We start from the raw sequence: 142,625 nt of genomic DNA, 5'->3' as shown, positions 1-142,625 counted from the left end.
CCATTTGTGTAGAATGGGACTGCAGCGGGGACAGAGTTAATCCCAGTAAACCACAACTGTGATCCGAAGTGCACTAAGCAACACACCTCTTCCCATTGCCTTTTTTTTTTTTTTTTTTTTTTTTTTTAACCATTTACCACGGGCCTTGGGCCCTGTAATTGCAGCAAAACCAAAAGTATTGGGAAAAACGTGAGGACATGGGGCATCACTAGGGTCAATAATTTCTTTCCATGTGGGTGGTGGAGACCTAAGCGCACAGGATTAGCAGTTGGTTGCCGCTGTCTGGATCACCAAAGGCAGATCCAGTCCTGAGGGTTCAGACAGCCCAAGCCGCTACCAGACCAAAGGTAGCCTAAAAATCCATTTTCCATTTTTAAACTTTAAAATCCATTTTCCAAATAACCTTACTTACACGGCATTTTGAAATTGTGTTCCTTTTCAGTTTTTTCCCTTCTGTAACTAAAAGCCAATGTTCTTTACCTAGTGCACTTCCAAACAGCCACAAACGCACAGGGAAATCTTCCAGAGCATAATTTAAAGCTGAACTTGTACCATCACCCAGAACCCTGACCTCTGACTCCTGGCCAAACAGTAGGACTAGAAGCTAAATGCACAGTTCACGTACATGTAATCTGTGCTCATATATGTGGTTAAAGCAGTGCATTTTAAGGGCTATAAAACATGTCACAAAATTCAAATCTAACAAGCGGAACATGACCCCCAAAGTCCTTCATTTATTAACTCCACCATCAGTGTACAAACCAAGTCTGAGACAGCAGCGTTAACATTTCTGCTGCATTGCATTTAACATGCTGCTTTAAGGTTTTTTTGCGTGACAGCCTCGTGTGCAAGAATGCGGAGCTGGGTGACCCAGACACCAGTTTCCCCTTTAGAAGGGGGTTCCTCTGAGCACTAGGGAGGGCACGCGTCCTCAGCTTCCGTTTGTGAGGCTGGCTTATACCAGCAGGTCTCATGACTGCCCCTCTCGCTTGTTCCTCTAGTTGCTAAGAATTCTGTAGATAAACTTCACTTCATCTGAAGGGAGGAAGCTAGCGCCAGCTGCAGAGAGCCAGGAAGGACAGCAGCATATCGTGCAGAGCAATAGCTTTAGAGGAATGGTCATTTTGCCATGCACATGAGAAAACAAGCCTGCTAACCACTCGAGTGCAAGGCCACTCATTCAGCTTGTACTGGGCTCGCCACTTCAGCAAACTGGAAGGGAAGGCCTTTTCCTTTAAAGCTGGAAGGGGGAAAAGTAAACTGTTGAAGCTTTTTGATAGCCTGAGCTGACAGAAATTAGAAGCCTTAAAATGGGAGGCTCTGAGGCAGGGACTCTGTACCTGCACTGCAGCCTTTCCCTCTATCAGGCCTTTCCCTCTGCTCTCGGCTCCCCGTATAACTTTCACTGCTTGGGCTTAGTGGTTCGCCAAGAACATGATGCCCAGGAGAACTGACAGCTGCCGGTCCCATCCAGCTGTCAAAGGGCAAGGCAGCTAGAGAAAGAGCCGGTCACACAGTTGTTTCGAGGGTCACTTTGGAGGGCACTTGAAAAATTAAGCTGATCTGAAAGAACACAGGTAAGCAGGATGTTCTTTTTTCAGAAGTGCTCTGCTCAGTCACTCTTTTTAGCTTGAGTAGGAGGTCTGAGGGCAAGTGATAGTACATCCCTTATCAGGTCACTGAGCTCTGAAAGGTATTTGTCAAAATTACACCTCTGACAGATGGCTACGCTTCTGTGGCAAGAGACATGGCATGCAACACCCGCCCCTATGCTCAGAGTCACCTGCTCAGAAGGAAGCTTCAGGTGTGCGCCATGTCTCTTCCTGGGAAATGTCTTAACCTAGGTGAGGCCTCTTTTTCGTGGGCTTTTCCCTTTTTGAAGGAAAGAAAGGACAACTTTATGTATTTCTCTATTTAAGAAGTAGGCTTGAGCATGTAAGATGCGTAAAATTAATTTCAACAATACATTACTTTTCCTTGGTCATAAAGAAAGGATCCCATTGCTATTCCTTAGAAAAAATATTTTTGATAGAGAACTAACAAGGTATCTCCCTTTCTTGGCTGACTGTCACTCCCAAATACTGTCTGACAGTAGAGTATCAATCACCTATAGACAAAGAACAAACAGACTTGCAACAAACATCATGAGACAACAGTCTCTGAGAAACTGTGATTTCCTTTCTGGTAGAAAGCAGTGCCTACCGAGCTTAGCTACTGAAGATCCTGCTCTTCCAGAGCCTGTAGCCAGTAAAACGAAAAAGCAGACAAAAAATTGCTGCTGTAATGAGACCCTAGTGCAGAGGACGGCAAGAGCCAGTGGTCCCTGTCACTTCTCACCGCCCTTCACACAGGGCTTCCAGACTCCGGTCGGAGCATTAGTGCCAGGCAGGCTGCTTGTCCTCTGCGAGCTGCTGCGCACGCACGGAGGCTCAGCCCCATGGACAGACCTTCTGTGCACATGCCCTGGGCATCCCAGCAGGCACCAGCCATCGGGGCACAGCATGGCACTTTTGTCTCAGGAGCGCTGTGGAGGATTTAACAAGCCAAAGAACAGGAGATCTGTTTTCTCAGGGGAAATCTCTCCCTGACAACATTGAAAGAAACCATCACAATCTCAGGATACCTAAAGAAGAGCACTGGAACACGTCTACAAGTGATGCTGCTCCAAGGCCGCGTTCTGTCTCACAGAAAACCAGCCGCCCCCAGGGGCAGCATGGATATAGCTGTAGTAGATTATGGGTGGCAACATCACAAAGCCACAAAGGTAGACAGACCCTCCTTCTTCAGGCTGCTAAGCAGATAACATGGAAGGGGGTAGGGGGGAGAGTAAAGCCTTCAAGCTGTCAGGTGGTTATCTCCCCATTAACCACTTCTCCTCTGGAGGCTTGAAACAAGCAAACAGATTCAAAGGCAAATGCCTCACAAAGCCTAAAACCAAGCCTCTCTGTACTGAAAATTAAAGACGGGTTTGCTCTCTTCCAGCATAGTATAATCCAGGCTCTTAGCTGGCAGGCAGCCACAAAGCTGGCTCTTCCGTAATAACTGAAGCAAGTGGATCAGGAGCTTGTTTACAAAAAGCAGCCACCTGGGTTTGGAAACGGTGACCTCGAAACTCAGAGGCCGGGTGGACTCAAAATATCCCCAGGGGTGCAACACACTGCATGGATCCCAGCCCAGGCCTTTGCCCCATCTGCTTAACTTCTGCTGCTTTATGGGGGAGATAACGTTACCGTTCGTAGTTTGTAATGTCATTGTATTTTTTTAATGCTCTAGGATTAAAGTGTTGCTCACCTTAAGGAGCATTATTGACTCAGGGCCATTGACTCAGTCTTTACACAGCCAACAGCTTGCCACTTGGCCAGCCTCTACAGAGGCTGCATATCTGCATATCCTGATAAGATAAGGATACATCAAAGGTGTGACTAACTCCGGGCTTGCCTCTCTGAGCTCCTTTAGCTTTGTCCCTGCAGCATTGCTACTTTGAAGTACAAGTCATTTGCTCCCTACTTATGTAAGTCCTTCAGGGAAACCTGTACCTTGTATGAAGTGCAGACCAGCTGTCCCTCTGCCAGAGATAAGTTACAGCACAAGCCCTACCTGGAGCGCTGGAGGGAACGGGGTGGTGTAATCGCTTATCAGCGTTAACAGCCACCCTGCTCTGAGGCACAAGTCACCCCACGGCTTGGGTGTCACCTCACTAATCTCTTGGTGTAATGCTCCAACCAATAGAGCGACTGTCTTAATTCAGGGCTGTAGTAAAGCCCGAGCAAACACCTGTGTTAGCACACATGCACTCTAGGGTTTTCTATTCATTAGTTTATTTTATTACCTCTGCTGAAGGCCGCCTTCCTCATCCCTTCATGAAAAACAGATCGCTATACACAAACAACCGTCAGATGCCTCAGTGCCAAGTCCAGCAGTTCCCAAGCACTTAGTACAGGTGGGTTAAGCAAAACCTCTGCAGTTCAGGAATAAACACAAGTGCCACCAGCTGCTGAAGGGATATCAGGCAACAGCTACCAGCAGTAATGAAACCAGTAGCTCTAGTTAGATTTGCCCCTGAAGTAAACAGAGAAACCTTAGGATTATGGTACTGAGGTACTCTTGCTTACACAATTTACGACTTCAGTGGAGCAATTTTCAGTTACAAATATAACCAAAATACAGGCCAGCGAACATACTGGGTCAGAACTGACTGCAGGAAGCATCAGTGCTGTGGGGCACAGTCCGAAGGCATTGCACAAGCTTACATCTACGTACAACAAGAAGTTACACAAATACCTTACAGGAGAAGAGAACAGTGTCACAAATAGATGTTGCCTCCCATGAGCAGACTCACCACAAAGAGCAGAGCAAGAAAGCTACTTGCTTTCCTTTGCCCCTTTATATTGTTTAGGGGTCAGATCCAGGGCCCCGGCTGACCCTTGCTCTGGAGGAAGGCAAGCATTTAAAGGGGCACTCGCACAGTTACAACTGGGAGTTACAGTAGTATCACCTGCTTGCTTGGCTCACCGGGTGAAAAGGGGCAGGAACCCTTACATATCCCACTTGGATGCTAAAACCAAAGAGCGCCCTTTCCACAGTCTGTTCCTCACAGACTCAATCTCTGGTGAAAAGCCTTTTTTTAAATAACGTAAAACAGATCTGAACCGAATCACATCGCTGAGCCCTTCTAGTGCAGCACACCTATAACTGATAGTCCAAGCATCTCTTGTTCCTGAAGCTCTTGGTTCTTGGCACAAAATCACTTTCTTTCATCCCTTCGTACTAGCTTGTCTGATGTCCCACATGCTATTTTATACAGGTTACAAAGACATTGGCAGCGTGCTCAGGCCAAAGCACAGGCAGCTCTAGCCAGAGTTAAGTGATTCTTTCCCAGAGCTGGGGCTCCATTCCATAGGGAGCCACCTCTCTTGAGCTGGAGAGTCAACCAGGGCAGTGGAGTCGCTTAGTAACTATAACATAATCTTATGGTCTCACTACACTTTCTGGACAGGACATGGCTAAACAAAGCGATCTGCGCATCCTCAGGTGGCAGAGCTTGTGGCACTCTCCTGATCACACAGGTTAGCATGCTGTGTGTCATCCAGTAGTGTGTAAACTTATTATTAAGAAAAACACCTTAAGCAAGGGTGAAGGACGTTTCATGTTTCTAAACTCAAAGTCTCTCTGTACACCTGCACCCAAAAGGCACAAACACCTGCTAGCCCAAGTGAGTCCTCTTTATAACAATACGTTTCCCTTACCAAATCAAATATCTGAAAAAAATGGCTTGGCAACAAAATAATAAAATCTATTGGAATCTGCTGAAAGTTTTTATTTTCTTCCTTTGAAACCACCTTGATATTCAACCGTGCAGAGAATTCAGTGTTTGAGAGGGGGTTTTGGGGGGTGATGGAGGGGGAGTTGCAATGCTCTTCACCCCCTGAGCACAATGACACTAGAGGTGCAAAAAGCAAGAGCCATTCCAGACAGGGCAGGGAAAGGAGGGGGCAGGGCAGAGCATGGGGACAGACCACGTAGGCAAAACAGGAAGCTCCAGCTGAAGAGGAAATGCTTCAGTGCTGTCTTAAAAACATTTTTCTATGAAACTCCAGGCAGCTAGGGAGAGGTGAAAGAAAACCAGCTTTCTGCTGATTTGGCAACCTAAAGCTCACATCCTGCAGCGTACGGACAGACCGTTGCACCTTGCCCCGAAGAGGGACAGAGTTTACGGCAGCTTGCGCCAGGACTGGACAAGCAGCTGGAGAGAGAAACCAGCCTTCTGGCGACAAGCCCTGAGTGTGTACACTTGCTTTTCATGTGCGCAGTCTGCCTGTGTCATTCCAGGTGGTTTCTAGAAGCAGACGGGGCATGGTCACAACCCTTTAGTGGCATATGCTCTTCCACATGTTTGGAAACAGCTTGTTCAGTGATGAGACTGGCTACACCACGCAGCATTGTTTCCATTCTTTGGCTGTCAGGATGCTGTACAGGGGGGTGCTGTACAGCGGGAGCCTCGAAAGCGTCAGCTGACACTTCTTCACCAGCAGATTGGTTTCCCCGGGACACTCAGAAAGAGTCTTCGGATGTAAAGGTGCTAGGGTAAAAATGGATCAATTGGATCACAATGAACCAGCGTGGGCATTCCCATTTAGAAATAAAGTCCCGTTCATTTATCTTACCTTATTTTAGTGCCTGTGTAAGCAGAGAGGAAGCAGGGTCCTTATTAAGGGTTGAGACCAGAAGTGTGAGCCATAAGGGAAGGTTAGAAGTGGTGAGTGTCTAGGGACAAGAGCAATCCTTGTGTATCAGGTTGTGACGTTAGGTGAGACAAGTCACAGATATCACTAAGGCTTTGGCCTGGTGGCAGCCACACAGCTCCTTCCTTCTGTGAATTAAAATCATTACAGACATTTAGCCTGTCTAACACAGCCTTTCTCCCAGCATTCATGGGTACTTCCCGCAAATGAATGACAGGATGAGAATCAATAACCACTGTTCTTCCTAACTCAGACATCTCAAAAAATAATTGAAACTTCATGGACCTCAGTTGCAACTGTCCATTTAGTTTGTTAAATGCCAGGAGACCTCTTCTGCAAAAGCAAGGCAGCCTCTTTAAGCCAAATTAGATAATCCCATGATCCTGCGAAAACAGGCAGAATTTCCAAGTACAAAGATGGCCCTGTAGTCAGCATCTCTGAAGCTGAAAGACTCTTTGTTTCATGCAGTCAGCATCACCTCCAAGTTTTCTAAGAAGCCAATGCAGAGGACCTCAGTCCAACCTCCATTTTGTAGAGGGTCAACCTTTCTCGCCTAATGTGCAGGGCTCCTCCAACACAAAGTGTAGTTGTTGTAAGACGCTCACAAACCCAAACACACACACATACACTCTCTCTAACACGTACAGATGTGTGATCTACCCAACCTGCTTTTGTTGCTGTGGGGGCTCAGCAAAGCCCGTTATCCATTTTGCTGAGTAGCCATTTTTTTTTTTGGCCTTTTTTTTCCTCTACTAATGGTGAAAGGCAGTTTTCAGTTCGCCATCAATGGTGATCTCAAACTGACGGGTCAGCGAAACATTGCATAAACCACAAAAGAGTTTGCTTTCCTTGGCAGCATGCCCAATTCTGTCATATTAATGCTCTGCCAACAGCTATTGTCCTTGACAAGTGACTCTGCACCGGCAGAACAGGATCCACTGCAAAAAAGTTCTTCCCATGTGCTACATCGCCAGCATCTTCTGAGCCTTTAGGAAGGCAAACTATCTGCAAATGCTGGAAAATTCACATCCCCTAGAAAACAGAACTCTTTTACAAAGCTCGGGGGCAGTGATTTGGCGTTGGAAGAAAGAAACGCTGTCCAAGAGAAATTAGCCACAAAAGGGCAGAAAATGCAACCAGAAGAGACCTAGGCAGGCTTCACAGAGCCAAGGCAGACACACAGTAAATCGGTGGTCAAGGCTGTCATGCATTTGTGCTCCCTGCGCTTATTTGCTCGCTTCTTGCCACGTAAAAATCAGTTTTGGAGATGAAGAAATGACACGCACAGATCCAGGGACTTGTCTCCTCGTTTAGAGCAATTAAGCATGCAGCCAAGTGACTGCATGCATGTCTTGTCTTTTGTCTATCGCTTGGAAGAGAGCACAGAGATAATGAGGCGAGGGTATTCGCACTCTGCAAGGATAGGCAGTCAAGTCAGTGGACCAGTTAGTACACAACTGGCTTCTTCAGAGGCTGGCTTAGGGCAGGAGGTCAAAAGCACTTTGGGGACCATGAAACCACCCTGTTTTGCTAACCCTCAAACATCCTGCCCAGGTTCTTCTGCATTAATACCCTCTCGTTTGTGATGAAACAAAGTGCGGAAGTGTTCTCAAATATGAGATTGAAGCATTTTCTTTCAGGGAAGAGCAAATTCTTCTTCCTCCCGTGGCAAAAACCCTCCTGCAGGAAGTTTTCATTCCATTTAGCTGCATTTCCCGATGAATAAAATGCTTTGTTGCGAGGTTGTCAGCCTGCCTGCGTGAAGCAGGGCACTATCAAACTGCTTCAATACTGACAGCAAGAATTTTCCTTTTGTAAAAAGGAAACGAAAGGACATCATATGAGTCACAGAAAACTTCCCTTATGTAAAAACAGAGCTGAAGGGGGATTTCTGGGAACCAGTGAGACCAAAAAGTACGGAACTGGCATGTTGATTGGAGCCGGTACAGGGCACTTAACCTTCGGATAGCTGTTAGCTTCTGTAAAAGGACTGCATCTCAGCAAGGCCTTGAGGAACTCTGTAAGTACTAACTCTCACCAAGGAACAGAATTATCTGAGTGTGCCCAGCTTGTGTTTAAGAGGCGGCTTTCCACAGCAAGAGTGACCTCACATACAGCTGCTGCTTGCCAAGGTGCTGTCGACTGCCCGAGCAAAGAGAGGGTGTCCCCAGCCAGCTTGGCACCCCAAAACCCCACTCTGCCTCGGGTGGGTCTGCGGGCAGCTTCTTGAGGTCCCCCGGAGGTTTTGCCATGCTAAAGGAGACATTTGTGTTCCCTACTAACGAGTCAAAACATATTAAGCTTGAGGTCACGGGGTGTGTTGTAGGCAGATAAAGCTGGGAGTCGAAAGGACACCCATCCGCGCTAAGCCAGCTGCTTCCGAGGGGAGAGATCTCATAGTGTGAAAAGTCAAACGGCTCAAATCTCCATTCATTTTCCTTTCAGCTAGACAGACTTTCTGGCCCTTCCTCTCACCTACAGAGGAATCTCAGTCCTCATCACTTTTGCTCTGCTTTTAAGACAGCAGAGGAAAGGACACGCATTCCTTTCAAAGCACCTGCAAATCCTGGAAGAAAACACAGTGTGCTTGTTTTATTTAATTGTTGATGTTATTATCCCATTCTTGATTCGGGACATCAGGCAAACCTTCCTTTCTCTGACAAAAGAGCACAAACACCCCCTGTGCATGTAAAGCAAGAAGATAAAAGAGAAGCTCCATAAACTTTGTTTTTGTGATGGAATCTGTGTGCCAGAACGGGATATTCGTGAACAAAATCTGCGCTTTATGGAAATGCATTACACTTGTGGACTTTAAAGAGAAATTCACAGTCACTCTGCTCTGACGCTTGTAGATTTTGCTAGTCTTTACGTAGCCTTTTCTCTCCTCATACTTACAAGGTTGTGCTTCCTCTCCCACCCCAGGGGATTGCCTATGAGTTTTGAATAGAGTGACTGCTTTTCATAAATTGAAAAAGCGTTGCCATTTTTGTAGCTGAGAGTTACCTATGCACAAACAAAGCTTTAAAGACACAATTTTCAAAAGTGGCTGGGGATTTGACTACTCAATTAAACCAAGAGAAATTGAATGTTGCAGTCCTCTGAGGTGCTGTGGTAAAATCTCTTGCTAAATGTAGCAGTTTAATGAAGACCTAAAGATACATAAAGACATTTTCATCTTTTTTTCTGAAAAATCAAGGGTTACTTCCACACAGTGGAAACTTGACAGGCATTAAAGAATATCACTAATTCCCAAAGAGGCAAATCATATTCCATTCTGCTGGACTACAACCCAGTTAGTAGCCCCGTTGATTCTTTCCTGAAGTACGGCTAATTTACGTGGCTAGGACAGTCTATCCGCTGCGTTTTGGGGCCACCTTCCCACAGAGAACGGCACATCAGCAGCCTGCCACGTACCATTGGGATCCCAGCAGCTGCAGGCACAGGAGGTATTCGTTCAGGTCAGGTGGCTTGGCTCAAGCTCACACCTCTATGTTTCCATTCCTATACATGAGTATAAGAAGAATTTGCACTAGACAACTGACGTGAAAGCTGTCAGAGCTGGCTGCCCTGACAGCTACACCTGGTGCCTCCACCGCATGCCCTCTGCCCCTTAGCCCAGCATCCTTATTTAAGCTTGGGCTCGGGCACTTGTTTCTTTTTTGGGTGCTGTGCTGATTCTTGGTTCGGTTTTTTTAGTCGTTGTCTTGCTGTCCTGCTGCTTTGAATGTATTTCAGGGTTATCTTATTGCTGTGGGGTGGTCTGCCGAAGCTGTGGCTTGCTGTGGTTGCCTTTAAAAGGTGAATGCTTTATTTCAGTTGTGTGGGGCCGTGCCCCGCGTTGCTGAGGGCACAGCCAGCCTGCTGACAATTAGCCAGAGATCCTGGCTTGCCTTCTTTCAGGTAGCCTGCGCTTTGCTGCTCCTTCGTACAGGCGGGCTAAGCTTCAACCTACTACCCATCGCTGGCAGCGGGTAACAACAAAAGGGCTTCAATAACCTGCCCGAGTGCCGGATCCCTGCTTGCTATGTAGCGCGAGATACCGCTGTATTTATAAACATACTTTAAGAGTAAGTGCAGCTGTAAGTGAGGATTTGATTTCTCTGTAAATTGTCATCACGTTTTGTTGGCTGGTATATTCAACAGGGGTCTATAATCACTTCAGAGAGCTTTGCTATCCCATTACTGTTTATATGATGAAAGCTTTTTAATTTACAGTTTTGTTTGGTGCAATAGATATTTTTTTTTTCAGTTGCTCCCTTGGTTATTTCATTTTAGAGCTGTATACATGAGCTTGGTGAGTCATCTGATTGAGGAACATGGTGAGAATCGCAGAAATGAGATGTGTGCCAGTGGGTTGTTCTGCTTATTGATAGCCTATGTTTTCATTAGTTGGAGGTATAAACAACAGATGACTTACTGAAAGAAAAGTTGTGGAAGTTGAGCGATATCATCTACATAAAGGTTGCCTATGATACTTTAAAAAACAATTTGCACTAATTCTGAAGCCCCCATGACAGCTGGGGATTGCAAAACACCTCAGTCTGGTAACTACTTGATGTTTTTGTAGGCAGAACCTGTGAAATGGTTTGGCTTAAGTGATAACTCAATCCAGATGTTGGCTTACAAGGAGCAAAAGTATTTACAAGGCAGAATAATTCCCTGGTTTTCTCAGTGATAAGTGCACCAGATCCCATCTTTCGAGAAAGGAGCGCAGTAGCAACTTTGCAGGAAGCTCTACGTCTTATCAAATGGCTCACTTAAACAAGCTGCTGACACCCACCCAATAATGATATCAAGCTTTGTTTCTGCCAAGTATTCATGGTGTGGGAAAGGGGGAATTGGGACTCCTTCTACCTTATAGACTAAAGTTTCCTGCAATCTGGTGTATTCACTAAGCAGGATGCAAGCTGGGGTGATTTACTAGGAAAGGTCATGCAGCCTGTCAGCAGTCAAGTGCTTAAGGGGGCGAAGGAGGAAGGAAGGAGGAAGCGTTGGGATTTATTTACTTGGAGAGTATCAAATCTAATTGTTAAGGAAAACGCCTTTCTCCCAGAGGTTTGCTAGCTAGCATGATTGTGCGCCTGTAAGCTCCCTGCAGAAGTTTGGGTTTTTTCTAGGTCATTCCATGGGTGCGCTCTGGTGAGGTTTATGCAGTCGTCCAATGCTGCAACACTAAAGCCCAACCAGGAACGAAACCTGGAGCCCTGTTGCCCTGATAATTCAGCTAACGGCTTCCTTGATGTGGCTTTTCGAAGCTGGCTGATAGTGGAGTTTGCTGTAGGAAATATGCAAGTGTAGCTACCTGTGCTGCTGGGAAAACACTACTAAACCCGTTAATGAACCAGCTGGGGGTAGGAGATAAGCAAGCAGGAGTGGAAGATTTTTAAAGTAGTCTGAAATTTGCAGTAGAGTCTTGAAGTGACCTCTTGTTTTCTGTGCAGCTCAGTGTACAGGTCCCCTTCCCGGCTCTTTTCTGAGCATAATTATCTTGTCTTCGGTTCTGCAAGTTGAAGCTAATTGACAATAGTGATGGCCAAAGCTGCTGGCCCAGCAGGGAGTGCACATAAGGAGAATACGCGTACAGAGGAATTCGAGTCTTGGGGAGGATATTACTGTTGAAGTACAACCCCTTAAGTTGCAGCTGGAAAATGCAGGCAGAGAGCTTTAACCTATCTTCCCCACCTGCTGTCTAGAGACTGTGGCCGGCTCCTAGCCAGTGCTTTCTTTTTATCTGTTCCCTGCATGGAAGGATTTTTGTCAAGGTGGGAGCCAGATCCATGAAGAGAAACGTGTCACTGATTTTTCAAGTGGTTTGTTTTGTTTTATTAAATCTTGTGTCGAGTTAAATACAGCAGCCCTTGGTACAGGGGAAGGTAATTGTTTTACAGAGCTGGTCTATAGGGAAATTACTGGAGATGGCTTTTATTAAAAAGCACCTGCAATGATTCCATGATTTAATCCAAAGGCCACCACACTGAGCAAGGCACATGCTGAAACAGGAGGGTGTGGATGAAGCCCTGCACCTTCAAGTATGGCCAAGAACATGTCCTCCTTCAAATGCATTTTTCTGGCACCAAAGCACTAAAGTACTTCAAAATGGGTACCTGCACCAGCAAGTCTTTCCATGCCCCTGCTGAGAATATCTTCTTGGGTGCTGTGAGGGACTTCAAGGCTGTGTGCCCATCTGGGCACTGCCTGGTACTCGCATGTGTCCGAAACTAGATGAGACATCAAGCTGGGCAGTGCCTTGCTGTACTCTCCTGCGATGCTCCAGAGGTGCTGAGAGGAGCACCCCGGGGACATGTCAGGGGGGTGTGCTGCAGCAGGCTGTGTGCAATGCTGGCCTGAGTAACCTGCTCTGCTGCCAAGCCGTGGGAACTGGGAAAAACCGCGCTGGTGGAGCTGGGGAGATGCCTGGCTGCCCTCAGGGGGGCAGGCAGCGCTGGGGGGGGCTCTGCCGCCGGTATAGCTGCCAAGTGAGGGTGCAGAGAAGCCCGGAGTGACTTACTGCGCTCTGGCAACTCAGCAGCATCGGCGGTGCTAGCAAAGCACGTTACTGGGTACAGACCTGTGTAGAACAAAGCGATGCCTTCTGCAGGTCACTGCGGGTAGCTGGAGAGGCAGAAAATCTCTCCCTGGCTTCCTGGCAAGGGATCTTGGGGCAACGAGCAGCTCTCTCACATAAGGGTTAAGGAGGCAGCAAAGGCAGAGGTGAGCTGGACTGCCCTGGGTTTCCTTCGTCCTGTCATAGAAATAAGTCTGATAGTCGAACTAGTTCTCATTTTAAAATGGAAGCTTTGCTTGAGGTGACAGAAGTTCCCTAAGCAGTCTTTTGTCGAGATAATAGCAAGATAAGCTTCTCCTGCCCTAGTTTCTGAGCAATTGCTTTGGGTTATGACAGTTTAGGAGTCACGGCAGCGCTGATCTCTGTACCTATCTGGCGTGACATGCACGAGCTCTGGAACTGGCTCGCTGCGGTCAGGGATGGGCTCGTGTTCTTGGTAGTGGCTCTCAGGAGAGAAACTGGACCCTGGATCTGGGAGTACTGGGTAGCTTGCCAGACGGCTGTTTCTCCCAGTTAGCTGCACTGCTTTATGTTCCATTTCCAGCACGTTTCTTCTAGTGAGGTGACACCACCTGCTGCCAGCCTGCAAAGCTGCCTCCTCCTCTCCCCGGCTGCTACAGCCGCCTGCCAAACATTGGGGCTGTTAGTGTGCTAAAGCTCAGGCAGGGAAATTCAGACAAGGCATTATGGACTTAGTTTTCTTTTAAATGTTTTCCCACATCTTGGTGGCAAGGTTGCACACAAGGTATAGATTTAAATAGATGTGCTGATGCCTTTAGGAAATCCTGACCGGATTTGGCAACTGGGAGATGAAAAAGAAAGTACTCATCTTGTCTGCACCTGCTCTGGTATTTTGTAGAAGGTCATAAGATCACCAGCAGATAGGAGATTACTCTGTCTCCAAACCCTCCTGCAGAGATATAAAGTAATGTCGATGCAGGGAGGAAGTAAGTGGGAAAGTGTGGAAACCTTAATGACTTTATTACAGCTGTGATAGTTGGGGGGGAACGACCTGCATGACTTTTTACACCACAGTAACGGGTATTTTCCTTCCTTGATAGCCTGTTAGATTCGTGAGGGTTCTAGAACAGACTGTTGAAAACAGCCGCTTTACAGCCTACGTCCTTAACTGCCCAAGATAATGATCAGATTAGCAGCAACTGAAATAACAGAGGCATAAGATCAGAAACAGAAACTCATGCAGTAAAAACAAACAGACAACAAAGAAGTTCCAGAAAAGGTTATTTCTGGAGGATTTCTGTGAGCAGAAATACCCAGGCTGAAGTGGAAGTGACGATGCAGCGGCTGCAGCTGTGAGAAGCCTGGTCTGGCACTTGGGCCACATGCAAGAATCAGAAAATCACCTGCACCATCAGCTACTGGCCGAGCTGCCCAGAGTAAGACATTGCCATGTGCTTGCCCGTTTGTTCTCGCTCCTACCTCACTTTCAAAACTGCAGCCAAAAATATCTTTGTAAGGATAGTGATCTCTTTTTGCTGTGATAATAGATAGCAGGACTAATCCTGAAACTTGTCCTCACCTCTCCTAACTGCTTCCTCCAGGATTGGTGATACCTGTGGCTGGCACTTACCAGCGTGAAGGTGGGATCAAATGCAGAATGTCGTACTCAAATTTTAGTGGATTTCTTGCAAAAGAGTCCAGGGTTTAGGTGCCTAGCTGACAAAACACAGCTAGAGAATCAGGACTGGAGGGAGTTTTGGTGTTTCCACTGCTCCACAATTCTATCATGTTTTCTTAATGCTTACAGCTGCTGAAGGGCTGTTAGTACTTTCACACATGCTTGTACCTTGCAGGCAGCCACAGTCTCTGTATTCGACAGTCAGCCTCTGCTAATTTTTAAGCACAGTTTACCCAGACCGCAGCACATGGCAAGATAACCATCAGCAACTGCCTGAAGAAATGTGTTAAAATAAGCATCTGTTTACTCTGATGCTTAATGAGAAAGCAGTGTTGCAATTGTACACTTAAAATTTAAGAGCTTTGCGAAGTAAATGGCACTAAGCAGGGAAAATGTAATAATAATGTTGTGTTCCTTTAGAGTTTACTTTCACCTTCCTCCTCTACAGACTGTCAGCAGCGGGGCCATGCAGACCTTGGAAGCCTGAGATTGCCCAACAAAAAACAAGCTGAGCCATGAGGCTGTAATGCTTGTGGGGAATTTCTGTCTGGGAGTGGAAAACCAGCTGTTTATTCAAAAATCAGTCTCTGCTATTGTTAGCATCCACTTCTTGGAGGTTTGACCTAAATGCTGATGTGTGGAGGTATAGATACTTGCTTCTGCTTTAAAAATCAGTTGCTAAGTTCTTTGGGTTTGGGACATGGGGGTTGGGTACCTGGTGAATGCAATTATTTCAATGGAATTCAGAACTCAGCAATGACAAATGGGGCTCTAAAGAAATAAAACCAGTCAGAATCACCTATTGGAAGTTTTCTTTTTTTCTTTTTTTCTTCCTAACTTGCTAAAGGACTACATTTTTTTAATGTTAGTTGAGTTTTAGTTGAGTGTTTTAGAGTTAGTTGCTTGTTAGAAATGGAAGGTCGGTGGCCCCTGTTATGATATGACTGGCAGTGGTTTAAACAGATCCTATCAAAATGAAGCGGTGCTTTAATTATAGCTGATGCTTTTAGGTTTAAATGAAGGCTTTGTGGCCTAAGTTCATTAAGATACCCAGGCTGCAATTTCTTTTCTAAGGAATTCCAGTCTGGGAATATTTTAGATTGCCTTGAAAAGATTCTCATCTAAACTACCGAAATGAAGACAAGTATGTGCAGAAGACTTTGCCCTAGGTCACCCAAATTGAGCTTCACTGTTTTAGCAGAGCCAGCTTCCTTAAGAAAATCTGGGATTATGATGGGAGAGTTTCACTGGAGGATATATGTAGGGAACATAAGAGCTGTGTATAGGTATAGATACATATACATGTAGAATTTCCAAATAAATCCTGGTGTGACAGTACAGCAGATAGATTAAATGCAATGAGGCCAAACTCTTGATGGGGAAAGGGGACTTGGAAGATCCCAAAGGGTACTTCATCAGTCTCTGAAGTGGGTCTGCAGCATCTGTGCATACTTCTTCCTCCAGAACTGAGTCGCTCTGTCACTGATTACACCAGTCAGCAAGCCAAGCCTAGAAACCTGCATCATCTTGCACACTGAATGCCTAATGTGAACACAAAAAGGAGTGAGGTGTAGGACACAGCAAGGAATTGCCATGGGACACCCCTCAAAAATTGTTTTGGAGTGGCCGGCTGCGAGAGCTCCCTGATCTTGCTGGTTCTTGAATGCTTCAGGTTAGCACCGCTTGAGAGAGCACAGGTAGCGAGCTAGCTGCAACCCTGACAGCCAGCCATAGCACTTGAGTCCGTCTGATGGGAAGAATTTTATCCAATGAAGGTTTTGTAATTACAGGCATCTTTTGGACAGAGAGCACTTTTTGAGCAGTACATCCCATGAGCCGCAGTGGTGCCCAGCACAAATGCAGTCATCCAGCCAGAGGTTTGGCTAGCCTCTGGTCTGTATGCTCTATTTATGTTGACCTATCGTGTTAGACCTGTGCCATGATCCCGGCTGTTTTTGAGAGACCAGGGAAAACAACATTTGCTGCAGGATTTAAGATCAGACATCCTGTCTTGTCTCAGCAAAGGTGAAGAGATATGCAGCTCTGTGGGGGGATACTGATTCTGAGTTGAGGAGTGCTCAGCTAGGGCAAGCCGTGCTCTAGAGCAATTGCTTCAGTCTTCAGTCTGGTTAAAGGCTTCCTGAAATTGATGTGGTGTGGTCCACCTTCACAAGTCATGTTAGAAATTCTAAGGACTTAATGCTAAGAGTTTTGAAATCTTCAAATGCTAAGACAGCAATGACAGTGCTACCGCCTTTGTCAGCTCAGCTCTAAATTTAACATGTCTGCATGTTAAGATGGTCTGCAGAAATAATAACCTCAATAAAAATCTCACAAACAGTTTACAATCAGACCAGGTGCTTCATTTCAGGTGATGTTTGCTCCTAAAGCACAGAACTGTGGTGAGTGTACTCTCATCTGCAACCCGCTTCTCGTCAGCATTGCAGTGAATCTGCCAAAGGGAGAAGGAACAAGAACATTGTCACTGCATCGTACCCTCTGTTCCCCTCTGTTAGATCTGACCTAACCACAAACCACTCTCCAAATTCTCCCTCTTCCGAAGACTAGCAGAAGAATCCCTATACGGGGATTTCCATAGCTGTGCATTGTTACTGCTTCTTCAGCAGGTGAATTTCGAGCTTGGCATGTCTTTCATCCTGGTATGAGGCATTATAAAATGCAGAATTCATCTTCCTTTTGGGATTCAACATGACCTAAACTATTGTGAAAAATAAGATTAACGAATTATTATTTTTTTTTGCATGATGCAGAAAATTTTCCCATTCCATGACTATGAACATAGTGTAAATATCGTTAGTATAAAAGATGCAGTTTTACATGCGAGGCAAATATTTCAATCAATTCCAATAAAGCAAGTAGAAACTGTGGTTTGGGTACTAATACACCACTTGTTCAGGAAACGGAATGGCTCTCAATGCCTCACTCCACTCATTTCTATCGGAAAGTCTTCAAGGTCCCTCTTAACTCTCCAGATACAGACTTTCAGAGAAGTCCTCCTGCCGGTAAAGGTAGGGAAAGCTGACGGCAGCATCCCGTGGGAACTGCCAACGCTACTGAAGAAGTGGTCTCACAAATTGATGTGGAGAAGGTCTTGAGATGCATCACACTGATGACCTGCATTAGCTCAAAGTCCTCAAATCCCAACTCAACTTTTCCTATGTGCATAGCATCACTGTGTTGTTTTGCTAACAGAAGGTGCACTGTAACAACAGCTTTCCTCTCAGGTGTTTAAAAAATGCTAATTTGCACTACTTGGCTTTTAGACTTGCAAAAGTACATGAGTCTTAATAGGTAGAAGAACCCATGGAGTAAAAGTATTGCCCCATTGATTTTGAGAAAGCAATAATGTGAGCTTGTAGGGGTTTTTTATTATTTATTTGATTGTCTTCTAGCAATAAGAAAAAAATCCTTGTGTTCTATAGCCTTGCTATATTTGGAAGCTGTTCAAATGTCAAATTTTATCACATAAGGCCTGTTTCCAAAGATAAGTCCTTGTATCTCACAGCAAAAGTTCTTCCTTCTCAGGCACTGTGTCATTTAACTGTACTTGCACATCTTCCTTTGCAAGTTGTTCGTACAGTTTTAGCCTTTTGCCTCTTCTGCCATGCAGCGTGGATAACAGAAGTGCTTAAAATGGCTAAAATAGCTACTAAAAAAGCAGGTGGCCTTTTTACAAGTACAAGCAGTACCTTTAGACAGCATTTCACACACACATGCAACCACAAAGACTAATGAGCACGGAGGGCTGGCTACAGGCATATAAGTCTGGATGTCCCCAGTTCCCCTGACTTTAAATTTGTGCCTGGCTATAGGAATAGCTTTTTTGTTTTTGTGGAAACCAAGGCAAAAATGAATTACCAAAACAACCTCAATAAACACAGCGAAGTGTGTCATTTCCCAAACCACTCTACCCACCCTTGGGTCTTTCTGATTGAAGCATGATGGCATAGTGGTTCTTATAATGTGCTTTTGTAAGAGAATATTTGTATTATCACATGCATCAGCAGGGGTGGTACAAAATTATCCCCCTGAGGGCCAGGAGCTATTTTGTTTATATGAGGATTTTTTTTAAATCCTCATCCTGTTCTAAATACAGGAAAATGGTATTCACTTCTCTTTTTTAAGGTTTGCATCAGACCATTTTCTGTTTCAGACTGAAAGAAAACTCTCTCGGTTTGGTCCTGACATAGAGGGAAAAGATCACTGTAGAAGGCCAGTGCTGTGAAAACTGAAATAAACCTTCTTGAGTCTTATTTAGCCTAAACAAAGACTCTACGTGTAGCTGGCATACAAAATTTCAAAGAACTAAAAGAGATCAATGGACGGTAATGGGGGATGGCTTCATCCCAGCTGATCTCCCCATAGGTCACTGATCTGCAGGGGAGGGTGAAAGCAAGCAAGCAAGCAAGGTTATCTGAAAGCAAGCACAGCTGGGTGCAGGGGCTGGGGAAGGAAAAGGCATTTGCTGTAGCAGTGGCTAGTGAATGTGGTCTGGGGCCACGTGGATCCAACGCTGAATGTCAAGGTTATAAGAAAAAAGTTTCAACACCATCAAGTTCAAACACTTCCTATACAAAAAGGGAAGTAGGGTGAGTCGCCTTCCTAGACCAAAATCATACGGGTGCTTATCAATAGAAAGATTTGTGGTGAAAAGCTGTGAGCTGATACGGGTAGTACCAGGATCAGCTACAGAAACAAGCATGACCCTATTTTTTGACTGTATCCCACTTTTGGGCAGCCTGCATCAGTTGTCACAGGCTGGATGTTTTAAAGTAATAGTGAGCAGCTGTAGGTCCAGACAGCCTCAGGGGGCTGCCGGGTCTGTTGGAGTGCTGGGCACTGAGCCCGCGTCTCTTTCCGAAAGGGCTCTCCTGGCTGGGCTTCTGGCTGATTAAATGCTGCTGTTACTGCTGGGTACAGATTTAAAGACAAGAGAATGCAGCATTAATTTGGAGTCAGATCCAAAGGTACTTGAAAGCGAAAGCCGCGAGTTTCAGTGCCTGTGTCTGGCCTGCCACGAGCACAGCTCGGCAGGGAGTCGTGCTATAGCATTACTGCGTAAACACCACTCCTGCTCGCCCTACACTGCATGCCTAAGAGAAGCCAACATACTCCTTTAGGAACATGCTGATACGCGCTCGCAAGGAAGCCCATACACGTAAGTTACTTCCTGAGATCAAGAATACTATCCAGAGTAATTACCTCAACAAAAGGTATCAGTAAGAAATATGTACTTCGGAATAACAATTGTGATGCCAAGATTTCATTATTATAAACATTCTCTGCCTTTCCCTCCAGAGGTCTCCTACGTGTGTAGGCCAACTGCAGTGATTGTGTTTAATAGTAGCATAAGGATAACTGACAGTCACTGCTCCCTCCTACATTATTCAGTGTAGCAACATACCAAAATTGAGCTTGTAGCATATATATATATTCACAGATTAATTTTCATATCACATTAACAAGATTTAACACTCATGCTAATTCTTCATAAGAAGAAAGATGACAAGTAGGCTGACTTAATATACATTAATCTGCACTGAAAGATTTCTAGCACATGCAGTGAAACTTTTATTACTGTTTGACAGCTTCGGATATCTAAATGCTCTGCTTAGTCACAGAGGAGATGCAGGCAGCCGCACAGCTTTTCCTCCTTTGTCCAACCCATGGTCTGGATGCAGAGCCCGTTTCTTTGTGTAAAGGCACACAATTTAATCTCCACGCTTGCATCATTTGAGGTCTCTCTCTGCAGACATTGCAGAGGACAGGAGTGGACAGGAGCACAAACATGGGAGAAAGCATATTTTCTGGGTTGTTCAATTGAGCAACTCAGTGTTCCTGACGGGCACTGCCAGGAACTTGGAGTGGGGGAGGTTGTTGCTATCTAACAAGCTGACCTTAAATCAACAAAACATCACAAAGATGAAGCGACAAGAAAACTTGTTTTAATAACTGGAAAACCCAACCAAGAAAGGGTGAATTCACACAGTTTGGGGGAAAGGAGGTAAGAGCACTCAGAAACTATTACCTGTGGCACAAAGGGCTGGTGTTCCTGGTCTGCTACCTCACCTGAGGCCAAGCCTGTAACAAGAAGAGGGGCAGCTTCTCAGGCGCAGCGCTTGCTTGCAAGATTCCCTTGGGATGCGAGGAAGGCGCAAGCTAGCTCTCGTGGTTCGGCAGTGGCCGACGGTTTGGGCAGGCAGATGCTGGAGGGGATACTGAGTCTGTCTGTCCCTCTGGGGGCTGCAGCCTGAGCAAACCCACAGTCCCTCTCTCCCTCCTGCCCTGGGCTGTGTTTCCCCAGCTCCTGCAGCACCCCCTTCCCTGCACGGCTCAGATATTCACACAACACACCTGAGATGTAACCCAGCATGTGTAGGCAGAAGGAAGGGAGCGAGAAAAGTTCTGGCAAGGCAATGGGCCCATGTCCTCCAGCAGCAAAGCTGTGGAAATGGGACCTCTCTTTTGTCCATGTACTCACCAGTTTGGCTGGGGAGGGGGGGATGCTTAGAAGAGGGACTCCCCAGCTGCAGCGTATGCAGTGCTCCGCATGACTGGGTCACCTGCCAGCCAGCAGCTTGGTCCTGCTGTACTACATGTACTAAAATTAAGACCTGGAACATGTCAGTCAAGTAGCTCTCAGTTACAGGCACCATATTGTCAAAGCCTTGAGAAGCCGACGCACTTTTCAGCTCTTCAGCATGCTGGAAGAGGGGGAAGACACATACAGGGGTTAATGGGTTAATGGGGTAGAAGGAGGATACTGAACAGAATTTTGATGCTCATGAAAATGGCAGATATTTACCTGACAGGTCTCTCAGATGAATTTGTGACAAGTAGGAGGCAGAGTTGCTAACAGCTACTTCTCATTCATTCGCAATTACTCACTGGCCTGCAGGGAAGAAGGGGCTTCCTTCCTCCTCCTCTCACCCACCTCTCTGTCCTGTACCCTCAGAAAGGACTGCAGTACTTTGCACCGGAGCTTTGCTGTAAAGCAATGTTAACCAACAATCAGAAGGAAAAGCAGGCACTTAGTGAAAGCCATACCTGGGGGGAAAAGAGAGAGTGATCCATACGCATAATCAAATCTCACTTTCTCTTGCTAGCATTCAAACCGTTGACACAGAAAACCAGAGAGAGATGCCCAGGGGTGGGGAAGCAAACCCCAGGCAGGGCATGAGCTCAGTCTGTCAGGAATGCTTGGTTGCTCAGTTTAACAATCCAGCTTCCTCCCATTTCTGTGCTCCCATCCACTCCAACTCCTCTGCATGGATTTGATCTGGGTGAACTGAAAGAAGCAATGAAAGACACTCCTGGAAAGCACATTCTCAGGTGTTTTCCCCCCACCGCTGTCCTGCGGGCACTGTACAGCCATGGCAGAGCACCCACCAGTTTCTCACTTGGATACACAACCACTTGATTCAAACACCCTTTGCTGGTCCCACAGAAGTGCAACAGGGGCAGGTAGAAAGCAGAGCAAATGGCAAGAACTTGAACTTGGCCTTCAGGCAAGGGTAACTTTGGCCCCAGGGAGACCTTGGTCTGTGTGCTAAATGAGATCAGCATTGCGGTTGCTTTTTGTCCCCTCTGCTCTGCAGGGCAATGAAATGTGTGATGTGGAAGGACCTGAGACCATTCTTGCTTTGGCTCCAAATATTTCCCAGGGCTGTGAAGCTGAGATAGCAAGTTTTCATAAATACCTGAATGGCAAGAAGTCTCAAGGAGATCAAAGCACATCTAGCACAAACCCAGTTAGCCTGGGTCCATTAATACTAAATGTGCAGCGTTGGAGTTCCTTCAGCTAGCCAGACACCCCTCCCCAGCCTGTTGCTCCTTGTCGTGCCCCAGCACCAGCATCAGCGCAGCCATGCGGTGACGCCCCTGGGGAAACGGAGTCTGCACAGAGCGAGATCAGCACGGGGGACGAGCTGAGTCCTTCGTAAGACAAGTCAGCTCCCTGATGCAGTTCGCTGCGGGGACACACCAATGCTTCTGTTGCTTGTGCTGGGTAGGAACAAGCGAGGAGGCAGGGAGAAAAGAGCAAGCAGGTTTGGCTGTCTCGGCGAGTGCTGGCTTACAGCTTTTGCTGCGCAGCAGATGATGTTTCCATGCTCACACACGGGTCCCAGCATGTTCCCAACCTCATGGTGGAGCCAGAGACACTCGGCGAGGCTGTGGGGAAAAAGCTGCACAGGAAAGGCAGCCCAGCTTGTGGTGCTTGATCCTCCCTTTCTTCAGCTGCTTGCCAGCTGGCCAGCGTGGCCATGGGTACCCCAGGGACGCTCACAGCTGATCTGCTGCACTATTTACAGAGGTAGTTGGCAGTGAGGGGGTAAAGGGGCAGCTCATAAAAGCCAGGAGACTGATAACTGAGCTCTGCAGCAGGCATCCGTACTGACCCCCACCGCAGGGTGCCCCTGGGCTGCTCATGAATTGCACAACAACAAGTTCCTGCTCCCACCAGACAAGCTCCTGCATCCGACTGCATGTAAGGGAAAGTGTTTTATCAGGCGGACAGTCAGTCACCGGGATGGGTTGCCTGGGGAGGCTGCGGCATCCTCATCCTTCAAAGTTCCTGAGCCACCTGGTCTGAACCCATGGCTGACTGGTCTGAGCAGGAGGCTGGACTAGCAACCTCCCACTGCCTCTTCCAACCTGAATTATCCTACATCCTCCAGCAGTTCTGGCTTCTTACTGTACCTGAGACCTGTTTGTTATGTGGCTTGCAGAAAAGCTCCTTTGGACAGCGGGCAGTCCCAGAATGGCCATGAGTCAGTGTCACAGATCCCCAGAGCTGCCATGTACCCCAGATGTCCCTGGTCCCCAGCATTTGCCTCTGCACTGAAACGCTGCCGGTGCCTGTCCCTGCTGTGCCGCACCACGGGGCTGCGAGAAACGGGTGTCAGACACGGCGCACAGCCTTTCTGGTGCTCAGGGAGCTTTCCTCAGCCTCTGAGGTTGCCCTCGCTTTCTGCTAGCATTGTTTCCTTCTTTTCCCAGTGGTTTCCTACAGGCCCTTGTTTAGTGAATTTCCCACAGCGGGAGCTCATCTACTGAGACCCCCAAGAGAGGGGGAGAATTGAATGAATGATTTAGAGGGGTTCCTCTGCTTTGGGCTGTCACGCAGCATTGCAGATCAGTGAGGTGGTGGCCTGCGGTAATGGGTGGCAGGAAAAGCTTCAAGCTTGGCAGTAGCAGGGTCAGAGATGTTAGGGACCTCCTGTTGCAGAGGATGGTCAGAGGAACAGAGATTTCCCATGACTGGGTGCGACACACCACCTTGGCAAGACAATAAAAGCACCCTGGTTTCACGTCATTGTGTCCAATTTCATATCCAAGTTTTTCACATCAACAGCAGCTTCTTGTTGATGAGCTCCTAGTATCCCTAAGCAGCACATCCATCAGCCCAAGCTTCTCCACAGCGGCAGCTGCCAGCGAGAGGGTAGGTTGCAACTTTGTATTGCCCAGTGGTGAGGGGCGAGGAGGCTGATGTGTCAGCCCGTGCCAAGGCACAGCCCTCATTACCCTAACAGGGCCCGTGCCACGGATGTGGCAGGTCCTTGCTACTGTGGCCCTGCTCCCAGCTGGGGTCTGGAGCTGAGCCAGGGATGCACATCCAGATCTCTTAGCTACACAGAATACCAAAAGCCCCGCAAGCACAGCTGGACGTTAAAGCAGTTGTGCCCTCAAGGACTAACTGGCTGCCCCACTAATCACGCCCCTGAGTTTCCTCCCTTTTTTGAAGAGCCAGAATTGCGATACGATCTCTCCTGTTTCTGATCTCTCTCTGGACTGTGGAGACGTAAAATACATCCCCCTAGCACAGGCCACGCAGACTTCACTTCTGCTGTGCTGGATGGGATGCTGCCCGTCAGAGCCACCTGTGTTCAGGCAGCCAGCAAGTGGCTGGTGACCTTCAGGAGAAATGCAAGGGGGGCAGTTACCGTCAGAGGTCAAATAGACACTTTTTCCCCCTTGGCTCTGAGCTTCCCACATCAGCTATTGCAGCACACCACGGGCAGTTGCTGTGGGCTACAGAGCCACATGTGGTGTTGCCAGCCGAGGGCTTTGTCTGACCCGAATGCAGGCAGCCACCTTCTGGACTTCTTCTCGGTCTGGTGGGGCTAACGCTCCCAGGCTAAACCCAGCTTGTTCCCATGACTCAGACAGTTACAGCTGAGACACCCAGACTTCCCAGTTGCTCCCCATTTCCTGGCTGGGTGCTCAGCCCTCCTTGCCCTGGGCCCTAAGGGCGACAGCACCACTGTCTGCAAGAGGAAGGTGGGGGGGCTGCAGCGAGTTGTTGGCACCCCCGAGTCCTTCCCAAGGAAGAATATGATGTTGACACTGGGGGTTTCTTCCTCCTCACCCCTGGCACCGCTGAGGGGTTTTTTACACATTTTTCTAACACATTTTTTATTTGCTGTTGCTTTGTCAGTCCCCAGCTCCACGATCTTCCCCGTGTTTGGTGCATGTTATGATACTGTATACCAGCTTTTGGTTCTTCTTGTCTTCCCTCAGCCTGGCTGTTCCCAGCGATCCTGTGTCCCCTGGGCTGCACGGCCATCACCCACAGCGAAGAGAGAGACCGACTGGTGCCCATGTCACTTGTCTGGGGGCCAGCCCCATCAGAAGGAGCCGAATACTTCCATGGGATGGTGATCCCATTGTTTGGCTGTCCTGATCCCAGCTGCAGTTTCGAGCTTCAAAGACCCAGGGGAAGGTCATTTCCTGTGGGGAAAGGGGTGGGCATGGGGGAAAGGAGGAGGCTGGAGGGAAGAAAAAAGTCCTCAGAGAGCTGGGTTTGTACAGAAGGGCTGGCGAGTATCTTGTGCAGGGGATCAGACCAATGCAGCTGAGTCGGTGTGTGTTCTCTGTGTGCACAAAGGATTCACTGCAAGCTGCTGGGGTGCCATTTAGGGCTGCATCTTGAGAAATTGTCAGGGGAACTGACATTGCTCATCATCCGCATGGTCATGTCTGTACACTGTAGGAGGATGGGGTAAGGATGAACAGAAGAGCTCTTCTTGTCTTGTTCAACCAGGTGCCAGAAATCCTCAGTATTCTGTACATCCAGGTGCTGATGACGCCACACAATGCTCTCTAACAGTTTCTCATCAAGACGGTGTCTGTGCGCATCCTCACTCACCCTGTGGCCATTGTCAACAGCCCGCTGCAGACGCAGCTGCCCCGGGACAGGTACGAGTCCTGCCCCAGCCCCTGCAGGCAGGTGGGGACTGGCGGTCTGGTGGCTGAGGAGGAGCTGGCAAAGATGCTGGTCCTGCCCCTCTGGGGAGGGAAAGCCTGAGCGCAGGCAGATCCAGTGCCAGAGCCTGGTCCCCGACAGCCCCTTCGGCACTTGGCTGTGTCGACAGCAATGCAGGTACTAGAGCCCACAGGCTGACGGGTAACTTCTGCTCCCTTGGAGTGATGTGATGGAGCCGTGGAGGATCCCTGGGGAGGAAACGCTTCATCCTAAAGGTTTTAATGGAACACTTAAAGAACTCGGGCAAGGACAGACCTGGGACCAGCTCTGCTGACCTGAGGCCACGCTGGAGCTGCTCGGTGTGTTTCTGGCATATACCTTTGTGCAGCTCCTTCGCCTTTCTGACTTACCCTTCATCCCAAGGGAGCCTGGGGCACGGTGTGAATGCCCACAAAGCCCCCGGGGTGCTGCGCAGTGCTGGCAGTGGGGAAGCCGAGGCAGTTTGCAGCTCCCAGTCTGCAGGGCCATTGCAGAAGGGGAGGTGCAGGCTGGTGGGAAAAGGCCTTGGTTTCACTGGCAGTGTCTATTGAGTGTCTCTGCAGATCACCCATGCCACCTCAGAGGTGGTGTCTTTGTGGCAGAGCATGGAGGCTGTCACTCTTGGAGTGGTTCCCATCCTCCTGCAGCCTAGCAGTGCCACCCAGGGAAGGCAGACGCCTTCTTCCCAGCTCAGCCCCAGGGGAGGCTGCTCCTTGAGGCACACTCGAGTGATGGGTGCCCCTGCAGGTGGAGCAAACAGGACGGGCACCTGGGCTGGGCTTCACTGCCCAGGACAAGGTCATGTTTGCTCGTGGTGCTGAGGCAGCACTTCAGCCTCTTCGTCGCCTGGTTGGGCAGATTGCTCCAGTTGTTTTTACTTCCATTTTTCTTCATGGATAAACTTTGACCCTCTGGGAGGAAGATGTTGGCCTGTTCATGATGGTTGCCTGCTGGGGCCTCACCACCCACGTCTCCTCACTGCCAGGTGCTCTGCCTTCCCCTCTCTCCTGGTGCCTGCTGCAGGTGGCCCTGCCATTCTGCCCTCAAACTGGAGGCAGCTGTGTGCTGCCTGGCAGTCCGGGCTAACTGGTACAGCTGGGAAAGGAGCATTTCCATGGGGCCAAAAACTGCCTTGTTTATTTGGTCTGTGCCTGCCTGGGGAGATTTGTTTTTTCCTCTAGCCTTTGTTTATTTTGGTTTGGGTTTGTCTGGTTGGTTGTATTTCTTGTTTTGTTAGTGTTAGTTTGATGATTGCTTTGGTTTCTGTTGCTGTTTCTGCAGTGCGGGTCTCTAAGGGATCCCAGTTTTCAGGACTTTGGGGGCTGAGGACCATCCCTGTGTCCCCAGATGTGCTGTCATCAAGCCCCCTCACCCCCGAGGCTGAGATGGAGAGAATTTGTGCTGGTAATTCTTGGCCTCACAAGGTGCGAGTGCCAGTCTTGCCCAGGCGTGGGCCAGGGGCAGGACACCTGCCGCGGTGGTGGGTTCCTGCCCCGGCAGCCTATGTCTAGCTCAGGGGGACACCTCCTCCTGCACTTTCTCCAAGGTTTGTGCCCTGCTGATGCTCCATTCCCCGGGGGGAGCGTGGATGACAATGCCTCTCACCGGTCTCACAACAGTGTCAGGAAGGGACTGTACCTCAGCAGCCCTAGAGCCTCTGGCGCTGGCTTCGCTGGTGCAGCCAGTGTGCGTGGGGCTCGAGACTGGGTGGGAAAGGCAGTTTGCTTGTAGCTCTGCAGGCTTGAGGGCTAGGATGTGTCATTTCAGCAGGACCCAGCTGCTCCCCAGGTGAGATTAAGCACGAATGAGTGGACACTCCCAAGCAGCTGAGCTTGCTCAGCTCTACCCAAGACACACCTTCCTCTAGATAATTACTTAATGACTTCTTGAGGTTTGCTTTTTCCCCACCAGAGTTCCCACGGAGACAGTGGATGCCATGCATTGGTAGGCTATGGCTGTTGAAGGCACAGGAGCCTGGACCCTCCTGAGGGAAGCAGGCAGCCCAGGGCCCCAGCACCCCCCTGCACTAGGGCAGATGCCCATTCGGCAGCTCAGGAGACACAGCCCCCCGCCCAAAGGGAAAGGTCCCACCAGCCCTTTCCTGGGGGCACAGCCACCCACAGGGCACGGAGACCCCCTCCTACATGGCCAGGAGACACACAGCCTTGTGGATAGCCTACGGGGCTCTCAGGGCATCCAGGGAGATCCAGGGCTGGGTGGGGGAGCAAGGGCAGCCCCATCCCACCCCAGGCTGCTCACCACTGGGGTGTGTTTCCTCCTGGAGGAGGTTTGGGGAGGGCTTCCCTGGAAGGGGGTTGCAGCCTTCCTTGCCTGGCCAGGCTGTGCTACCAGGGTGCCCGGGCAAGGCTCCCTGTGGGGGGCTGCAGCTGCTGTGCTCTGGCAGGTGATGTCTGGGGTGTGGGGCCGCTGGTGCTAGTGAAATAAAGCAGAATAAAGTGATTCTCTACATCTGTTGGTGCTGCCCCACAGACACAGGACTAGACACACACCCCCAGCAGGGAGGGTGCCTCCACCCCAGTTCCCAAGCACTTCCCCAAATTGCTGTGGGCTCCACTCCTCCCCTGCCCCCCACAATCACATCACATCACACATGGAGTCAGGAAACAGAATTTCAGTGCTGGGTTTCAACCCCCCTAAAATGAAGAGTGAGTGTTCTGTTTTGGGGGCTTGGAAACATAGTGAGTGGGTTGGCTTTGGAGCTCCAGAAGGGGTCAAGTCATGGATTTTCAGCAGTTGGAAACAGATATCAAGTCCTTTAGTATTTCAGGCACTAAAACCAGAAATCAAGTCTTGAGTTTTCATCTTTTGAAAACAGAGATTAAGAAGTGCTGCATTTTGGGTCCTTGAACACAAGCTCTAGCAACTGGGTTTGGGCCTCAGAACTAGAGGCAGAGCTCTCTGTTTCGGAAGCTCAGAAAAAAAGATCAAGTACTGTATTTTCAGCACTTGAAAATGTGGGTTAAGTCCCACATTTTCACAGCTCAGAAAAAACCCAAATATCTAAGTCCTTTATTTTTGGGGGCTCAAAAGCAGAGGGTGGCTGCCGCTTTTCTGAGGCTTAGGAAAAGACGGAAGTCATGCATTTTCGGTTCTTGAAAATGCAGGCTAAGTCCTGTGTTTCTGGGCTCCAGGAAAAAAAAAACATAACCACCAAACCTAAGTGCTGTGGTTTTGAGAGTTGGAAACAGGCTCAGTTGGCTGTTTTCAGCCCCCCAAACAGAGTCTGGGATGACGCTGGGGGGACTGCAGGCAGGTGGGAGATGGGGGGGGGAGGGGGTATGTGGACCCCTGCCAGAGGTGGGTGTCCAGTCATGTTGGTCCCCAAAGCTTGGGATGCTGGCATGCATCAGACCGAATTAAACGTCTGCGCTCTGGAGTCAAAGGTGCTTTTCACACTCACTGTGTATCCAACTCCTTATTCAAGGTGTGTACAACCACCGGAACAGTTATTAACCCAAGAGTACATATTTAGACAATGTGTAATTATGACAGTTCATATTTATATACAAGTTATTAACAGTGATTGGTTGATTGATTTGCAACCTTGCCAAAAGCCCAGGTTGCTGCAATGACCTGGAGCTTTAACAGAAGGAGCATTTATTAAGCCAGAGCTGGTGACAAGAAACATCACTTACCCCCTTGGAGCATTCATCAGCCAAAGCTGAAACAAACTGGAACTTCCATCAGCAGGAGGATCTCATAGCCAGAGCTGCAGCTTCAAGAAGCTGGACCTGAAATTACCTCAAACTGTTAACAAGCTGGAACACCCAGCAGCTAGAACTGAATTTACCTGAGACTGGAACAAGCAGCAAGAACTGAAATTAGCTGGAGTTTCAAATACCCTGAGCAGCAGCATGCTGGAGAGTCTGTCAGCAGGAGCTGAAAGAAGTAGGAACATCTCTAATCCAGAGCATCAAGTTGCTGGAGCTGTGGCAAGCTGTGATGTCCGTCAGCCAGGGCTACACTCCCAGCACAGCTGAACAGGAGAGCATCTGCTCTCCATCACCTCTATTAGAGAGAGCCGAGCTTACCTGCAACTGTAACAGGAAGGAGTGACTATTAGCAGGAATATCTCATGGCTGGAGCTCAAATTGGCTGGAGCTCAAATTACCTGGAGCTGTAACAAGCCCAGGTGTCCATCAGCTGGATCTGTACTGCGAGGCAGGCACATGCAGGGCTGTCCCCAGCAAGGAGCTCTGAGAAGCAGGGAGCCCAGCCTCTTCCACTGGGGCTTAAATCCACACCAGATGCCTCTCTGCACAGAGGGCCTCCCCCAGTTATATTCCCTAGGGCAGAAGTGAACTGGGGGTGCCCCAGATCTCCTGGGGCAGGCAAGGCAGTGCCAGCATCTCCTCTGTACCTGTGAAAGAAGAGCAAAACTGTTGAGCCAGGCTCCTGGGAAGCACAGCACAACCCCACATAACTCACATGAGATGGCTGCCCCTGTCCTGGGCAAGGGCAGCCCTTCCCCTCCCTGCTGTCCCTTGCTTTTGGCAGAGGCTGCCCAGCACCACACATGGGCAACACAAGGGAGGAGAGGGAGAAATGACAACAGAGAGCTCAGGGCTCAGCCAGAAAAAACATGTTCCTCCCCCAAGAGCAGGTGAGAATGTGCACATTGCTGAAACCCCCCTGCTCAGCAAGGGGCACTTATGACACTGCACAATACTGGGGCCAAGGATGGACTGTTCCCATCCAGAACACGGCCTAGTACAACACTTGCCCCCTCTTCACCTGTCACCCTCACCCTGCCCGGGAGTGGGACTGGGGGAGCTGCAGGCTGCGCTTCACATCCTGCTAGATGTCGTAGCCACGTCCAGTGCTAAACATCAAATAAAGCTGAACCAAGCCACGTGGGTTTCAGGAGGGGCCCAGAACAGCCAGGAACTCCAGGGGGAGCAGGACAGGGCTGTCCCCAGTGTGGCTGTGAGGAGAGCCACGCCAGAACTTGCTGGGTGCAGGCTGGGTGGTTGCTGATGGTGTGGGGAGAAGCTGTCCTGGGGTGGCTCTGCCCCACAGTGACCGGTCCCAGAACCGTGGGGCACAGCCCAATCCCTGACCTGGCCCACCGCAGTCAGGGCTCCTTGTCCAGGAGCATTGCCAGCACAGCCCCAAACTGCCCTGCAGCAGGACACGTAACACAACCAGCAGCTGCAAGCAAAGAGATATTCTACCCAAGCAACAGCCAGGCACAACAGAGACGTGACGGGCAGCCACAACCCTGACCCCGCAGCAGCCACGGAGACTCTCTCTCGGGTAGCTCCTCCTGGCCTTGCTGGGCCCGGCGCCAGAGTGGAGGCTTTGCCTCCCCCTCCTCCCTGGCTGCAGGGCTCCCCCCGCTCCTCTCAGCCCCCACCACACCCCCAGCCCCCCCCGCAAACCCTACCCGCTCCTCTCAGACGCCACCAGCTCCCCTCAGCGCCCCACGCAGCTCCCCTCAGTCCCCTACTACCCTCAGCGCCCCACCCGGACCCTGCCCGCTCCCCTCCGCCCCTGCTCCCCTCAGCGCCCCCCCCCCAACCCTGCCCGCTCCCCTCAGACCCCACCGGCCCCCTGCTCCTCTCAGCGCGCCCCCCTGCTCCCCTCAGTCCCCTACTACCCTCAGCGCCCCCTCCCAACCCTGCCCGCTCCCCTCAGACCCCACCGGCCCCCGCTCCCCTCAGCCCCCTGCTCCCCTCAGCGCGCCCCCCTGCTCCCCTCAGCGCGCCCCCCTGCTCCCCTCAGTCCCCTACTACCCTCAGCGCCCCCCCCCAACCCTGCCCGCTCCCCTCAGACCCCACCAGCCCCCGCTCCCCTCAGCCCCCTGCTCCCCTCAGCGCCCCCAGCTCCCCTCACTTCGCCACTCCCCTCAGCGCCTCCCCCCGCTCCCCTCAGCCCGCACCCCGCAGCGCCCCCCGCCCCCCGCCCCGCAGCTAGTGGCCCAGGGGCAGGGCCGGGGCAGGGCCGTGCTGGGCCCGTTCAGGAGGCTCAGTCCCTCCCGTGCTCATTTGGCAGGCGCTGACCGGCGGCCTTTCCCCAGGTCGTCCCGCTTCTTCTGCGCGAGCCCCGGCCTCACGGCAGCCCTGCGGCGGCTCCGCGGCCCCTCACCAGCCTTACACGAGCGCGGGGGGAGGGCGGTAAGCACCCGCGCAGGCACGGACACGGCTCCGGGCCCCCGCCCGGGCCCCTTCTCTGTCTCCTGACGCGTTCTCGTCCCCCAGAGAAGCAGCAGCCTTGAGGGGTCCCCCCGGTTGCCGGCACGGCCCGGGGACGGTCAGGCGGCACGTTTCCCCCTGAGGAGCGGCCCGGCTGACCAAGAGCCTCGGGCGTGCCCCGCGGCCTCTCGGCACGCTCGGGCAGAGAGAAACAAGCGCCTGCCCGCCCCGGGCCCGGCGGTTCCCGGCCCCCCTCGCTGCGGGCGGCGCCGGCCTCGCTGCCGGCCCCTCACAGCTCACGGCCGGGCCCCGCCGCCGCGGTACCGCCGCCCGGCGGCCGCTGCGCGCCACTGCGGCGCCGCGGGTTCGTGTGGCCCCGCCCGCGCCGCTCCGGCGCCCCCTGCTGGCCCCGCCGCTGGCGGAAGGGCCGCCCGCGGGGACCCGGCTACGCACTACGCTGGGGCAGGGGCGGGGGAGGCGGCCCGCAGTCCCCCGCTGCCGGGGCCGCATTCTGCCCTGCGCAAAGGCGCTGGGGAGGGGAGCCAAGCCAGAGCGGGGGACTTGGTCCCCCACCGCCCCCCTGACCGCCTACAGCACACCCCAAAGGGCTCCCCGCCCCCAGGCGGCCGGGGCTGGCGCGGCAGGTCCTGGGGGTCCCATCCCTGGTCCCACGGTGCGACACGTGTCCCAGAACAGGTGCAGGGGGACCTCGCTCGCCGCAGAGCTCTCAGGGCACAACGCCCACCTGCTGCCTTGTTCTACCGACCGCGGGTCCAATTGCCGCCCAGGGCGCTCAGGGACGCCAAGACCTGCAGTGAAACCCGCGCTGACACGGGCGGGCTGGCAGAGCCCCGCTCAGCACCTGCAGAAGCTGTCCTCGACTTTCACTCACCCACCGGCAACCACCCCTGCGCGGGATGTACCTCCCGCCGCACCTGCTTGTCACAGGAACAGCGTGGCGACGGCCATCAGTAGCACCCATATGTCTCATTTCAGCTCCAGCCCTGGAGATGCCAGTCAGAACGCGAGCAAAAGGTATGTCAGTGTCCCAAGCCGTTTTTCTTCCCCTTGCAAGAACCCAAACTTTAACCACAGGCACCAAGAGGAGCCCTCCCAAGGACTGTCAGGCAGCCTGCTGTCTTTCTCCATCGTGTCCAATAAATCCACTTTCCCAAACTGTATTTCTCCATATGAAAGGCAAAGCCCCAGCAACCATGGTGACTGCAAAGGCCCTTCTAAAATCATGTCCACAAAATTTCCTAACGGCACTGTAGTGCAGGCTGTGTCCGCATAAAGTTTCCACCAAGGGAGCAGCACTCAACGTGTCACTGCTTTCTGACACCCTCCAGCTGCCCCCAAGGCATTTCCTCACTTTTTAATCCCCACTAAAAGCCCCCCAGCTATCACTACAGTAAGCATGTGGGTTGACTTTTACCCTGCTCCATTTCAACCACATAAAAAGAAAAAAAACAAACCACCAAAACCATCAAGCAGGCCGATCAGTACGCACAGTCATTCACAAAGCCTAAACATCAGTTCAGGTGCTGATAAAACGTGCTCTTGAACAATTTTGAAGACCAAAGACTATGTGGCACAAGGTCCGCCACGGCGGACCTTGTTTGGTTTCTGAGACCGCTCTCTCTGCCATCTCCTCCCCAGCCCCAGGTAAACACGAGTTTGTGGGGCCTCCACAGCCTACCTTGTAAAGCAATATGGCTCTGAATGCTGCAGGCCATTGGGAGACAGCACCCAGGGGATCCTGCTTCTTCAGGGATCTTTGGTGCCCACAGATCTCTTCGCTGTTGAGGCTGTTCCTCAGATGATTTTTTGCCGACTTGGGCTAAGGAGCCCTCTATAGGATCTCCTTTTTTCAGTTCAGTATTTCAACTCACACAACCACAGAACTTTTGAGATGTTTCCGAAGTGCGGTTTAGCAGAAAACGTTACAGCCAAGGCAGGCACTCAGCAGAGGACTTCAACAGGCAGCAGCTACCAGGAACCAGACCCAGAGCAATACAGCTCTGCACAGATTCCATGACTCAACACTATTTATCTACAAGCACTGCAAGAATAACCCTTGTACCAACCTTTTTGGGTAAATGCTGGCATCGGCAATGCCACCAAACACAAGAAGGGAAAAAACAGGAATTATCTTGCAGCACAACTATCAGTTCCACAGTATCAAGAGTAAGCAGCACTAAAGTTTGAGAGCGAACAACTCCAGATTTGTTGGTTGGTTTGTTTTTTTTTTTAAGACAAGTGGGCTCACATTCCTCCCAGTACCACCACAGCCTCCACGTGAGCCGTATCTCCAGGCTGGATGCTGCAGCCCCCACAACTCAGCTGGGACATGTCCGAGAGGAGCTTGCATCCTCCTTGCACCCCGAGGTGAGAGGAGCCACCAGATTGAGGGGACCAACCTGTGTGGGGGGCCATGCCTTACCAGCCACCACTGAATGAACAAACTCTGCCCACTTTCCTTGCCTTTCAGCTCTGGAGCCAGAGCAACCCAAGCTGGGAGGGGACCAGGCATGGTTTCTCAGTGGCACAGGCAGGGTTTCCGACCTTTGTGTCTTCTTAAGCCAGTGTCCCTGCAAGGGAGTTTATACAGCCACGACGAGCCAGAGCTTATCAACTTTGCTCAAGTCAAGACTCTTCAACCAAAATATGTGATGCTGTGCTACTATGGCTTCTCACTGCCACCTGACAAGCCAGCAACAACATTCTTAAAACAAGCATTTTCTGTATAGGAAGGGATGGAACAGTGCTCTACAGTGACCTGCATTTAAGAGAATTAGGGACATGGATAAATGCTGCAGACATCAGTAGTTTATTGGTATGTTTAGTCAAAACACATTCAGAATGGAAACTTAAAAGTAAAAATACTTTCCACCTGCAACAATTAAACTAGAATCTACTAGCATATAATGCTTGACACGTTACAGCAATAAAGATGGTAATCCACTGTCTTGTATACCTACTAAAGCCAAGATGGTCAGCCAAGTTTGTTGAAATAGAACCGTAATGACAAAATACTCCCACCATCCACAAATCAGCAACTAACAGTAATGGTCAGTGAATCCCTTCCTTTGCTCTAAGAGGTACATTTACTATCGAGAGGGTCAAGAACACATAAGAGTCCACAGTACAGCAGGTGAGCTATCACCATGTAAACTTCTCTGGATGACGTTCCAATGGTTGTTCATGTCACTTAAACAAGAAGCAAGCCAGAAAGCAGAATGGCTCAGTAGCTCTTTTTAATACTCCGCTTTGTGGTGTTGAAATTATTCCCAGTGCCATTTGCCATACAAATTAATTAGGTGGCAGCAAAACACTGCAGCACTACAAAAGGAAAAAAAAATTACAAAAAAAAAAAAAGCCACGCAAACCACACTGGTGGCAAACGGACGACAGCAATTTGTCTGAAGGCTTAAAACATAAGTAGTGGTGTTGTGTGGCGAGCAGTTCAAGTACTACAGTTTTCCAGGTAACAGATGAAAATGCAAGACCTTCAACAAAAAACTGAAATATGAAAATGAAAACTGGTAGAAATGTGCCCCGGAAAAAAAAAAAAATAAAGAGTATGAAAATAGTGCAAGACTTACCATTGAACACAGAAGACCTCGAGTCTGGGAGAAAATGGAAAGATGCCGCCTCACTTTGCCTAACGTATCAGAAAAGTATGTGCAAAATCCTCCAACTTACTAAAAAACAGCAAATGATTGCATAATCCAGAGACAGATTGCTATGATGCCCTATCTGCTTTTGCTTGAAATTGCAATTACTCTATTTGAGGTCTTCCGTGCTTAGAAGCAGCTTTAAGTGGTGACACTTTCGCACAGACGCACACACAAACACACCCCCCTCTTTTACTCCTGCCGCCTCAGAGCCAGGCGCTTGCTGCACGCCCTGGCATCGAGCCGAACTGTACTGTCTGCTGCAGCTGCAGCTTACGGAAAAGCGCTCCAGAACGTCATCCAGAAACAGACCTCTCCACTGGAAAAACGCACCAGTCAAATGAAGAAGAGGATGTCTCCTTTCTATCCTTCAGTCCAGAGCCACGTAAGTGTCAACTTCAGCTGAGAGTTATGTGCAAAATGAGTAAGAGTTTTTTAAAAAGTGCAACTGGAAAATGCAAATACTTAAGAGCTGCTGTTTTGTTCTGAAAATTGCAGTATCCTCGTTTGATAAGCTCACCCTCACAAAGGATGCTCAGTTCTACTAATTATAAGCTGGCCAAAAGCATTCACCATTCTTGACTGACTTCTGAAACTCATGTCCAAGAGAGATTTCAACTCCATTTTCTTTAACTTTGATTAAAAAGAAGAGACAACCTGGAGACTACTTGGATGCCTTCTTCCTCCCTTCCCCCCCTCTGCAAAAAAACAGGCAAACTTGTTAATTGAAGAGCAAGGTGAATGATAATTTTAGCAACGTTTACTGATTGAAAGATACTGCAATTTTTTTAATACAATTTTTCAATTACTTCCTTTAAATGCGTTGCAGCCAATTGGCTTTGCAGCACAGAAATTCATACACTATACTGTACAAAATCACCAGCAAGACTGGAATGATGTATTCATAGAAGGCACCATCATGCTTATTACATTACCAGAGAACTCAAATACAGTCAAGACAAATTCACTGTACAATGCTTATCGAAGGGGAAAGGGGAAGGAGGAGTGTGTTGAGCAGCCATCCCTGTACTGAAGAGGGGCAGATAGAAAAATCTGACGTGAGCTATCAAACTTGTTGCGTACTCAGGGCCACGACTTTGAAACTCTAGGTTCTGTTTAGTTTACAGCTAAATGGATTCCTTCTGGAATAAACTTGTAGTCTTATTAAGGTTTGTGTGTGTACATATGTTGGTCACAGCAAGCAGATCAGATGCCCGCATCGTTTCACAAGCTATTCTGTCTGAATAAGAGGATGAAGGTTTTTTCCTCCGATGCCTCCTGCAGATGTCAATATAAATGAGTTCAGAGTACCCATTAGTGCATTTTGATGAGTGCGTAAACACGAGTTTGTTTGGAGCCGAGTGTTCTAAGAAGGAAAAAAAAAAAAAAAAGGCAAGCTTCTCCAATTGCACAAATTGCACTATCTGTGTTTCCAACAGTAATAGGCAGAAACAGTAACACTTACACAAAATGTGCAGCAGAGGGTTTTTGACTGAAAGGACCTGAATTCTATTGGGCATGTCCTTTAGTTCACTTTTGTTGCAGATAGTTAACCGGTCTTTTTTTTTCCTTTTCTTTTTTTTTTTTTTTTTTTTTTTTTTCAGTCCTCAATTCTCCAAGTCTACATTTATAAATTAACAGTGTGACTCCTGTTGTGAAACTGGGGAAAGAACGTCCACCTCAATTTAAACTGGAAACCAAAAGGATGCTTTCACATCAAAGAAATGATCAGAAGGGCTGTGTCACATTCCAAAGCCAAAAAAAATTAACAAGAATGCAAACACGATGGATTATGTACCACTGCCAAGACTGTCTGCCCACAGTGGTGATTTCAGCGACGCTGTCCAGTGAAACGGCCTTCCATTTGCCCGGTTCCTCGTCCAGAGCCAAGTTTCTGTGCCATGCCACCTCTTGGAGGGGGTCCTCTTCCATCACGGTCTCGCATCATGCCACCACCCACTATTCCACGGGGACCCCCAGGGCCTCTATCATTGCGACGAATATCCCTACGATCATCGCCTCCACCTCTGGTCTCTCTTTCACGAGCGGCTCTTGTTTTTTTCTCTTCTACGTTCAAGCGCACCTCACCCCGGAACATAATAGGCTTATAGGGAAAAGCGTTCAAGGCACACATTAGTCACAATTTCACAAAGTCCATTTATACAACCCATATGAAAACACTGCATTTGCTGCATACCTCAGCCTACCTTCACTTCCATGCGAAAGACAAAAAATTAACTGTTAACAGCTCCCAGCAGCACACAACCCCCGCCCTAGAGTTTTATGGTAAATGGAACAGCATTTTAAAATTCATTTGGCATGCAAGGAATTAAATGTCTTTCTCAAATAAGGGCAGTGTTGTTTTTAGCCTCTCCACTGCCGGCTTTAGCTTTTCCACTTCAGGGCTAAAGCTCCTGAAAAATTGCTCTACTAGGTCTCACTCCCACATACTAGACATGAAAACTGCTGCTTTCTCCTCTCCAATTCCTCAAGTCACAACTGCAAATAACCCTGCTCCTTTTTGTCAGCCCCAGGATACAGAATTCAGAGATCCGTGCGATGCTCTTCAAAAGGTTACGTATTCAACTTTCAGCTTAAACAATCTCTAAAAGTAAGTGTTGACCTCTGTGTGGTGTCTATGTGCAGAGGTACAAAACCTGAATTTGGTAAGATGTGGTTTGAGGAATGCTGGCACCACTTCTGTAAGCTACAGAACACTCCTGACAGAACGAGTATGCCAAAACTATGTTTTTCTTACAACTGTTGTCTGAATGCCAGAAACAGCAGCAATGCAAACTGGGATGACCCACAATACTTGGGGTTTAGGGAATTCAGTCCATCCTTTGAAGGCTACTCAATGCCAACACTTACTTTTGCAACCAGAATTCGCTGGACCGGCTCAGAATCGTCAAATACCACAAAACCAAAATTAGGCAGTTTTCCTCCAACTCCTTTAGTATTTATGCGAAGTTCTACCACATTTCCGAAGCCTGGGAAAACACAAGGGAGAAGCCCCATTACCAACAACCACAGTACCAGCTTCATCACTCCTCTGCTTGTCCGAGACAACACCTGTGGCATTAGATCATGAAGTTCCCCTGTGTGACTAAGTGAACACTATGTGACTTTTCAACATGCTTTTTCTTCTTAGTCTCTGCAGCTGAAATTGCTACTTACTCATGAAGAACTCTTTCAGTTCACTCTCATCAATATCATGTGGCAAGTTTCCAACAAAGAGCTGGTGGCTGTCTGGATAGCGAATTATTCGACGATTATCCGACTCATTCTGTTCAATGTCCCCTCTCCCTATCATCAATAGAAAGAAGAAGGTAGAGCCACTGAGTTAGAAGATGTGTGCAGATTCAGACGAACACATACAGACAGCACCAGGCACGTTTGCTCAACCAGTGCTGTACCTTCAGCTCTTGAGCATATGTTTACCATGGGTGACAACAGGAAGGACACTAACTTCCTCTTTACATAGTCCTGACAATTTTGTAGTAAAACAACAAAGTATTTGGGGTTTTTTGGTCTGGTTTCCGTGGTTAGGCTAAATAAAATCCACGCTAACTAAAACAGCTGGCATACTGGGCAAATTTGTTTAAGAGGTTCTTGTTGTATCTTAAATCATACACTGAAGAGCAACCTGGTACCTATTTAAATGCATTTTTTTTAAAGATATGGATTTAAGTCACCTCTCTATCAACTCCTTAGCATAATAACAGTATCTTTACTTTGGCACTCATATTATCAACAAAGTTTGCCAGTCACCTCTTCTGGCTTTCATCTTCCACCATTTTGTCCCAAACACAAGTGAGAGCTCCTCATGCTCTCTCCAGCTCAACTGAAGTATTAGTAGGCTTAGCAGCATGCAAGATAAAATCTTTCTGAGTATATCTCCCTACTAAATCATTACCTGGCTTGCAGTGTGACAGAAGCACGCTGTTACCCTTTTTATACCCAAAGTATTACAGCGTAGGTATGTACCCCTTCCTTTCAACAGCTTCCCCTACAAGCCCACTTGCAGCAAGCTTGCTAGCTCATTTGAAAGGTTTCCTTAAGCAGGTAAAACAGCTTGCTGACTTCCTTTGAAAATGAAGACCATAGAGCTGAAACCTCTACCATTTGGTCAACTGAGATTTCAGCTTTTTCTCCCCTGACTCTTCCACCCCCAGCCCCAGCAGTTTTGGGATCAAAATGAAAAGACTCTGACTCTGTTACATGTTTTCTGTATGATTTGTATACACTCAAAGAGTAGTAGAATTGCAGGTCTGCAACTTGATTTAGCCACAAGTTCTGGCTTTTTCTCCCTGCTCCAGATGACATGTTAAAAAAATAACAAGAAATGTTAACCTTTAACAGATGTCGTGATTCCGTCTCTGTGCCTCAAACCCTTTCAAGTTTCAGTGCTGTCCCTGAGCAAAGATATACTTGCACTGATCAAAGCCAAAAGCACTTTTAAGCCCAATCTGTACCACAGTTTGGTATGCACTTACTGAAAACCTTCTTTAGAACCAATTTTAGCTAGAGTTGGTGAAGACACTTACAGTCACTGAGACTTAACGCTTTGGCAGGCAGTGCTCTGCCAGCTCTACACGATAATCACAAATACCACCCCTCCCCTTAGGACTCGTGACTTACTTTCACACTTAGGGAAGATGAGGAACTATTCAGCAACCTGTAGTTCTGGGCCTTTGACTAGATAGCTTTTGCCCAGCGCTGCACAGAGATTTGCCAAGCAACCAGGCTGGAGTGATGAATGCAACTCAGGCTTTCACCTCTCAACACCACTTCTGACAGCTGTCAGTAACGAGCATGTTTCCTAGATAGACCCATCCTATGTATTTGGATATTCTGTATTGGTAAGAAAATGCACAGAGCTGGCTGCTCACAAACTAAGACAAAACACAAGGCAGCCAAACTGAGAACGGTATTGTAGACAATTACACAAGATGGAAAAATACATACAAAATTATTAACTGACTGAGGGTGACACAGCGGGAAGGTTTTCTTCCAAAACAAAGAGCAATACCAGGCATTCAAGAGCTCTTGCTTCCAAGGTTCAGCAAAATTAGAGGACACGGAAAAAAGCATCAGATTTCCATACCAACTTTTCAGAAAGGCATCAAGCCACATAAAAAGTACTCAAGCATATATGCGAGTGGCCTGACTATTAAAAAACATTTCAACAAAACATAAGATCAGAAATAACGCCCGATCTTTGCAACAGCTCATCACCAGCTTGGACTCCAAATCATATCCCCCTACTTCTAGTTGACAGCAGTAGGAATAAGAGAGTTCATTATCAGGCAAATACAATACAGCTACAGACAAGACCTGTCAAGGAGAGTAACTTCTCCTTAACTAGTCCCAAGCAGACACACAAGCTGATCTGCATTACCTGGTCGAGGTCCTCGGGGTGGAAAACCCGGTCTTTCCCTGGGACGCTGCTCACGTACACGAGGAGGTTGAGACTGAGCTTCAGGTTTAGTTTCAACTCTTGGCTAAAACAGGAGGAGAACATGCGTTATTAAACACCAGCCCAGCTAAAAAACCTCAAAACCCTACAACTCACCAAGACAAACAAAACCCCACAACACAAGACAGGTAAGTGGCATGCACAAAATTAATTCCAGAAGATATATATCCATGTCAATGTGTTTGGGAATACGTGGTTTTTTTCACCTCTATAAATTCCTCTGTACCAATCCAGGACTGCAGTGTTCAGTTATCTGTGCTAAAAGGTGCAAAGCAAGCATCTCTCAAGAGCATCTCCCTAAAACATGGCTAAGGTGAATTTTCCATGTTTGACCAGGCATTGAGATCCCAGCACTCCATTATTCAAGAATCCTTCAACCTGACTAAAAATCCCACATAGACGAAAGAAAAGCTTCCTTATGCCAAGCTCAAACTTCAATGAATAGGAGGTGGTCCAAGATGAACAAGAAAAATCTCACATTCTGTCTGAGTCCCTGAGGGATTCTTTTCCTTGAGTGCAGACCAACTATAAGGAAACTACCAAAAAGACAAAGGAGAACAAAACAAAACCCCTCAAAAGTGCTGCAGTAAGTATTTCTGATACAACAAAGCCACCTGAAATGGCAATTTCTACCAACTACCTGCTGAGGATATTCTTTAACTTTCCTGATGTCGAGACCAGCACACCCTTCATATTCTCAGGAACTAGAACAGCTATTCCCTTTTTTGCAAGCAAAAAATACATTTATAAAGATACTTGGGGGGGGGGGGGGGGGGGGGGGGGGGGAGAGAGACATGTAACAATGAAAAATATTTCTGTGCAGCCTGTTGGTTACCAAAGCAATTTCCAACATTTAAAATACCATTTTCTGTACAAAAGTCCAGCAGCTGCTGCTGTGCTGGGCTCTTATCTTAGAAAACCAAAATTATCCTTAGGACTGTAAAGAACACTAGCCTCCAAGGAAGATAAACACAAGGACAACGGCTGTAGACCCAGACTGCTGCAGAGCAGTAGTTTATGTTAAACATCTCCTTTACTTTTCTTTAAGGACAAGACAACTGACGGTTCCAGCCAGAGAGTACCTCACAGGGGTAAAACCCCCTGTATTTTACATGAAACATGCAGGTATGATGCAACAAATAAATGTTTCAACCCTCCTATTCACTTGTGCTCTACCAAGCTAGGCATTACCTTGTTCTTCCAGCATTTCTAGGATCATTTTTTCAATTCCAAGAATAAGGTAGAAAAATCAGCCTTACTGTAGAATCTCTTCTCATTATACCTCCTTATGGGTCACTGGAGCTCCCCTGCCGTCTTTTAGTCACACGTCTTTACTGCATTATAAAGTATACCTCAAAAGCCAAACTCAATACATTCAGACCCACGTTTCTTAGCTACTTACAGCTATCAGGCTTAAATACAGTCCTTCTGTCAACCACAGCAAAGACCTCCTAGGTCACCGATCTCCTGTTAAATCCCGAACAACAGTTAACTTCTACCCGCTTGCTTTGCATTTCACTGAACTTCTCTATCACACAAATACTCTGTCTACCCAATCAACAGAAAGCTAATCTCATTAGTTGCTTTCTAATCACTACCACCCCTTTTTACAGAGGAAGACTGCCTCAGTTTCTGGCACTGCCTGAAGAGGAAAGCGCTTGTGCAAAACCGTGCTCCCCCAAAATTCTGTAATTATTAGCAGCAACACAAGATGCCTGTTAAGGGCTGCCATTTACAGCCCCAGCAGCAGCTAACTGCAACTCTCATTTCACAGAGACTGCACCAAGTGGATGAAAGGCACAGAATAAGGATTTCCATAGACAGTGGCTAAAGGAGCCCTCGGCCCAGGAGCCAAGGGTGCCAAAAACCTCAGCCTAACGGAGCTCTGAGAACAATTAAGGAAAAGGTGGCATCATCTCATCTCTTCACAAGTTCACATGAGGAGGGAAAGGGACCTCTTTCTCCTACAGCAACGCTACTAGCAATGACAGCAAAACCAGCTGCAAGTCAGCCTTTACTCACCAACTTTGGAACTCAGTACCCCCCTGAAACAGAGGGAGACAGAACAAGCAAGAGAACAGGTGGCTCCAAAGGCTGGTGCAATTCTATTTTTTAAATCTTACAAGGCTTAAAAGTTTCTCTAGGGTGAGATGCCTGCCACAATCAAAATGCGCACATGCAAAGAACCAACTAGCCAAGCAAACAAGAAACCACACTTGACATGAAACAAAAAGAAAAAACCTACATCATCTCACCAGAATTCCAGTAGCTAGGTTAGATGTGTACCTCAGATAGCTACTCTCTGAGGTAAATGTGAACTGCACAAGTTACTAAAGCCACCTGTCAATCACCTCCATAAAGGCACTATAGATTACAGAAGAATCTACCCACAGTCCAAACAGATTTAAGGCAATGAGAGAATGCAGTGTCTATAAACAAATCTTTCCCTGAACTCACCACTTCCAAGCCAGAAGACAAGAGTCAGCGAGCACCCTGCCCACCTCCAGCACCCCTAAGACAGTGGATGTGTTAATGCAAACAGAAGGTCAGAATACCTGAAAACACTATAAAGAGAAGGCCCAGTTTATCAGTGTAGGACCATTTCTAACCGTCCACAAGAAAAAGAGCAAGAAACGCTGACCTGTTTTAAGTCCACAGCTGGAAATAAACAGGAACTGAACTGTCAGTACATGTGCAGGCCTTTGAGGGGTTCAGAGTTAATACTACAGAGGCTATATTTTTAACTTCATAAAAGATGGGGGGAAAACTGGAGTGATGCAGAGAAATGAATGAGAAGGACAGTTAACAGCTACTTTGTAACAGCACTGAAGCTGGCTAGAACAGCAGCATCCCAAAGGAGCCACCCACTCAATAGTGCAATCTACTGTCCCCATTTACATGCACAGCAAATGGATTTAAGAGAACAGGAAAAAGCTGCTGCTGATCCCGTAACCCCTTGTACAAATTGTTCTGGTGCTTTTTCTACCAGCTTTCTGTATACCATGCCTGAAAAGTGTGCAAGAAAAGGAGCTAAGAACTGACTAATTCTGCCCCCAGAAGGGCTGAGAGTTGAAATTCTTGCCATTTCAGTATTGTTCAGAAACTTCCACAGAGAATTACTTAAACACCAAGTCACAGCAAAAGTAATCTAGAAGGCAGAAAGCATGACAAACTGCAGAGGCAACGCAGGAGTTTAAGGGGACATCTATATTCTGCTCCCTTTTACAGATAATTTTAAATTACTTTTGCAGGCATATTACAAAAATCCACCCTCTCTAGGACAAATAAATCAGAACCAATTTTGGTTTTGCACAAGGAAAATCTATTCTGTACTAGAAAAAACCAACAGTTTTTACAGCTCAAATACCACCCAAATGCTCAAAGCCCTGGTGAAGCTGATGAAGACAGACAGGCTTCCCAACTCATTACATAGCCAGTATCTTATCTCCATGACAGCCGTGTCAGATCAGAAGCAACACCATACAAGGTGTTGTTTTTCTGTTGGTTGGGGTTTTTTTTCTTTTTTGTTTTCTTTTTTAACATGCATTTGGCTGAAAGGCAATCCTAGACAGGTTCCTCACTGTCAGTAAAAAACAGAGAGGAAACAAGTGCAAAAACAACAGCTGCAATAACCCAGCTGGCCTACTGAAAATTGCAGTCTTTTAAAAAAGGCTGGACATGAGCTACCACAACATACAGGGCTTTGGTACACAGCGGCAGTAGAAAAATTAAAGCACGCATTTTCTATTTTGAGGATTTTTATACAGATGGAGGAAGCTGAATTGAGAGTCTCAGACTGTCTTACACCAGCTTGGCATGTGCAGGACATGAGCTACCACCCGGTCAAACTTCCCTTCCTCTTTCCCCTCCTCACCCAGTCAACCTAGGAATGGAAAGATAGCATTGTCCTGTCAAGGAAATGTGAATCCTTCCATTCCTCACACAGTCATAAGTTGGTACAGGGTTCTGTGACAAGTTAATGTAAAATGGATAATGAAATCCAGCATGTTTCTGTGTAGATGTTAGCCTTACAAAGCAGTTTTGCATGTTCTCAGAAACGGTGCCATTCCTTTTTACTGCTGGGGCGCTCCCGCCAATGAAATACCCCTTTCCAACACACCATACAAAAATACCATTTTGAGGGGAGCTGGGTTTTTGTTGTTTTCCCTTGTAAACCAAACCATATCCCATTAAGACAGGTCAAAAAAATTTCAGTAGCGATTTCCTGTTTCCATATGAACAGATTTTAACGTCACCATCACCCAGTTACACCTGTTACGTGTAGTACGTGCCTTCACTTGTGACAAGAAGGTGAGTGCATTAACATTTAAGACACAATTAATTTGTGCAATTTAAGTCAAACAAAGTGATCTGTTAATTTTAAAAAACGGAAGCAGTTTGCAGAAGTAATGAGACAATCCAAGGTGTTCACAGATGGGTTACCTGTGAGACTGGTGCTTTAACATGGGGTGGAATTCCAGAGGAAGAAACAGTACCACTAGGAGGCAGGTTTTTACTGGTCACTGAAGCCCAAGAGAAAGCCTGCAGGAAATGCAACAAACCTAGGCTACTAATCATGGCAAACCACTGACATTCCTACAGGGAAACTCGTCTGCTGAAAATACACTTTCGGTTCACATCTGACTATTAAATCACGGTTGTGCAAGCATTACAACGAAGATACAGAGGGATTTGCAGTTCTAGCCATCTGTGGACTTCAACAGCGTGAAGCAACTGTGCACAGTGTCCACTATTGCTACTTGAGTGAGCCCAGTTCCCTCAGCATCCCCAGATCACTGCTTTCCACGATGTAACCAAACCTAGGACTGAAAACCCTGTAGTGTGAAGTGTCTTCCACACAAAGAAAGGAAGTGGGTGCCAGAAGTTAGAAGTAAAAATGGAAAAGAGAAAAGGGATTGGAAAAAACATATATGGGAGACACGCTGGAGCTAGACGTCTCTCCAGCTTCCACTGGTTCCTCCCACCTCTTTCAAACTACCTAAGTGTAACCATACCAGATGACACACAGTGTGCTCGGTGGGTTTTAAGATTAGGCATCCTGCCTCTAAGGGAGACAGCCAATGCCCCCATATGGATTTTAAACCTATACTGCCAGCAATTTTGCAAGTGTCAATGCATTATGTGGTTCTTTTCAAGGAAGAGCAGTGGTTCCCACTGTATGAGATATTTGGTGGTGGTAGCTTGAGGTGTTCTCTTAAGGTATGTTAACTCCACATGTAAAAAGGTTTACACATGCATAAACCCACACACACGCACGTTACAAGCTGAGCATTCAATTTACGATAGGTGACTTGAGCAGCACTTAAAAATAACATTCTTTCCTTTTTTAGTGAGACTTTGCATTTTTACAAGTTCAAGGTTCAAGTCTAGCTGTTTACATACAGTACCAACACTGAAAAGAGGTACCAGTCTGGCCACTCCAAAAGGCTAAGTTCAAAACCAAATCTGGTTTACCATCTGCACCTAAAAGCACAGATAATCACTTTTAACTAACCTTTGGTGGTTCTTGTGGTAGCGAAACAGGTTCTACAGGAGGTGGAGATGGAGACTTCTCTTCTAGCTCCTCAAGGGTCTTTTCTTCTACTTCAGCTTTCAGCTCCTCCGTTTTCGTTTCAGATTCCAATTCCGGCTCAGGTTCATGAGACGATTCTTCTAGCGCCTCCTCTATCCCATTGCTAAGATAATCAAATGCATTTTATGCAGCTTACCAATAGCTTTGTATTTTATGACTTTTATAAGCTATGCTATGGTAACAGCTGGTATTTGAAAGATCATTCTATTTCCAGTTGCTACCATATGGTACATACAATACTGTTAGAAGTTAAGCTGTACCCCTGTAGTTGTGTACAAAGCCACGTTTTACTCCTGCTGAAGTGAAGACATGTTTTACAGTTTTCTGCAGAGAATGTGAAAATCACAGACATATAAACCCTTTAAGGAATATATGCTAAACTCAAGAACTGCCACTCCTAAAAGAACAGAAGCACAGTGAGAGACCAGTGGAAGATTAAGCTATACACATAAATGAAGCCAATTTTGGAATGAAACCCACAGCTTATTTAGAAAATGTTGTATAAGTTCCTTACCAAAAGCTTCATGAGTCTTGTTTACTGAAAATCACACACAACTCCTTCTCTATTCTGTGTGTTCAAAATGTAAGGGGATATGAAGTTTTTCACTTCTCTCTGAAGCCATCCTCAAAGCTTACCGAATTCTGGTTACTTCTATCTATGCAGCTCCTGCCACAGGCTAGCATATGCCCAGGTGACTACCTGATGCATGTCGCCTTTACAACTTCTTGGCACAGTAACCCAAAACCAAGACCTGACAAAGCTTTTAGGCACCCAAAACCTCCTGCATTAAAGTAAGTCACTGTCAGAATTCCAGCAGGCTCCCTTCCTCTTCCCTATGTTTTATCATGAAAAGCCTTAGATGACCAGTATTTACCATTTATCACTGGTACACTTCACAGACATCATCTAGTGATGTTGTAAGTGTTGTTTGTTGGGGTTTTTTTAACAAGGAAACCAGGAAGTCAGTTCTGGCCCTTTAAAAAGCATTCCTGTGTTTAAATAAAAACACAGGGTTTTGGCAGTTCGTTTCTTTGTGTTTGTGGATTGGGTTTTTTAGGGTAGTTTTGTTTGTTTTTTAATAAAATGTATTTTTCTAATAAAAACATAAAGAAACATTTTTCTACCTTTTTTTTTTTTGTAAATTTTAAGATACTCAGGACAGAGATTTATTCTTCCAATACAGCTGTAGAGCAACGTCTCAAAAAGTGGACCTTTCTTTGAGTTCCCAGTGCTACCCAAATTTGAGGAGTAACTAGGATTAATCACCCGCTTGTTAACCCATCTGTTCACATAAATTACATTGTATCAACTCACTGTTACAAGTTTATGTAACAAAGACTCCATTAACTGTGTACATAAACACGCTTGCTAAGTCTTCAGCTCACATTTGTAACCAGAAATGAAAATAACTAACAAAGGTAAGAACATGCGCTACATCTTCTCTCATCCAAGAGCCAACCTTTCAAAATAATACAATGTTAACATAACACAGATCTGTATCAACTTCAGTGTAGTTTCCTAAACTGCCTGTTAGATCATATCCAGAATCAAGCGCCAAAGCAATGCTGTCATTTATATTAAAAAAAGCAGCTTCATACAATAAAACGGACTTCTTACGTTACAGGATGGTTTTCATAGTAAGTACTGCTTGCATTCTCTTGCACAGGTTCAGGTGATGGTTGTCTTTCCTCCTGCTCCTCTTCCACCTCTTCCTCAGACTCTGACACAAAAAGAAAAACCTTCTTATACATCTCTGTGAGAGGTACACAAGCCACACTTAAAAGCATATTAAACTAGTAGTAATCAAAATAAAGCTTCATCAACAAAAAAAGGCAAAATTAGCTGCAAAAGACAGAAGACCCTTCTGCTCATTCAGGAGGCTCTGTTTCTTACTATTTTCACAAAAAGGAGAAACTAGAGACATATTGGTGCTAGGAAGTTCTGGGAGGAGGGTTTGAGGGTCTCTTAAAGCAGCACATGTTTTTCACTGGGTGGCAGTAAAAGAGAAAGCCTGTACTATTACCTCATAAATCTCAGTACCTCAAACTAAAAAGATTAACCTCAAATACAGGGATGATTGCCTAAGATGCTCTGTTCCACAGAACAGAGATGAAAACGTTCCAGAAACTATCCAGTGAACACATGTACATTCATTCTGGCTGCACTCTAATTTGCTTTGCCTCAGTGAACACAGGGGGGCAAAAAAACCCACCCAGGTCAAGTTCAGCCCCTGAACAGAAATGAATTACTGAATGCAAGATTGTTTATCTTCAAATCACTTCACCCAAAAATTTGACTGATCAGAGAAATTAAGTTTACCCGATTAAACCAGTGGCAGCAAAAGTACCATTGCTCATTATTTCCATTCTCTGCCAAGCCTCACCCACCCTGAGCCAGTTTAGCCCTTCAAGGAATAAGGTACTAGCATATGACCTTCATTTTACAGAAAGTTTTGGTCCAGCAGATAGTTCCAGCAACATAACCTACACTCCCCACCTCAGCCACCTCCTAAACCGCTATGATCCATGAGAATGCAATACAGTTCACGTCTTTCCATCTCTGGATATTTCTGAAAGCTCTGCATACATGCTAGAAGAACAAGAACAAAACAAACTCTACATGTATAGTTTTCCTCACCTTCATCAAGTTCTCCTTCTGAATCCCCAAATACTTCATCTTCATATCTGAAGATATCATTATGGACATAGAACTTGTTTGGAACAGAACCCTGTAAAACAGCAATGTGCGTTTTTTTTTGCATATATGGTATACTAGCAGTCAACATCAAGGATAGATGAGAGATACGGGCTTTGGGCTACACACCAACATTTTGGAACAGGACTATTTCACTAAAGCCATTTTCCAAGCACCACCTCTTCTCTAAGCAAACAACTGAATGGTAACTTCTACCCAACTGAAAAAGGAAGTTTCAAGTAGAAAAAAAACAATTTTTCTCAGTCACAGCAATCATAGGTTCTAAATAAACATCAAGTCCCTCAGTTTCATCAAGGAATTGGAATTTTACACTATTACAAAAACCTTGCAATAAAAAAAAACCAGAATGAACTTTAACAAGGTGACTGTATAATTATAGCATTGCACAGGGAAACAACGAACAAATTCAATAAGACTCTAACACATTAATCACCAACTACACAATAGTTTATGATGTATTGGGGGGAAAGAAGCAGAAAGAACACAAAACACCTTTTACCCTTACAGAGTTCTGCCTTTGCTAAGAGCTAAATTTGAGCAATAACTTGAGCAGCATCAACCCATACTCACATTTGCCAGCAGACCGGAACAAAGTACAGAACTACGCCAGAGACTCGATCTGCAGAGCTGAACATGGTTTTTTTAATTTATTTGGCCAACGTCAGCTCCCAAATGCTAGTTCCAATTTGCTTTGTATTACTGCTCCAATACTTCGAGTCTAAGAAAATAAAACAGCTCAGGATGGGTCCGATACACTTGTTTCTCCACACTTCCTTATGTATTTAATGATAGCCTTCAGGCCAAGCTGTAAAAGCCAAATCATGTTTTTTGCCCCAATATGACAAACTGTAGCAACCAGTGAGATTTCCACTATCATTATTTTCAAGTTAAACACAATCTTACATATACTTACTTCTGGAGCAAGCACAAAAGTCTGCATGAACTTCCTCATCGGCTGCCCGTTGTTTGACAGTTCTCCCATTACTTGCACAACCACTCCATCACTCAGAGTAGCGTGAGCATCCACATGACGAATCTTGGTGTGGCATTCGCTGAACTGTAATGACATCACTTTCTTGTGTATCTCCTAGAAATAAAGAGTTGCATTTTAGCTACACTGAGTTTTGTACAGAGCTTTACACCTTATGAATACCGAAATCTAAGCCAACACAAAAAATCACCCCACTGAAGCTCAAAAGGTAAATGAAATACAGGAACCAAGAAGTGTCTTTCGCCAGGAACAGTCTATCTGAGCACATCTAACTTTTATTCTGAAGTTTTCCACTGCAACTCATGTCCTGCTCAGAGTGGTCAAATAGCACACAACTTGCTATCCAATTTTTCCAGCTGTATTATAACATACGACCTAATTTAAGGCTTTCATTTTTCAAAGGGCCTGCAAGAGGGCCAGGATTTACCTTGTGTTTTAAAAGAAGCCAAAACACCACCTCCCACAGGAAAAATGCAACCCTCTATGCATTCACAAAGTATCCAAATGTCACAGGAGGGGGTAACATCTGCACTGCCATGATTGTTGGGCTGCCAAGTCAGGTTCTGCCAGTGAAAGGAGAAGAAACCAACCCTGCCCTGGGCTAAAAGCCACATTGCTCAAAGATGGGGCTACCACATGAACTGATGCCCCTAGGTGACAAACACTATTCTAATAAAGCGCTACAACTAAAGTGAAAACTTGTGTTTCCTGGACTTAAGTCGTGAAGAGTGAATTATCTTCCACTTTAAGAAAACTCCATTCACAGAAGAACTTGGTAACACCAAGAACTCCATGTAACTCACAAAGATCAAAGCACCCTTCCCAAGAAACCACTTCTAACTGAAATAAGATACATCAACAGCAGCAGTCTAAGAGGTCCTCTTGCTTCTGTCTCCCAGCCTAAATATATTTTCTGCAGTCCAGATGCAAAGCTGATGAATCAAACACATCCCACAGTAAAACCAGCAACAATCAAACAAAAAAATTCAGGCCAACAAATTCCTATCTGCCTCCAAACAGGAGGCAGTGTCACATGTTATTTACCAGATTAGAAAGTCAAAGTAATGGGTAAAATAATTGGTAAAGAAAATACTGATGTATACTAGTAAGTTTTGAAAATGTTAATGAGGACTACAGGACTGTTTCTGATACGCACAGCTTGACCATACACTGCTTCTTGTGGTTTCCCACTGGCATCCAGCCCTCCATGGACATAAGAAGAATTCCTGCCATAAAACCTGCAAGTAAAGAGACATAAAGGTCATAGTAGTGAAAAAATAGGACCAAATTCAGCAAGTATTTTAGCCAAAAGTTGCAGAGCTCAATGCATTGGGAATTTCAGCACAAACAGCAATTCAAGCTATATTTTCAGCTTCAAGGCTCCAAGAATACAGGAACAAACAAGCTTAATGTTCAGTATTCCCATTTGCTCAAGATACGTAGCAAGCTCCTAAAACAACCTCAGCCTTTCACTTGCTTCCTTTAAGCAAGGTGGCCATTTTGGCTTGAAGGTTCCCCATCGTCAAAACCATCTGCCTGCATTAAAGCTGCGCTACCCAGCCAAGGTGTTAGCCTAGGGAGGAACAACCCACCTGCCTCTCCTCCAAACCCCCATTCTCTTCAAAGCTTTGGGCAACAGTGAGGGATTCTGCCTTAGATTTAGGCTGTACTGACAACTTGTCCAACCAGCCAACCCACCTCCCCATCTATCCTGTATCTCTGCTATCCATAGCTGTTATTTCACACTTGGCTTCTCAGAAGCAACAGGCAAAGACTCATTACAAACCTCTGAAGTATTAGAAAAGACCTTATTCCTCCTAGGCACCACAGCTGAACACAAAACCCCCAGAAGAAATGTTGTCTGAAATCAAGTGAAAAAAAAAACAGCGAACAAAAGAAGGCCAAACAAAACTGCATCTTACAGCTGCCACACCAAGGGATAAATCCAGTACTAGGTGTAGTCCAAAGGCAACATTCTCTCTGTGCTTCTTACATTTAGGCAGTGAACAGTATTTCATTTGCATTAATCACGTTATTGTGTACAATAACTAAATCACCACTTAGAGCGCAGCCTCCACCGTGTGACTTTTGACTAAAAACTAATATTCCCTATTTATACTACTCAACACGTAGTAGTTGTGGTTTTCGTCTCAAATAGCATAGATCTCTGGACCACTCCAAGAAAACAAACCCCAAGATCCTTTCTTGACCCAGCTTCTGGATTGGATTTTAAAATCTCATATTTTTTATATGTAATATACATACATATGCTTTCAATATTTTTCTTACATTTCAGAGTTCTTTTCATGCTTTTATTCCACTTCCAAATTTTGAGCCTAGAATAGTCTTAAGTTTTGTTTTGGATTTTTACTCCCAGCTTATAAAGCATGTGACAAATGCTTAGTATTTTCTGTACATTTACATTAATAGATCAGACAAAATCATCATATCACACCTTTTTTTCTATTTAGAAGCATGCTTTGCCTTGGGAGTGATTCCCATGAGGTCTGAATGCCAAGACTTGCCCTAGTTATACAAGATACTATTATAATCCACCCTTGTACTGTATATATGAAATAAAATTTTCATTAAGTACTTCTGGAAACTCACTGTCTCACAGATTAGCAAGGATACAGAGCATTTCTCTCAAAGAAGCCAATGCAGAGAGTCAGTGTTCAGATACAGAATTAAGTACTAGAACTTCCGCATTTGCCATTTCTTGGTTTATCCTACTAAACCTAGAAAATCTTTCCAGGTCTGTTTTCCTGAAAACACCAATCCAAGATTGTAACTCCCATGACTACATCCAGAGAAAGTCTGGGAAATACTAGATTGTTTTCTTTGGTACCAACTGCATAACCAAGTTTTTGAGCATGGTCCAGCACCTCCTAACAGCAAGGATAAACAGAGGTTCAGCTGCAGCAGTGCACAAGCAGATAGGAAAACTTATTTTCACTCTCTACATTCTAAAGTAAGCCCTCTGACAGTCAGCATATCTTACTAAGTGCTTTCACAGGGGGACCAAGAGTTGTAACTTGCTTTTAAGGAACTGCTCAAACTCTTTGGTAGGCAGAAAACCTAACACGGGGGAACTGCAGATCAGGAAACCAGTATAAGTTAAGTCCCCAGTTACATGGAATTAGAGATTTTCAGTTAAGGGGCAAGTAAAGCCATATAAATTCACCTAAAGTGCAACAGGCATGCAAACTACACCAAGCAACACCCATTTAGAGGGCAAACTGATCTCTGCTTATCCGTAACCCCTGGATAAGCTTTGGATGACTAGCCACAGGATACTTGGTGCTCTTCTCAAGCTTTTAGTAGAAGGAGCACATCAAGCAGCAGGAAGCCATGAAAACCAAAATCCTTCTGTGGCAGTGAGCAAACTGTTGTTCAGTCTAACAGCAAGAGAAAGAGGGAAGAGAAGACGCCCTCTCAGAAGAACGTCACTCATAAACAAGGTGGGACCAAAGAACAGAAAGGCATCCACATCTCCACATCTGAGCCTGACTAGGAAAAAATCAGCCACCTCCACTCCCCCAAAAAAGGGACAGCAGTAGCAGAGACTAAAACTGGCTAGTAGACAGCAGCTCAAGAATCAGCTGTGACTCAACCAAACCAGATCAAAACCTCTAGGATGCTTCTATGCAGAGGTATTTAAGAGAAATTTCACTGATGCTATCGTTAGTGACACTTGTGCCACCTTTCAAGCAGACAGAGAATATTTGTGAGCACAGAGTACCACCCGCACCAGGGAAGCCTACCTCATGAGTGCCTATCTAGCTCACCTGACCTCAGCAGGGCCATTCCAGGAAACAGGTAACCAACCGGTCATCAACAGCCCCTCCACTTTGGAAAAGAAAAAATTCTGTAACATTCTTGGACTAGAGCCCTTGATGAAAACACAATTCCTGCAAGACAGCAAATTTTGTGGACAACTCTGCATTCCCACTCAACATACCACGCATACAGCATAATTTGGAAAGCTCCATTTCAGTGTTTCCAGTAAAGCCTGAGATTCAGAGGGGTGGGAGTACCTCCTATAAAACACCGAAGTCATCTTCCAACAGGCTTTTTGCAGACACCGTTTTTCCTCACATATACACTTCTGCCGATTTCCTATCACCCCCATCTGGAAACATCAGTCTACATCCCAAATGCACCAGGAACACCAGCTCTATAATGCTCCCCTAGCATGAGTTAATATTGATGCAACCGAAGTAACGTTGCCATAGCAAGGGAAAGCAGGAGGCAAGGCAAACCTGGAACAGCTGGCTGCTCTTTGACTGAAGCAGTTAGGGAGGAAAAAACGTAACAGAGTATTGTACTCCTTAAATCAGAACACACATACCCCCCTCCAAATCCTGCCAAGGTTACAGGTTACATTACAAGTAAATGCTCTTATGAGCAAAATCAAAGACTACTTTCAACACTAAGTTTGAGGCATGAGTGATTTATACCAATACACAGTTTAAACGCCATTGAAAATAACCGTTACAAAAGGAAAAGGCAATCTCACTGCAGAACTGATACAATTCTCCCCTTGCTTTTGGTGTTAAGCTGTGAAACACAGCCTCATCATCCCTTACAAACTCTTCTCCATCTTTTTGTTTATGCAAACAATTTCTGGGTGTCAAAGCAAAACGATGATACACTTCACATGAAACTTGTCTTCTTAACTTGGGCTTTTCTATCATTCAAAAATTACCCTGCTGCTCCAATATCAGGATTTCCATTGCATTGTTTGCTCATAACGTAATTTTTGCATTGAAAAACTGGTACAGTCACACCCTTTCTAAGACTCTTAAAATAATTTAAATTGCTTGGCTATTACAAAATGTTAACTGCTGACAGACCTGCCTAAAAGGTGCCTCCGAAGCTAACTCCAAGGCAAGATGTCCCCTCCCAGGCCACCCTGAGAAAACACCCCAGCACAACACATTCCGAAGGAACACAGTTCTGGGCTCAAGAGAGACCTGTCAGTTTGTGCTGCAGGTATTGATGTGTTACACGGACATGCTTCTCCGGTTGTTGATCTGATCTGACTCATTTGTTGAAGATTTGGGGGTGAGGAAAATCTGCAATCACTGAAAATCCTGCCTTTAATTTCTGTTAGATTACTAAACATAGATTAGCAAAGTCTGGATTACACTGCTCAGACACCTTAAAAACAGATTTCAACACAGAAAACAACTTGGTTCCACAGCAGTTCAGTGATTTAGGTAAAAATGATACCATTAATTTTCCCTGTCTGAAAGCTATAGATGAAAACAGGCATTATTCAAAAAACTGAATTCTAAAGCAAGCCATCTGAGAGCTCTTAACTTTGCTCAAACAGTCCAATTTTTTCCCCATCAACTTTATGTCAAGTTCTGAGACAACCCAACCACTGACTGGGATTTTCTCTTTTTGTATACTGGCAAAGCTACTTTTATCTTTATTTATTACAAGTCCACGCTGATCTAAATCCAAATGTGGAAATGCAAAATCTTAAGTGACAAGATGTAAATAGCTAATCAAAACCAGAAAAAGGAGGAAGAAAAAAAAAAAAAACCCACACAAAAAAACCACCACCACACAAACCACAGAAGAAGGAAGAAACACATTCAGAGCACCACTTAAATAGTGGACACAGGGGATAAAAAACCCCATTGTATTATCCACCTACTTTGTCCAGGCCATGACATTCATACTTACATCTCCAATCATGATCTGAATAAAAACTTCTCAGAGGCAATGCACAATATACTAACCTGAAATAATTACCATGCTTACCTTTGTTACCAAATGCAAGTGTTTCCTCTGCCATTTTATCTCCTTTCCTGTCTTTTCTAAAAAGTATTTCTGGAATATGTCCACATTGCCATTTTATCAGCTGAGAAGCAGCTCACTTTCCCCACACAGGAAATACCTTGATACCATGCCATACATCCATATGACCAGACTTTGTTCTATAGCCTAAGGACTAGTCAGTAAGATGAAACAGTTTTACAAGAGTCCAAAAGTTAGCCAGGTCCATTTCCTCCTACACTCAGAAATTAATGTTTATCTGATTTATAATGAACAGTACAGACTTTTGTTCAGAAACATTAGTCACTTGGTGTGTGTGAAAGTGTTACCTGTGCAAGAAGTCAGGAGCTTTATTTAGCAGAGTGTAGTACTGTCTCACGAACTCCCGCCCTACAAGCAGGGGACTTGGCTTCTCCATCACCATTTCTTTGGTACACAGTGTCAAATGCTGTAATTGGAAATATTCAGGTTAGTTTGAAGACAGCTCTCTGTATTACAACTTCCCCATAAAAGGATGAGTATAATGACTTTAGAATTGAAACATTTATGCAAACAGTAACTTAATTCACACAGAACTACTCCACCAATTCCAGACACCCTCCCCCACACATCCTTTAAGTAAACAAAAAGATTTCAGTCAATTCCTGTGTTATATTGACAAAGTCCCTTACAGAACAGGTGCTTTAAAAAAAAAAACCCAAACAAACAAACAAATAAAAACCCTGTCAAAAACCTCTAGCGCCATTTATTTAACCCTTTGGCAATACACTGATGAACAATTAAAAATCCAAGTTCAACAGCACTGCAAAACAAACAGGGATATACTTTCTTAAATCAGCCAGTAACATTCCTTTACCTTGAAGCACACCTGCTTCAAAATGCTGCTGTCACATCTGTAACATGAAGATGGTAGCTCCAATATTCTGAAGTGATTATGAGGGCTGGATTTGCATTCCCTGAAGTCTGGGAAGAGAAACCTTTATGCTCCAGAGATGACCAAAGCCATAGGTACTACTTGTCCAACCTAACTGCACTTCACATTTGCCACAGAATAATTTAAGTTTTAAAGGACTTGTGAGGGTCACCAGGTTCAATCGCAGGAGCAAAGCATGACCGGTTTCTAACATGTTGCTCGTTAAAACAAGTTCTGAATAAGGTTATTTGCTAACATGTAAAGCAGAACTTCCATCTGCAGTTTCTGCCTGTCAGCTGTCATTTTAACACTGTGCACCTTGGACAAGTATGGATCCACCCACTCCCACCAGATAGACGTAGGTAGCAGTAACATCTCATCCCCTGGCTGCAGTCCTCTGTTCTTCAGGCTGAACAAGCCCAGCCCTCTCAAAGTCTCCTCCCTCCAGGTGCTCCAATCCTCTAACAATCCTGGTGATCCCACAGGGTTTCTCTGCTGTGTGGAGGAGTTAAAACTGGGAGCAATACTCAGGGTCAGGGTGTCACAAGAGTCCAAATGGAAAGAAAGAATCACTTCTGCTTGCTATACTCCTGCTTAGACAGCCCAGAAAGTAACCGCCCCTCACCACTGCAAAGGGACATCACTGACTCAAGTTCAACTCTTCTGCCAGCACATCGAGGTCCATTTGTACAATGCTGCTTCATACTCAGTCATCTCCCGGCCTTTACTTTTGCACACAGTCCTTCCATGCATCTGCAGAACTTGGGAACTTGCCTTTACCGAACTTTGTGATGTTCCTGATGGTCATTTCTCCATCCTAACCCTCCAGAAAAATCAAGGTAAACCACATCTACTGCACATGCCTCACCCAGCGAGCCATTCCTGTCACTACAAAAGGCCAGCTACTTGGTCAGTTATGACGTGTCCTGGGTAAATCTGCACTGGCCGTTACAAACACCTTGCCTTTATGGATCATGGATTTGCTTTACAAGCCTTCACAGGGATCCAGAAGCCAGCCAACCTATAAATCCCCCACTTCTCCCTGACTCGAACTGTTCTTAGTTTTACTTGCTATGCTCCTACCCATCCATACCATCTCACAGATCATCCATGTCATAAAATGATCTTCAGCACCTGGAAGTCTTTTTGATTGCTTGCCAGCAACTGAAATGTCACTTCTTCCAGCTCATGACAGGAAGGCTGAATTCATGAATGGTGAGCATCTGCAGTCATGAGATTCCCTCCAGAAACTTCACAACCAACCTTAAAAGAATACGGACCTCGGTTTCTACAGATGAGACTGTTGGTTTTTTTCTGCACCCATGCCCCACAAGCAGTTGATGAACAAAAAATTGGTGACACAATCTTCACCACAAGCACTTGTGAGAATACACAAGGATGGAGCTTCATCACAAAGTATTTACTTTTAAAGAACCTATGAATAAGCAGATGATAGCCAACACACAAATTTATGAATCTAGCAATAATCAAAGTATGTGCATTAACAAATTTCTGGCATACCACAAGAACACTGAAAATGCCTCTGGGTACAAAACATAATAACCTGTGGTAAGTTATTATACTACATCAGATCTGTATCACACTAGAACTTTTATTCATTGGAAGCTGCCCTATTTCAGGAAAGGCCACCGAAAGCTTTCAGAAAATCTGACAAAGGCAAGTAGGCAATGATCACACACAGCCAGTTCTTCCCTAACAACTTGAAACAGAAGTCTGTTTACATTGCCAAAGAGATGAGTACTGTCCACCTCTGTCCATATTTCAAGTGACAGCACTATTGATTTACATCATAGAACCACAGTATTTTACAGGGTATCTCAGTACAATTCTTCACCTGTCTCAGTATTATTTCCTTTCATTATCACTTCAGAGATCTCAAAAGGGGTAGCAGAGGTTTAATAAACTGTTCAGGTCTCCAAGTCATTAAAAGGCAGTAAAACAAAAATGCAAGTACTCCTTGCTATCAAAATGGGTGCCATGAAACCAGGTTTAAAAAAAGATTAAAAATCTCCATGTGCCCCAATTTGTACAGCACCTCCTTAAAGTCAAGGGCCTGAGTCTTAGCAGGCCCAAGGGGTTTGGAGGTAAAGACTACAGTGAAAACCCAAGGCATTGGCATCAAAAATTTAAATAGTCCAAATTCACAGAGAATGTGAGTTTTACCATGCACTATGCACGTTTTATGAGTTTTACCATGCACCATGTTTTACCAGGCACTAATGGAAGCCCCATAGATACACATACTCTATAAAAGCTATTTTTCCATTTTTCACTGCTACATACTGAAGAGTCAAGGAATAACAGCTAAGAAAGAAGAATCTGAGCACTCTTCTCACTCAAAATGAGTCACATTCTTAGATCAGCCTGAGCAGCCACTAGGAAAGTGTCTTAATGAGAACTTATTGCTTGAGGCACTCACATACATACCAGCCAGCAACAAAATACTGGAACTGAGATGTCAAACACCAGAAATCAAATAAATTTATCTGCTGGTTTCTTTACGGTGCAGCTGTACTGTTAAGAGCCCCCCGTTTTCACCATGCACACTGATAAAAGCTGTTAGCCACACAGACAGGGTAACATGAACACCCATGCAATTGCTGCTTGTCCACAGGTAATCCTGCCTATTTTTTTTGTGCTGACATAACGATTAATCAACAAGATTTAACTTCCACCCTATTCAGTACTGGAGGACTAACTGAAACGTGGAATCTCTTTCTTCTCCAGACAAGGCTCAGAGGTGAGGGACCCAGAGGCACCCATCAAGGGACCGGATTCTAAAACTGAAGGAACATCCACACACACCAGTGCACTGCTTCTTGCAACTTCATTTGGCATGACTCCAGTCCATAACAACTTAAGCTTCCAGGCGGGACTGGACAAGCTTGTCACCATTACCTCAAACAACCAAGTTCCTATCCTAAGGTTCGTCCATGGTCACTTCTTTCAAGAAAATAAAAACAATGGCAAAGTTAGCACAGAAAGGAATTATTTGTTATTTGCATGCAAAGATAAGCAAATGGACAAAAGCTGAAAGGATATTTCGCTCCGAAGAGCAACACCAAGTGCAACTGCAGGGTACTGCTGAACTAAATAGTACCATTCATTTAACTTTGTGACAACATCCCAGCTACAACCTGTTAGATTGAGGTACCAGATTATTACAGACTTACCTCAGCTCTGTGAAAAGCATCTTTTGATGGTCTGGGATTACACACACCAGCCATGACAAATAAAGCAATAAGTTAGCCTTTGCAACAAGTTGAAACTGTTAAGGGCTAGAAGGATGAGATACAGCTCACATTAGGACAATTGTGCTGAAGTACTTGGGAACCAACTGCTACAGTAATTTCTCAAGTCCACACTGAATTAACAGCGTGCAAATTCATTCAGTCTGTAATTATCTTTATTCATAAATCTTTATTTATTAAACTGTGTTTGTCACTTCTTCAACTGAGTAAAAAAACCCAACCAAACCCCGGAGTATCACTCATCAGTTTGCAAAGGAGGGCAGCAGCAATGTGTTTCTGAAGTACTGCAGGCCACCATGTGCCGAGTAGTCAAAATGTTCACTGGCAGGCATCTTGCTCAATAAGTAGCTCTACCATTACAGAAATATTTTTTTTCCCTAAAATACATGTAAGCTTTCTCATTATCATTTCCCTCATTCTGTAGAAAAAACAGAAGCATGACTAGTCAGCTGTGGCAATGCATTAAGTTTACCTGAGGCAAACGGTGGCATACATGCTCAAATCTAGGTATCCAGAGAATAAACTTTGGCACAAAGTTTTTGGTTGTGCCAAGAGGTATTACAAAGCCACCTCCATCCTGTTTCAAGACAGACCAACAACAGAGGCACTGCCTGGATGCTTCACCAATTCTACTAAAATAAAAAGCCAAAGAGTTCTGACAGGATCTCAGAGAAGTGTCACCTGAACTTGAAGGCAACCTCCATCAAGACACTTTTAAACTTTGGGAGGGACCTGCAGGCAGGCCTCATCACGCAAGTAAAATATTTTGTCTTATTGACAAGCAAATTTAATCTCCTCAATCTTCCATAGAACAATCTGTCCATGACTAAAGGCACATAGACATCCAGCTATTATAGTTTTACATAAATCTGCAATAGCGTGGTTTGCTCAAATCCACAATTCTGCAACTTGTGTCCAAGTGACTGACCAGATTTGAATATACCACTTAAACTGAAAATAAAACTGGCCAAAATGCTCTTGCAAATCAGAAAGATGCCCCCCACACAGTGGGCATAGAAAGTAAAGCCACAAGGGACACTGTGCTGCTTCCCACACCATAAGGGCTGAGGAAAAGAGAAGAAAAGGGAAGAGGAGCTTTCACAATCTTGGGCAGGTTTCTCCTAAATCCAGATTATCACTTCTAAACTGCAATTCCTACTGCAGGCACGCAAACAATGCCTTAAAGAGTGTACCTGCTACTGTGAACCATACACACGACTCAGATGCCACTATGACAACACATCATGTGAGCAGCCACCTCGAGTAAAGCTAAAAAAGCCGAGCAGCAACTGACAGTCCAGCTGACATGAGCCAGGGCATCTGTAACACAGCTCTGCAAAGACTGGCAGGTACTCCACCGTAAAGCAAAAGAAGCATCAACTGAAATGGAAAAGTATTGAAAGAGCAATTGGAAGTTCCAAACCACCAGGTTCAGTACTGAAACCACCTTCTCGCTTTCACGCTCTGCAAGGTAAGCACTCAGATCATCCTCCATCTGCAGTAAGGGCCATCAAACCTGTATAATCTACCGGAATCCCTTTACCTCATGATCTCCTTTACCTAATCTGCTGCAATCTGAACTGGCTGAGCCTCAAGGCACAGCATGAAATGATTTCAAATCAAGCTGTCCTGCAGGGTTGGGTTTTTTTTGGTTGTCTGTGGTTTTGTTTTGGTTTTTTTTTTTTTTCTTTTTTCTTGAGAGGCACTTAATAGCGCCCTCTATTTTAGGCTCGTGACTTCTATAAGGGACCATATTCTGGGCAGTTAAGCTGCACCATGCAAAAGAGCTAACACCCACCCGAACAGCAGTAACAATAGCTACTGTAATCAAAGGCACCACACGCTCTGGGGAAGTCGCTGCATCTTTCTCTGTCATCATCCAATGCCAGGCTCAGCGCCTTTCTCCTGGTACCTCATCAGATCTATTAGTCTGATGTATTAACCTTTTCACACGTTCTTTGAGATGCAATGCAGTTCTTCAATTATCAAATACTCTCAAAAAGAATGAAATCCAGTGTCACAACTGCTACAGTAAGAAGGAAGACTCCAGTTCAACACTGCATTAAGATCCCATGTTTCCTCAGCACATTTTCAGCACCATAATATCTTCTTTAAGTGTAAGAATGGATGTATAATTTGAAACCTCAGTTCCACAAAGGAAAACATTTCACTCATAGGGGCACGGGCAGGTAAGTAGACTGGATGGTCAGCTCATGCTGTTTTCTCTGCAGTTTAAGGTAGCAATCACAGAAAAGATTTTGTCAATGAAAAAATCATCTGATGCAGGTCATTGCACATGATGAGCCCACCTCTGCCTGCCAATTAGAACATTAGAAGAACATTTCAAATCATGAACCAAGATGACATCTCTTACACCCAAGCTACTAGAATCCACAACAACAAGGAATCCTTAAGAATGAAAAGGCTTTCCTAGGGATGGTATGTAGGCATACTTATAATCACAATAAACACAGAATGACTCATTAATGATAAATTAACTCCAAAAGCTAAAGCAATACTGGCTTGTCAGTAACATCATCTTGGCTCAGAATGCAAGTTGACAAACTCAATACCCACTCACAGTGCTATGGTAATACAGCTATGCTACCTTCAGGAACCTGGGTATACATAGCAGCACTTGCTCCATATTCCTTCACAGGAAGGCTGCCACACTGCACTGAGCAGGATGGCACGGCCTACACTGCAGAGTAACCATTTCCTCCATTTCTTGCTTAAGTTTGTCACCGATCTTCATTCTGCTACTACCCCTTCATTAAAAGTGGCCATATGAGAAATGAGAAAAAACCAAAAAACCCCACCCTGAGATATCTGAGACAGCAGAAAGTGCTTTATACACCCCCCCCCCCCCAAAAAAAAAAAGCTTACTCAGAGAGGACATCTTTCATACTCCTCCATCCCATTACAGACCAAAGAATACTGGTGCTTGGCTTTACACATACACGTTGTGCATAAGTAGTCTACCCGCACACAAACTAAGCAAGGAACAAAATAACTTACCCTATTTTTCAACAGCTCAAAAATGCCTTGGGTATCTTTACATTTCTTCCCGTAGCAAAGCAGAACACTTGCACACTGAGCTTGAAACGCCTAGAACATACAGAGGACTACAGAACTGCCAAACCAACATGGAAGGCCACAGTAACAAAACCTGCGTGACTGACTAAGGTTGAAATCAAACAACAATCTCGTCTACTCTCATTATCTGCTGTGTTGGCTCTTTCACGCAGCAGCACTTGGCACCAACCTCAAGATCCAGGGTCACCCCACTAAGCAAGGGATGTAAAAGCTTTGTCGTGGGGTTGCCCCTGCGCACCCACACTGGATCTGCAATGACCTCTACTTCAGCCCTCCGAGGTTAAGGGGAGCAAAAGCCTGAGAACACACCGAGCTCAGCTCATTATAAACGAGAGCAGCTCAGAGAAGATCTACTCCTGGCATCGAAATCCGCAGAATAAAAGGTGCTCGCACCCACTTCAGCCATATTAGGTGTGAGAACAGAGCAGTCCAGGTTGCCGCCGGGGAAAGAGAAGCGGAGGAAGGCGAGGCCTGCGGAGCCAGCACATCTCCCAGCTGGAGATGCCGCCGCGGTACCACCGTCAGGGAAGAGGGGGGCTCCCCGCGCCCAGGGTGGGAAGCCGAGGCGGCTCCTGCAGCACCAGCGAGGCCGAGGCGGCGGCCCCGCACTCGCCAGCGGCCCAGCACCCCCGAGGCCGCCGGGAGGCGATGCAGGCGGCCGGGGGAGGGCGAGCGCAGGGCCGCACGCCGCAGCCAGCCCCGGGGATGACGGGGCTCGGGGCGCTCCGCCCGGCAGCGGCAGCCGAGCGAGGGGGCGCCTTTTCCCTGGCCTCCCCCCGCCGCCCGGGGCGCGGCGGAGAAGCCATCGCCGGCGGGCGACACGCCGCCAAGGTGACGGCGAACAAAAGCCCCCACCCCCCCTGCGCCCCGGCCCCGCCGCCCCCGCGCCGCACCGGGCGAGGAGCCGGGCCGGGAGCCAGCAGCCGGGCCCGGCTGCGCCGAGGCGGGGCGGGCGGCGAAGGGCAAAGCCGGGCCCCGGGGCGCTGTCGCCCGGCGTGCGCGCCGCTCCCCTCAGCCCTGCCGGCCGTTAAGCGGCCGCCACCCCCGCCGCCCCAGGGCCTAGCCCCGTTCCCCCCCACTCACCTAGGGAAAAAGTCTCGGTGCGCGGGGCCGGGGCACGTCCCCCCCCTGGGCCTGGCTTGATGTCGGGCGCGGCGAACGTGTCCCTTGGCGTGTCCCGCAGCGGGGGCAGGACGGGGCGCGGCGGCAGCGATGTCACGGCCGAGCGGGGGAGGGGCGGCCGCGGCTCCCGGGCGCGCGTGCCTGTGCGTGCGTGCGGGCGCGCCTGCGCGGAGGGAGAGAGCAGGCAGGGCCGCCAGGGGAGGGGCGAAGGGGGGCGCGCCTGCGCCGCCCGTATTGTCTGCGCTCTGCCCGCGCAGGGCGGGGCCGCGCCTCCGCCAATCGCCGCCGCCCTCCGCCGTGACGTACCCCGCAGCGCCCGTTTCCCGCCGAGCGCTGGCGGGGCGGGTGGTCGTTAGCGTGTGTGAGGGGAGGCGGGGGGCTCGGCCCAGTTCTGCGGGGCCTCTGGGTGGGCGTGAGGGGCCCTGTGCTCCTTGTTAATCTTGTGGCGTTCTCACGTACCGCGGAAGGTGTGTCTGTGTGGCCGGTTCTTACTGTGCTGTCAGCCCTGCCGTAGTTAGAGCCCAGGTGCCCGTCGCGGTGGCGCGGCCGGGTACTGGTGCGGAGGCTGGCTGGAAGCAAGTGCACCGGGGTGGGCCCGGTAGCCGCTGTCCTGACATCTCTCATTTCTCTGGCTCGGCGGCGTCTCAACGGGAGCACCGTTTTGCTTTTGGCGGACATCTCCGGCAGCCTACATAATACGGGGTGCAGTCAGCCTAGAGCTCTTTCCTTTTCTGTAGCTCAGTTAAAACTTCAGAGCTCTGCACTGAAACAGAGAAAACTTGTGAGTTATGTTGAGGTCTAAAATAATGATTGTAGGTTAAACATCAAATAACTCTTAGCCAGTGTGACAAAAGCTTGACCTTGGGGTGTATTAAGTCACCAAACCCTGTGTTTGGGAGGGCTTTGCTAGCAGTTGGGGCCCATCAAATAGCTCTCTCGGTGGGGGCAAATCCCTTTCTTTCTTTGAGGCTGTGTATGTGAGGATGCAAGCACTGAAATACTATAATAAAGAACTCTGCTTTGTGTGAGAACCTGGCTTATGTTGTTTTTTTCTTCTTGATGTGGGCCAGAATCTCCTCATGCCTAACCTTACTGATTAGTTTTGCTGTGTGGCTGCCACTGAAAGGTAAGTACCTTGACCTGTCCTGGTTGGGAAGGAGGGGAGCCTTTCCTGACCTTGATGGTATCCAAAGCACTTTTACTTAAAAGAAGGATTTTTTTCCTTCCCCCCCCCCCCCCCCCCCCCGCGAAAACCTGTTTTTCTGCTATCAGGCAATGAAGTGCAAGATAGCATCCCAGGAATTTACAGACTAGGACAGTTGTGTGTCAGCTGGCTCCAGCTGAATTTTGCCGAGCCAGCTTGCTGCTGGGAAGTGGGCAAGCAGCGTCAGCAATGCAAAGCCCCTCCAGGTCAGCGTGCTGTGCTAGGTCGCAGCATCGGGGAGGACAGTGAAGCCAGCATTAGGCGTATGCTGTGACTGCAGCCTGGCTTTGCCCTGCTGTGGCTCATGAAACTGCTGATGCGGCTGTGCTGGCAGAAAAGCACCTGGTTGTTGTGTGAGTAAGCCTCAGTGAAGGTTTCCTTGTTGCCCAGGAAGGTAGAAGTGCTCTGGGACATGTGCTGAGGGATGTCTGTGCAGGGAAACAAGGGGTAATGGCAAAGGAAACCGTGGCCAGCCCTGAGGCTTCGGTGTGTTCCTGGTGGCACCTCAGAGAGCTCTGTGAGTTGCAGAGTAAGTTTGGGTTTTCTTGCCCGTTATGGAAAATGATGCCAGGTGGAATTCAGAGAGGAATGTAGGGCAGGTGAGAGATGAATTGCAGGTGTGTGTGTGTGAAATCACAGAAATGAGACTAGGTTGCCCTGCAGCTTCTTTTTACTAGGTTGGGGGGTTTGCTGCATCCAAAACCCTATGTAGCTCAAGGACTGGAGGTGCTCAGGGCTTCGCTTCTAATGTTACAAGGGATGAACAAAACTGCTTGATGAAAGCCCATTTTGTAATGACTGCTGTGATAGCTCATCTTTTTTAGACAAATGAATTGATTTTTAGTGTCTGTCTTTAGATGGGAGAGGAAGCTATTAGTTTTAGAATATGGAAAGAGTAAATGTTTGCTTTCAATTCTGTAATTTAAAATGTTGATTTAATTTCTCAGTTGATGGAGAAAATAAAATCCCCAAAGCTCTTAAATTGTGACGTGAGAGGCGTTTTCTCCTGGAGTGAAACAAACTAGTTTGGTCCCGAGTAAGATGATCAGTTTCTTTCAATATTTGCAAATCAATATTTGCCATTGTTGCTAGAAAAGTTGCTGTAATTTGATAGGCAGAACCCCCCAAAATACTGCCATATTTTGGGAACCCATAAATCCTGTGGGTGACTACCAGGAGGGCCGCACCAGGCTGGGAGCTCACGTGCAGATGCGGTGTGGGAAGTGTTTGGAGGGCTGGTCCTTGGCTGTTGTTCCTCAGCAGGAATACAGAAAGTGCTGCAGTAGCATCCAGCAAGAGGAAATCAAGCATCTGAAAGAAATTGAACTACTTCGTGCTCTGCTTGTGGGCTGAAGTATCGTTGGTGTCTGGCTAAGCTGCTGTTTCTCACTGAGCTGATTCTGGTTCTGAAAATGTGGTACTGTACCCAGCTACCACTGTCCTTTTCCATTATAAGCCAACAGTTTCTGAATTCCAGGCCTCATTGATTTGTTGTGGGCACGCAGACCCCAGAGATGTTGGGGGTGTGTGTGTAACTGGCTTACAGGGGATGGCTGGCTTTGGCGCTGAGGCAGGTTCATGCCTGCAGCCCCTGTGGATTACCCTGAGCAAACCCTTCTGGTTTGCACTTGCTTTTTTTTTTTCCCCCTAGTGAAAAATGCAGGCCGAAGGTGGGCAGCGAGCCCTACTGGCGCAAAGCGTTGTCAGCTGGGAGCGAAGGCTGAGCTCCTTCCTGCGTTCCACTGTATTTGAGAAGCGTAAGGCGGCTGCCGGCACGGGCAGCAGGGCACCGAGCCATGCCGGGCCGGGCCGACCCGACCGAGCCGGGCGGCAGCGTTCAGGCTCGGCCGCGGCCCCGGCAGCCCCGCCCAGCCCCGCCCCCCCGCCGGCGGAGGCCACGTCGGCGCCACGTCGCGACGCAGGCGCGGCGCCCGCTTCCGTCGCGGGGGCGGCTGGCGGGGGCCGGGAGCGGCGGGGGCCGGGGGCGCGGGGCGAGCGGCGCTGGCCGCGCCGAGCCGCCATGAACTTCTTGCGGGGCGTTATGGGCGGCCCCAGCGCCGGGCCGCAGCCCTCCGGCGCCGAGACGGTGAGCGGGACAGGGCCGCAGCTCGGCGGGGCCTAGCGGTGGCCCCGGGTCCCTCGGCGGGGCAGGGCAGGGCCGGGCCGGCGGCTTGTCCTCGGTGCCTCTCGGGTGACGGCTGCGAGGGGCCCCGGCGGGCCGGCCGGTGCCCTGCGGGGCCGGGAGCGCCCTGCCCGCCCGGCTCGGGGGCCGGGGGCAGCCGCGGGAGGCTCTCGCCGCCTCCCCGCCTGTGCCTGGGCCGCGCCAGGAGCCTTTGGGCCGCTCAGGTATTGCGGGCATACGGGGCCCGTTGCTGCTCCGAGGGACGGAGTCGCCGGCTGGCCGTGGGGAACCAGCGCTCTCCCGTGCGGTTACCGCCGCCGAGCTGTGATTTTTGGGGGCGTTTTGGAGTCGTGGCATGTTATCGTTCATCACCCGTGTCTTGTACGCTTCCAGATTCAGAAGCTGTGTGACCGAGTAGCTTCTTCCACATTACTGGATGACCGAAGGGATGCTGTGCGTGCTCTCAAATCGTTATCCAAGGTAAACACTGCGCTTCCTGCAGAGCTGCACGGCTCTTCGTCTTCTTTTGATGTGTTGCTTAAAAAACTGTGTTTGGATTTTGGCCTAGAGCATTAACTGTTCCCTTTCTCTCCAAACAGAAATACCGATTGGAGGTAGGCATACAGGCTATGGAACATCTCATCCATGTTCTTCAGACAGACCGGTAAGCACGTTGCTGACTTTGGCAGCTGCCTGCAGCTGATAACCCAACCCTTCTTTGCTGCTGAAACCAACAAACACAGACTTTGTTCTCTGTGCTAATAAAGCAAGGAGGGGAGTAGGGTTTCTAACAGCTTTTTTGTCACAGTGGCTTTTTATGATTGTAAACCTAATCAGACTGTAATCAGAGGTAAAAAGAGCAGAATTCCAGAAACTTGCATGAGGGATGGAAAGACCAGTTCTAGAGTGAAGGTGGTAGCACAGCATGTCTTAATGCTTTCTAGTGGTTGGTTTCCACTGCTCTGGAAAGGTAAATCCAAAATCACAATATTAATTCAATGCAGGGTTTGGAGTAACCCAAATCAACATGTTACCGGGCAAAAGGTGAACTAGACAGAATTAAGAGGAAACGAATGAAGTGAGCAAATGTGTGTTTTCTCAGATGTGTGTCATCAGATGGATTGGTAGAACGATTCCGTCATGGGGAGTAATGCATTTATATTGAAGGGTTCATGTAAATAGGAGAGCTGGACTCCATGGTTGCTGTTAAGACCGATGACATTAGTCTAAATACTTTACATGGACTAGAATTTACGTAACTAGCAATTCAAGTGTCTTTACTATCCATCTCCTTCTGCAATTAATTGCATTGCTGTACTTGATAGTACCCACATGTCGTGACTTCGATCCTGTTTACAGTGCTCTGATTTAAGCTTCAAGTACTGCGCATTCTTGGTGCTTAGGTATGGTCTTTTGGTCTGGATTTGAATGTAAAGCTGGTAAATTTAATATATATTAAAAAACAGTAATAAAGGCATACTTGGAATAATTACATGTGTGTACATGGGAAGCAGGAATGTGTCTTCTAATGTCAAGACAGGGAGGAACTAGAAAAGCAGCAGTTCAGTGTCTAGAAGGAGGCATTGTGCTTTGCTTACGTATGTAGGACAAGAAACCCTTTGGTGCTCATCTGGAGGCTGCTGGGGGCCTCCCTTGCCTGGCCAGTTACACCGGCTGGAAGGGAAGGTTTGGGGCTGGTGTCTAGGCGAGTCCAGTGTATTCCATTCTGTTGGCTGGGTAGTTAAAAATGGATGTCTGGCCTGCATGCAGCTTGTGTGGTGCGAACAGTTAGAGGGAAGGTTATAGGAGTAACTGTCACTGACATGAAGGGGAAACCCTTCAGAAAAATTAGGTCAAGGAGGCTGCTTTCATCCACTTATCTGCTCTTGAGGGCAGATTTGAACTTTGAGAAGGGAGGCGGGGCTCTGCTGATCTCCTTTCCTTTGAGACTAACCCAGACCCTTCCGGGCAGGAACTTGAGAGCTGTGCTTTTAGGGCTCCAGTTGTCCCTTTGGAATTTGTGTGTGCTGGGGCTCTGTGCAGATGTCTTGTGTGACTTGGTCTGCAGTTCAAGAAACAGTAAATACATTTTTCTGGTTTTGGGGTTTTCCAGCTGAAAAAAAAGCTGTCTTCCACAAATATTGACAGGCTGATTTCCTGTTGCATGTTTGTCAGTGGACCAGCACATCAGCTGTCCTCAGTGTTAGATGCTGTGGTTCATTTGAGAGATGTTTAGCTGTAGCCACTGTGTCTTGTGTAAGTTCAGGTACGTGTTACAGGTGGTGTGAGTGCACTGTTTGGTGTCAGTGGCTGTAGAGGTGAGGCTTTGGGGACTTGCAGTTGTAGGAATAGAAATCAAAGCCAGTTCATCTGAGTAACTGGTTGATAACTGAGTCACAGGCTCAGCTGTCCCCAGTGCTCAGGCTGACCAGCCTATTGGACTGAGAGGATGGTGGTGTGATGGAGGTCACTGCTGTTGTGCTGTCGCTGCTGTTGCAGCGTGTGTATGTAGGTATGACCTTTGGACTTTTCCAGTGTCCACCTGAGGTGCCCTGAAGCTTTCTGCAGAAGTGGAAAATGCTGATTTCCTCCTTTATTTTTTTGCATTGTAGCTGCTTAAGATTATTTTTAATAAGTAGCAGCAATGCAACTTCAGAGAAAACAGGAGTCGGTGATTGACTCAAGTTGTCTTCTCACATGTCACTGTATTCATGTGAGTGATTCACATGTGCTGGTGCTGTACGTTGACTGTGTTGCTGTGGAGTTTAAGATTACAGGTGGTCTAACTTGATTAGAAATATGAAAGGACGAGGAAACCAGTATACTAAAATCAAAATGGTGGCTTTTGTTTTTCTCTGTAGCTTAGCTTTAGGGAGGTCTGCTTCTTCACTGATCCTAGGTTGGTCTGCAGATGGGTGACTGAGATCTTGAGGTGAAGCATTTTGGCCATGAAGATGCTGATGGTTGTTAGCTTATGGACTGGAGATGGTACGCTCCTATCTGTGTGTCATCTGGGATATATGCCTGTAGTTGCTGTGTTTTGTGGGAACATAATCCATGGGATTTTCCTCTTAGTTCCCAGCTGAGTAGAAGCAGGGCTTGTTTGGGCCATGTCAGGTGAGGCTTGATTGGCTCTCCAGCCTTTTCTGTAGGGATGGGATGTTTGGGTGGCATGACTTATGGGAGATGAGCCAGCAGCAGGAATGGGTCTCTAAATTTGCAGAACTTGAGTGTGTGATTGGAATGGATAGCTGATGTACACAGTACTGTAACATGAGAACAGTGACGTGCAAATGTGCTTTCCTATTATGTATTTACCAGAAATTAATGGAATAGTTCAAGATGCACAACTGTTCGATCTTCAGCATTTGTCTTGCTGGAATATGTAATAGCAATATGAAAAACTGAAGCAACTTTGCTGGTAGGAGTTGATTATTTCCTAATGCAAATAAGGCCATTGTGAAATCAGTATCTAATCAAAAAGTAATTTAGTTTTAAGACCTTCTCAGCCAAGTATCATAGCACAGCTCTTTTCTGAGAATTGTTAACTATTATTAGTGTAGTCCTTGAGTAAAAAGTAGCTGTCATTCACTGCCAGTTATCTCCTGGATTTGGTGAATCAATTGTTCCTTCCCTTGAAATTTGAAGTGATGAGCACAAGTACAGTGTCAGCTCTGCAGTAGTAATTCATTCTTTCCTTCCTTCCTTCCATTTGCAGCATGTTTACTTCCCTTGTAGTGAATCTTTTCTTCAGCTCTTTGCTTTATAAGGCATACTAATATTTTCTTAATTCTGAAGTTGTTAGTACAGGGTGAGAAGCATTTATAGCTTCATCTCCTGATTTTAGTAGGGAAGAGGCCTGTTTTGTGTGGCTGTGCTGAAATGGTTAGTGCTTCTTGTGCTCTGTTCTCAGTTCTGTCCTCAGATCTTATGCTGTTGCTTGGAATTATTTACAGGCTTTATACTGGAACAGAAACACACCACTTCTGTCTCTTACACGAAGACATCATTTCACTTGTTAAATGGTTTACTTAAAGATTGCTTTAAGCTCTAGCTCCTGCCTAAGTGCTTAAAACTTGTTCTATAGAAAACTGACTTTTCACTATTTTTTTACCTCTGTGTGCATCAGCCATCCCAGAACCTGATGACGCTCCTGAGTCAGCCTTTAATCTTACAGACTTCTGTACACACCAGTGTTCTTAGGCCATGTATTTATTTTGGAATATGAAGTAGGAACTGTGATCTACTAGAGGACTTTTCCTGACTTGCTGTCTAGATATTGCCACATCCCACTGGGGATTATTTTGAAAAAAATTTGGCATCAGCTGTAGGATGGGCCAGTACCACTTAACTGTTGGTGTGGCAGAAAGCACCAGAGCCAGAAGTCGGCTTGATCTTTACTGCTTTGGTTCTACTTATCTAACAAGGTTTTTAATTTCAACATGATGATTCTAATAATTTGAAGCCTAATACGAACCTAAGAATTTTTTTTTCCTTAAGGCACAAACCTCAATTATTTATGTGCTGTTAGTTCCAAATTTTTGAATTGTAATACACTTCTCATTAAAACTTTCTTAAGAGGAAATATAAATGTCATTACCCCTTTGATAACTTTTCCATGACTTGAGTTTTTAGGGGTAACAAAATGCCCTCCTTTCTAGGCATGCTGTGATTGATGACATGATAGAAACACTGTGCTTTTCCATGCTTTTCTTGACAATATAGATGATGCTTGTCTCTGTTCTGACGCTGAAATGCCGGAATTTTAGAAGAATAGGTAAAAGGATTTTTGAGGCGCCCTACCTGGGCAGGACAATACGTGGGTGCCTTAATTTCCATATGATTAGTCCCTGCTATTGTTTGTGAACTCATGGAGTGCTGCACTGACATCTGGGTTGAGTGCCACACAAAAGCACAACAAGCAGAGGCAAGATGCCCAGGGTGGCTTATGCTGGATTCTTGCATTGTCTAAAGTTCGCATCTTTTATGGATGCATGAGAGACAGGAAGTCTCTCTCTCGACTGATGTTCCACTACAGAGCAAAAGCTGCACAGCTTCAGTCTGAACAGAATAATCAATAAAATGTTGTAAATGTTTTATGTGGTGAACAGCACATCGATGGTAGCAGGGCAATGAACAGCAAAGACAGGATGCTGCTGTCCTAATTTTGTGATGTGTTCCTCTTTCAACATAAGAAACAAGGCCTGCTTTTACCACATCTACATAAAATTGGTCTTTTGTAGCTTCTGTGATTTCCTTAACAAAGGAAAGGATAAGCAAGGCTACAGCTTGCTTTTGTTTTGTTTTGGTTTTTAGTTCTCCAGGAATAGTATTTTCTAAGTGGTTTTCAGATGTGGAATTGTTTCACTTGCACAAAAAGGAAAGGATTGGCTTTGTAGTATAGTGTTGAAGAACTGCAATTGCAATGAATGGAAAGCATAAGCAGGCTGGAAACGCGAGCATACCTGCTGAATGAGACTGTTTACACCAGGGGTCCTCAAACTACGGGCCCCCCAGGGTCCTCAATCTGGCCCCCGGTATTTACAGAACCCCCCTGACCACCTCCTCCCCCCCCCCCCCCCCCCCCCCCCCCGCCGGGGGTTGGGGGGGGAAACCAAGCAGCCGCAGATGGCTGCCTGCCGCTTCATCCGCGCGCCAGCCCCCTGCTTAAAAAGTTTGAGGACCCCTGGTTTACACGGACTGAAAGCTTCCTTTGCTTGCCTTGACTAACAGTTTGGCAGAGGAGGAGATAATTTTTTCCCCTTTTGCTTCCATTACAGCCCAGCTTAAAAGCAGGTGGTATGAGTTGAGTGACATGCTGAGGAGAAACCGATGTGTCCTGGGAGGGCATCAGCAGCACAAGGATTAAATTCAAAAACCAATGTGAAAGAACAAACTACACTGGCACTTGATGATTTCTACCTTTTGATTTAGTGTGAAAGTGGTAGAAAGGGAGGTGAGGTGTCACTTTGACAGCTCACTAAAGCCCTTGCATTAGTGGTACAAGAAATGCAGGTACAAATTGACCCGTTCTCTCTTCTCAAAGATGGTGGATCACCTTGAGGCATCTCTAGTGTTCTTACTACTATAGGTCTGTCCTGTAGTGGTCTAGCAGAGATAGCTGGCTTCAGTTAAGGCTTGACTTTTAAGATTGCTGGTTAGGTTGTTTTTTAGGCCTCTGCTCTGAACTGGTCTAATAGCTTCTTAAAATGCAAATTTATCTTTGGTGTGGAGGCCTTATTTGTATGCCTTGGAGATCAGTGGAAGCAAATAAAAGCTTGAATGAAAGGTCTTGTTTTGGCAGTGTGCTCTTCTGATGCTTGGGCAAGACATGAAAATAGCTGTGAGGTGTGTCCTTCTGCTCAATGAGGTGCCTTCCTTTGTGATGTTAGGTTTTATTTTCCTTTGGTTCTTGACCAGCTGTGCTATCATACTTTGCTAGTTTTTGAGCAGCAAAGCAAGCAGCAGCAGTGGTTACATCCCCCTGCCAATCTCTTGCATTGTGTCTTTGTTGCAGGGCTTACAGGTTGTTGGGTCTTTGTAATGCAGAAATGGGTCTCACTTAAAACAGGGCTTAATAAGAGAAGAGTCTTCACATAAGCAGGTGAACTAATGTTTTGAGGTTGGATTGGCTGCCCAGCAGCTTCCCAGGGAAGCTTTGGAGTTCAAAAACCCTTAATAACTGGGTGTAGTCAGAGTTGGTGACACAGAGGCTGGCCTGTTTGGCCAGAATCCACCGCTGTTGTCATTTCATTCACGGGGAGTGCAAGCTTTTGGCCCCTAGTTCTCACTGACAACGTAGTGGAGAGGGTCTTTCCTGGGATGGTGCTGAAGCTTGTTTGCAGCTTCCTTGGGTGACTTTCTGGGAAGGGTTCTGAAGCCATCCCAGAGACTTCTCCTGGTATACCTGAGGAGCAGGTTGGAAAGAGTGACTCTGAAAATGGAAGGCACGCTTATAGCAAAGCTTCCTGTGGTCCTCTGGAGTCACCAGACTTTCTGGATGTGGCCACCTGAGGAAATGGAACTGGGAAAAGGAGCTTGACTCCATTCAGGGACCAGACAGCTCATGGTTACATGGCATAACAACGTGTGTGTCAGCATCAGTCCTTCTCACTTGATCTAAAGGGAACTGCCTGTGCAGAAAAACAATGTTGTAAGAGTAGTTGGAAATAAGTTATTAAAGAAAAACGGTTCTTTCATTTGCAGTTCAGATTCTGAAATAATTGGCTATGCCTTGGACACTCTCTACAATGTAATATCGAATGACCTAGAAGAGGAGGAGCAAGGTAAGCACTTGGTAATCATAGTTGTATTAACTGTGGGGGTGCTTTCCTTGGTGGTTTTGTTCAAATTATAAACTGTAATACCTGTGATTTACTAATGCTGAGACTTGCTTTGTTATTGTGTAGCTGTTACGACAGTGCTAAAAATCTCATTGTACAGAGCTTGCATTACAGTAGTACTGGATCTCTTACTAGTTAAAAAATCTGTGTTCTGTGAACAGCAGCCAGGTTGGAGTGGGGTAATTAATTGTTTTTTCTAGTTTGTACATAAAGAATAGTGACTTTCTTTGCTATTGGGAAAGGACAGTTCTGGCTGTTACTGTCAAATGGGACACTGCTATCTGGTGATTGAACAAGGATATTGAGAGATAAAAATCTCAGGTACCTATTGTATAAGGTGGCTATATGTAAGTGTGAAAACCTTCTTTTCCAGCCCTGCTGTGCCATTTTACAAAGAGACTTGACCTGACCTTCCCAAGATAGATGCAGAGGTAGAAAGCTGGGCTGTCCAACTCCCTGCCTCTTCTGCCTTTTTCTTTATAAAGGCCTTTCTTAATAGGCCATCAAAACTGGTCTCAAAGGCCAGTAAAATGGTTGCTGCTCTCAAAAATAAGCCTATTCACAGGACCACCAGGCTGAGGAAAATGACAGCAGTAACCCAAATTGGGCTGGGACAAGAAGAATGTTCTTAAAACTAAATATGTGAGTAGGAGCCACAAGTGCCCAGGCTGAAGAAGAGCCAGATGCTTCTGGCAAGTAAAACATCTGTTGATAATAACTATTTCAGGCTCTTGAAGGGTGAATGGTGCAGAGAGCTGGACAGTCCAAGTTTCCCTGTTTTTCGCATCAAGGACATGTATGGAGAGTGGGGATGGGATCTGGCTGAGGGCCATGCAAGTGCTACCTTGGGAGGAAGCCTCAATCCAAGAGCAATGTCTGTCAGATGCTGAGCCTGTATGGCTTGCTCTCATTGCTATCATTGGGGAGAATGGAGACCAGGTACTAGTTAAGGTCATGCAGCAGGTGACTTATTTGCTAATCTGAAGCAGGTTGTGTAGTAGAGCCAACTGCGGGATTCACCTGACCTTTCTGATGTATAGCTTCTGCCTTGTTGTGAGTGTTAGTTGGAACACCACTTCTGTTAGTATTTGCAAATCAAGTCTTTGCTTGATCACTGTTTAAACCAGGGACGTAAGCCAAACAGTTGTAGACTTTTTGCCAAGGTTTTAAGAGGAAAATATAAAAAACAAATAAAAAGACTTGTAGGATATCCATTCTGCTTTTGAGTGAATGAATATGAAAATCCATTGTACCAGCTTGTCCAAAAAAAAAATATCAGATTTTAGGCAAGTGTGAATACAGTGTGAGAAGGCTACGCTCAAGGTGATGAAATATCTGTGGGTTCCTAACATCCTGCGCTTGCTGTGGATCTCAAGAGTATTTCTAGCCTTGATGGCACTTGTAACGGTAACCAAAAAATGAGATACTTGTGGTGGAGTGTAAATGCTCCTGTGAATGGGCAAAATATGAGGTGATACTGTTGCTTGAGTTGAAGTCTCTTGTCTGCAGTACTTACCCCAAAGTGTTTCTTCAAAGGCTCCTTAAGTGATAAATAACCTTATGGAAGGTAGGTCAGGGTTCTCCAATAAGAATAAATTTCTGCTAATATGTTGGCATTATGTTGTGCGGTATGTCCTTCCATAGTGCCTTCTACAGTGAACTGTCTAGTCTTAGGTAGCTACAAGCTGAAATACTTCTGTGATACGTTATTCTTAACCATCTCTCAAATTGTTGCTTTGCTTACTTGCCCTTCTTTTCCTTGTTCATCCAGTGGCCTTATCTTGATGAAAGAGGTTTTGAACGAGATGATGAGAGTTTTACAGTGCTAGTGAATCCATATGTTCATGGTAGCGGCCTTGATTATGGACTCAACAAGAATGTTATTAGCGCACTCAGGAAGAGCGAACAATTGACAGACTTACGTATGTGACAACCCCGGTGTTGAAAGAGTGCAGAGTTGTTTAGTTCAGCCACTTTGATAAGAACTACCTGAAGGAGTAATTGCTGCTGTAGAAAGCTAGGATGGCTGCTTTGAAAATCTGAGCTTATGCTGCTGTTGGTTGTGCTGTTTGGAAAGCTATTCAACTTGTAAACCATTCTCTTGTTTCTTTTTCTTTTATCTGCACTGACAGATGATTCTGAAGGTAAAAGAACCTTTACTTACATAAATGTGGCTCTTTGTTTTAGGTCTGGTTGCTACTCACACCCATAACACTCGCTGCCATTTGAAAAGGACACTGTAAAGAATTGCATTGCAGCTTACTGAAAGCTTTTTTGCTTTCTGCTCTATGCATTTTCTTTGGAGCTGAAGTGTCTTCCCAAATCTGTTTCTTACGTGACTTGGGCATGTTGAATGCCAGCAGATCACCAGCAATTGTAATAATGATAAATTCTCATTTGGGATGTCATGAAAGCGTGCAGCTTCAGAACTGGTAGGATTTGAATGGGCAAAAGTTTGTAAACAGAGTTTCTGTTTTCAAGAAGCCCTGAAGTTCGACACAAGTGCATGCACTGCATGTAAGCATTCTTCACAGTGTCTGTTTTAAGCAATGCATGTTAAAATACAGTGTTCACTTCTCCCCTAAGTTACCACTAACGTGTTCTCCTTGTTTAAACTGGTTTTATCAAAATGCACTTCATCTGTTTATTTTAAGCTTAAATTCTATTTTGTGTTGCTGCTTGTTAGTGAATCCCTAAGAGCTAATCTTAGCAAACTGAAGTAATTCTCTTTATTTGAGCACTGTGAATGTGTGGATTTAAGAAGCAATTATGGGTGGAATTGTGAGACCTGTGGTATATCCGCAGAAGCAGAAGATGCAGTTTCTCTTTCCTCTGTTTCTTAATTTTTAAGTTTAATAGAAGAAATACTGATAGGAAAAAGCAAGTGTCGAGAGAAGGAAAAAAAAATCTACCACAACTTTAATTTGACCCTTTTACAGAAGAACCCTAAACATCCTGAACTAGAGTCAAGCTTTTGGAATAAATAGAAACTACATCAAACTTGTAAGAGGCTGTGTATATTACTCAGGTTTTGCCTTAGCACCTGCAGCTTGTGCAAGGTTAAGAGCTGGCATTAGGAGGAATACATAGTTCAAATACTTGCTATTTGTAGCTGCGTCTGGGTAAATGAAAAGGTGTTCAGTCACAGCTCGCAGAAAATTCGAAGTAAAATATTAACTTAAGCATCTACTTAAAACAAAAAAAGTTTAAGTCTGTGGGCTTTCCTTGGTTTGCAGCAAGCTGTAGTGTGTGTGATTCTCAGCTGAGCTGCCTCTTATTCTACAATAGCAGGTGCAGCAACTGAACTTCTGTGGAGTTGGCTTACCTGGTTTTGTGGTTTTGGTTTGGTTGGTTTGTTTGTTTTGCTTGTTCATGTAAACTAGTAGCAACCCAGGCTGGATAAGCCCCTCAGCTTCAGAGAGCTCAGTATTGGACTTGTATTCTGCTAGATGCTATGTGCCTGGGCCAGAGTTATTTTCCCAGTCTGTTCTCCCTTTTGTCATCTTTTGTTAGTATTTTATTGTTTCTGCAGCTAAAAATTTACAGCAGACTAATGCTACTTTTCTCTCCCTCTTGTAAGCTACCTACCGGTAAGCCTGCTTTAAGGGAGAAATATTAGTTGTACTACATCAAAGAAATTATTGGCTACTCTGATGTCTTTCCTGTATTGGAAATCCTTAAAAATTATATCTTAAAACCCGATACTTTGCAGTGAATTGTCATTGCCAACAGTTTGAATTGCGTTGGTGGAATTAGAATTGTTTTCTTGGTGCCAGATTTTTATGGTAGAGTCTTTTGATTTCTCTGTTTTGCCATACCCCTAACAAAGTACAGAGTTTGAAAATTACAGGTGGTTTTTGACCCTTTTTATAGCTGCTTAGTTGTTAACAATTTGTTGGTGATTCCTTGATAAGGCTGTAAATCCTGCAGTGTAAGGAGGAGGGAAAATCCCTGTTTTGCCTTCACTTAATCAAATCAGACCTTTGGGTTTGGTCAGAAATTCAGTGGCTTTCCATGTTTTTTCTGTGCTATATGCTTCAAGCTGTTCCTGTGCCTGTGGTTTGATCAGCTAGCATGGGATGGCGCAGCACTGAACGCGCATCTGCGTGATTTGCAGGGCAACCTGATTCAGAAGATGCACAGTATTGCCTTTGCTGTGGCTCTTCAATGAAGCATTGAGCTCTCTGAGCTGCCTAAAACACAGAGCAGAGCCTGGGTGGGTGGCAGTATGCTCTGTGGGACAGGAGGGGCTTAGAGGTTTGGAGAGAGATGGCAGCAAAGCAGGAAGTGGTTTAGGGGATGCGCAGGGCGAGGAAGCTTTGTAGGGAGAAGGGTGCTTGGCTGGAGTCAGACATAAGTGCACGTGTCCTTCTGTATTGCCCTCCCAGCAGTTACTCTGTGCTCACCACTCTTCTGTACTGTTGCAAGAGGCCTTGTGTAAAGACGACCAAGCAAAGAACCAACCTATTTTTTTAAGAAAGTGAGAGACTCCTTTCACACGGGGTAGCCAGTGGTGTCATGTACAACTGAATTCCCATCCCTGTTGAGTGGGGCTGGATTTGAACTCCTCTTGAGTAGTTAAAATGCTGAAGTCTCAGAAACTCTGCTGGATTTGAGTGAAATGTCTTCTCTTCCTGTCCAAAATGAAAGTATAGTGAAAAACCTCCCTTTTAATTTGAAAAATTGAGGAAGAGCAATTCTATGGAAATTCCTTAACTACACTAATGAGTAGTACCTACATGCCATTGTTTTGTGAAATAGCTTTGTAAATTGTCACTCAGCCTAGAAAAACAGCAGCAGTGCAGAGATGCTGTTGGCATGTTTCCTATTGTTTTGTGGGACAGTTTTGCATTTGTTTTTTGTTTGTGCAACAATGACACATGAAGCAATGGTGTAAGACAGAATTTGTGTGCTACCCCAATTCTGCACAACTGAAGAGTAAATAACAGAATGGCACTTCCTCACCCATGTGAAATTAATTCAGATTTCAAGACTTGAGAGGTTTTGATGCTCATCTGTTTCAAACTTACTCTCCTTTCCTGATTTTGAGTCTTTTCTATTGCTAAACCAAAATAAGTAAATGAGGTGTTTGAGCCATTTAGCTTTAGATGGTTTATATTCCCCACCGCTCGCTTCAAGCCTTTTGGCATGAAATGTACTTTGCTTTTGCACGTTAGTGAATGGTCCCTATGAGGAACTTCTCTACCAGATCAGTTCAGCTGCATGTGAACGTAGCTGCTTTGAGACTTTCTGTGCCTCCTCTGCTGGGAGGGTTCTCTTTCTCCCGGAATTCTCTCCTCACTTAGGCATGTGCTTGATTATATCTCTAACAGGCAGCTATGGGGGTGAGAACTGTGAATCTGATTGGATATGATCAATGGAAATAGTGTGGTTTTTTTCTTTTAATGATGAAATGAATTTGTTTAGTAGATTCTTGGTTTCCTCCTGCATTTAAAACAAAGTATCTCTCAATAGAAGTTATGTTTAGAATAATGTAGGTTTTCTCTTTTTTGCAAAGCTTGCCAGCAGTGTTTGTTTTGAAAATAAGTCAGTTAACCTTATAGCAGTGACTCTATAAAACTGTCACCCATGGTCCTGTTTTTGTAACAATACAAATCACAGCTACCTGAAGTCCTTCTAATTATGTGCTGTAACACACTTTTTTACTATTACAGAAGAAAACTTACCAAAACAAGTTGATGATTTGGGAAGTCAGTTCACAGAGATTTTCATTAAACAACAAGAAAATGTCACGCTCTTGTTGACTCTTGTGGAGGTGAGTAACAGTATCATACTGGCAATACTGAGGGATGTGTAGCACTGTCCAGGGAGGTTATTTTGATGGATAAAGCTATGTTTTTGTCTTTCTAGTGAAGCCTGTGTCATTTGTGAGCTATTCTTAGACATAGTGAACATGGGGTTGGAGGTGAGTGAAGACTATGACCTGGATGTATGCCATTAGTGCAGCTTTTCAAGCAGGGTAACACTGAAAGGGTTTTAGATATTTGATTGGAAACAGTGAAAAATATTGCTCCACAAACTGCAACTGTTGTCACATGTGCAAGTATAATTTTCAGGTGATCATTAAATGATAATGAGATAATATCTTCTGTTGAAATGCAGTTGAAGTAGAAAGAGTGACTGCTTTCTATCAGCATGATGTTTAACTCTTTTTCCAGTGGTTTTATCCTCAAGGACTGTCTCTGTTCTCAGCTGTTAAAAATTTTGTTTTAAAACTAAGAATATGATCCTGCTTGAAAGAAAGAGCAATGTGAATCTATTTTCCTCCTTTTTTTTTTTCTTCTTTTTCTTCCCCCTCCTTGGAGTCCATCTTTAGTAAAAAGATGATGTTCTACTCTTTCTGTATGGAATTTAAGTCATGTTTTCAGCGGTTTTAAACATTTGTCAGTATATCTGAGGCTTATATCCCCTAATGCCAGCTTATGGCCTCAATAGATAGAAATGCAAATCAGGAGCAGTTTTGTAGACTATGGTTAGTGAGTTAGTAAAGTTATCTCTGAAACTTTTGTTTGTGGCTGACAGTCCTGTAAAACTACTTCGTGAGTGTGAAAGGTTGGTTTATAAATACACTCCTGAGATGCGTAATTGCAATATGTATTTTAGGAAAATCCAGGATGTACTTGTTTGATGTATCTGTTACAAGGTAGACTAGGGTCTTATTCTGCAGCAGGGTGCTGGTGATGTTATTGATCCAAATTTGAGGTCTGCAAGTTCAAAACAGCAAGCATTTGTCCTAAAGATGGGTGAAACCTATAGGTGTAGCTGCGTGACTGTTGAAATGAGCTTGGTGTACAAGCGCACACAGAAGTGTCATTTGATAAAAAGGTGTATAGCATTCTGCAGAGCTGGAAGCCTGCAATGTGTTTTGTAGGTTATCCATTCTTTTTCTCTACAGATGCCTTAGTTCAGCATCCTCGTTGCTAGAAATACATGCAATTCAGGGTTTGTCGTGTACAAGAGTCAGTTTTAGAAAAAGCTTTATAAATCATCTAGTCTGGTGAGACTGTGAGAAGACTGATTAGCTGCCACCTCTCTTTTGCAGCAGGTGGAGGTGTTTTTCTCAGCCAGTGACTGAGGTAGGTAGGGTGCTGAGGAAAGGATGACATGCACTCATCTTTCACTTGTAACTTGGAACAGAGTTAAAATAAGACTGCCTGTCAAAATTAGTGATCTGCTGGCTTACTTGAAGGTGATGCTTTAAAACGAGCAGGATTAGAAGTACAGAAAGCTCTGTGAGGTGATTCAGTTGAGATGTAGGTCCAGTCACTGCTGTTGAATGAGTTTGAACTGACTTGGGGAGCCCAAATGGTTGTGGTTGGTCAAGTCTGAGCTCAATGGACTCATTTAGTTCTTGAGCTTTCTCTTGCTGATGAGACCCAATTTTAAAAGAAGCTGCTGTTACTGTTTTGGAATAGGAAGAAGATACGAAAGGGCTTGCTTTCCTTTCCCTTTTGGATTTCTGGGGAGTATGGGCTGACCCCTGGAGTATGTGACTTACTGTTTTTTTGAAGGAAGAAATAGCTAGGAACGCTACCTGAGAGGAGATGGAGGAAAGGAAACTGCTGGGAGTTCATGTTGCTGATAATAAAATAGAAAGAACCACAGAATACAACAGTGTTTTGAGTTGCTGGCCATGTGCTGTAATAGGATGGATGGAAAAAGCAATTGAGAAGAGATTAAATCCCTTACCTGTTTGGTGTCTGTTCATAACTGGTGTGTAGAAGAGAAAGCCGAATACTGAGGAATTTATTACTTAATGTACTCCTTTTCATCTTTGCAGGAATTTGATTTCCATGTTCGTTGGCCTGGAGTGAAACTACTTACATCTCTTTTAAAGCAGCAAGGACCTCAAGTGCAGCAGATAATTCTTGTCAGCCCTATGGGTAAGCAGTTGAGTTTACTGCTGCTAAATTTGAAGCTGGAAGCTCAGCACACATTATGGCAGAAGGCTAGAGGAGTCTCAAGCAAGGTGTTTTAAAGACCTACAGGATAAAAAACCCGGCACCTTTTTTTATACTTTTTTTTTTTATGCACTTCTTACAGGTGTTTCCAGACTCATGGATTTACTAGCAGACTCCAGGGAGGTTATACGAAATGATGTAAGTACAGAACAAAGGCAGTTTATTCTCTTAATAAGTAGTAACTGCCAGTTGAATTGCTTAGCACTTGTGCAGAATTTGGATTAAGTTAAACAAATGTGAATAATCCATTGTGGTTGCTAATTGAAAACATTTAAGATGTCAGTTGTGTGGTTTTCAGATGTCTTACCACAATTCACATTAAGAAAGGCAAACTGTTACTGTGTATTAAATGCAAACATTGACCCTTGGGTAGGGTTTTTCTGGTGTGTTAACTGATCTTTCTCTTGGCCTTCTGCCAGGTTAACTTCAGTTCTTCTTTTTTACTCATTGGATGCCAAAATGCTTTAATTACTACAGAAAAGATGAGTTTCTTTACAGGTTTCCTCTTTCTTCTCTATGGCCACTTAGTGTCCTTTTTAACAGTACTGTGCTTCTATGTCGAAGTGCAGTGAGGCACAAGGGAACTCTTCTGTGGTGTCCACGGTGGGTTTTGTTAGATGCGCTGAGCTGTTAGATGCAATTCTGTCCTGTGATTCTGGCCAAGAATTATGCTGCTGATTTAGCGTCCTTGTAAGAGCTGTGACTTGTGAAAAGCAATGTAGTTCTAATAAGACTTAAGTTTGATTTCTTCTCTCCGCAACCTGTCAAGGGAGTCCTGTTGTTACAGCAATTGACAAAAAGCAATGCAGCCATACAGAAGATTGTTGCCTTTGAAAATGCCTTTGAGAGACTTTTGGATATCATAACAGAAGAAGGAAACAGTGATGGAGGTACAGAAAAATCTAAGACTTACACTCTTGTGCTTCTATTAGGTGACAGTGTTCACAGGCTGACATTAGTACGTAATTGGAGCTAGGTCAGTGGGTAGAAGGATCAAAACAGACAGCCTAGCTGTAACAAAACAAGCAAAACCTGATTGAGCAAGTAGGCAGGGTTTCAGCATCTTTTGAAAACTGGTCTTGAGGTACTTAGTTAAAACATCAGTTAATTTCTCTGAGCATGAGTAAGTCTGTGAATGTGTATGTTTTGAATGACAGTGTCAGATATGTGTGTGTTGCATTTGTCACTTACAGAATTAAGCATGTGTATTCCTCCTGCAAGATCCTTGGATGCTTGGAGTGACTGGAAGTAAAAGCTTGCTTAGTTTCTTCAGCCTCACTAATAACTTCACCTTTCTGGTCAGCTCCTTGCCAAATCATTTACATGTTAGGGCATAGGAAAAAAGGCTAAAAAAACTGAGCAAAAATGATGTAGCACTTCAGGTGTGATTTGTTTATTTTTTTTGGTTAGCAACACATGATGAGTTTACCACCAACTGTAGTTTGGTACAGTATCTATTTCAGTAATGAGACAGTTTTGCTGATCCGTGACCTTTCTGTGGGTTGCAGGAGCAGTTAATGCTTCTCTCCCAGCTGAATTATTCCAAGTATGTTGGCATGGAAGGATTAAGCAAGCCTTTGATTCAAAGCTGCTATTTTTAGGCAGCTAATAATTTTAGGAGACTTGGTATGTAAATTCCTGAGTACTAAGAATTCCCTGCTTCCCCCTCCTCCCTGCTCTGTGTCTGTTCCTCCTGTCCACAGCCCTGCCGAGGGCTGGGTTATCAGCTGTGGCTCTGCAGCAGGAGTGGGAAGGGGGAGTGTGACAGCTGGTCTTTGTTCTCCCATTCCTGGGTCTGGCACTGCCTGTGTGTTCTCAGAAATGCAAGGAGGAAGTCTTTATCCTTTCTGTTGAGTCCAGATTTGGAGGCATCCCAGCAATACCAGAAGCAGGCTGCCTTTATTCATGTTGTTGTCTGGGCAGCGTTGTCTGAATATTTTTCTCTTTACAGAGTAGATAGTTGATTAGCAGCTGTAGTGCTTTTTAAGTACAGATAAAACCTGAGGGTAAAAAAAAAAAAAAAAAAAGAAAGTTGTTGCAAATCCAAGGTGTTGAGTTTGAATTGGTTCTTTCTAAGGGCTGCTTCTAAGAATTTCTTCTCCACCAAAATAACCTGAAAAGTAGCTTTGACATGAGTTGAAGATGTAGCTAGTGATTAAAGAGAGTGAATCTGTAAGCCAGTAAGAACTGCCATTTGTATCATGATGCAGTTCAAGAGGAATGTCATTTTAGTGCTTACAATATTGAGAGACAGTTATGTAGCCTGACTCTGAAGTAGGTATACTTCAAGACACAAAGCGATTGTGAGGCTTTGAAGTTCTTATCGTTCCTACCCAACTAACTCATACAAACTATATATTCTTTGGAAATAACATTTTTGCTTCAGACTTGTGGAAGAAACACAAATACAACTTCCTTGGAAATATGCTGGATCAACATCGATGTATTTAATTTAGAGTGACCTTTTAATTATTTTTTTCTTGCATAAGGTTCACAGTTCTTGATCCAAATCTAATGTTTGTTAAGAATGAAGAGTTTAGAAGTGTGTGCTCTGTTCTATCTAGAACATACTTAGTGCGTGGAGAAGCTATTTAGTTTTCTACATGTTACCTCTTGCTTAATCTTTTGGGTTTTTTTGTCTCACCAGGAATAGTAGTGGAAGACTGTCTCCTCCTATTACAAAGCTTGTTGAAGAATAATAATTCCAATCAGAATTTCTTCAAAGAAGGCTCATACATTCAGCGTATGAAGCCTTGGTTTGAAGTTGGAGATGACAACTGCGGGTGGTCTGCACAGAAAGTAACTAATCTTCATCTAATGCTGCAGGTAAAACACCTCATCTAACTCCTGTGTGCCGATGTCAACGCTTATTCAGCTCTCTTGCAATGAAGAATAAGTGTAAGGTAACAGGTGACTACAAAATCCACGTGTTGTCTTTAGCTCAGAATTAGCTGCCAACATGCATGAGGTGTACTGCTTTTGGCACAAATACTACTGCCAAATTGTCAATTTGTAACAGTTGGCATATCACGTAACTTCATTTCACGTAACAAGATGTAACAGTGATTTAAGCTAAATACGTAATTAGGGTTGTTCTACATAAAGAATCCTTCTGTATGAATTCATGTATGGCTGTGGTGCATTAACTGAATTTCAGTAGCTGTCTTCACTATGGGTTCGTAATTATTGTGTGTTGGGCATCCTCCCTTCTGCTCACCCCTCAAAAAAAAAATAAATGAAATAAGCTGTTTCTGTTCTGTGGCACTTTGTGTGGAAGCTGAACATTTGTGATGAAGGCATTTTCTCACTTCATGAAATGTAATTTGGCTCACCATTTGCCAGGACAACAGAATAATTACAGCTTGATTTCTCATCGCTTACTTGCGACAGAGTCCAATATTGGGAGATTTTAGAGGCTTTCAATGAATTTGAAGTCAAACAGCCACGTGTGGTAATGAGATGAATGTGCTCTTTAATTGTCTTCTACCTCCATTTTTAGGCACAAACGTATTTCATGGCTAAACTTTAAACGGGTAAATCTGCTTTGGTCTGCATTTCAGAAGGCCTCAGGCTCTCTTCGCATAGAAATGTTTTGGGTTTTTTTTTCTAGCTTGTGCGGGTACTCGTGTCTCCCACAAATCCTCCTGGAGCTACCAGCAGTTGTCAGAAGGCAATGTTTCACTGTGGGTTGTTAGAGCAGCTCTGCACAATCCTGATGGCAACTGGAGTTCCTGCTGATATCCTGACAGAAGTAAGAGGGAGCAAAAGGATGTAGGGGTGGGGACAACTAAACGGGTGAAAGCAGGGGTCTACAGGGATAGCTGGTTGCTGCAAACTGAAATTACAGTATTTGCTAAGAAAGTATTTCAGATGCCAGAGATGTCGGCTTCCTGTGTGGGCAATGTACACGTAAGATAGTCTTCTGCATGATATTCTGTGACCAGGATGTATTCGGGTTTGCTTATTCCTTCTGTTGGATTTCAGCATATCCCAGAGTGGCTGAATTGATTCCTGTTTTGGGGGTGAGGTTTTTTTGTTGTTGTTTTTCTTTTTAGAGAGTCTAGAACCATTCTGCCTCAGCTGGTTTCCAGTGATGAGGGATTTCTAGCTTCTAGAAAGCCCTGTCAGCCGTTAGGATGAGGTGTTTTTGCCTCTTGATACAACAATGTGCTTAGATTGAGCATAGACCGGTTCCTTTGGAGCAGCCTCTGTTCCAGTTCTTTACTTCTTAAAAGGTTTCACCTTTTGACTTCTTTAAAATATCCAGTTTAACTGGCTGTCATAGCCAAACTGATCTGACATAGAAAGTAAAGCTGGAGGTAACAGGGTATAATAAACCCATCTGAGCTTTCTGCCCCTTAAGCTTTGCTCAGCATGCTTCACAGCTGTTAGCTGTTGGGATTTCATTTGAAATGGTTTTATTGAACAAATCTCTATGCTGAGACTTGGTGTGTGTTTTTTGATACTGAGCTGTCAGGGTAGTCTTGAATTATTTTGAGTGATCTAGGTAGTAAACTATGGCTCACAATTAACTATCCATTTAATATTTTTCTCTGCCTTTTCTTAGACCATTAATACAGTATCAGAAGTCATTCGAGGATGCCAGATGAATCAAGACTACTTTGCCTCTGTAAATGCACCTTCTAATCCACCAAGGTAGAGGAAGAAAAGTGTTTAACTGTGTTAGGTAATGATGTATTGGTATGGGAGAATGGTAGTCTAATCCAGAGGACTGAATTCAGAGTTTGGAATTATGATACAGAGTGACAGCTTCAAGTTCACACTGGGTGTATTAGATATAGCATGAAGGTGTCAGGTGTGTTTCCACAGAGATGAGGCCTAGAACTGATTTTATTTGTTCTGTGGTACCTGAAAAGTAGAAAGAGCAATAGTTGAAATTCCTACATCAGGACAAGCTGCCGCTGTTAGCCAGTCTACAAAAGGATTTAGAGGGTCAGAAAATAGGCAGCTAATTGATATTTACTCAGACTGGGGAGCAGCAAGTGTTAGCTTAAGGAGATCTTCATCTCAGCATTTGAATATGAGTGTGGGTAGAAAAAGAGCATTCTGTATTAAGAGTTGCTTGTGGCCTTATGAGACATCTTCTACAGTGTTTTTGAACCTAGTAGGGAGCAGCGGGGGACTTGATGGGAAATGAAAATACTGTGGAGGAGCAGTAGCTCAGTGCAGTCATGTATAATGAATATGCTGTTTTGTGGTTTAAGTAACTGAAAAACTTTGGTAGTAAAATCAATGGTTTTACAGAGTAGACAGAAGTCTACACTCCAAATTCTGTGTCTGCTGTTGTCTTCATTCACAACTTTGTCCTAACAGTTTTCTTCTTCCCTTTCCAAACAGGCCTGCAATTGTAGTCCTTCTCATGTCCATGGTAAACGAAAGGCAGCCTTTTGTGCTACGCTGTGCCGTTCTTTATTGTTTCCAGTGCTTTTTATACAAAAACCAAAAAGGACAAGGAGAAATCGTTTCAACGCTTCTGCCATCTACTATTGACGGTACGCAAAGCTAACGTCTCTGCAGTGAGCTGTGTACTAGCTCTGAGGTGTAATGCATCAACCGATGCGTTCTGCAAAATTATTTACCTGCCATGAAGTGTCTGATCCAAGCAAGAGGATCTGGCTTATGATTTCTCTAAAACTTCACTGGTTTAATTTTTCTGTGTTTTAACTGTTGATGTTGTAAATATTTTGCTGGTTTTGTGGCTTGTTTTAATCGTGCTTATACCTCTTGCCTGTTCTGGTAGCGACAGGTAACTCTGTCTCAGCTGGTCAGCTGCTCTGTGGGGGCCTCTTTTCTACGGACTCTCTTTCAAACTGGTGCGCCGCTGTGGCCCTGGCCCACGCGTTACAGGAAAACGCCACTTTGAAAGAACAGCTCCTGAGGGTTCAGCTAGCAACGAGCATCGGCAACCCACCAGTGTCGCTGCTGCAGCAGTGCACCAACATCCTCTCGCAGGTACAGCACTGACTTCCCCCCGCTTTGGGTTAAAACTCCGGTATCTAGGAAGAACGCTGCTTCTGTGCAGGCGTGTGGCAGCAAGACATGAATGACTGTTCACTCTGTTTTGCGAACTGTTTTTATGTTTTGCTTAAAGTGCTCTATGCTTCAGGGGGAGGAGAAAAGCAGCAAATTGTGCTTTTTCATCAGCAGTTGCTGCTTAATGTTGTCTACTCTCAGTAGGCAGAGGGTTTGTGGTGGTTTAACCCCAGCTGGTATTTATGTGCCATGCAGCTGCTTGTTCACTCTCCCCTCACCCAGAGGGGCAGGGAGGAGAATCAGAAAGGAATGCTAAACTTGAGGGCTGAGATAAGAACTGTTTAACAATTGAGATAAACTAAAACCAAAGGAACAATAGTTATAACAATAACCATTATAATGAGAAGGAGGGAGAAGGGGAGAGCAATGAAAACCAAAGGGAAGGGAGAAAAGAAAGATAGTGATGTGCAGTGCAACTGCTCACCACGTGCTGACCGAAGCCCAGCTAGTCCCCGAGCAATGATCTGCTGCCCCAGCCAACCCCCCAGTTTATATACTGAGCATGATGTCCCGTGGTATGGAATACTTCTTTGGCTAGTTCAGGGTAGCTGACCTGGCTGTGTCCCCTCACAGTTCCCTGTTTTCCTTCAGCCCTCCTGCTGGCAAGGCCTGAGAAACCAAAAAGTCCTTAACCGCACTGTTCCCACACCAAATCCAAAACACCGCACTGCAGTAGCCACTGAGAAGAAAGTTAACTCAATCCCAGCTGAAACCAGGGCAGGGTCCTAAAGCATCTAGACCTTAAACGTGGTTTAAAAGACAAGACAAACTGGCAGGATCCCCAGTCACGTTTTGTTGCTGAAGAACTGCTTGATTAGTATTTAACCTGTAACTGCTAACTTGAAACATCTTGAAAATACCAGGCTCCCATGTATTGATTGTTGTGGGTTTTGCTATTCAAAGCTAAAAGCATTTTTTGAACTTGCTTAACACCTGGCATTGCAAATGGCAAGTGCCTGAATTTCACCTCCTAGCCCGCACTTTCTTGCGACATTGGCTTGTTAGGCACACTTTTCCCCCAAATGGTTGTAATAATAAGCTAGTTAATTCTGTCAGCAATTAGACTTTTCTGTGATTAAGAATAATGGCAGAATGTGGAATCCTGAATTTGTTCATGCGACTTTTTAAAATCTGCTTTACCTGAAAACAGACAGTGTTCCTTTTTATCCTTTTCCTGGCATTTTTGTCTGAGGTAAATTTGAGTCAGTAAAACTGCCTGTGGCTCTTTAGCTTTAAATGATGTAAGGGACTCAGGCTCTGGGGGGATGTTTCTGAAATGTGTTCCGCTTCAAGGTTCTCAAGTAATATGTATGTAACTTGCAGGGTGATAAGATCGACAGACGGGTATGTATATTTTGGCACAGCTTTGGCATTTTCTTGCCAAAAGCAGGCCTTTTCCTCTTGTCTTGGGTTTTGCTGGGGAGGTTTTAACTGCTTTTTGACATATTTCCACTTACAGCTTTGTGTTGCAGTTGGGTTTGGGGTTTTCCTAGCATAACAAGCTCTTTCTGTGTCTCCAGGGGATTCTCGGGGGGTGCTCCACAAAACTATGGGATAAAGATCTTGGGTAGCACGGGTGCTTTCTTTCTGGTGGGGTGGACTCATTCACCATCTGTTCGCCTAACAGATGTGCTTTCTTGTAAGAAAAACTGTAACTGTTAGAAATACTGTTTTCTCAAACTGGCCTGTAGCAAACAGCTGGTATGATCTGAAGTGGGCACATGCTGCTGATTTCCTGACTGCTAAAAGAAAAATGGTGTTTTACCTGCCTTCTGGCCACTTCGTACATTCTACTTACCAGTAGAAGTTTTAAACTTGGAGCTACTAGTTGTGAATAGTGGGGATCTCATTAGTAGCAGATGACCCCTGAGACCCCTGAAGTGAGTTTGACATTCAGGCCGTGCTACATACAGCACTGCTGAGCTGGTTATCAGCGGCAGAAAAAAAACAGTTCTGAAATACCGCTGCTGTGGAATCGTCTGCTTTATTTACCACAGTTGTTCTAAGGGCTGGGGCTGTATTGTTACCAGCCCTGAACTGTAGAACAGCAGCCATGGGGAGGTGTCATCTATCACACTAGGTGTTATCATGGTATGCCTAGAAAATAGCTGCGTGGAGGTTTTTTTGAGGCAAGTGTTTTGGACTGTGTGGAAACACTTAGGCAGAACATGTTAATTTGACCTTGGAATATCATGCAGCACTGGAGAAAAAATGTGTTTTGCAACTGCTTCCAGCAGATAATGTGCTGTAAATGCCAGGTCTCGCTCGCAGAAGTACCTTTGCATTTCTGACAAGGGACACTTGTACCAGTGTTCTTTGAAGCACAAGGTGTGCCCATGTGCTGCAGGGCAAGACTGCCAGTTATAGTAATTCCCAGTGAGTATGAACTGCATAATAGTACTGGGACAGTAACAGCCTGCATTTGTAAACGTAAGTGAGGGGAAAAGGGTTTGTAGTGCTCCTTGTTTGTTCTGTTTGAAGCAGGCATTTGTTTTTGTTCAGCTAGGGGAGAATTGACTTGATTTTTTGACAAATGTTCACGTGGCTGATGTCTTTGCGCAGATAATGGTGATGTAGCCATTTGGTGCAGCTGGAAGGGCCTGTGTGGTTGTCAGCAGGTTCTTCAGCTGAGGTGCTTGACAAGACAATACTGTTGTAGGTCACTACACCAATGTGACGTGGCAGACGATTTTCTATATAAGCTTGTAAAACCTATGATATGCCACTTTGTGTCTTTGTTCATGCTTCACCTGAAGACTGGGGTGTGAACACAGTCCTTAGCCTTACCTAGCGGGTAAAAAGTGGCGAGACAGCTCTTTGGGCATCCTGTCTTGCCTTTGTGGGTAAACCTGCTGCATGCAAGTAGCTCTTAAACGTGTCTTGTCGTTAGACTGTCTTGGAAATAAATATCACCTCATGAGCAGAGATCTGAAAGTGTCACATTGCATGCAAGTCGTTAACTAATTACCAGCTACAGGGTGGGTAGGGGAAATGCACAGTAGTGATGGGGAAAGCTAGATGAGCGAGTCCAGAGGAAGAGAGAGGGCAAGAGGAAAATAGTTTGGTGGGGACTAGGTAACTCGCAGTGAGGTCTAGGTCAGTGGACACCAGTTGTGGCATTCAACTAGAAGTGTAGCAGCCAGGAAGATAATGTGTATGCAGCGTGACAGGGTCACAACAAAGCTGCAGACAAACCTATAGCAAAGACTAAACAATGATTGCTAGTAGGGCATGTAGTACTCCTCGTGAAACACAACAGGCAGGTGCTGTGTGGTTGGTGAGGGCACCTGTGTTCTCTGCTGTTCTGACTTTGTGCGCTTGGGTTTCTGGAAGTAGTGGTGGTGATAAAAAAGGGCCAGATGTTCCCTTACCTAAGTGTGCAGCATTAGGGATGGCCGCTGCAGTCTCCATCTGTAGTCTGAGTTCTCCTTTAAGGAGATGGTTTCATCTTAGTGATGGTGGTATACTGCAGCAAATCACAGGACCTCAGAAGGAAGTCCTTGAAGGCAGTCTCTTCAGAGCTTGGTATTTTTTTCCAGAGTTGCTAGATTCAATTCCTATCTGTCTTGTGGTCTATAGGGGCTGTTGGGTAGCTGGGAGCCTACTACAGAAGATCTTCTAACCAGGCTGCTACTCACTGGCCATCTTGATGGGCAAACTGGCTTACACAAAGACCTTGGTGGTTTTTTTGTTTGTTTGTTTTAAGATGCTTAGCTAAAGTTAAAAACTACACTGCCTTCAGCCCTGAAGCATAGGGGCTATCAGAAGCAAGGGTGGAAGTCCAATGTCTCAAGCACAGACTCTGTCATTGATGAATACTTCTCTCTCTTGCCACTGTCTTGATCCCGGTGACCACTTGTTGCAGTGTATTTTCTTGCCCTCTTTTGAAGATATCCCAGTAGTTCTATATGCCTTATCTTGCCTTCAAGATTTGCCTTGAGCTTCCAGTTGCTTCACACGATGTACTTGGTGCTGTGTGAAGCTTAGTTTTCCATGCAGGGAACATTTTTCTTGGTTGCTTTCTGAATATTGACTATTGGAAGAGAGGTATGGCTGTCTTAATGCTGCTGTGCCCATGATAAGTGCAGCAGAGATAAGGTAGACAGAATTAAAGAGGCAGTCAATTTTCAGATGAAAACGTAATTTTCCATAGCTAGCGAAAACAAATACTGCAGTTGGCATTCTTCTTGCTGGCTTAACGTGTGTATTGTCCAAACCAAAAGCCACTCTGGTATTCTCTATCTTTACTTAGAAAATACTATTAGGACACATGGCTATTTTTAGTCAGCAGGGGAAGTCTTATTACCGGGAATCCTTAGCTCGCTTAATTTACACCGTGTTCATTCTTTACAGGGGTTGTGTGTATGTTCCTTCATGTTACCCTAGTATTAATTATAAATGCAGAACTAATTTGTTATGATTTTATATTGATGTTAATTTGCATTGAGTCCTATTTCACATCTGTGTTGCTTGTTGTTTTGCTCTGAGAACAGTCAAATGTGACTGATTTAATAGTTGTTTCATCAAAGCACTAAAGCTGTGTTCAGTATCACTAACGAATGGGTTTTTTGAAAGACATGACTTGTGTTTTTTAAAATGTTGTGGTGGAAGCGGGGGAGTTCTGAATCAGTACTGATTTTTTTGGTGTTTTAGTCCTCCACTGTGGAAAGATAACAATGGGTGGTTTTATTCTTTTCAAAGGGAAGCAAAGTACAGACCAGGGTTGGACTACTGATGTTGCTTTGCACTTGGCTAAGCAACTGCTCAATTGCTGTCACGCACTTCCTTCACAACCCAGCCAATATACCTTTCGTATCCTTGACCTGCTTGCAGAGTAGAACCACTTGCATAGAAGTTATTTGGATTATTCACATTCCACTTAAATGTTTATCTAGATGAGTTTGCAGTGATACCATATGACATAAAAGAAAATGCGCTGGGGCAAGAGCTGTAACCAGCCTGTTGTTGACAGTGCTCTGCATACGCTGACCTGTCTATAAGATGCAGATGTAAATTTAAGTACAGTGGAAAGCTGCCAGCATTCTGCTAGCAAAGTGTGGGGTTTTTATTACGACAAGCCTGTTGATGTTTTTAGTGTGACTTACTCTTATACCCCAGAGGTAGAAAGAATGCTTCCTTCTACTGTTGGAGCTTACTTCTATGCTAGCTTTCCAGGAAAAAATCTGATTGAAGTACATAAAGCTAAACTGTCTCCTGATCCAAACTGGAAGTCTGTTTTGCAACAACTAAATCTCTTAGGTTAAGCAGTTACCGGGAAAAGAAATTTCATGGAAACCACAGATTACCAGAGTCCTTCAGAATAGAAGCCAGCTTTTGCAAGGATTTCATCAGCCGTTCTGCCTGCTTCCTAATCAAGCTTGGTTTTACATGTGAAAATAATTTTAACTGGGTATTTATACAGGGAGAAGTATGTTACATGTATTGTGCTTATGAAGTATCTCAAAATATCCTTAACAAGAGCTCTAGCTCACAGGGCAGATAGCCGAAAACCTTGGAGAAGAGGAGCAGCTTGTCCAAGGCCTGTGTGCACTTTTGCTTGGCATTTCCATCTACTACAATGACAATTCCCTTGAAAATTATAGGAAGTAAGTATGATGTAGAAGTAATAAGAGGACTGTAGGGAAAGGCTTTGTGAATGGCAGATGGTGGTTTAAGAGGCTTTTAACTGAGGTGGTGCAGTTGAGAAATTTGGTTGAATGTTTCCTATGCATGTTCCTTATGGGATGCAAAATGACTGACCCACCTCTAGCTAGGCAAAGCAGGCAGTTACTTTGCATAGGTCCTCCTGACCTGTGTATTCCTGGGCTGAGAACAGATGTCAGCGGCCACCGAAAAATCCCATCTTGAATGCAAAGCATCTAGTGCGGTTAAGACTTGAGACAGATAATCAAAGTTATAACTGCAAAAACCACCTTGAGGGGAGGGATGGGTTTATTTCTTTCCGAGCATGGCACTGAGATTAATTTGTTTCTTCCTTTTAGAGAGAAGCTGAAACAGCTGATTGAGAAGAGGATTGGCAGGGAGAACTTCATTGAGAAGCTTGGCTTCATTAGCAAACACGAACTTTATTCTAGAGCTGCTCAGAAACCCCAGCCTAGTTTCTCTAGTCCAGACCACATGATGTTTGATCATGAATTTACCAAGCTTGTAAAGGAATTGGAAGGTGAGAATGTTGGGCTCGCTTCTGTAGTTTTCGTGATGAACTGATGACTGAACTACTAAACGTGGTGAATGTAACCCTCTTGAAAGCAGTGTGATGATACTAAAATGGAGTATTCTGAAAAACAATGTTACAGTAATAGCTGTAAGTAATAATATACGGAAGCTCGCTGTTCAGGTATTTAGGAAAAATACTCCCAGTACAAGCCCAAAATCAGGGCTTGTACTAAACTGGGTAACTGTTCTTGGGTGAAGTGATTGTTAGTACATGCTCTGAGTTGCCGAGATGTGTATTTACCTGTGCTTACAAAGAGACTGAAGTATTGAGCACGTTGTGATGGTCACAGGAGCTTGATTCGTGGAAGTATGCAAACCAGATATTTGCTCTTTGAGTCATTAAGAAAAACTATGAATGCTGAATTTCCTGGCTTGTTAGAAAACGATAGGCACATTCTTTTGTGGTTTTTGTCCCTCACAAGAGAGACAGATTGTCACCTGTAACATCTAATGTCCTGTTTCTTAATATTGCCTGGCTTAAATCAGTCTAGAGTTGGAAAACACCTTGAAGCAGCAACACTAAAGACAGTTTTGCCCAATCATGTTTCCTCTGCATGTTGCCCTTGTAGTCGTAAGTCCTTCGCTTACTTGCACAGCCACTTGGGTAACAGTTGTAGTGGAGTGGAGCCATAATGCAAGCCAAATGCACCCTCTCTGATAGGAAGGACTCAAAACACCCATTTGCTTTTCTGAAACAGTAAAGCAGTAACTGTGCAAACCTTGCTATTAAAACCCCACTGTTTCCTATTTTCTTAAACCTGTTTGTGACACTTGTATTTATTATTTTTTAAAGTGCAGGTTGAGTTTCTAAGACCATGAACGCAGTTAAACTGAGTGAGGCTGTGAGACTGTTTTGAGGATACGTGAACTGGGCTTTGGTTAACAGAAACTGTTTTTGACAGGTGTCATAAGTAAAGCTATTTACAAGTCAAGTGAGGAAGATAAAAAGGAGGAGGAGGTCAAGAAGACATTGGAACAGCATGACAACATCGTGACTCACTACAAAAAAGTCATTAGAGAGCAGGTAAGAGGGAGTTACACTGTATGTGTGCCTCTAGAAGTTGTTTGTTCTGGCTTTCGGAGGTGCTGCAGTGCGGTTTGATACCTGATGTTCCAAAACAAGTAACAAGAAAATAGCAATGCAGAAGCACTTCTAAAAACACTTAATCCAAGTTCTGGTTCAACTGAAATACCAGTGTTTAGAATACTGGTTAAGTTTAATTCTTTGCCTGGGAGCATATCTGCTCTTTCCTGTGTTTAAGTGTTCCTTTCCAAATGAGTAAGTGGAGGTCTTATAGCCCTTCAGAAAGAGATACAGTTCTTACTTCTGTGCTCTCACCTTTGCGAAGATGACAGATGAAGTGTGGCTGAATGAAGAAATTAAGTTTTTCAGTGAAGGCTGAGTATACCTGCCTGTGGTTGGACTCTCAAAATTTTTGTCCAACAGTAGTTCATTTGTTTTGTTGCCACAGCTTAGATTGAGAAGTAGAGGAGCAAAGTTAATTAACTTAAATAGCTAACAGGGAACTGGAGCAGGTGTTTATAATAGAGTTCAGGGATCTGGAATGGATGCAGAGTATAGTGGTACATGTGGAATTAAGGGGCACTTTTGAGCCACCAGTGAGGCTTTATTGAACATGGGGTGACTGCAATTACCACAACTTCTTTAAAGACTCTTGATGTGGATCAAGCGTGTGCAGGCTTCAGTGCGGTGGAGAAAAAGTACAATTGTCAGATTTCATAATTTCCTTCCCCCGCCCTGCTGTCTCTGGTGTGGGGATGCTGGAGGTCTCTTCCAAAATACTTGGAAGGCATTGGTCTGGTGTGACAGGCTGCTTCTGTCTTTCCCAGGCTTTTTTCCTAGGAATAGCTATCCAGGTTTGCATGAGGCTTTTCTGCTCATCTGTCACATGTATCACTAACAGTGTCACTAGGCAACAGTGTGTAATGGTGGAGTTAAAAGTTTTTCTGTCTTTATTTGCCTTCCCAACAGCATTGTACTCAAAAGTGTTGTTACTCTTAAGTGCCTTTTTTATTCCTTTCACAGGACCAGGAGCTTGAAGAATTAAAACAACGCGTTAACACCTTAACATCTCAAAATGAACAGCTCCAAGCAACAGTTACACAGCAAGTGTCGCAGATCCAACAGCATAAGGACCAGTACAATCTCCTTAAAGTACAGCTAGGTAGGCTGTAGAAAGAATAATAAAAAATAATCTTGTTAGTGCAAAGATCTTGTGTGATTTATGGCAAGCTACAGCCCCAGCAGACAACCTTCTGTCACTTCAGGCATGCTGTTATATGTTCTGCAGCATATGAAAACTATTCGTAGAGATAAAATACTCTTTTTTTTTTTTCCAAGTTGATGTTCAGCATTGCAAATGATTTTGTTTAAGCATCAGATTTGCTTCATTATCTAGAAGTACTAGGTTTTAGTTTAAGTGCCTTTAAACTTACAGAATGAAGCACAGCGAGTACTGAGAAGACAACTTGAAAATGTGAATGAGATACAATTTGTTCTTGCTTTTTGCTTAAGTTTTGGGTCTCTTGAAATAATGGTACTGTTTTCTGCAAGATCTGTTTGAGCGCTTGAGCTAGGACCTGTCTACCACATAGGCCTGGTCTTGGGGCAAACAAGCACCTGAAGAAGACCACTGTAAACCAGACAGTTCACTTAGATGGATGTGTGGAAATACTGGGATTAGCAATAGCTTCTGACCTGATCTAGGTATCACTTTGGTTGCTTACAATGGCAAGCCAAGCCCTTCCTTGCCACCCTAGCTACTTTCCTGCAGGTGTGCCTGGGGAGAGGTGTAAGAGCTGAAGCTTGCTGTAGGAACTGTGGGCTTCCAGAGAGCTGCTGGTAAAGGATTTCTACACCTTTGTTTCTTAAGTTAATCCAAAACAGTTGTTGCCTGTGCAGAACACTCGGAACATGAACGGATGGGCCATGGTGTGTGCTGAAGTTCAGGTCTGTGAATGAAAGCGTGAATTGGGGAAGAATAGTGGTACAGCAGATGTGCAAGATGAGGCCTGTTACTGTCACTGGAGAGACTGCTAACTGAATGCTTAAATCAGGGCAGTATATTCAAGATATTCCCAGGTCAAGATGCCTGATAAACTGGATATGACATGACTTCAAAAAGTAATTCTGCCTTCAGGATTATTTATGATTAAAAATACATAAGGAAACAATTGTCCTTCCTCTATAGAATGACTTGTCTATGAACTTACTCTGGATGAACTGAACAACTGAAGCAGCATGCAGGTGCAGTCATGAGTACATGCTTGAAGGGATGGCAAATTAGAGCTCTTTATTCAGCTTTTGGTAGAGAATTCTTAAATACTCTGCTTTCATTCTTGAGTTAAATGGCTTGTGTTGCCCTGTGGGGTGGGAGGAGAACAGCCAATAAATACTTCAATTGGTGTGTGTGAAGCTAACTTCAAAATAATGTTGGTGTTTATGACCTTTGTTTATGAACTCTGTCTTTCAGGAAAGGACAATCAGCATCATAATTCCCACAGTGATACATTTCAGATGAATGGTATTCAGACAGAAGAAGTGAGCAAATTGAAAGAGGAGTTGGAAGAATGGAAAAACAAGCATGAACTGCTGCAAGGGCAGTTAAGGGAAAAGGATTCAGTGATTGAAAAATTGGTAAGCACTATCTGGGCAGAACTTGATGCAGCTTCCAATTCCTGTTTTCAGATGTAATTTGTTTTAAGCTGTGTAAATCCTCATTGTGACAGTAGTCAAGTAACCGGTAGAATGATGATAATAGGAAATATGGTGGGAGATGGCTTGAGCAGAGCCTTTTCTGTTTCACACTATTCCCAAGAGAAATTTGTGCCACTGACCTGTTTTACTGTAGAATCAGTCTTTTTTTTAATTTTTTCCCCCTCATGTTTTGGGGAGAAAAAAATGATTGGTGTCTCCTAGGAGCTTAGTGAGGGTAATGCCTAAGACACACATTTAGTGGCTTGCTTGTCACAACGCAGGATGGTGCATGCTGCTTTTATTTTGTGCGCGTCCTCTGTATTTGAATTGGTGAAAGACACTTGCATCCAGCTTAGAGGGGACCATCCAGCTGTTCTCATTTAATCAGAGCTTTGTGCTGTGCATATCTTAGCCCATTTGCACCTTCTCTGCTGGGAACTGTGATCATGCAAGCACATGGTTTGCTTTGTGTTCTAACAACATGACTGTATGTAGTCTGTCTAGTTCTATGGCTGATTTTCCTGTTGTTATTACAGAAGTCTTCACAGCTGGAAATGGGAACAATGGAGCAGTCTTCACAGACCAGCAAATCTGGTGGCTTGGAGCACAATAATGAACTACAGAAGGTGAACCTGTGTTATTTCAGCCAAGCTGCGGTGAACAGTAGTAGCTCGGGATGGGAAGGGAGCTTTGCCCAACTTCAGGGAGGAGCGTTGATTCCTGAGCATGTTGATGTTTTTAATGGTGTCCCTTTATGTGATGATGGTACTACTTGGCGCATCAAGATGGTGCATCCAAAAATGAATCAGCTGGTTTTGCTAAGCAGGTTTGAACCAGCAGAAGACACTTCAACTGACTCTTCAGACCTGAAAAATCTATTTATCCATTGTAAAGTGTATCTTTAAATGTTGATATGAAATCTTCCAGGTATTAGATGTACAGTATAGATCAAGTGTTTAAATATCTGTGGATTCAGTAATTTAGGGTAGCTGTTGCTCAAAAAATACCTAGCAAAGGTTCTGATTGGAGAGCTAATAATCTCTGGATTAATAAGTCACCGTGGGTTTCTGTGCCAAGAACAGTAGTGCGTAGAGGATGCTAATGGAAGCGCTAGTGGTGTGAAACACCTTTAGAAACAGGAGTGAGGCTTGGACAGGAGCCTTGGTTGGGCATGCCACAGAAGAGGGTCCGTAAGAGCAGGGTGGGAAATGGTGTGTGTTGCTGGCTAGTTTTCTCTTCCAGAGAAATGGTTCCTGTGCCCTTCTTGAAGGATACAGCTTTTCTCTCATGTGTGCTAGTATTAAGCTGTTAGTCTGGTAGCATTCAACTTAAGACTTAACTACCTTGCTTTACCGAATTAACTTAAAAGTATGTTTTGTCTTTTTTTCCTAAAGGAATTAGAAATGCTCAGGAGTCAGATAAAACTACAGTCTGCAGAAATCTCCAAGCTTCAGATTGAAAATCAAAAGCTACAAGTAATGGTACCAGTGAGAAAGTTCCTTATTTTCTCTTTGGGGACTAAATTTTGAAGGCTTGTTTCCTGCTTATGCTGTCTGTAGCTATTGTCCTAAACCAATATTGTTTTAAGAATGTATATTAGCAATTGATTCCAACAGTGTTTTAAATGAAGTACTGTGTTAACTTGACAACATCTTTCATGAGGGAAGATGGGAATTCCAGGTAAGTCAGTGTACCATGCGACCATGGGTCCTTGGTATTTTTAAACAAAGAAATACCAGCTATGCAGTGTTTTAAGCTTATACCCTAATCAAAAGGAAGAGTCTCGTGTGACCCAGGCATGGTGTCATGTATGTTGGAGGGATCCTTATTCTTACAAAGTTGATGATACTAATTTGGAAGTTGACATACATTTATTTCAATGGCGAATGGTGGGTGCATCTGCCTGTACAGACCTCTGAATGCCTCAGAGCTTCTTTTTTTTTTTAGCTATGTATTGAAAAATTACCTAATAAAGCCTTATAGAATAGCTAAATAGATGTGATCGTGTCCTCAAAACTATCATTCGAAAGTGAATGTTGAGCTAGAGAACTCAAATGAGTTGCATGAAAATGTTAGACTTTTCCACGGCAGAGCTAACAGATAAAGCTGCAGGAGTGTGGGTCACATGATTGACATGATGACAACGCGTCAAACAGAACGAGGGTAGCTCCTGCCTGCCCTGCTTGACAAGTCTGCTTGTAATGAAAACAGGGTAGCTGGTCTGTGGTAGCTGGACTTGCTTAAACTCTTGGTTCTGGCTGGTTGGTTCTGACTTATGCACCAAGTTCTAATTCCGGTATTCTGAGAGGACTGGTGTGGGCAAAATACCAGGTGTTTAATGTGCAGATGATCTGAGAGAAGGCAGCTTTTAACACTTCCAATGTCGAAAGTCTCAGCTGCTCCGATACAGGATGCCGTTGCATGCGTTGGCCTTGTGTGCTCAGGATGCAGAGGCACATTCACGTGCTCCGTGCTGTCACCAGTTGTCAGACCACCTCACTGCCATCCTCCACACTGCCTGCCTTTCCTACAGCTTTGGCTTAATTGTGGCATAACCGCAGAAGTAACTGTCTTGAATTCATGCCGTGTTGCAGTTTTAGCTGAAAGTCAGCTGCCGCATTTTGTAAAGAAAAACTTTGGAAAGGGCTGTCTGAGACTAAACTATTGCTAGTTTTACTAGTCCCATACAAGAGCTGGATGTTTAGCCTGATAGTTTTTTTATCATCTTTGGCACTCAAGAAGCATCTCGGTGAAGGCTGGTGGCCTGTAATAGACAGGGTCTGCCTAGAAAAAACCTCACAGCTTCTATAGAGTGCATTTTGATGAAATAAGGCTCCTTTTTGTGCGCACGTGCCTATGTGTTTATGGAGACTCCAGGAAGCACAGATCTTTCCTGATGCCTTGCAGGATGTATGTAACTACCACACCTTGGCTATGCTGTAAGAAGAAAATAGGCTTTTAAATTCTGTGACTGACTGTATAACATCTTAGCTTGCTGTCTTTGTGTGCAAGGCATGCGATGCTCTGATAATAAATTTCTTGTCCACAGAACGCAACTGCAGATCCTGTGTTAGGAGGCAGCGGTGCAACAGCAGCAAACAACTCTGAATTGGAGGGAAGACTTGAGCAAGAAATAAAAGAATTGAAGGTTGGTAGTGTATGAACATCAAACCAAGTTGCTTGATACTCGGCCTTTAGTTAGGAGGACTTCTACAACAGGAAAGACTTTGGGTGGAAGTGGTTTATTTCCTCAGCATTTGAAGTTTTTCAGGCTCCGTAGGGGAAGCCAGATGAGTCTCCTCCTTCATTTTTCACTTGGGAAATGTAGACCTTGTCTGCCTTCAAAGAGCTGGTAAGCACAGTCTAGGCAATAGCTTTATTCTGACACGGGCGGTCCAGTTTGCCTGGGAAGAAAGTAGCCACTGTTAAAGACTCCTGCCTACCTTGCTCCTAGTGGGTAATAAGGGGAGTTTGGGTAAGGAAGTATGTGGGAGCAAGGCCACCAGGCCCTTAGTGGCGTTGGAGCTCTTACAGGTAGCATGTGGCATGTGTTTGTAGGAAACGGGGCTTCAGCTGGTCCTGTGCTTATGGTGTAACTCTGCGTGGGATTTTTCCTGTTGCCAGAGTGAAGTCAAAGCCCTTTCTGAGGAAAAAGAATCACTAAAACAGCACCTGGATTCATCCAGTAGTACGGTTGCTATCTTGCAAGATGAGAAAAGTAAACTTCAACAAGAAGTTGCAGAATCAAAGAAAGAGCAGGATGATCTTCTGGTGCTCTTGGCTGACCAGGATCAGAAACTATCTGCACTGAAGGTCAAATTGAAGGATCTTGGTGTACCGGTAAGCAGAACAATGGGTCCAGTGAGTTCTCTGGTCCGAGTCAGGTCTGAGTACAGCAGTACGTGATCCAGTAAGTCTGCTGAGGCCTCTTTCTATAGATAGAGGGCTGTCGAATCTACCGGAGTTGCCTTCTCAACTTGTATTGGCAGCCATCAATAAAAGATGGTAACTGCCTCTTGAAGGAAGTGTTTGGCTTAGGGATGTTGAGAGGTACCCACCAAACTCCTGTGAGGAAAACTACTTGTCATGTGTATGTCTGGAACAATACCTGGCCTTGCTGCAGTTTGTCCTGGTTGCCAACTAGAAAGCAGATGACGGCTGTGTTACAATCCTAAGGGATCGTTCCACAGATAATACAAGTGAGAACCAGAAAGCTTTAGTTTGCTTCTTAAGCAGCACTGCAGACTGTTGGGGCAGTTTCTGGGAGCCTTGTCTTCCAGGAGGTTTCTTTCAAGAATCCTTGTGACTCGGAGCTGGGGATGTGTCTGTAAGGTGGATGGAACTAGTTGTTGTGCTGCAGATACTGTGGATCAACACCAGGCTAGAGCCTGGGCTTCCAATTGGGAGACTGTCATTCTGTCATTTGTGCCATCCTTCTGAAAGGAAGGGTACGTTTTGGTATTTGGCAGTCACGTGGTTTAGCTTCAGCTGCAGGAATTGGGTTTTAAAGAGTCTGCGGTGGGCAGAGGCATTACTTCTGTTGAATGGCATGTGTGGCAAGTGTAGATCCTCTAGGTGCAGCCACGGAATCTTTGAGTCTGTTGACTTTTAAATGACTTAAAAAGAGTACCCTAGAAGACGTTAGCAGTTTCACTTGTGGCACTGCAAAGCACTGGACAGACACATTTTCCTCCCCAGCCTATTTGGTGAAGAATGTGGGGTTTAATTCATGCACCTGTATAGGAAAATGAAGCGTATATAAAGTTGCTTCCTCGAATGTATGGGGCAGAACCGATGGTGCTGAGTGGAGGCGGTTGTCCCCAGTTGTCAGCCGACCTTAGCAGAGAAGTTAAAAACTGTGTGACATTACAAGATGACTGTTGCCCTTATTAAGCACTAATTGTTACGGTGTGATAACATTTGGTTAGTTTTAAGCATATTTTCACTCTGTCAGCATTTGTCTTTCCTTGAGAAGGCTGGATCAGAGTTAAGGGATGTTACTGCTCACAACAGATCTTTCCTAATTTCAGATTGAAGATGAGGATGATATAGAATCTGGAGATCAAGGAGATGAAGATGAGGATGGGGATGAAGAGGAGCAAGACTAGAATGCTTTTGAGTGTTACCATGAAAACTAGATTGCATTGTTGGCAGAAAAAATAATGTATTATTGGTGTACAAAGCAAAATATCTGCTGATGAGGAGCAGATGGGAAAATGGCAACCGTGGGACTAGTTATAAGTTACTGAAGTGTTCGAAACCCCTTCATACTAGGTAAAGCAAACAAAAAATCACTGTTTAAGTTCTACATGAGTAGCCCAAATTGTACTTGTTTAGAAGTTGCTTTAGACACAGTTTAAAGCATGGGGATGACAATGTTGCTGCCTCAGTTCATTGTCATTGACAGAAGTTCTGTGCATTTGTCTACGGTTTTAACCTTCTGGAACTCTTTAACATAATTAAATACGAAAGTATTTGGTTTAACATCTGTCAAATGGAATCATTGCCCCTGCCTTCAGCATGGAGCTTCAGTATAATTCGTGGCTTCCTTTAAAGAGCCGTGGTGAGGTAGAAGGGTTGGGGTGGCTGCAGTGTGTGGTGGCCACTGCCAGCCTCGTGGGCTGGCTCTCTAGGTGCGAACGGACCTGCACAGCGTCGAGTGCCTTGACACCTGATATGGCTGCATTCGGAACCTCCCGGGGGGAACCGCAACGCTATGCTGGTAACGTCGAAGAGGTTTCACGGAAACCTGCGCAAGAAAGATAGCATTTTTAAGAAGAATCTTTATGGAAAAACAGAGACCAATACACTCTTTCTAGAGTTCAAATGTGCTACCGAGTCAGCGTGATAACAATAAGTAAAAATCTTGTAGACTACTTCAGTAAGGAAATGAAAACTACTATGATTTATATAACTTATTGGCTCTTGATGAGTGAATAAAAGAAAAAATTTTAAAAGAAAAAACAATACAGTAAATGCATCTATTTCATTTTTTGGTAATAAAAATAGGTATGTCCACTTAGTCCTCATTCATTTAATTTTCTTGTCCTGTTTTAATAAAGTATATTTTAATATGCACGTAAAATTGTCTAAAACTAGTCTAGGGTGGCAGATGAAAGTAATAAAACACCATGTACTGGGGCTGTCATCACATGAGTACATAGGGGTGCTGGTTCAGTTTTTGCATTTTTTGCCAATATAGACTGCAGCAGTTGCTTAACCTCCTTTACACCTTTTTTTAAAAATAAATGATTCCTTAATCATGATAATTTGAGGAAGGCCAGGAAAGAAAGACTTTTTGAAGTCACGTCATACACTTAAATGTGTGTTTAACATAAAAATGTTGGAAGGAGTAGTTTAAATGAGCTCCACTCTTGCATTCTGTCCTGGGGCAGATTTGTCTGGAAAAGAGCAAGGATGAGAAGCAACAGTAGAACAAGAGCCGAAATACTGTGTGACTGGGGGGGGCTTACTTCCATACAACAAGGCCTGGTTCTTATTTTCAGTGTGACTTGCTGTTTGCTGAACATTGCACACCAACGAGGAACTGTGAGTGAGCAGCTCACAAGTGTTGCCTCTCCACCATCTCTTTTCTGTGCAAAATCCAAAAATGAGGACAGAAGCATGCAGGCCCCTGAACGATATTCTAGATGACTTTTGCCATGTTTTCTGATGCAGCAAGAGTTGCAGATAGATTTATTGGTAAGTGTACTTTGGTTTTGAGGCAGTACTTTTTTTTTTTTTTTTAAAGGCAGGAGCTGTGCAAACTACAGGTAGAAAAAACAACACAGGCGGCCTGGAGTGCTTTGCTGCTTGTTCAGTGATGTAAAGAAGTTCTACAACAACGGACAGCTTTGCTGTTTGCAAACCTTCATCACAGAGACATTAGATGACTTCAGCCCAATTTAGTGAGTTAGGCAAGTCTCTCTTCCTAGTGTGACTACGCTCACTTCTTGACATGAAACAGAAGAAGAGTACCTTGTGGCCACTTACTAAGCAGAAGGTGGTACAATAGCAGCATTGTCAGCTAACGGGTCTTAATTATTTTTTTTTTTTTTCCAGTGCAAAGAGAAGTGATGGGTATTTGCTTTGCCAAGGGTATTTTGGAGCTCTTGTGACAAACAGGATTGAGAGATACATGGCTTTTAAAGTCAGCAGGGGAATAATAATAGAAAGTAGTGTAACTTGATGCCCAGGCTTTCTGTGTTGGGATTTAGAACAAAGTAGGTAAATTGGTACACTACCATCCTTGATGCCCAGGCTTTCTGTGTTGGGATTTAGAACAAAGTAGGTAAATAGGTATGCTACCATCCTTACTCACAGGTAGTACAGTCACAAGATTGGGATTATTACAAATAGCCGAAGAATTTAAGTATCGAGCTCCCACTGTGTGCATGGATATAGGCTGGTATTTCTCAGCCCTTGAAAATTCTGCGACAAGGTTTCTTGTTCAGGCACTATGCAATGGGAGTCTTTAAGCATGGTGCCTATAATCTATTAAAGAAAAAGTGAACTTAAATCTGGACTTTATGGTACTGGTTTTCTATAGTGACTAGACCATTTTAGTTGTTAGGTCCTCTAATGCTCGTGTGAGGTGAGACTTGCCTAAATCTAATTTTGCCATGATGATGTCTTCTGTAAGCTTTAAACTGAACTACTTTTGAGCATCGGCAGCCACATGTGCCTTGCCCTTTCTCCTTACAGTGCATGTAAGCGTTAGATAGTTTTGCTCTCGTTTACTGCTGTATTTGTTTGCTCCCTGTGCTGTCTCCCAACCAGCTGCAAGGCCTGTTAACTATTCCCACTGGACTTAATTCCACCGTGGTCGAAACATACAATTAGATTAGCTAGTGATCAGACTGGGGATGGACCTGTCCTGCTAGTTTCAATGTCTCTTTACATAAATGGTGGTGATAAGAACTGCAGAGAGATTTTTACTGTAACCCAGAGCCTAACCTGGGGCTTGCTGGAGGTCACTGAGAGGTGCTTTGATCTAACCAGGGCCACAGCTGGGCGTGTTGGGCCTCTGATGCCAGTATGAACAGCACTTCGATAGGACAGTGGAAAGGAAGGGCAGGCTCGCTTGTTAAGGAGTTTAAGTTTGCATGGAGCCATTTGTGTTATCGCCCAAAGAAATGGGAGCTCCTTTCTGCATGTCTTGGGGAGTCAGTTTGAAAAAAATGCTTTTTTTAAGGAACCCTGGTAGAGGCGACAGCTTCAGTACGCGGGTGTCCTGCGAGCGCTTGCCTTGCCTTTTGTTGCTGTCAGCAGCACCACCCCTGCAAATGCGGCGACAGCTTCTCCTACCCTACTTTGACAAGGCAGACCTACTTATTTACGTCTGCTTGAATTTCTTTCCCCATCACTGCCAGCTGTCCTGCGAAGCAGTGCTTCTCTTTGGAAGTGTTGGATCCTTTGGTAGAGAGGGAAGGTGGCAGTGGAGGAGTGGAGTGGTGCTGGGAGGCCTCGTGGTTTTGTCACCTACGGAGAGCCTGGAAAGCTGATGCGGCCCGTGGAGCTGGACCAGCCAGGAAATCTGCTTTTCCCTCCCCACATCCCACTAGGTGATTTGTGACCTTGCAGGCTCTTTGTCTGTTCTATACACCTTTGACATCACCCCAGATGTTTTTACTTTCGTCTTCTGGGTGCCTTTCTGCAAGGTCTCTCAAAATGCTGTGGGCAGAAATATACAGGTATTTCTTAGTTGCTCTTCAGAATGTGACCGTGCCCTAGGAGGCAGGCGTGCCTCTCCAAAGGAGAGGGAAAGGGAACAGAAAAAGGAAGATAAGGGAAAATAAATGAACCTTTTCCTTATGCTGATCAGGTGGAACCAGCTGGAAAATAAGCATAAACACAGACTCAGTATGTGAAGGAACAAGGCATGGGATTGATGGTCTGGTCAGATATTAATAAGGAGCTGCTAATCTGGCTATTACCTGGATATCGGGGCTGCTCCCGAAAGATGGCATGCTGCAACGCTATTTTGTTGCCATTCGCTGCAGTGTTAGGCTGGGGGGAAGCTTGTCCTTTTGGATGCAACTTCTAAATGTTTGAAATTGCAAAAAACGAAGGAAGAGACAACTAGGTGGGGTAGGAAGTTCAGGAGACAGACAAACTGGTTACAAACAGGTTTTAAAGCCTGTTCAAAGTGCTTTTCCCAATTAGAAAACCTGTTTTGTTGATTATTTTATTGCATCATTCTAGTGGTGTATCTTCCTGCAGGTAGTAGACACGTCTGGATTATAACTGTATTATTGTCAGATGGGTGGCCTTTGCCCAGGAGGTATTCGCTTGACTCTGTGAATCTCGTTCTTGGCCGTGTCAGGAAAATTAGATTTCTTCTTAGTTCTTTGGAATCTTTTCCATCATGATTGGGACATAATGCGGGGTGTTTTTCCTCATTTTGCGCAGTGTCTGGATCCTTTCCACATAGTCTCTTTGTCAAAGCAAGCAGCTGATGATAGTCAGGAGGTGAATACATCACAGATTTCTAGCTTGCTTGTTTCGCGTACTGACATTGATACAGATAAACAGGCCAAGGGCACTGAGCTGCAGCGAGTACCAGCAGTGGTGAGCAGAAGCAAGTACTCATTATTGTATGCTAACAGTAGAACAACATAACCTGCTTGGAGTCCAGAGCTGGTGCTTACGCACCATGTCTAGACCCAGGCAGTGTGGGTCACTTCATACATACCCTTTCAGTGCCAGGGTTTTCAGGAAAGGTCCAGTGCTGCCTGATCTGAACAGGGGAAGGCTTTGTAATTTCTTTAAGATGGCTGCTACACCAATTTCTGGATCAGTTGTTTGCAAAGTAAGGACTTAAGGGAAGTAAAAGCAGCCTTACCTGTGCTACGTGGTCTCCGCTTGCCGCTGGTCTTCTGCAAGCTCAAAAATTGCTAAATCCTCTTCATTTGTGTGAAGTTCTTCCTAGAAAATGAAATCAAACTAGAGTGTTCAGCAGTGTGTGCAGGCTGAAGAGATTCTTTTTTTTTTTTTTTGTAAATACTTTACTAGAATTAATGTCTTCCTTTCTTTAAACTATAGGAATAAGGGAAAATTTGAATGCTGAGAGGTTGGAGACTGGTCGAGGGGGAGAATTTGTTGCCAAGCAATCAAATCCCCGGCCTGTGCAGCGTGCAGGTGTGGGTGTCCATGAGACACGGCTGCTCACTAAAGCCCTTCGGCCAGCTGTCAGCGCAGTCAGTGTTCGGCAGCGTGAGTGGGACTTGATCCTGGCAAACCTGACGCCTCTCAGGATGGGTCAGCTGCACTCATACCACCAGCAGCATCATTCTCCCTTCCAGTGAGAAGGAATTATTCACCATTCTGCGCTCCCTTGGTCACTTTGCTCGCTGAACCAATCCATCCCATGTGCAAGGTTTGCCATTATCCCAGAGGGTGGTTCCTCCCCCAGCCCCCAAGAGACTCTAGAGGAGAACCAGGACCTTGTCTCCTGTTCTTGCTTTTCATGAGTGAAAGGATGGCAGATGCAGAAGGATGATGCCACCAAACAAGAGCGAAGCCCCGGCGGTTGGCTGAGCAGTGTGCTTTTCATCTGTAGTGCAACTCCTTTCTGAAAAGAGATGTGAAATGCATTTTTTTATTTGCTGGCTATCCCTCTCAACTGCTATTTAAGGTGGGACTCTGTTACACTACTTGTTTCTCTCTGTTACGCCATTTTGCATGTTTCTAAATCACACCTACCTGTGTGGCACTGTTGTGTGTGTGCAATGCATGTGTGGCCTGTGTGACACAGCCCCGTCAGTCACCCTTTGCAGAAAAGGGTGTTGGGAAGGGACAGCTACAGCTCGACTCCCCAGCAACCAAGATGCTGTAGCTCACCGATCCAACAAAACTGGTTTTTGAAAAACCATAGGCCCTCTCTGGAGGCAAGTGGTAAATCTGTGTCACTATGTAGGTAGCTGTGCCGCTTCCAAACTGCTCTCTGCTAAATATATAGCCCTGTGGGGAAGGCTGTAGGTTTTTCTGCACATATTGGACTCCTTTGCTCCATGAAGCAGGCACAGAATATGACGTTTGTTTGAAATGACATTTCAGAAACAAGAAATGGGTCTGGCCAAGCCTGTGATCACTTCCTACCACTTCTATAAGAAACCCGTAACCTTATGACACTGTTCGTGATAAAGGACATCCTACCGGGAGTAAACTGTGATGCAACAGACTTGGATCCTGAGGTTAATGTGAAGGTCAGGCCAAGGCTGAAAATACCGTTGGTGCATAGTGTTGCGCCTTGAAACTGAAAGTTTCACTGGTGGGCAAAGAGGGGACAGGCAGTGGTCATCAACGGCTGCTTGCAGGCAGCATGTGTTTCACTAGTAGCGGTAATAAATCGTGGGGCAGACAGCCTGCTTGATTGAGGGAGATAGCAGCACCGGTCAGGAAGAGCCGTTGCTGTTCAGGCTGCTGCGTTCTCAGGGATCCAGGAAGATTCTTGAGAAAGCGTGTGCTCAAGGGTTAGTGTTACAGGGGCCTCAGATTGACCTCTGTGACAGCAAGCGACAGATGAGCTTAGCAAAAAGAAAAATGAATTGGCCCCTATCATCAGTGAGACCTGAGGTGCAGGACAGCTGAGACACGCCCCCCCAGCCATGTCGGCAGCCAGATCAGTATCTCCGTACTGACCCGGAGTGTTGGGGCTACGTGACAGACCAGGTGGGAGAGGTGCTTCCCAGCACCCAGGGCTGGCACTGAGCACACACGTTGCAAAATCAGGCCTATGCTACAGGAATGAACAGTTTCTGACTCTCCTGTTGCTGCGTCTCCATTTAGGCAAGGGAAGAACAATCTGACTTTTATGCAAGTCCCTCGCTGCGCCTGGAAGCATCACCAAGAAAATCAGCTGGGCAGGATGGATATGTGCCTGGCTCCACAGTCTCTGCCCTCATCTAAACCCATCGGCACGGGAGCACTACGCCCCACATCCAGAGAGCAAGAAGGCTCTTAGATATCTAAGTTTCACAACAAGGGGTTCCCAGAGCTTCCCTGATTGATGGCTGCTGAGTTGTCTGGTGTAGCCAAGTCTCTTGGCAGGGCAGGGATTTCTAAACACCCTGTCTTACACCACAGAGCCGTGTGGTGAGCCCAAGGAAGGCAAGTTCTGCATCCACAATAGGAAACCAGCTTGCTCTTCAGCTTCTTGGCTCTCCATGTGGGCCACGCCAGGGCAAAGACAGCTGGTGCCTGTGCACTTCTCAATCATGATGGCCACAGATTTCCAACAGAGCAGGAGCCAACTTGCAGAAGCGCACAAGTCTAAGGAGAAGCTTTGCCAGCACTTGCATGACTAAATTTGCTTCTTGAATTCCCAGTCACCTGCTCCTCCCCCTGCAGACAGATTTGTTGCCTGTATCTTAATGTATTTCCAGGGGTGTTACCTGAAAGACCTTTCTTATTCATTCTGCATCTGATTTACCCCAGCTTTTAGCCTGTCCTGTCTATTCACACTTCCTTTTTCAGAATAAAGCGTGGTGTGGAACGCAGGGTCTGCATAGCTGCTATTTGCAGCTTAAGACACAGAACAGGTGCAAAGCGGTAGGATCTCTGCCCCTTCAGCGGAGGAAGGCCCGCACCGCTGCACGCACACGTCTCTGACGCTGCAGGCTGCCTCTGCGGCGTGTACTTACACCAGTAAATCCGTCCTGGATTTGGACATGTCACTGGGTAAAGAGCTTAGCTCCTGGATACGGATAAGGTCCAAATGCAAAGGGGGAATGGGGCTCCCCCCAAATGGGGGGTGGGGGTGGTGTCCTGAGACATGTTCAGGTTTAAGCTATTGGTACGAGCCTTCCTGCACCTCCGGAAGGTGAAGCGCACCTTGGTGACAGATTCTCGCTGCTGACCGCTCATGACAAGATTCAGTTTAAACTGAGCCCAAAGTACAGCCAAATGTTGCCTTCGTGTCATCTCCCACAACACAGGCAAGCTGGTTGGTGACAGTGCAAAGCCGCAAGCTCGGTCTCCACCTGCCCTCCTGGGGGACCCTGCTCCTCATCCGCACGCTTTCAGGCCCAGAAATGGCGATGCAAGGGAGCAGCTTTGCTGCGGGCGGCTCGGGCGGGCGGCGTGTGGCTCGGGCGGGAGGAAGCTGCGGAGGTAATTAGTCAGACCTCGTTTATCCTTCGGCGTGTCTCTGCAGCTCGCTGGGCCTGCCACAGTGATGCTGGGGAACGCTTCTGGTGGCCGAGCTGCAGCGTGGCCGCCAGAGGTCACGGTCGCCACGCGCGCGGCTGGAGCCCCCGGGCGCGCAGCCCCGGCGCCGAGCGGGGGAGGGGGGGGCTCCCCGCTCCATCGGGGGCTGCTTTTAGTTTTAAACAGAGTTGCAGAGCAAACAGCTGTAATACAGCTTCCGCTACCGAAGTCTAGTCATTCTCAACCACACACAGTTCTAGCAGCTGCACAGTCCGAGTTGAGCCGAGCAGTAGGTCCCTTTGGAACCGGAGCTGGTAACGGGACCTGGCTTCGGTGCTGGGCTTGGAACCGGAGCTGGTAATGGGACCTGGCTTGGGCACCCACCTGCAGAGTGCGGCCGGGGCAGGGGCTGTGCTGTGCCTGGGCCCCCTGCGCCAGGCTGGGCTCTGGAAGAGCTGTGCTGCTCCGGGCATGCACACTGAGCCTGTCCCTGCGGGAGGGCACAGCCAGCGTGGGCTCCCTGCTCCTGGGCACCCTCGTCGCACGCCCACGGTGGTGCCCCGTTAGGGTGCTCCCGCCCGGTGGCCTCTGAAATCCTGGGGTTTCCGCTGGGTATCCGGTAAGCAGCGGATGGGGCTCTCCTGCTGAATTCCCCAGTAAAGACGGATGTGCCTGGCAGTTTCAGGGGGGTTGGTCGCCCTGTCCCTACTCCTTAGGTGGGACAGAAGGAAGCCTGTTGCTGCTCCAGCTGCCTGGCTGAAGCCAGCGCTGTGCGCACTTGGGTTGAAACCTTCCAAACACCATTCACCGCTGTGGTGACAGACGTGGGAACCTGAAGGCTTGTCTTTCCACTCTGCGACGCAGAAGCAACAGTTTTAAGAGGGAGAGTGCTGAATCAAGGCAAAAGACCTGTTTTGCCAGTGATCCACCGTGCGACCTCCACAAATGAGTGGCTTGATTTGCCTTAACCTCCACGTGACTTCTTTCCTTTGGGTTTTTGCAAACTTCAGTGATGCACGCTGTGCTGTATGTGGCTATGGAGCAAACGTCCCTGGCTGGGGGGCTCCAGGGACATGCAGGTGAGAAAGCAGGTGCAGCGAGCTGCCAGGCTGAGGACAAGCTTGGGCACTGTGCTGCCCTCCCATCCTCTCCTCCCCCCTCTCCCCGACTTCTTTTTGTTAAGTTGCTGCTCCTGAGTTCACTGAAAGGTGACTGGAGGGCTTCTCGTTTCCTTATATCTCAGTAAATCAAGGAGTTAGTAAAAAGTCACCCAGGTTGATGAAGAGCTTTATCTGACCAGAAATATCGGCATGCTTGAGATCACACAGGGCGCCAGTGGCAGGCGAGGGTGTTCGAGGTATCTTGTTAAAAGTTTCTAAGCTGCTTTAAAGTCCAAAAAGGAAAAGAAATCTGGAAATAAAGCCAATGCTAGCTCTTCCACATTTTTCCTGCGAAATGTGTCAGTGTTTCTCTCTGCTCACACACACCAGGAACCGGAATGGACTGCCTCAAAGGTTTAAGTGTAGGAAGTTGTTTATTTGTTGGGAGGGTTGTTTCTTGGTTTCTTTTTGGGGGAGCTCTTTTCCCAAACATCCGTGGTGGGAAAAACATTTTCCCAGGTGGCTGCAGAAGAGGGCATCTGTTAGGATGCCTGGTGAATGCACAAAGGGCTCCTCCTGCCTGTCACAGCAATATAAATATATTATATTGATGGTCACAGCCACCAGCGAGTACAGGAATATGGGAGGCTGCCAAGGGCCTGATTTCCCAGAGCTGCTCATGGCAGGAGATTCTGGGTTTTGGCCCAGAGTAGCAAGCAAAGACAGCAGGTACGGCACCCCAAGGCGACAGCGCTGAGCTGCTCTCCACGGGGGTTGGTTCTGCCCTGCTCCCTCCAGCGCAGTCACTCCAGAGGGTGCACAGCAGGGACGCACAAGGGCTGGTGCAGCAGAGGCAAGGACAGAGTACTTGTAAGCGTAACTGCTCCTGCCCCAGTACAAATGGAAGAGTTGTGTCAGCCCGCCCAGGTGTACGGGCACATGCCAAAGGTAGAGTAGAAACATGCCAGGCTCACTCATCACTCCAGGAAATCCGCTTGGATAAGAACAAACTTTCTCTATTATTTTTTTAAAATCTCTCAGACACCTACACGCAACTTTTTGTCATAAGCTGTCTGGAACTGATTTTATCTTGCACGCAATGCACTTCAATGGGAAGGAAGGGGGTGATGGTTGGGCAACTGACACAAGGCTTCCACTCTGAGCAACCTCAGCTGCAGGTAGCCACTTACTCACTCCTCTTCCTGGCCGGGCCCAGTCTACTTGCTCTTAAAAGTACTTCTGAACACGTGTAGCTGTGGGCCACACAACCGGCTGCCCTGCCAGAACTAATGGGGCTGGGGCTGGGCTCTGAAAGGCTTGACTTAGTGGGAGTTGTGGCAATTTCTGGGCCACCCAAGCAGGTCTGCCTTCCTCCTGCCACCACTACGCCCCGGAGCAACTGCTGCTTCTGTCCCCCACTGTCTGCTCTGTTGTACGAGAAGGGTAAGTACCTTTCATCTACAGGCTAGAAGCTTTCAGCAGGGAGATTATGCATTCATCCGCAATGATATTTTCCAAATGTTATTCATAATCCAAGAGCGGACCTAGAGGCACCTTTTCTCTAGGATGTTCAGCCCATGTGGCTCCCAATTCCCCAGACATGTGAGCGCATGCCCAAAGCCAAAGGGGAACAGGGTAACAAGGCCCCTTGGGACTGTCGTTCCCAGCTCTTGGCAGATCAGGCTTTGCCCTGGTGGTGACCAGGTGTGTTGTGTTGGTGGTGTTTCCACCACAACCACCGTAGCTGGATACAGCACAGGCATCTGTTGGTTTGGCTTGCTTTTAAAATAAAGCCGGGATGCTGAAGAGTGACCTATCACTGACACTATCATGTGCCACCGCTCAGCCTGACCCTCCCATCCTGTGTGCTGGGTACGCTGAAGCCAGCGTATGTCAGCTACGGCCATGTGGCACCACTGTGCTGTGGGGGCGGTGAGGTCCCACTTCCACAGGTTGTCCTGCCTGCACTGGCCGACTGAGTGGGCTCCAAGACGTGGCTGTGCCACTGCGCACGTGGCCTCGCTTCAAGCCTCTGTGCAGCCCTGAGGACTCTGCATTACTGTTCCCTGAAGAATGGATGGTACTGAGCTGTCCTGCCAACAGTGCTACGTTCTTCTGAGTCGGTGGCCTTGAAGGGCTATCCCAACATCAAGAAGTGTCACAAATTTACTTTTTCAGTTACTTTACAGTGCGCTTTGCAAGCCCACAGAAGTGGCTGGACTTATGGCAGCTCTGTCAGACACCTGAGAGGTTCAAAAGGATGCCCTTTGTCCAAAGCTTTGCTCTAGATGTGCACTCCTGGGCTGGTTGCATCATCTGTACAAATCACTGACTTGTCCATCTGAAGACAGGTACTCCTCCCATCTGCACCGAGAGCGTGCCAGTGTCCGAGCTGGGCCCAGTGCTGTGGGTGAAGTGCTCTGACGTGACTACTTGAGACAATTTCCTGGTGAAGTTTCATATATGTTTGAGTCACGTCTGCCCTTTGCTCTCAAAATCTCCCGCTCTGACCTCAGCAGACAGCAGAAAAGACCAAGTGAGTAATTCCCTTGCATTTCTGCTTTTACTTGTGAAATGTAACTTTTACCATGTTCCTTACAATACTGTACAACATATGGGATTTTTCTTCAGCCTTCAACTCCTGTTTGAATGTTCCTGGTGACATTCCCAGCTCCTTGTCAGAGGTTTGTGCTGACTTCTGATTGAGCAGATAATGTGACTGTTATTCTTTCCTCCCTGTTGCTTCATGGTATGTGACAGGACATTAGTCAAAACAGCTGCTTCCAGGTACCTGCTGTTTCAGGAATGACCTATCTACAAATACTTGTAGATTTGCTGCTGTATTTCCCTGAAGAATGTCCCAAATGAAGCGTCAGGGCAACAGAACTGATGTAGCCTATCTTTCTATCTATGAGAAGATGACAGGACTTACAGAAGCTATAAGTCAATGTGAGACCGGGAACTGCACAGAAGATCCCTGCTTTCTGCCAGTGCCATTCCTTACATCCAGCCCTCCCTGCCAGCAGGGGAAAGCAGCACCCCTTTCCTTGGAGGATGCTGGCAAATACGGGCTTCTAAGTGCCTGTTGTGCCAGGCATCCAGCAGAGTTCATGAGCCTGCTGAAGACCTGGGGACCTGCCTCTATTGCGGGCTCACACATGGAGCCTGTGGCCCTGCCAGAGACCGTGGTGCTGCTCGAAAGGAAGAAGCCACTTCGAAGGGCTTTCTCCCTGCGTCTCTGACCGTGGTTTTCCAGGCAGATTTCCAGGCATGTGTGCATGTCTTGCATCCATCTAGGCCCCAAAGAAACACACGAGTCTTAGACTCCTCAGGAAAGAAACAGAGGGAGGGAAATCCCCATTTCAAAAGGCTTCTCTCCTAAAAGGTCTCACACCACGCATGTGCCACCTACATGCTTTCCACAGCAGCCCCTTATGTCCAGTCCCTTCGGACACAGGCAAGCATGGGACAAAACAATTTCAACCCTCCATCTCTCCATTCTTTGTCCAAAGAACAAGAGAGAGCAAGAGAGAGAGGGTTGCTGGTGTGATGGAAAAGCTACCCTAATGGGGAGAGAAATGGGGACCACCTTGCAGTTGTGGCCTAAAGACAATGTCATTCATGTGACCTGTGCACAGCCCCTTGCTGCTCAGCCCCTCCAACACCTCAGCCGAGCGAAAGCAGGAGAGATCCTGTCACTCAATGTTTTCTGGATCAAAGCAGAAGGCAAATTAGGGAGGAAGGAGCTGCCCCATGCAAGCCAGGTTCTTGTAACACCTCAGAAGACAAAAGCTGCATGTCAGAGCAACGGGCAGCAGCCCGTAACTGAGTGGGCCTGGCAGAAGACCAAGTGGGCAAAGACAAGCTCTGTCTCCTGAGTAAACGGTGAGCAATCTCCTGTGAGATTTTGGCAGTGGGAGGTATTCTGTAAAATCACAGTTTCTGCTGGGGTGTTTGTTTTGTGTGGAGCTGGGTTTTGTCCCATCGCCACCCGCAGAGGGGAGCTGCTCAGTTTGTGTGAACAAAGGCACTCGGGAACCCAGGGCTGCTTGGACAGATCCCAGCCCTCCCACTGCCTTTCCATGACCGGAGCACGCGCAGCCATCCCTCACACACTGCGCAGACCTTGGTGCCAGGAGCTGGTCTCTGACTCAGCTGTGCTCCCTTTGCCCAGCCCTAAGTGGCGGAGGATTTCTTTAGAAGCTTCCAGCCACTGCAGAATAAAGACTTACAGGTAACACGGCCTCACGCTAACATCCTGCACACCCCATGCTGACAGCAGAGGGTACAAGAAGCAGTTTTGCCCTCCTGTACCAGGGTCTTTGTTTTCCTCAAGACACAACGACTCACTCCTGGGAGTTGCAGACCCGGCAACTCTGAAGACCACGATGGCAGATGGCATACAGGGCAGCTGCATCTCTGGTGTCCTGGTCTCTGGCGATTTCTGGCTTTGTGCTAAGCAGTTTTGGTTTATCTGAGCTGTGCTCTGCTGTGTGGGGAGGCCTGTTGTTTAACACCGAAATGCCAGAAGTTTAGTTATACCTGGTATCGGTGAGGAAACTATAGAATGAGCATGTATTTTCCCAAATCTGACTTCACAGTTTTCCCTGACCCAACAAAACCAATTGCATATATATTATAATGTATGTATAATACATCTGTATGTGTGTATATCTACATACACGCACTTGCTCATCCTGCTGAAAAGCCAGAGGTTAGCCAAAGTGAGCCTGCTCTGGATTTAGCAGAAGCAAATCAGATGTGGTAGCTGTGACTTAGTATTCAGGATGCTGTCCGCTAACACCTTCCAGCTCCTCTCCATGCAATTCAAAAGTCATTACAACAGGGGCCTCGTAGAAGCATTTTGTTATCATTATTATGACACGAAGGTTTGAATGGGGCTCAAGAAAGGAGGTGCTTTAAAAAGCAGCTTGTTTGCATTCATGCCAACTGCGTATTTATGATACAGACTGAGATGTGTCCTGGAGATGGATTTATGGCATGCGAAGCAAACACTGCACCTCAGAAATGGATTTTGCATGAGTATGGAGACGCACATCCGTTACTGTACCTTTAAACTGCCTAGGACTCGAAATGTATTGCCATGGCCACAGGTCCAATGGAACACCTCCACGTGCCTCAAAGATCCCTCCGTGCCAAGAGCTGGCATCACCAGGGTGGGGGGCTCCTCCCCGTTACCTCAGAAACTGTACTGACGGGGGCTCCTCTTCAGTATCTATCTGGAAAGAGAGCTACTGTGGTGCTGGGGTTAGCTGCCCCCAGGACACCCCCATGGGACCACGGCACAACGCCCAGCTGCTGGTGAGAAGCTCCTGTTAAGCCTGTGACTTAGTATTTGTCAAAACAGTAAAGATCTTTTACTGTGGTGTGAAACTTGAAAGGGAACGGTGGTAAGAATATATTCAAATACTACCCCTGGATGCATTAATATTATTTTAATCCAGTGGATTATTTCTATGCTCAAAGAAACACACTCCGAGGAAACATGGATTATAGCTTGGATTTGGCAAATACACTTGGTTGAGTCAAGGACTAGGAGGGGGTGGCACTCTTCATTTTTGTTTCGTTTTGTTTTCATATCATTTTGCTTCTTTTTAAGGAAACCTTTTGGATTTTTTCCTTTTTGAATGTGTTTGTGGCAAAAATAGCTGGGATTAGATGCTGAAAAAAGGAAATGTTTTGGTCGACACCAAACAAAGTTTTTATGAGTCTTTCTTTCACTCTGGGGAAAACATGCTTTCAGGTTGACGCAAAAGACAGTCTTTGATTATTTTTTTTTTGTTCCTCCTTAGAGGAAAATGCCTCTTTCAATCTAGCTTTTTAAATGTATCTGCTCACAGCAGATATATTTTAAATATATCTACTCTGTGAAGCAGAAACTGAAAAATAAAAGCAGCACTTCCAAGGTGATGCAGCTCCACCAGACAACAAGGTGCAAACGCTGCTCGACTGAAAAGTGGACCGAGACGAAGTGCCCGTTCTGCTCAGTGAAACTGACAGTCCCATCTGAAAGCCAGTGAGTTTCTGTGGTTGCCTGCTCCAAAGAGGAGGCTGCTGTAGCTGACTGTGTTGATCTGGTATGATCTGGAGTTGGGTAACAAGAGGGTTAAGCTGGTTCCCTATTAATTCAGAATACAAACTGACTACGTGTACTCATAAATACTGGCAGCTCACAGGTGTTTAGGAAAGTGGGTGATTTTGGTTCCTCTGTTGTGCCCAGGAAAAGGTTTCCCAGGCATCACTGATCCAGCCTCATCTGAAGCAGCTTCATGCGTAGCCAGGGAAGATTTCATGAGTTTTCCTTTCTGTTTGTGAGGGTGGAGGGTGCTTTGTTTTAGAGTCTGCAGAAAGAATGCAAGGCTTGCATAGCCCGTTGGCAAATTAACAAAGACCACTCGGAAGCTATGTTCCTGCGTTGTTCTCTTTCTGTCTATTTGGTTTCCGTTTCTACACTACCAAGGCATTTTTCAGTGAAATAAAACTGAGCAAACCCTCTGGCTCACAGCAGGGAGAAAAGTGGCAGAGATTCATCTGCCAGGATGAATTCTGCCAGCCGCAGAAGTCACAACTCATTCCTCCAGTCACAAAATTAAGAAAGGGTTAAATATCTAGCAGGTGTTAACGGAAGGCACGAAGCACCTGGCAAACCACAAGCCTTGGAAGAGGTACAAACTAAACGCAGACAGGAAATCCCCCACCCAGCCAGGACCTGGAAGTTGTCTCCACCCGAAGGAGAAGTTACTGGGGATGGTTTACTTTAGGTTGATTATTTGCAAATGACTGAATGTGAGTGACGTTCACTCTTAGTTCTACAGTACGTTATCAAATGAGTGAAAAATCAACCCTTGCTACCTCCCTCCTCTCTGAAGGCCCGATCCTGATCTCCTTGAGTCAATGGCACTTCATCATGATGCAGGTGTCAAAGGAGCACTTCTACCAGCCAGTATCTCTCTACACAGCTGTGTCACAGCCTCAGGGCATTCAGTGCTGGCTGAGGGATGAGGAAAGGGAATTAAGTCCACGAGCTGCAAGGAAGGCTAGATTTCTTGGTAGAACTGGGATGCGATGTTTCAAGGATCGCTGCTTACAATAAATATCCTTGCTCCTGCCTTTACTATTCCTTCACAGAGATCCAAAAGCTGACAAAGATTGCAGGGCAACAGGCAGAGGTGTGTATTTTACGGCTAAGGCAGAACAGTTGTAAACATGGCCAGTACTCCACAAGGAGGAAGCTGGCTGGGACAACAGTCCCAGACTTCTCTCTCCAGCATCCCATTTCACCTAGCCTGAATCTTCACTAGAGTAACACATCTTTTCTGAAATCCCCCCACTCCTACTAGCGGTCAGTTTTCCACTTCCCTGCCCACACACCTCCCCTGCCCCAGCATACCCTTGTGAGTTCACACTGGCTCCAGCTCACTTTACGGGTATTTATCTTGCAGGAACAAACACTCACTCAATGTTTTTTGTTTTATGGACATTCTCCCACCAGGCATCTGGCTCCATTACAGTTTGTGGTATTCCATGACCTCCCTGTCCTGCCGGAAACTGCTGTGGCTCCCAGCTCCGTGCATCAGCGCCGACAGCCACAGGTTAGGCCCTGCAACAGAAGGACAGTGTCTCTGCAGTGGCACGTTACTCCTTTCATTTTCCAGGTATGCTTTTATTGGGAAATGAGAACTCATTTTAACCGTCTGCTGACAAAGGTGGACTAGCCTGGGTGAATTTCAGAGTTCTCTGGCTAGTGCCATAGATGGGACCTAAAACTGACCAGACACCACATTTTCACATGTCATTTTTTCAGCACAGAAACCGCTCACCATGAATAAAGGGAAAAGAATAACTTAAGGCTTCTGGAGAGAGGGGCTGCAGTGGTGACGAGCTATGCTCCTACAAGAGGTATGAGCTTGGTCTCGTCATCTAATTCTCAGTGTACCAAGGGAGCATATTTACATTGACAAGTGCTCCTCATATATCAATGGGTCTATGCAAGGCAATCAGTAAGTATTTATAGAGCTTTCCAAATAAACTTCAGAACAGGAGAAACTCCTGTTGGTAGGGAAGGGCTGGCTGTGGGTGGGAGCTCTGGCTGCCACCTGCTGATCACCTCCTTCCTGCTGCCGGGGCTCTCCCCACGTGTGGGCTTCCCCTCCCTTTGTTTCCCAGCAGAGTAGCCTTCATGCACCATGAGAAAGCTCTAGGACAAAAACCCCAAATATTGAAAAAGGAGGCTGGAGCGGCAGGCCTCAAAGCAGAGGCTGGAAGAGTTACACAACTCCCAAGAGCGGTTGCCATAAGTAAACACAGCTTCATGGAGTGGGCTGCTGTTTATCACCTCTCTCCCAGTTAGTGTTACTCATTTCAGAAGCAGAACTACTCATGTCCGATGAGGCCAGTGTGTCAGATGCATGTCTGGCTGGATATGGGCTAAATAGGCAGAGCAGAAACAAGTGAGAAGGGGCTCTTGCTCTGCCACCGCACTGGTTTTCGGGTCCCCAGGAGAGAAGTGTACTGCTAGCCCTCCACTGCTGTCTGGACACCAGCTCAGTGGCTCAGCACCTCCTCGCTGCTCAGGTGCTGTCATCAGAGGGAGATGCCACACTTCACTCATCCCTTTCCACAGGCGAGATGGAAAATGTGACCCACAGCTCCCTATGTGACAGCTCTTTTCTGTGAATGCTGGCAGGGTGAGCCAGGAAAACCTTCGGTGTGGATCTTGGGCCAAGCTTTCCTTTGCATCACATGCCTTTATTTTCCCAAACTATTTCAAATCCAGTGACTTAAAAACTGAGAATCAAACATAAAGGAATTGCACCTCTTTAGATGAGATGCCTTGGGTCTGTTATAAGATCCCATTTGCCTTCTTTCTGGGTCTACAGATATTTAAAATGCTGCCACCTTCTCCCAGTGAAATCCACTCTGGGTTCAGGACACCACCATGTTTCTCTGCTGCCTCCTGTCACTACCACCAGAAACCTTGGTCCCTGATGGGCTCTGGGAAATGATCGAGGCATGGAGGAGAGGCAGAAAGCTTGGCTCTGTGGTAGCCTGAGAAAGCTGCGGTGCTTCTCAAGGCAGACCAGCAATTACATGAAATGAAAGGCAGTCATTACATGAGGATGCTCACGGGTTGCCTGGCCTGCCTTACCCATACCCACAGTATTTCCCATTGTCAGGTGTCTGATCGCAGGGCACATCTTAGTTTAACTGGAGACCCAGTATAATTACAGAAACATGTATCGTTTGGAAACATAATTGACCCTTTGGAACTGACGTACCATGAAGGTGAAATTGAGAAAAGCAACAACGCATTGCAAATATTTGGGCAGTTTCCTCTTGGCACATAATTGCTTGTTTTGTGACCTAAAAACTGGTATTCCTCACAGTCCTTCACAAGGGTACAGGTTACTTAACTATTTATAGATGCTTTGATCCTTTCTGCAATTGAGGCGGTGATACATGGATCAATGAAATGTGACATAATTCTTGATGCTGCCACCTTGAACTATGCCTCATGTGACCTACCAACTCCTTGTAGTTGCTGTGGGCACACTTTATCAGCTCCATCTATTGCAGACTTCGAAGAGGTCCCTCCCTAGCACACAGGATGCTTGAGAAACGGAGGATACCAGGCATGCGATGTTGTGTCATTGGCCCTTGATGAGGGAGTGAGGGAAGTCTGTCCTGGCAGTACTTTTCCACTTGCTTTCCTACCAGGGAGCTGTTAACTGGGCTGTTACAACATGTACAAGATTTAGTGACTGATCCTTGCAGAGATTTGGCTTGGAATATCTCATCGGTTTGGTGATGCTAATGCAAAGTGAATTATGTTCAGGTATGAGAGATCTCAGATGTTTCTTCCTTCCAGAAAGCACCTGCAGCTGAATTGGAATGGACCTAGGCAATACGTATTCAATGATTTGTGTTAATAGTCACCAGAGAAGTCTGAAAAACATGAGGGTTAAAGTCTGTGGAGCCTCTTTTCATGCAGCAGTGACTTCCCATAATTTCCCATGGTCAGAGAGGAGCAAAACTCCAGAGCTGGCAACTTCCCACAGAGCGGGAATCCTAAAGAACATGATCTTTCTGTTTTGACAACGCAATTGCTTTGTTGCCATAACATTAGTGTGTTTCATTTTGACAATGGTGAAAACATTTGTCTGTCAAAAGGTAGTAGTGATATATTGCATTTAAGATCTGAGACAGTATTAAACATAATTGTGAAAGGCAAACTGTAACACAAAGAAATTAATGAAAATTAGTCTTTGGAGGTAGATGAGGGAAGGGGAGCAGTCCCTATGAAAAGGAAACCTGAATAGAAGAAAGAGGAAGAATACCCCACACAACAAAGTGGTTGGGAAGCCAAGAGGCTGGCTGGCGAGCAGATCCACCTGTCCTGGTCAACACTGGTGCACCGTGCACCATGATGTGAAAGATGAACATGTTCCCGTATTGCGTCTTGATCCCAGACTGCCGCCTATGTCTCAGCCTCCTGCCTCAAGAAAACCTTTTGCCTTGAGGAAGCATTTGTGCATCTCAACAGGTAGACTGGCACAGAAAACATAATTTTTTCCTTTTCTATCCAGAAGACAAGCTAGACCTGGCTTTCCGGGAGCAAGGGCTTGACTCCTGTGTGTAGCAACAGATCTGTGAGAGACAAGGGAGTGGTGGGGCTGGAGAACTGCTGTCTTGGGAGGGAGCAGGCAGGGCCTGGAAGAGATCCCTCTTGTTGTGTTACAATGGGAGCACAGAAGGGTACTGAGGATGCCCTGAGAAAGCTGAAGATCTACAGAAGGAAGTGGGAGAGGAGCAGGAAGCGGTGAAGGGCCAGTGCTATGTCAAGTCCCTGCCTCAGGACCTCACTCCTGAGATTTTCTACAGGAAAGCTTTTGAATTCTCGTGAGCAGAGCTGCCTTGGGTGGTGTAGGAGCAGAGCAGGACTCGGGCTTCAAGCAGCTGGAATGGTGAATGGTGTTGCTTAATTGATATCCTTGTGGATTTGCTTGTGATGACTGCTGACAACTACCCTTAGTTGTCCTGGGCTCCTCACTGGGGCAGGTGGACTGCAACACTGGAATGATTTAGGCAGCCCTGACCCTCCAGCCATGGATGGAAGGGGAGGAACTCGCATCCAGCTCTAGATCACTGATACACCAAGCTTTGCTGCTCAGGTTTGAGGATGTCAAAGATGTACTGAGGTCTTGGACAAGCTGAAGGCTTTCTGGACTGCGACTTACTGGAGCGAGCTAGTTAAGTTTTATCAAAGACAAAAGAAACCTGGAAAACTCTCTCCTTAAAGATCGTATCGCCACTGCAAGAGGGAGGATGAACCTGGAACTTTCAGCATGGATCTTCTGCTTGTGAAATCCTGGCCTTTCAAAACCTGTACTCCCACTTGAGCCTCTTCTGTGGTTTTATTATAAAAAAACTTACGGTTACGTATGCAGGGGACTTCCCCCTTCTGCCTGAAAAATTATGTGACATATAAGCAAAAGAGCCTCCGAACAAAGCATCTGAAACAAACTTCACTGGGAAGTGGCCTGTTTCTCAAAAATCATACTTCCCGTAAATACTTTCTCCTCTCATTTCCTGTGCGCTACTTGTTACGTTACTTGTTTAAGTCAAATCACCATGTGGCAACTGCTAACATACATAATCTGACTGCAACTGCCCTGGGAGCAAGTGAAACTGCATGGATGGCAACCACTGATATGGCAAAGTACAAACTGATAAAACCAGTAAAAAGCCTTCTCCTGATTGGCAATGGACTACATTGGTAAACTGGCCTCAAACATGGGTGACAGAGACCTGCTTTAGGAAGTGTTTTTTCTAAAAGACCAGAGGGCACAGCGTTAGGGCTAACGTGGCAGAATCTAAGGCACATCTGCTCATGACTCAGTGTCTCTGATGTCATTCCTGCTGTTGGCATGAAAAGACAAAAAGAACAGTGAGTTCAGATAGGGCCAAGGCAATTTCTGACTTACAACGGGTGGGATGTTGCACACTTAACTGTAGGAAGGCAGTGGTGTCCGGTCTCCCTGACCACCTCCTCATTAAAACACCTCCTCCCTCCCCACAGAAAACAGCTGGGGCCAAATCCTCTTTCCCGTAAGTGGCTGCCATGCTCTGCATGGTCTCTCTGCGAGGCTTCACCATGCCTAGTAGAAAGTGAAAGATTTTTGCACCTAGATGGGAGGGGGTTATACAGCCCGAGACGAAGAGGGTTATTTTGCTGGAAGTATTTGAACATTCAAGTGATTACTAAAGGAAAGCCCTCTGTGGGAGTGGTGTGTCTGCAGGCCTTCTTTGCCTCTTCTCTGCTGCGACCAGAGATGTTTGCATCTCACTGTGGTCCTGTTTCTGGAACGAGCAATGCTATGTTTATTTCAGGCAGCCCCTAGGGACACATGGGTCTGTGTCTCAGCACCAGCCCTGCAGACTCCCCACAGATGCGCCCCGGCAGTCCATGCTGCTGTGCTTGCGCAACTGATCTCTTCTAATGCTGGCTGTTTCCAAGGGCTGTGTCAGTACCCACTTTGCATCAGCTGTCTCTCAAGACAAAAACCAACAATGCTGGCTGCTCTATGAAGATGCTTTGTAGTACACAACTGTTTTTCATTAAGACTGAACTCCAGCCCCTGGAGTAACGGTTGCATGCCATTTCAAGGGAGACAGCGTTTCTGAAGTACCTCCTTTCTCTCTCGTCCCTAGGAGGTTAGAGGCTTCTTCTGTTGTCAACCTTACTCCTCATGATTCCCCATCTCCCTTTTTAATGAAGCAGCAATTCCTTCCCCACACTGGCATATCTTCTGCAGCCTGCAGGCAGCATCAAAGAAAACGATGGCAAGTTGTGGCCTGTCCGGTAGGAATGCCATCCCCAGGCAGAGGGAGCAGCGGGAGGCACACAGGAATGACCTCACTGGTGGAGGCAGGCTGCGAGGTAGGGAGCTGCAGAAGATAAAATGCACCTGTTTTATTGAAGGCATGTTTACATTGAGGATCAGATCCTGTCTTACTCTGCTAAAACCGTAAAGTGGAGTGGCTTTTCTGGAACAGTGCCTGTAATAGGCTTGTCCAAACAGCAGCAGGGGAACATCAAAAGGTGCAGCGATCACCCGCAGATAAGCACCCCAACTGTCTGATCCTCAGCTACCCCCAGGCATGGCTTAGTAGTTTGTCTGCCCATGATGAGCTCTCTCTATAGCTCTCCCTTACACCAGAGCCTTGTTCTATGGCAATTGCTTCATACACATGGCATGGGCTAACTGACAGCCGGTCAAGAAGGTTTGATATCCAAAGAGCATTCACTTGTTGGATAACACGCCACGCGAAGCCCTTTGAACAGAGACAGGAATGGGAACACAGGCTTGGGTCAGTGCTAGAGCAAGCAAGTCCCCGCTGCAGTGACCCAGCCACAGTGGGAAGTGTGTTTGCATCAACCATCTTCTAGTAATTATAGCAACAGATGACTCAAGATCAAAGTGTGTTTGTGAATGATGTGGCGAAGTAAATCTATGTAAATCTGAGCTTCTTTATCTCTAGATCTGCCTTTAATGCTGACTTCTGTCTGGCTTTAACCTGCCCTGGGAAAACATCTCAGCTTCCACTGCTGCAGCACTGGTCTGGACAGACCCCCAAGAGCTGCCTGGCTTCCTCCACACTCCCCTCCTCGCCTCATGCAGCGTATGGCTGCTGCTGGCGCACGCAGCAGCCGCTTGTCTTTGGGGTCTGTTCCCCAGAGTTCTTGTCGATGCAGAAAGGCACGTTTGCTGTCACAGCGAGTCAATGCACCAGGTGCCCAGGTGCTTTGTGCTGACATGCCGAGGTGCTGCTGGTGGTTGCTACTTCCAGGGTCTGCCCCTCCCATTATCAGCAACCCAGAGGGCAGCTGCTCCTACACCGGCCATAGCTCAAGTGCTCCAGAGACAGCTTCTGATCCAACTTCTCCCAGCCTTGCCCAGCCATAAGGCTAGACTCCAAAGAGGGTTTGACAGGAAGGCCCCTTGACTCAGGGTGACACAGGTGACAGCCGGTGGCTGACCAGCATGTTGAGAGGGTACCATTTGCCCAGCCCTCTGAATATATCCCATGATTACCCTTCATGTAGGCTGAATCTGTTCCATCTTCTTTCTGTCACGTATCCTCCTATCAGCTTCTACCATGTGTTTATCCTGTATTTTCTAATTAGTTAATTACTTTGCCCATGATGCTAAGCTCCAGTTGCTACCCACACCAGGTGTTCTCTTTGTGCCATCAATCTGCTAGAGCTCCATGGGGATGTCTCCTTACTGCATAACCTACTCTGGACAGCACCACACATGTCTGGGGAGAACTTTCCAATCCCTTGGAATGCACCACAACTCTCCTGCTCTCTAGTCTATCACAGCAGTTTCACAGCCTTACTTTCAGTTCCCTTTCATTTTCACTATGGCAATATTTTTTTCTTCTTGTCTTTATAACATGACTTTTGCCTACAACCCTCTGCAGGTGAGGAGCAGAAGAATTATTGGTGTTAGCTTAAAACACAACACAGAATAAAACCCTGCCAGAGGAGTCACCTGCTGGGTGAGAACCTTACCTGTCCTTCCCTGTGTCCCCTCAGAGGCTGACCACCTGGGGCTTGGTCCCAAATGTCACTTGTCTGAGCTGCCCTGCAGGGAACAGGAGTAAATGCCTTCTAGGACCACGGTGAGAAGGGGTTGTGATGACCATTAGTTTGATTTGTTTTGTTGCTTGGGTCATGGATATTAACCCGCCTCGCCTCATGCTGCAGCATGTAGTGGATGGTTGGATCTCCAACAGAGGTTAGAGGGAATGAAGCAGGGAGAGATTCTCTAAATGTGAGAAATGAAGAGAGAGAAGTTACCTCACACACTGGCCTCTTGTGCGGTTGCATGCTGGCTTCAGACATCTTTCCTGCACGGTTCCTGGCTAAAGGTGTTTGAGTCACAAGCAGCACAGTGTGGAGAGGCAGCCAACATGGCTAGGGGTTAAGTGGAGAGAATGCATCCTGCCTTAGAAGGCATTCCCCAGGTGCCCCTGAGATGGTCTTTATCTCTCTTGGTGGTCTCTGTTGCTTTCATTTGCTGTTTTAATTCCAAAGCTGTCTTCATAGCCAGTGCCTTCTGCACAGTTCCCATGTGGCAAGGATGAGCACGTTGGGTAAAGTTTAGAGTTGCCACCTGAGACTAGGGATCGATGCTATCTATACAAAGGATTTCCCAAATCACATCAATCATCTAGATTTTTCATTGCTTATGCTGAGATGCTGTGTTGCTCTTACATGCTTATTTCTCAATAGAGAGGCTTAATTATTGGGTTGCAAAGCACCCAAGGGTCTTATGAAAATTGAACTGGAAGAGCGAAGTGTCATGTTGTACTGGGACTCCTTAAACTGTGATACGTTGCTATCCGGAGATTTGCTGCAATCCAGGGGAAGTCTGTCCCCAAAACCAGCTGCCCAACATGCATGTGTTTTGGTTGCTATCATCAAAGTCTACAAGATGAACAGGCAATTCATTATCATTTAGGGTAGCGCTTTGAATGTTATCATTTGAGCTTCTTCAAAGCTTAATCTTTCTGTCCCTGGGATCACATCTTCCTGATGAGAAACAATTAGAGTATCCTGTGGTGAAACACTGGGTTATTAATGAAACTTGCACTGCCCTGGAGTTTTAATTGACTCAAGTGTTTAAACACACACCTGACTTAAAACATGTGAGTGCTCTCATTGCTGCCACAGGAGCTACCAATGCTTTTCACTCAATGACAAGAAATGTTAATTATTAAAAACACGTTTGATCATTTATTAACTTCAGTTTCTCAGATGTCCACCCAAAATCCCTCACCAGAAAGTGCAAAGCACTTAATGTGTCCTTGAAACGAAGCAGGACTTTAATTACATCTTTCTTTTCTTTAAGTCTTTCAGGAAGAAATGTCTGCATTTTCTCAGTGCAATAGCCATCTATAGATTTTCTGTGCCTCTGAGCCGTGTTCAGTTGGGGTCTGAAATATTTGGAACCATTTTTGTCAAAAGTTTTCAAGACAGGAGCCAAGCTTTGACATTTGCACACCAAACTTAAACATCAGGATGCTTTGATGGTGGCCCTTGGTGTTAACGTGCTCTTGCCAAGCTGTATCTAAGCTTAACAGCTGAGCACTCAAACAGCTCATGTAGCAGGGACAAAGGAAGCACCCTGGGCCATAACTGCCACCTGGCTCACACTATAATGACAACATAGCTGAGGTTTTTGCCATATGCAGAAGGCAAAAGGAGGTTAGTTAAATATTTAAAAGTCTGAGTTTGACATCAATGTGTCTGTTCTCTCATCACACCCTTCCAGTTCTCCTTTCCTATTGCAAGCTAGCGGATGGAGACAGGATGTTTCAGGAACATGCCCTGTCTTTGCTACCTGTGTGTATGACTGGGATACATCTGCATCTCAGTTCCTGCATGGAGACTCCTAACCACTCCTGCAGTACTGGCTGAATTTCCTGGGCCACGTGCTGGAGCAGATGCAAGGTGCTTGCACAAAAACGAGCAGAGATGGCTGGATTTGGTGCTCTGAGCCTTCTCTTGCTCTGCCTCATCTTCAGGGGAGAAGGGCCAGGGTGATCAAAGGCACTGGTTGCTGCCAATGGCTATCGATGAGGAGCACCTTGCCTAAGTCACATCTAGTGCCCTGCTAAATGTCATGATCCAGGAATGCAGATACTGCTCAGGCAGTTGCCAGCTGGCCAAAGCAACTGCAGGTGTGTATCTTTTTATTTGTTTATATATGTAAATCGAGTCCAAAGTCCCAAACGATTAAGTCATATGATGCAAGGCATGTGACAGAGTGGTTAAGAAATAGTGAGGGCAGACAAGGGTGACAGGAGGAAAGCATTTCAAAGTGGCAGCTATGAGCTAAATCATGTTGGAATTAGGTAACCTGGATTTAGGGGAGAGGTTGGAAAGGAAGGGTGTAACACTGGGAGAGGAGCTTTTTCTTTTTTTTCCTCTGGAAAAGAGCCTTGATCCTCAGGCTCGGGCCCTGATTTTTGTATTATGTCTGCTACTGCACGGCTGACACATGCCCACCTACCTCATCGGAGAGGAGCCTGATTGATGCCCAGGGAAGCCACAAGTTACTGGGGTTGCCTGCAGTCTTCTGGACATGCTCCTGGCACAAGCAGTGGCCTCCCCCTCCCTCTCCTCTCCTCTCCTCTCCTCTCCTCTCCTCTCCTCTCCTCTCCTCTCCTCTCCTCTCCTCTCCTCTCCTCTCCTCTCCTCTCCTCTCCTCTCCTCTCCTCTCCTCTCCTCTCCTCTCCTCTCCTCTCCTCTCCTCTCCTCTCCTCTCCTCTCCCCTGTCCTCTCCCTGTCCTCTCCCCTGTCCTGTCCTGTCCTGTCCTGTCCTCTCCATCTCAGGGCACAGGTGACAGTGGCCTGTGGCAAGCTCGAGCCCTTGGCAGCTAAGATCAGTTCTCTGAGAGATGTGCCAGCTCAAAGCCAGGGTGACAGTACGCTTCTCAGTCATCCCAGTCTCCCTTTTCTCCTTCAAATGGACGGTGGTGGCACATGGCCTCTGCCTTTCTCCTTGCCGTACTAGTAGCTGGATTAACTGCTCTTCTAGGTGCACATCCTTTTTCCCAAATGACTTTTGGCTGTAAATGCCAGTGTCCACAGGTGCCACAGAAGTTACTCAGCTGTTTGGTAGGCATGCACTGCCCCAGTAGTTTACTCCTGGCTTCTCTGTGGCACACGAGAAAAGGCCGAGAGGTGAATGAACTGGGCTTGTGGACAGGACTCTGTCTGTTGGACTCAAGTTAAATCACACGGGAAGTCTTAAGCTGAGTGGAAAATGCCCACTTTCATGGCAGCTGGATTTGAACCCATAATTACCACAACCATCACATGTCTGATTTGCATTTGTGTGCACAAATGACTTGCCCATGCACTGATCGTGATTCACATTAAATGTTCCTGGATCCTGGTCTTTTGAAAAAAAACCCAAAACCCTCAACCATTTTAGCAACACTGGTCTGATCCTCATGGAGATGAGCGGGAATTTCTGTCTTGACCTCAGAAGAGCTAGACTGTACCTTTACACGCAAACCAGCCCAGTGGCAGACATCAAATGATGTTGTTCCCTAGCAGCCTACTGATGTTATCACTGTTTCTTTGAGGAAAGAACAAGATCCTACAGTGACAAATCACAATGTTTGTTGTGGTACATAACAAGACAAGTTAAAAAAAAAAAAGAAAAAAAAAAGAAAGAAAACTTTCTAAATAATTAAAAAAAAGAGTGCATTCCATGTCTTTTTTTGTTTTTCATGGACCAAGCACCTTACAGTCAATTTGCTCATGATCTGCCAAACAAAGGGGACTAGGGTCTGTTATAGAAGACAGATATAAAGAGCTAGAAAATCAACCCTAGAGAGGAGAACTGCACCGCTGAAAGTGAAGATTACCTTACACACAAAACTCTAAATCAGTACCACATTTACAAAGCTTTGAGGCATACAATTCCAGGGAACAATGAGAAGCTTATTTTAAATTAATTGATATTGTTACTTCTGAGTTTCTTGTTGGTGGCTGCTTTCATCCCGAGACTAAATGCTGTTTATAGCACTGCCATATGGAAAGCACTGGAACAGCCACTAACTGTTTCACCTTCGCTGACTGTTGGCTTTGTAGATATGAAGTATTTGCATTTTTGCTATGTGTATTTTCTTTTAGATATAAGGTGAATACAAAACCAGCACAAAGAACTAGATTTAAGTCTCTGATAAGCAAAAGTGTCAAATTTTACAGGCTATTGTGGCCTGGTTGTTTGTTTTTTTTTCAGAAAGGATTTCCAAACTCTTTAAGCTCAGCTTCATCAAATCCTATGAGTTTCTGAGACTGTATGAATTGGCAAGGTGGATGTGGAATGTGCTAAAGAGCTCCCTGACCTCACTGGGTGTTGCACAGATGTGGCACAGGGGGAAAAAATATCAGACAGTAAAGTTTACTCATCATATATTTACACTAATGCCACAATTTACACACACAGCATTGATGTATGTAAATGTCGAACCAAATTCTGAGGTCTGATTGAAGGTATTTGCTCCAAGAAATCGTATTACTTTGGCTATTTCCTTGCTAGATACCCTTGGCAGTTCTCTCCTAGAGGAGTAGCCACTCCAGATATAGAAAGACGCTAAGAGGGTTGGGCAATATGCCCTATAGACTTCTGTGCCTTGTCATCACGAGGCCGTATGATTTCATTCAATTACCTAGTCCTAATACGTGTGTGGCACCGCGGACTGATCGGCTGTTGGCTTTTGCAGAGTTGTTAGACAGAGCAGGAAAGTATTTTTGCCATTGGTGCTGTTTGTTTGTTATTCCGTTGTGAACTCCCCCAACTCATTAGTGTCAAAACACCTGGCAGCGCTGTCATGTCGGTACTGCTTGTTTGTCCTGTTACCCCGAGTGCCGTGGCGGGTGGGAATTTGGCTGGCCCTGGGGCAGTGAGCCACATCAAACACCAGTGCTTGGAGTCACATGTGCGTTGTGCTGCCTGTTCACTCCCTGCTGGGATTCAGGTGGGCTGGGGGTTTGGGCTCAGCTTGCTGGGGGAAGATCATCCTCTAAGAAGATGTCACTGCACCGATGAGAATGATGGGATGGATCTCCATAAATGATATGGGCTTAATGTGGGGAGCACAGTGATTCTGGACTAACAGCACTACTGTAGATGACACCACAGCTCCACTGGTACTGGCCACACATGAGTTCGTAGAAGTCAGCATTAAGCCTGAGGCAAGAAACATCACGTGACCATACAGAAGCAAAGTCCTACATCCTCCTTTGCATCACCAGGCCTGGTCACCCTGTTTCATGGTTATCAGAAGACCCACAGACTGAGCCGGGTCAGCTGCAGCCCCTGCCTACTGTACAGCCTCACATAAAGCAACTTCACCAGCACCTGCAAATCCAGTTCAGTCCCTGGAAAAACGTGAGCAGAGCAGTGGTATGGACCATACTTCAGGGTGGAGACTCTTCTCCCCAAACCAGCTGCAATTGTTTGTTGTGTAATGGTGCCAATGAAGTTTTGTAACTCCCTCATATACTGGGAGGATTCACTTGATCACATGATCACTCTGTGGCATCTACCATCCATCAGAAATTCCAGGCCAGAGCTTTAAAAAGCAGCTAGTGACTTAGGATCTCATGACTGCTGAACATTTAGATTGAGGTATCTCGGCAGGCATGCACAATCCTCCTCCCCAAACCTCCTCCTCATAACAGGCATCAAAACCAAAAGCCCTAGGCTGTGATGCAGAGCTACCACTTACCCAAGATGAGTCACAAAAGTTCCTTCTGAAGCAAAATGTCAGCAGTAAGCCCCCAGATGAAGATCCCTGCCCAGAGTTTCAGGGAGCACATGCATCCTCACAGCTATGGGACCCCGTACAGGTTTTAGGTACAGCGGTGGCACAGGCATGAGGGACACAGCTTTGGAACGCCCAAGGCCACCTGCCAGCATCAGCTGAGGCCACAAGCCCTGACAGGCTTATAGCAACACCAAAACATGACCAAGCTCAGCCTCATGTCAGGCTTTGAAGATCATGCAACCAGCTGGCTGACATGTGAGAGGGGCTGTAGACACTGGGCAGGGTTGGACACAGAGGGTCTGATGAGAGTTGTACAAGCCTATGCTGCTCTCGCAGCTTTCTCCACACTCAGCTCACAGGGAGGTGCCAGGTGTCACCTCAAACACTTTCCTCAAAGCAGTCCTGCCACATGCTGTGCTTCATCAAAACCAGCATGGCAGGGGGACATCTGGAAGGACGCTGGCACCAGCCTTCCTGACAAGTTGGGTATGCAGCCCCAGGATCTGCTTTGACAAGAGGGGCTCCTTGCCTCCAAGGAATAAGTCCAGTTGAGGCGTTTCCTATCAGCTTGTCTCCCTTCATGCAGCTGTCCTGTGTGCTGTGGGTGACCGGCATACATGTGGGAGACTGAACTGCTGCTGTCTGTTGGGTAGGGAGGGAAGGATTCGGAGGCCTCTTGTTTACATTTGTTTCGGGAGACCATCAGGAGGGCTGAACGGACTAAGGACGCAGGCAAACGGGCAAGGAGAAGCTCGGAGCACATTCACCAGCTGGCAATCAGGAGCGCAAGTGCAATGGGGGCCACGAGCAAACTGGAGAGTCTGCCATGGCGTGGGGGCACAACGGTCACTTCCTCAGCTTGTGGGGTGGTACACGGGGGGCTGCAGCCCCTCCGCATGGCAGCCTGCCACCTACAGCCTCATCGGCCCCAGGTGGGTTTGCTGCTCAGCCTGAGGTGATCTGAGTGTAGCAACGTGCAGGGCTTGTGCAGGATTGTCCAGTGGTTCAGTACGTCCGCACAACTTGCACCAAATCAGCCTGCTGATACTCAGAGTTAGTTCCCATTTTGGACACGCTTTGGACAAGACTGCGCTTTCTTTGTGAGATCCTGCAGATGGCTCCTGCAGGGGAAACCTATCTAAGCAGCTCCGAGACCTTTGCATCCAGCAAGACTCATCCTATTTGGGTGATGCTGCTAGTGAAGTGAATCTAGAGAAACTTGGCAACTGTATCTTACAGCTACAGGTCTTTAGTTAAGCTATAAAAAAAGCATCCTATCCTCCCTGAACCTGTCTTGAACCCTGCTCTACACCAATCCCTAGCAAAACGGTACCTGCATCTGTTCCACCCAGGCATACAATCAATTGGTGACTCACTGTCACATATTCTTATTCATGCATTTATTGCCCAGATAACTCTCCATTAAGCTAATAAGTCATTCTTTTACGCCCACCAAATGCATAGCTAGGATGCTGTTGCTTTCTGGTATTCATAAATTAGGAAGAGAAGGAGAACAGACAGGGCCTTGATCCAGAAAATGTATCTCCCCTAGAGAAGCTCTTGAAGGGATGCACAACTGGATTTGTGACCTCTCCACAGAGTCCCATTTATACCATTTAGTGAAAGGAAGGGTATGTTTTCCCTACACATCTTATTTTGAATCTTGTCTGCTGTTTAAAGGCAACTGGACCCTGGGTGGAGGAGGGAGACAACCGCTGGTGAGATATGTAAGGCTGCATGTTTTAATAGGATTAAGTAAAATGTATTTGCTAAACAATTGTCCAGGACCCTTGCAGCTCACTGTCCCTGCCCTTCACTTGTGATTTGAGTGAATGAGATCCCCAGCCACATGGGCTGCTCAGCTGGCGTTCAGCCCACTTCACATGCCCAGGACTCGCTGGCCATGTTTGCAGCTGCTTCTCTGAGATGAGCAGACAACTTTATTCCAGGCATCAGTAAATTTCAAGCAGGCTGGGAGACAAAATGCTTGGCATAAGCATAACTATATGTATGTACAATCCATGCAAACTTCTCTGACATACTAGACTAAGAATTGACAGTTCTGGCTAGTTTGGCAATATTTTGAGTGCTCCTTAAGACCCCAGAAGATGGGGATTTCTGAATGAGGCAGGAATCTCAGGTTTTTTTCCTTAAAACAGGTTTCCGTCCCTCATGGCTGTGGACAAAAAAATTGAAAACATGATTTCAGTGCATCCAACGAGCTGAGAAATCAGTTGGCAAATGAGAAAGTGTCTGTAATACATATTTTTGTGAGAATAATACGGTTTCTACGCAGTATCAAGGTTATGAGGCCCAGTCATTTATTTTTTACATGCTTGATGTGGTCTATAACGTATAGCTGTAGTTGAATGCTCTTTTGACCACTTTCAACCGTGCTTTGTGGCCAATGAGCTGCCTGAGCCTTGTAAATAAAACAGTGGCTTGGTGTCAGAGAGAAAGGTGATGGGAAAAGTTCTGTTGACTTTCTCTCTCATTTGTGTTGCACAGATCATGGGTCAGGAGTGTTAAGCTAGACTATAGCTTCACGCTGACCTTTCATCCTGCTGGACCAGTGGGTGCCCTCAGCCAGTGAGCTGACAACTGCTTAAGTCAACAGCCAACCGGTTCAACTTCTTAAGGCTTATCAAATTATTTGCATAAACACTGTGATCAGAGCAAGAACAAAGGAAGGATGGGCTTGAGCTTTAGAAAGGCTTTTTCCTACAGTTTTCTTATCTTCACTTTTCTGTCTGTCCCTGTGTTGCCTGTTTAAAGGACTTGCTCCCCAGGGACTGATGGTCCCAGGTTTCCTCCAGACTGGTGTCTAGAGCTGGAGCTTGCAAGCTTTTTGAGGTGAGCTTGCACTGGCGGTTTCTACTTGGTGGAGGGATTTTGTTCTTTCTCCAGTGAGCTGTATTCATGACACAGACATGAACATCATACTCTTGAGATCCCTGATGTGTGTCTGAATTTGACTTGTTGTTAGAGAGGGACTAAGAGAGACATGCATTGACAATAGCCAAGACTCATTTCCTTCAGAAAATAAGCTAAAGATACTGCACTGTGATGCAGCACTGTGGCAGGCCTTCTGTGGCTTCACTGAGTAACATAAGGTTCCTGTATCGCAAAGCACTTTGGCACATGAGCTTTAGGCAGCTTTCTCTCTGAAGAGGGGAAAAAGGTGTGTAAGGGTGGCCTTCACGAGCAAGTCCCCTGGCAGCAGCGGCCAGGGTGCAGGGCAGCATAGGTCAGGACAGAGCTGTGCTTCCAGCAGGCTGTCCGTCCCTTGTGCCCTTGACAGCTGCTTTCTCCTCCAAGGGTGACTCACTGCATGATAATCCACGCAGAGAAACAAAGGGCATTTCCAGCCCATGGTTCCCTCTCGTCACTTCAGGTTTGAATCTGGGGAGACTGCTCTTGTAGGGAGAGGACAGCACAAACCAGTCCATACGCACATGTAGTGAAGCAGCTCCCATGGCTCCTCTTTGTCTCTGAAAGTCCAGACTCCTCACTGGACTGTCGTAGCTTTTGCAAATATTCTTTGTTTCTTTTTCTAAACAAATAGAGACATTTTAAAAATGTGGAGCTCTTCTTGTTAGAAGCTTTTGCTCATTCCCAGAACTTGCAGAGAGTCCCAGGCCTACCATGTCTGCTAAGAAAAAAAGTTCTCATATCTATGCAAAAGGGGAAGGATGTAATATTGACCAATATTGAGTAAGAAATGTACTCTCCTCACTTCAGAGGCAGTTATTGGAATGTGCTTGGTATTCAGTTGATAACTTACGTCTGTAGCAGCTTGCTGAGTGATGCCTTGAATCATGCTTTGATAAAGTGATGTGTTTGAAGTTTGATCATTGCCTTTTCAGTGCTGTCACTCATAGCCCTTCAGCCTCGCCTCTGTCAGCAGGTAGTCAGGCTAGAGTTCCATTCAACCAAACCTAAAAGCTATCTGGGCTTACTCAATTACTGATTAAATACAGGCATCGGAAAAAACAAGGAAAACATTTTTTTCCTCAACAAGTTCGCTTAATACAAACAGCAACAAAACATTTTCCCACAGTGAACGTAAGCTGAAGAGCAAGACCCTGCCAGCCACCCATGCAGCCTCGCTTTGCGCAGGCCATGTCGTGTGATTTTTTGGGGTGTTGACTTCTCTTGTTTCGAGGCTATCTCCTACATAAATGGGCTTTAATTGCTCCTTCCATCAAGCCCGACAGATGAGTGCTAACACACCCACTGGCTGTAAGCAGGCCTGTGACTGCAGATCAAAGTTGATCGTACCTCATGGCAGCAGCCGTGAGTACATTCCAAGGTAACGAGAGCCCTGTGAAAGGTACGGAGAACCCCGTAGCCTCGAAGTGCTCCCCACCCACCACTGACTTCCATTAATTAATTAACTCTGCAGCTTTGTTCCCTTATCATAATCCTCCCAGCAACGGCACAATAAATTGTACTTGCAACAGATGCTTAAATGAGATGATCCCAGGTCCTTGCAACTTGAAACAAGGGTGGGAAACTCACAGCTTTGTGGTGATCTCCAATTCATTCATTATACAATCAGATCTTAATTGCTTTAAGAATATGATTCTAGTAAATCTGGCCTCTAGTACCACTCCTGTTAAAGACGTCAGTTGCTAAATCTCCACTGCTATACAGTCTATCCCTTGCGGTCTTTTCTACTTCAGGGGGCTCTGAAGTATTGAATTACCTATAGAAACTAATGCTGTGTTCACCCACCCCATATTTACCCGCTGAGAGGACAGGTACCAAACTTCAGTTAGCTGTTTTGAGACAGACAGTGAAGGAGAAGGTATTTCTATAGAGAAATTAATTTAAAGTGAGGTACTTAAAACAATCCAGATGAATCATGCACTGGAGATGTTTCTACTGGCTATAATGGAGGATAGGTGTGAGATGCCTAACTTACAGACTGTTGAAGCTGACTACAATAAAGCCCACCTTATGTACACAGAGACCTGAGTCTGAGAATAAAGAGAAGGTTGCTTCAGTGTTAAAATTTGATGTGAGAAGTGCAAGGGGACTGATGCCTCATCCGGCAAAGAAGTCTCCAAGTGAGGAGATCAGTATCATTTACCTGACTCGTATCAAGTTCTGTGAGTATGCATGGGACAGAAATGGAAATCTGCAGATTTCAGCAGCCATGCAATTAACGATCCATACAACCAGACCAGGCAGCATGCAGCTCTGAGGAGGCACTTCTCAAGTAGAATGAATTCCTCACAGAGTTAAAAACTTACTTGGGAGAGCTGAAGACACAGGAATTACTCTATGCCTGTGTATGTGTGTTATACTGACAGGGATCACGAGAGTTCTTGGGGACCAAATGCTTTTAATCTCACGATTCTGAGAAGTGGGGAAAAAGCTCTTCTTTTCTGATCCTTTCAAGTTGTCAAAAATCACTTTAGTCAGAGCATCAGCATTTAAGGCTCAGGAGCGTTTACCTGACTTACCGTGCAGCTGGTTTCCCCAGTGTTTTATCTGGGGCACAACACTCTGCAGCAGTTTTTAATAGCTACTGTGGGAGCCCCACATTATGAACAGGTAACGCAGAGTAACATCCTTGGGGTTGTTTTGAAGAAGATTCTTCCTTAATAAGCAAGACTGCATCAAGAAAACTCACACCAAAGTCCTTCTATCAAAAAAAATTGTGTCTATAATCACAGTGCAAGAGATTGATGCTGCTTATGAAAAAATCAGATCTAAGAGTCCTGCTGAATCCTGCGCTGACTAGGATCCTTCCCTACAGCGCTGTGCCACGGTGTGCCTGCCTGCCTGCCTGCTTCGAAACCTCAAAGGCACTCTCAGGTGTCACTAGAGGCAGCTCTGGTGACTCAGTAGATGGCAGCCTTGACCTTGGCTTTGCAAGGAGTACTCACCCTATGGAAGGTGTTGGGGGATCGCTGAGCACTGAGGGCAAAGGCGCCCCTCTCCTGGCACAAAGCACGGGGCCTGGACAAAGCCAGCTGAGAAACTTCACCCCAGAGTGTGAAGAGCCTCGTGACAAAGGGTCAGAACAATGGACCTCTTGGACAACAAGTGACCTTGTGGGTTGGCTGAGATTTACAGCCCAGGAGGTGTTGCCAGCATCTCTGACCCCAGTACACTCCAAAGGATCTTTATGTGCAACCAATGAGAATTAAAAAGACAATCAGAATGGGTTTGGCACTTTGGAAGGTTTGGATCAGCAGAATCATTGCTCATCCACATGGCAAGCAGGAAGAGGGAGAAGTATAGTTTTTCTTGGGCGGGGGTGAGGGGGGGAAATTCACTACAGGGAAGAAAATGGAGCCTATGAGAGCTGTGTTTTGGGAAAGGGACAGTTTGGGGGGTAAACAGAACCTAGCAGAGCTTTATGTGGGATGTAACTCACATGCACACGAGAAGAGGGGAATGCTTTCACCATGCAAGTCAATATTCGTTCCTCAAGGAAGGTAGAACGAGAAAGGGGTGTGTGTGGTCTGGCCACAGAAGATGCGAGGTAGGCTCCTGCTGGTGAATGAAATTGCTGCTTTCAGCTTGCTTCCTCCTGGAGCCACCAGGGATCAGTTTGGTGGGAGGCAACCTCCTCCCCCTGGGTGGGAAAGTGTTGAATGACAAGGGCAGAAGCCTTTTTACAAGGTTCAGCTGCATCTAGAACAGCCTGGCTAACCCCAGCGTCAGCCTTCGCATCCTTTCAAACCCAAGGTGTTCCTAAGCATTGTCGTTTTGCTTTGAACTATGATACTGGACCTTTTCCCCAAAGCTCTTAAAAGTTTCAGGCAGTGTCAAGCTGATTTTTTTTTAACTGTTCACCTGAAAATGAGAGGAAGAACCATTACTAATGTGAGAAACCACCCCAGTTTCCTTAGTGGATACTGGCAACGCCTACCTTACTACTCAGCATTATGCCTGCCTACCCTTCTCTCTACCCCTGAATAAGCTTGAACGAAATAGCAAGCATATTTTCTCCTCTCACCAAAAGGCAGATTTATACTCACGCTTCCGTCATTCTCTCACAATACCTTACATAAATCACTATTGCCTTTGGAGAGATGCCAAGAAGTTTGAAGGAATGCATACCAGACTTACCAGAACAGGGTTTCCCCGTGTTTCTGACTCTATGATGCCTTATTCAGAGCTAAACCAATAGGCTCAGAGCTCCTGCACAGAAAACCTTTTCCAACTCCATCCATTGCCTTTAAAAACAAACAAAGAAACCCACAAATTCATGCCCAGCTATTACCATGAAAGCGAAAACAAGAGACGCAAAGCAAAAGAATTTCTGCATGCAGATCTATAAATGCTAAAGTCCACTAGCGAGGAGACACTTGTTTTCATTCCACAGTCAAACATGTCTTAATCTTTAAAACACCTTCACTGTAAAATTGCAGCTGATTGCTTAGTCACAGGGGATTAGCTTGTTTATGCAAGGGCTTTTGCTGGGGCCCCAAAGTGTTGATACTACCAGACTATAAATTTAGGCATGGATAATGTTTGGGGAAGAGACTTCTGTGAAAAGCTGCCTGAAGTAGGGGGGTTGGCAGGACTTCCCTGGGACCGCTGTATTGCCACCATAAAGCACAAAATTTGAAGGTGCAGCTCAGAATAGGCTCTGCAGGATGAGCGTTAGGTATGGAAATCATTAGGTGTTTACTAAATGCTTTGGTGACTTGCTTTGTGAGCAGTTCGTGGGCCGTGAGAAAAAACACACTGCCCAGAAAAGACCAGAAGGTGAGACTTTTACTCTACTCATTTTGTCTGCAGAGAGGTTAAGTGGCCTGCCCAGTTCCACAGAAGAGGACTAATGACAGGGGTGATGTCAGATACAAGAGTTCCCAAGCTTTCTCAGTGAGCTCCTACCAGCTCTATTTGCTGGCCCTTGCACTTTCTGACAGACTCTCCTGCTTCCGCATTATCAGACTCCCATCTGAAACAACCAAGACTGCCTGCTTCAGGCTGACATCCCCGAGGCTGGGAACTGCTGCTCTGAGTCCCGCTGCCATTCTCCCATACGAAGAGGGAGGGTCTTCTTAGTGCAGTTATTCCAAAGGGAGCCAGCTGTGGTATGAGGATTACTAGGGGAGATTTGATAAAAGTGGGGACTTGCTTTCTCTGTCATCTTTCACCTTCCACAGCCTGCTCCAGCCACAGTAACACTGTCTTCATCTCTATGTCAGTTATTAGCCCTGGGAGGAGAAGGTGCAGTTAAAACACAAACATCAGAGCTAATCCCTCTAGCTTGTTTCCTTCTTCAGTGATTGCTGGTTCTGGAGAATCCACAGACCTGCCCTTGCACACTTTCTCACAACCCAGGTATTTCCCTGATCACCCACTACCTGAGGAAACACACACCTTACAGCCCCAACATGTCCATCTGGGTGCAGCCATGCATCATTCAGGTTGGCTGTGTCCACATCAGCACCAAGCGTGGTGTGGTACGAGCAGATCGGGGTTGAAGCATTCGTACAGAAGGCCCTTGAGTGTCCTTTATGTGCAGTCAGATCCCTGGGCCAAAAGCCCCACCATCTGTGTATCTCAAGGCTTTCTGAAGAGAAGCTGATGGAAAAAAGAGAACTTTTTCTTTTTCCACGCCAGGCCTGATGGAGAAGCGCTATGCTGTCCTTTTGCCTGCCTCATGGATAACACGGACATAAAGGCCTCACACACAAAGGTCTTATTTCTGCCTTTCCCCTTGCTGCTTCTCTGTGACACTAGCATGCCTGGCATCCAACTCCTGTCCACATCAGTTCGGACATAATGCATTGCCAGGCACCATGGGAAGGGCTACTTTAATCCCACAACGTGGCCAGCAAAGTGGACT

The 142,625-nt window shown here is 46.0% G+C and overlaps 2 protein-coding genes and 1 long non-coding RNA gene across 10 annotated transcripts; 1 reads left to right on the top strand and 2 right to left on the bottom strand.

Annotated features, from left to right (window-relative positions):
- Window positions 1-14,200: 14,200 nt before the first annotated feature.
- On the bottom strand, window positions 14,201-32,188 carry LOC129734400 (uncharacterized). Of its 6 annotated transcripts, none has more exons than XR_008730014.1 (4): window positions 29,369-31,067; window positions 21,273-21,755; window positions 20,949-21,171; window positions 14,201-16,898 (listed from the first exon to the last, which is right to left on the bottom strand). It is a non-coding gene; the product is annotated as an uncharacterized LOC129734400 (long non-coding RNA). The 6 variants fall into 6 exon arrangements; XR_008730013.1 differs by lacking the exon at window positions 14,201-16,898 and adding an exon at window positions 31,821-32,188 and having other exon boundaries at window positions 29,369-30,093; XR_008730012.1 differs by lacking the exon at window positions 14,201-16,898 and adding an exon at window positions 31,830-32,188 and having other exon boundaries at window positions 29,369-30,093.
- A 2,486-nt stretch (window positions 32,189-34,674) lies between these two features.
- G3BP2 (G3BP stress granule assembly factor 2) lies at window positions 34,675-64,691 on the bottom strand. 2 transcript variants are annotated; one of them, XM_055708198.1, is made up of 12 exons: window positions 64,478-64,691; window positions 56,443-56,561; window positions 51,480-51,561; window positions 50,246-50,419; window positions 49,255-49,345; window positions 48,235-48,337; window positions 46,539-46,719; window positions 45,467-45,565; window positions 40,946-41,048; window positions 38,722-38,850; window positions 38,416-38,534; window positions 34,675-37,648 (listed from the first exon to the last, which is right to left on the bottom strand). In XM_055708198.1, exons 2-12 carry the CDS (start codon window positions 56,535-56,537, stop codon window positions 37,376-37,378), a joined length of 1,449 nt encoding a protein of 482 aa, XP_055564173.1. In that variant the 5' UTR covers window positions 56,538-56,561; window positions 64,478-64,691; the 3' UTR covers window positions 34,675-37,375. The 2 variants fall into 2 exon arrangements, with proteins under 2 accessions (XP_055564173.1, XP_055564181.1); XM_055708206.1 differs by lacking the exon at window positions 45,467-45,565.
- A 2,959-nt stretch (window positions 64,692-67,650) lies between these two features.
- On the top strand, window positions 67,651-104,660 carry USO1 (USO1 vesicle transport factor). Of its 2 annotated transcripts, XM_055702852.1 has the most exons (25): window positions 67,651-67,806; window positions 68,236-68,322; window positions 68,442-68,506; window positions 75,049-75,128; window positions 80,861-80,961; window positions 82,987-83,089; window positions 83,250-83,305; window positions 83,937-84,057; window positions 85,815-85,993; window positions 86,778-86,918; window positions 87,735-87,823; window positions 88,526-88,680; window positions 88,929-89,140; window positions 90,545-90,565; window positions 93,923-94,033; window positions 94,709-94,827; window positions 95,224-95,405; window positions 96,361-96,482; window positions 97,506-97,644; window positions 98,953-99,116; window positions 99,713-99,802; window positions 100,571-100,657; window positions 102,226-102,324; window positions 102,801-103,016; window positions 104,207-104,660. In XM_055702852.1, the coding sequence occupies exons 1-25, from the start codon at window positions 67,741-67,743 to the stop codon at window positions 104,282-104,284; spliced, it is 2,883 nt and encodes a 960-aa protein (XP_055558827.1). In that variant the 5' UTR covers window positions 67,651-67,740; the 3' UTR covers window positions 104,285-104,660. The 2 variants fall into 2 exon arrangements, with proteins under 2 accessions (XP_055558827.1, XP_055558829.1); XM_055702854.1 differs by lacking the exon at window positions 90,545-90,565.
- Window positions 104,661-142,625: the final 37,965 nt, after the last annotated feature.

The sequence above is a fragment of the Falco cherrug genome, chromosome 1 (assembly GCF_023634085.1).
Source record: "Falco cherrug isolate bFalChe1 chromosome 1, bFalChe1.pri, whole genome shotgun sequence".
In the NCBI taxonomy this organism is placed as follows: Eukaryota; Metazoa; Chordata; class Aves; order Falconiformes; family Falconidae; genus Falco; species Falco cherrug.
The sequence above is the reverse complement of the archived record's forward strand: the minus strand, read 5'-3'. Positions and strand labels throughout refer to the sequence as shown.

What these genes read in the sequence shown, in the direction of transcription:
- G3BP2 (XM_055708198.1), bottom strand. Translation starts at nt 56,537, where the DNA reads ATGGTGATGGAGAAGCCAAGTCCCCTGCTTGTAGGGCGGGAGTTCGTG. An exon ending in CTTTTGTGCTTGCTCCAGAA is followed by an intron (nt 49,346 to 50,245) that starts GTAAGTATATGT and finishes GCTGTTTTACAG; the next exon opens with GGTTCTGTTCCAAACAAGTT. An exon ending in AGAAGGAGAACTTGATGAAG is followed by an intron (nt 48,338 to 49,254) that starts GTGAGGAAAACT and finishes TTTTTGTGTCAG; the next exon opens with AGTCTGAGGAAGAGGTGGAA.
- USO1 (XM_055702852.1), top strand. Translation starts at nt 67,741, where the DNA reads ATGAACTTCTTGCGGGGCGTTATGGGCGGCCCCAGCGCCGGGCCGCAG. An exon ending in CATGTTCTTCAGACAGACCG is followed by an intron (nt 68,507 to 75,048) that starts GTAAGCACGTTG and finishes TTTCATTTGCAG; the next exon opens with TTCAGATTCTGAAATAATTG. An exon ending in TCTGCCATCTACTATTGACG is followed by an intron (nt 88,681 to 88,928) that starts GTACGCAAAGCT and finishes CTGTTCTGGTAG; the next exon opens with CGACAGGTAACTCTGTCTCA.